Raw genomic sequence first — 144,179 nt, forward strand, 5'->3', positions numbered from 1 at the left:
GTACTCTGGACAGAACTTGTTTTTTTTGGTTGGATTAATTTATCCAACAATCATCAAGGACAACCCAGGTTTTTTGCAACAATTGTCCGTAATCCAAAATATCATTATTGATTTGCAAAGAAAGATAACAAGATAATTCTTAACATTTGAGAATCGGATTAAATTATAAAGTTGCTTAACATTTCATGCTCAATCTGAATCACGAACGCTAAATTTGTTTGGACAGTGTCCCTTTAAGAGATTTAAAGAGTGTATTTACTTCTCTTCTTATCTTGACATACTTTGCTTGAAAAGCATATTGAGATAGGCTCAGTAGATGAAGATTGGTGGATGCACAGAGATGCCTTATGTGATTGGCTCAACCATGTGCATTTAAATTTCTTCTGTTGAGGATATCTAAATACTAAGATAAATAGATTTACATTTTAAAGTCTAAACAATTTTCTATCTCTACAGATCATTTGATACAATTGTTTGTTTGTAATGTCTATTTAAAAATAAAGACGCCATTGCACAATAACATATATGAGCAGTTCAGACAAATACAAGCTCGAGGTTTATTTACTAATAACAAACAAACCTGTAGTTTAACATTTATAAACAGATTATCCAAGTTACTGACATTATAACCTGAATTTGAACATTCAGAAATATTGCGTGGGAAACGCATCTTGAAACACCAGATTAGCATCTTTAAACATTAGAGTCAAATGTCACGCAATAGCACACAATCAATGTGCATTATGAAATACATTTAATAGAGCAATATCAATACTTCACAATAAGTCAAGAAATGGATTTTATGAACAATAAAGACATACAATATTAAATGTGTATTTGTATAAAAGAAACAGACCGTTATTAACCCGAAAAATGTATACAACATTTAATAATGTGACAGTATTAGATTTTAAAGAGAATTTAAACATTAATATTTAACGGATCACGGATATTAAATCTGCGTCACACATATCCGCATGACAGGCCCATGAGTTATAAATAAGTCTACATGAAAAATGAAGTAACAGCACCACCATGAGGTATGTGTAAGGAAGTTACTAAGATATGAAACATTAAGGAACGGCCAATCAGAGTTCATCACACAAACACAACTTGAGTCAGGATGGTCTCACAGACATTCTAACAATATTTCAAACTTTTATCCAATCAGATGTACAGATAACTTGTCCCATGGTGCATCTCATGTTTACTTCACCATATAAAAGTCCATTACACGTTGCCATCTTTGTCAGTTCTCTAATGCCTGCAGGCGTACTGTATATATAATTTATATATATATCTATCATATCTGAAAACCCAGCAGGCATGTCATCTCCCAGGTTCACCAAGCAGGAGAGCGCTGCACTGGTCCACGCCGTCAAGGACTTTTATCCCCAGCTGTTTGGGAACAAGAGGAGTTTGACAGATGCGCCTGTTAAGAAGGCCCTCTGGGAGTCTATCACCAATGCGGTTAAATTGGTGTGTGACGTCCAGAGGAGCCAGGATCAAATCATGAGGAGATTCGGAGATATGAGGTTGCGTTTAACAAAAAAAGTCAACCTCGTAAGGGACTGGGTACAAGCCCGTAAAAGAGGGGGCCAAAGAAAGGCCCCGCGGAAACTATGCCTACTCCCTTATGAGGTGACTTTATGCGAGCTCCTCAATCTCCGGGTCCCCAAAAGATTTAGATCCTCACCATCCTCGGCCTCCTCTTCTTCCCTCCCAGCTGCGGGATCTGAAAGTCCTAACGCGGGGGCCAGGGCAGTTGCTTCTCCGTCCGGTGGCCTGGGAGGAGATGATGGAGAATCTGAACCAGGTAACTATCCAACTTCATATAATATCTTAATATTTGAATTTCTTTTAAAAATGTGTATATAGTCAGATACTAAACCTCTACAGATCTCACAACATACACTACATATGATGTTTAGATATCTGATTTTAGATTAGTGACACATGAAATAGGAATGATGTTTCTTGCGCACTACAGAATATGCGTCACAGAGCGAAAATGGAATTGCACATACACGTTAACATGGGTTTGCTGTAAGTGGCATTGCTTTACACATGTTGGTCAAATGACGGATGCGTAATTCCACTTGGAATCATTGCGCAATGATCGCGAAAATGGAATTGCGCATACATGTTAACATGGGTTTGCTGTAAGTGGCATTGCTTTATACATGTTGGTCAAATGACGGATGCGTAATTCCGCTTGGAATCATTGTGCAATGATCGCGAAAATGGAATTGCGCATACACGTTAACATGGGTTTGCTGTAAGTGGCATTGCTTTATACATGTTGGTCAAATGACGGATGCGTAATTCCGCTTGGCATCATTGCGCAATGATCGCGAAAATGGAATTGCGCATACACGTTAACATGGGTTTGCTGTAAGTGGCATTGCTTTATACATGTTGGTCAAATGACGGATGCGTAATTCCGCTTGGAATCATTGCGCAATGATCGCGAAAATGGAATTGCGCATACACGTTAACATGGGTTTGCTGTAAGTGGCATTGCTTTACACATGTTGGTCAAAATGAAATGTGAATTATTATATATGTAAAGAATACAGTATTCTTATTTTCAATATTAGACATAATAAAAAAAGAAAAAAGCAGAATCCAAAAAAATTATAACATATGCCCATCAATTGATGAGAATGAAATAACAAAAAAAAAAAATTTAAGCTACAGTAAACAACACAACTGATTGAAAATAAGAGTACAGGATATATTTATCATGAATTTAATTGAGGAAACAATTAACTCATGGGACTACCAAAGGATTAATAGTTTTTAATTGATTTGCTAATAATGTAAAGATTTTAAACATGGCATGATTTGTATTAATGATATCCAATCCTCATTTAATATATTACAGATCTGGATGTTGGTGCTGGATCCTCAAGGCAGGGCTTGTCACAGTATGGTATGTCTCATTTTAATTGACATTTGTCTTAGAAACATGGACAGAACATTACATACTAAATCCACATTGTTCAATATTTATATGTATCTGCAAAATGGATTTTAAAACTTTTTGCAAATAAGAATAAATAAAACCAAAAAATAGGATTACATTGTAAGACTACTCTGGTTTTGTTTGGAATTTAAGATATCCCATCTATTCTGGATGTCTTAATTTTAATGTAAGATTCTTTGAATGTCCAATTTATATTCTTCCCTTGTGTATTGCTTAATCTTATTTGTATACATTTTTAAAAAACACACACACTTTTGCATATGTTTAGATTTTAAAAATATAGATTCCATTTTTGAAATTGATCACGTTATTTAAGGGACATGCCAACTAAATTTTACATAGAATGATTTTTAAACGTGATTTTATTGTTTTGTTTAAACATTTTATGAGCTACATTGGTTCAGTCTATTGTTTTAGTTCTTTTAAAAAAATGGATTTTGGTTTAGGTTAAACAATGCATTACTGGTATTATCCAGCTGTTTTTTTATGCATAAATTGGCATTTTTACAAAAGTTAAAATCATGTGTTCAGATAACAGTAGTACATAGTTTCAAAAAGTATACAATTACACATTTAGAGCTTCATGTCCCTTTAATAGATGAAAATTAAATAATTCTTAGGATATCCTTAAATAACATATTAGATTGGAATTGCATGCTCAATCCCATTCATTACATCAACATATGGAGTAGAGAATTCATTAACACCAACATTGTCAAATCAATATATTTTTATATTAAAGGGACACTGAGCTAAAATTATTAATGTTGTCATTCAGATAGAGCATGCAATATTAATCAACATTTAAATATAATACTATAATCATATGTGAAATATTCTATTGCTAAATGTATTTTAAAATTAAGAATGTACGTTTATCTGCAGCTCAATTTTGGTTGACCAACCTGGGTTTTGATTGATGATTGCTGGATACCTTCAACAAACAATATTTATTGATTCCAATATTGCTTATCTGCATTTAAGATTAAAATGTAGCAACATTCCAATTATAATAGGAGTCAATGTAAAATCATTTGGAACAGTTTGAACAGTGAAATCAATGATTGAAATAAATCATGTCAGTGTCCCTTTAATAAACAATAGATTCATTCATCTTTACATTCTTTGGATTAGACAATATTGATATATAATTCACATATTCACTGTTGGAGTTACTTTATAGATATCAGCATACTCTAACAGCACCATGATTACATATTTGTACTAATCAATTTGGTTTTGTATTGTGATAAATATGTGTTGTGTCCTAAACAAGATTACTGTACATTGCACAAATGGCTCGATGTGCCACATGTCTTTGTTTATATTTGTCAACAGCTGTTATTCAAAATGTGGTTTGTGTGTATTCTTTTAAGAACATTGATCAATGGGTATATTTAGATATGCAATAGCATCGTATGAGATGAGTTTGATGTCTAATATAGTCAGAAATTAAACATATGTTCAATACATCATTTTTAACAGAATCCCCTTGATTCAATCAAGCATTTTTGTGGATAATGACTGCTCTATTCTTCATATTTTCAAGTTGTTTATTCTTAAAAATCGCTACAGATGTGATTTAGTGCTATCCCAAATGTGTTCACTAATATATATCTATATCATTCATAGAGAGAGTTGGTGTGGGGAGCCCCGAGGAATCCAGCACTGACACAGAGCCGCATTTGCGGTCTTCTGGTAAGTCCATTGACTCATTTATATGTCATTGAAGGTGTATTGGTAATCAATATTATGAGCATGATTCTCATGAAGCATAACATTTGAAACAAACATATCATTTACTCCTCTGATTATATATTAATTTTCTTGGAATATTGAAAGATTAATAATTAAAACTTTCTTAGTCTACGCCTTTGTTATTCAGAAGATGTATAGCATATGTTTGTTTCCATGTTCATTTTTGACAACAGTCATCAAGTGATACACACATGAGAAATCTTAAATGTTCTATGTACTATGCTTTTATGATTTTAAAATGAATACAAACAATACATCGAAAATCTGAATCATTGAGAATAACAAATCTAATGTCATTTGTATGCTCCATCAAAATGATGTAAATCATAACTTTGGGTGTGTATATCTTTAATGCAACATTGATGTGTGTCTTTGAGCAACAGTAACATATGTTATAATATCTGATCTTAACGTGTACACAACATGTTATGTTTTACAGAGATTGATTTAACATGTGTGACGGAGGAGGAAGAGGCTGCCTTGAAGTCTGATGGTATGTGAAATATATCTATCATGTTTACAACATGTTGCTTTATTGGAAATCATTTTATTGAAGACATTCAAAGTCTACAGCTTTTTCACTTTAAAAAGGAATATTATTTGTCTGTTCAAATACACTACTGCCCCCTTTCTATATCAGGCAGCATGAAAATATGCTTGGATGTTTTTTTTTTTTAATTTTATTTATAATTCATGCCATCATTATGTCACCTGTATATTCCAGGCCAAACCACAATAATAATGTTATAATTGTACAGACAGTCATTGATATTCATCTGAGTGCCTATATGCATACCATATCCTCAGTTCATAATTGTTTAGAAATTCAAACACACTTCTAAGTATATTGAAAACATAATCAATTTTTAATGCGTTGATTTGATTTCATGATGTATGAGATGTTAATATATTTGTATTATTTATTTCAGATGGATCCTCCACCTCTGGTCTTCTGTTTTCCGCCCCTGCCCAGTCCCCTGGCCAGTCACAGACCCCTGCCCAGGCCCAGACCCCTACCCAGGCCCAGACCCCTGCCCATGCCCAGACCCCTGCCCAGGCCCAGACCCCTGCCCAGAACCCTGCCCAGGCCCAGACTCCTGCCCAGGCCCAGACTCCTGCCCAGGCCCAGACCCCTGCCCAGGCCCAGACCCCTGCCGGCCCTTCCCATTTGTCCTTTCCTGTCCCTCCCAAAAAATGGCCCTTCGTCCCCCTTCGCTGCTCTCCCCGTATTATGGGCCGTACAGCTACCCCAGCTGCCCAGACCCCAACTCACCACTCCCCAGCTGTACGGCCTACCCTGGAGCAGCAGCTCATCCCTCCCCAACCCAATCCCATCCCTCCCCAATCCAATCCCATCCCTCCCCCCTGTCTCAACCTTCATTGTCCTGGGTGTCAGATTGTCCTTCCCAGGCACAGCTGTAAGTATCATTCAAAATCCACATTATAAGATACTTAAAGGTACACTGAAGGCAAATTGTTTCTATTGTGATTCAAATAGAGCATGCAATGTTAATCAAATTTATAATTTACTACTCTTATGAATTATTCGTCATTCTCTTGCTATCTTTATTGAAACAAAGAAATGCCTAGAATTAATTTTAAATAGAAAATAATTGTGGATATCATTTCTTTATTGTTGGATGAATGTATCCATCAACCAGCAGGGACAACCAAAGTTGATAAACAAATATGGCCTGCCCTATAAAACTACATTCTTGCATTCAAAATCTAGCTAGAGAATTCAAACATTTAAAGAATATGTGTAATTTTTTAATATTTGTAATGTCATGCTCTATCTGAATCAGTCAATTAAATATTAAGGTTCAGTGTCCCTTTAATTTGATATCACTACATATACCAATCACCACTACTTGGATCCAACAATTTATGTACAAATGTTGATACATTATCTCTTGTCTAACCCAGTGGGAATGTAATTTCTTCAGGTTGCTATGTTTACACAGCTTGTCCTCAACGCCAAAATGTTTAAGGATAGGTGTGCCTACCACAGTATAATTAAAATATTTAAATTGCTAATGTAAGTACAATGTAAATCCTTTAGCAAGATTTTATACACTCAAGCTGTATAAGTGGATCATCGAAAACCAATTAAAGGGGACAACATGTTTGAGGAAACTGTCCCTTTAATGATTTTGGTCTGTCTGAATAACATATTTAATGTGTAAAGAATCAATTTCAACAAATTGATGTAAAGAATGATTTGTCTTTATGATGACAATGTATCTTTGCTTATTTTTTCTTCTGTTGTGTAATTATCCTTAATATTTGATTTATTCTTTATTTTAGGCTGTGACTCAGCATGGCTCATGCTAGAAGGTATAGCACGAGTAGAGCAGGCCGTGTTGAGGAACGCAGCTGTCCTGAGAGGGATGAACGACACCATGCAGGCCCAGCTCCGGGTTCAGGATTTGACTCTGCGTCAAATCATGCTATTAAATTCAAGGCCTGAATCTGGAGCTGGACATGCACAGGACGATGAAGAGGATGACCAGTAAGTGGAGGATCCGGAGATGCTCCAAGGGCGCAGATAAGAATCCTCCGTCCACGTGTTGATGTTTTTGTTATTGTTGCCATTTGGCCTTTTTTTCAGTTTATTGTTGTGCCTGTTGCACTCTTTTACCTTGTCATATGGCTCCAATGGGGCTATGGTGGCCCTTGGCAACTCTCTTCATGGACTGTGATGCACTCTTTTACCTTGTCATATGGCTCCAATGGGGCTATGCTGGCCCTTGGCAACTCTCTTCATGGACTGTGATGCACTCTGTTACCTTGTCATATATCTACAATGGGGCTATGCTGGCCCTTGGCAACTCTCTTCATGGACTGTGATGCACTCTGTTACCTTGTCATATGGCTCCAATGGGGCTGTGGTGGCCCTTGGCAACTCTCTTCATGGACTGTGATGCACTCTGTTACCTTGTCATATATCTACAATGGGGCTATGCTGGCCCTTGGCAACTCTCTTCATGGACTGTGATGCACTCTGTTACCTTGTCATATGGCTCCAATGGGGCTATGGTGGCCCTTGGCAACTCTCTTCATGGACTGTGATGCACTCTGTTACCTTGTCATATATCTACAATGGGGCTATGCTGGCCCTTGGCAACTCTCTTCATGGACTGTGATGCACTCTGTTACCTTGTCATATATCTACAATGGGGCTATGCTGGCCCTTGGCAACTCTCTTCATGGACTGTGATGCACTCTGTTACCTTGTCATATGGCTCCAATGGGGCTATGGTGGCCCTTGGCAACTCTCTTCATGGACTGTGATGCACTCTGTTACCTTGTCATATGGCTCCAATGGGGCTATGGTGGCCCTTGGCAACTCTCTTCATGGACTGTGATGCACTCTGTTACCTTGTCATATATCTACAATGGGGCTATGCTGGCCCTTGGCAACTCTCTTCATGGACTGTGATGCACTCTGTTACCTTGTCATATGGCTCCAATGGGGCTATGGTGGCCATTGGCAACTCTCTTCATGGACTGTGATGCACTCTGTTACCTTGTCATATATCTACAATGGGGCTATGCTGGCCCTTGGCAACTCTCTTCATGGACTGTGATGCACTCTGTTACCTTGTCATATGGCTCCAATGGGGCTATGGTGGCCCTTGGCAACTCTCTTCATGGACTGTGATGCACTCTGTTACCTTGTCATATATCTACAATGGGGCTATGCTGGCCCTTGGCAACTCTCTTCATGGACTGTGATGCACTCTGTTACCTTGTCATATATCTACAATGGGGCTATGCTGGCCCTTGGCAACTCTCTTCATGGACTGTGATGCACTCTGTTACCTTGTCATATGGCTCCAATGGGGCTATGGTGGCCCTTGGCAACTCTCTTCATGGACTGTGATGCACTCTGTTACCTTGTCATATGGCTCCAATGGGGCTATGGTGGCCCTTGGCAACTCTCTTCATGGACTGTGATGCACTCTGTTACCTTGTCATATGGCTCCAATGGGGCTATGGTGGCCCTTGGCAACTCTCTTCATGGACTGTGATGCACTCTGTTACCTTGTCATATGGCTCCAATGGGGCTATGCTGGCCCTTGGCAACTCTCTTCATGGACTGTGATGCACTCTGTTACCTTGTCATATGGCTCCAATGGGGCTATGGTGGCCCTTGGCAACTATCTTCATGGACTGTGATGCATTCTGTTACCTTGTCATATATCTACAATGGGGCTATGCTGGCCCTTGGCAACTCTCTTCATGGACTGTGATGCACTCTGTTACCTTGTCATATGGCTCCAATGGGGCTATGGTGGCCCTTGGCAACTCTCTTCATGGACTGTGATGCACTCTGTTACCTTGTCATATGGCTCCAATGGGGCTATGGTGGCCCTTGGCAACTCTCTTCATGGACTGTGATGCACTCTGTTACCTTGTCATATGGCTCCAATGGGGCTATGGTGGCCCTTGGCAACTCTCTTCATGGACTGTGATGCACTCTGTTACCTTGTCATATATCTACAATGGGGCTATGCTGGCCCTTGGCAACTCTCTTCATGGACTGTGATGCACTCTGTTACCTTGTCATATGGCTCCAATGGGGCTATGCTGGCCCTTGGCAACTCTCTTCATGGACTGTGATGCACTCTGTTACCTTGTCATATATCTACAATGGGGCTATGCTGGCCCTTGGCAACTCTCTTTATGGACTGTGATGCACTCTGTTACCTTGTCATATATCTACAATGGGGCTATGCTGGCCCTTGGCAACTCTCTTCATGGACTGTGATGCACTCTGTTACCTTGTCATATATCTACAATGGGGCTATGCTGGCCCTTGGCAACTCTCTTCATGGACTGTGATGCACTCTGTTACCTTGTCATATGGCTCCAATGGGGCTATGGTGGCCCTTGGCAACTCTCTTCATGGACTGTGATGCACTCTGTTACCTTGCCATATGGCTCCAATGGGGCTATGGTGGCCCTTGGCAACTCTCTTCATGGACTGTGATGCACTCTGTTACCTTGTCATATATCTACAATGGGGCTATGGTGGCCCTTGGCAACTCTCTTCATGGACTGTGATGCACTCTTTTACCTTGTCATATATCTACAATGGGGCTATGCTGGCCCTTGGCAACTCTCTTCATGGACTGTAATGCACTCTGTTACCTTGTCATATATCTACAATGGGGCTATGGTGGCCCTTGGCAACTCTCTTCATGGACTGTGATGCACTCTGTTACCTTGTCATATGGCTCCAATTTTCCTGATCTTTACCAAATTATTTATAAACGTTGTTGTTTTCTGACATACTAATAAAAGACATGTCATTGCACGATTCTTTCTCCTCCTTATTCATGTCATTGATTGAAATCTCTATTTTATCTGGTTGATCCTTAAAGGGACATACCCAAAATAATGTTGTTTCCTGAATCATATATGTAATACAATTGTAAATGACTTTAAGATTAACATCTCCAATGTAATTTTTATTTTTGTGTTTATATTTTTTTCTAAAAGCTTTATCATTGCATGATTATGATTAGCATAGTAATTGTTTTATATATGTATATAAAGATGGTTATATATGTATATTTCAAATTTCACATCCATGTGTGTATTTATAAACTCTGCATGAATTGATGCACCTTTAACAAATGATCTGAGGATTGATACAATGATATAATCCCTGTAAAGTGTTCATTTTCTTGAAATAGTATTGTCTCTGTGTATCCTCTTTTTATAAATAAAAATCATGTCCCTTTAAGTGATGGTGAGCACAATTGTTAATGAATGTATTTCAATTTCTAAAGCGTTTTTGTCCTTTTTACATGAACAAGGACATATAATCTTAATAATAAACAATCTTATTGTAATGTTGACAGCACATGTATTTCATTTTCTATTCTATCTTATTGTAAAAGTGTAACCAAATCAATCTCTGTGTGTAATGCGCATATTTTAGATGAGGAATATGTTTTTCAAAATATTGTTAAAAAATACTTCTCCTCCCATATATGGCTATAGGTAGTCTGACCATATTTCAACTTGAATAAATGACCCGTTTGATCAATACATGTGTCATTATTGTTATTCCAAAACAATCTAAACATATCTTAAAACATCAATGGCATATGTATTTCTCATGTGTATCTTTTAAATGTTAAAGATATACACCATAGCTATAGTTAAAGGGACAGTCAAGTCTGAAAAGATGATTCATGATTTTGTGACATTCCTAGATAGCAATCTAGACACATACTAGTTTCAAAAATAAAAATACGTTTCTTAGTGATATGCCAAGCTGTCAACTGAGTCCTTGTATTGGCTGCGGTTTTTCTGCGATCGTGGATGCGCCATGTTGCTTAAGACGTCACCTGCCAGGCTGTCCAATGATTCCTTGTATTGACTGACGTTTTTACGCAATCAAGGATGCACCTTTTATTGGATGGCGTTTTTACGCGATCAAGGATGCGCCTTTTTTTGTTTGCGTTATTACGTGATCAGGAATGTGCCTTTTATTGGATTGCGTTCTTACGTGATCAAGGAAGCGCCATGTTAATTAAGACGTCACATGCAAAGGTAAAAAAACGTCTGATTGTATTACGTAGTCCTGCAATATTTGTTTGTGCACGTTAAACACGTTTGTGAATGAAGCCAAGTTTAAAAACATTGCGAATATGGATTGTTTGCATCATGTTACATTGTTGACCCATAGCTGATAAAGACCACCACATTCTCTTTTGCTGGATGTCTGGTTGAATAAACGAACGAAAGCAAAATGTTTTCATGCATAAGATATTTCGAGGCAAGTACAAATCTCTATAGTCCATGCTGTTTAATATGTTGGTCAACAATATGTTCCTTTTTATGAAAAATGACTGTTGTGTTTAATTTTAAAGATATCTAATTCATAAATATGCGCTATTGTGTTAGAATAAAGTAATCAATATGCATTTATCTTTATCATATGCTAAATATATGATGCCGACTTCTTCTAAATGTTATTTTGTCGTATATTTAATTAAAGGTTCATTAGACACTCACATTATAAATCAAAACTTTTTATTTTGTCTCTAGTTAGATAGTCCATTGTTTAACAAATACACGTTTCATTTTGCTTCTGTTCAAAGAAAATGTAAGTAATTTTCAGACTCCTCGCCAAGCCTCTGAGTTTCATGTGAGTACCATCTCCAGCTTTCTCCTGTTTGTGTAAAGGGCCTTTTCATATGTTAATGATGGGGTATTGTCTTGTTTTACGGTTGTAATGGGGGTTCAGCTATATTTTCAATAGAGCTAACCCGATTTTCTTTGAAAGTGTTTAAAGCTTTGTAATATTGATATCAGTATATGTTAATCTTGTTGTTTCTAGTAGTGTCTATTACATACAGTTATGTTAAAAATATAGTATACTGTCCCTTTAATGCAAATGTTGATTTTTGTATCATGTATGAGTTCCACATTGGTTAATCTCCAAATATATTATTGTTAGCATATTTTCACCCCCACTCCTAAAAGGACTTTAAACCATATTCATTGTTAAAACAAATGTCTTTCTAAAAATAAATTAACACAATAATGTCTCTTTAAGAAAATAGACTTTATTTAACACGTCAATATAAATCTGATTTCCATATTTATTGTTTGAACAAGTACATGTAGATATACCAACAATCTGCAAATATATGTTAGCATATGTAATTTTGTTAAAGGGACAGTTTAGAAAACAAATCATGTTTTGCATTATTATAAAAGTCAATTTTGTAATATCAATGATATCAAAGGTTTCTCACCAATTAATCATTTGTCTGTGTTTATTTTAATTTGCTAGCTAAACCTATGAGGTTCGTGTGCTCATTTGTTAGAGCTTGAAGAGTGCATGTAATCATTATGCAATTTGACCACTAGAGGGCATTTGGATAGCATTTGTATATGTAAAACCTTGTGCTCAGACAGCATATTATTTACCATGTATTGATCATTGATATCTAAAATGTTGTTATGTCAGAACAACAAATAAGTGGTCATTTTTCATAGTCATAGATACAAGGGTAAGCACATAAGTCACACGTATTTCTCCATGTTTTGTTGTTTCCAACTTGATAATGCGTAATACAGTGTTTTCTTTGTAATCAATAATTTTCTGACTGTCCCTTTAAGCTGTGTTATTGGCATTCAAACAGTAATATGCCATCATGGATAATTGTAATGGTAATTTTGTTTGCGATTCGGGAAACAGTTTGGACATCACATCACAGAAACCAATCAATATCATGAACAAGGATAGGTATGTGATGATGTGGTTTTAACACACTTATAACCCACACTCTGCAAACAATCTGCCTCCATGGACCCGGTCCCATAGAAGTAGATTATATACAGAGTGTGGTCCACAAGTGTATGAAAACCACATCATCACATACCTATCCATTACACATTAAATAAAAAAACATTAAACATGAAAACAAATACTTACTTCCTCTTCCTTCCCCTCTTCCCACGGGGCTGAGGCTCTGGGAGGGGCAACTGCCGACTCCGACGAGTTCTCCTTGGAGATGTTGTGGGAAGAGTGGAAGGAAGAGTACTGGGACGACCAAGGTGAGGAGGAGGAGATGGCTGAGGAGGAGGAGATGGCTCGGCAGGAGGAGATGGCCCGGCAGGAGAAAATGGCCCGGCAGGAGAAGATGGCCCGGCAGGAGAAGATGGCCCGGCAGGAGAAGACGGCCCGACAGGAGAAGATGGCCCGGCAGGAGAAGATGGTCGGCAGGAGAAGATGGCCCAGCAGCAGGAGGTCCAGCAGCAGGAGGCCCAGCAGCAGGAGGCCCAGCAGCAGGAGGCAGACCAGGAGGCAGACCAGCATGCGCCTCCTGGAAAAAATTAAACATCTCTTGGTGTAGATTAAAGGATCTGTTTTGCCCTTCTTTTATTCTAGTAAGTATGTTTATTATTTGGTTTTGGCCTTCAATTATTTTGTTTTGTCCTTCAAGAATTCGAGTTCGGCCTTCTATATTTTGTATCCGGGAGTTACGCATCTGGTCTATGTAGTCTAGTAGAACCCGCACCTCCGCTATTTCCTCTTGTTGTGCTTGGCGGGGTACCCGTGCACGGCGGGGTGCCCGTGCACGGCGGGTTGCGGGTCCTTGAGGGGCCTCTGGTTCCGCGGCCTCCTCCTCTGCTTCCGGGGCCTCTTCATCTGCTTCCGTGCCCTCTTCGTCATGGGGGGCCTCTTCCCTCCGAAGTGGAAATTCCTCCCCACCACTCTCATCCCGGGGAGAAGGAGGAGGCTGTATTTGTTGTGCTGCCTCCTCCCCAGACTCTGTATATTTGAAAAATAAAAAATTTATATATTAGCATATTTCCAAATCAAGCTTTAAATGACTTAGCTTACGATACAATTACACATGCAGAATCATTAATCCACTTTGAAATCTAACAATCAATACGATTTCCGCATTTTCTAAACCGTGTTTGTGATATCTCTGGTCAATCTGAATGTTTTAGCGTTTGTTTTCAGTCTGTTTAAATGCACACCTAACCTATAGCCTAGATACTAATGTAACCTCAAAGAAATACACGCGTTAGGAGTATCGTTAGAAGGTTTGGTTTGGACTCTAAATACCGGAGTCAAACCGGTTAGACATAAACCACGCGTAGCGTTAGCAACCCATCTACTGCCAAACTCCAAATCTAGCCGTATGTTACTATGTATATATATCTGTATGTGTGTGTATATATATATATATATATATATATATATATATATACTGTATATATATATATAAATATATATATATATATTTATATATATATAATTATATATCTGCATATATTCATATAGATAAATAGGAATACTTAACAAAATGTATGCTTACCCAATAAATTAATTTATTTCATGGTGGTAAGAGTCCTTGAGCCATTACTACTGGGATTCAACTCCTGGCCACTAGGAGGAGAAACAGATTCCCAAAGCTCTAATAGCACTTAATTCCTCCCACTTCCCTGGTATTCTAGGCTGACGTATAGCCATAAAAGGAAAAGGAAAATGGTAGGAAAGGACAAAGTAGGAAAAATGAGACACAAACTAAAACTGGAACCAGAAAAAAATAATTATGTAAAAAATACATGAAAATGGGTGGGTCTCATGGACTCTCAACTTCATGAAAGAAATTCATTTTTCAGGTAAGCATACATTTTATCCACAGGTCATTACTCTTGGGAACTAATACCCAAGCTGTGGAGTCCTGGAGTAATAGCGCGGGACAAAATTCACATCAGAGTGGTAGAATTAAAGTATGTTGCTACCTTGCTAATTTTTTCAATATAAGCTTCAATTTTGAAAAATCAAGAAGAGGAAACTGATCTAGAAAAATGAGCAATAATACATTTTGGAAAAATTATCCCACCTCCAAGAATATCTTGGCAATCATGAGATTCAACCAAAAAGCTAAAAAAACAGATATAGCTCTTTGACGTGGAGAAACGGACAAACAAATTAAAGGATTGTCTAAAAACCTTTGTAATTTAAAGCTCTTATAATATCTAAATGAAGTAAGAAGCCATAAAATAAATTAATATTAGGACAAGGAGAGGGATATATATAACCTGATGTTATCTGAAAAATCATTTTAGGTAAAAAAATATTATTAAGTCCTTAAAAGCTGTCTTATCTTCAGGAAAATAAGACAAGAAAGTGAGCAAGAAGGAACAAAAATTCAGAAAGTCTTCCAGCAAAAGATATTGCTGATAGCAACAAAAACTTCCAAGACAGAAGCTAAATGCCCAAAGCATGTAAATTCTAAAAGTGAAACCTGTAAAGCTTGTAAAAAAACTAATTAATGTTCCAAAGAGGAGAAATAGGTTTAGAAACTGGATATATCCTGACTAAGGGCCCTATGTACTAAACATCAAAGTTACCTTTTGTGTGTAAGTTTGTGTCAAATTCCACACACGGATCAAAATTCATATGTTCAAAGCCACGATCGAAGCTAAAATCTGTTATTTTTCCGTTGTGAGCGTAGGTTTCCACAACTGCTCGATCCGAGCACTTTTTGCAACAAATAAACCATCAATATACCATCATAAAATTAGCTATTTACGAAAATTATCAAAATTACATAAATCCATTTGCTCAAACTTTGGCGTAATTTTTTTTGTACTTTGCTTCACGACCATTTAGGTAATAGAAATCAATAGGGGGTATGAGACTGATGCCAGTCTGAGTATTATAAATAAGCAACTCAATTCAAGCTCAATCTGTTTTTGCAAGCAGTGAATGAAGATGGAGGCACTGTTGCATTAATGTATCTTCTTATATTTATCTTTTGCATTTGTTTATCTTCTTATATTTATCTCAAAGGCCTAAGAAGTCACACACCAAAGTTTATACGATTTGTGAAACAATTATTTTTTGTTCAGCGACAATATGAACACAAACATATCAGTGTTTTAAAAATAGTGAACTTACATAATAACAGCAGATTGCATCAAATTAAATTTACCTTTCATATCACTATCACAGTCATCAGTGATGCCATCGATGACCTCTGTATCCAGCCTGCGGAGGACTTTTTTTTCTAAGTCGGTCAAATCAGCAACATAAGTTGTACAACTGCCTGAACCCCATAGCTATTGTTTTTCTTCAGCAAATTTGGCTTTGGTTTGATTCTTAATAGTCCTTCTTATACATGTGACCTGCATATCTTTCTGCTTTTATTAAGATTTTTACACCTCTCTGGTCACGTTGGGTACCATAAATTATCTAAAAGGCCATAGACAGCTTAGTAACTTTGTACTTTCATGCTGAGCAAAGCTTCAAAGTTATCAATAATCTGTTTCTCTTCAATATAGACTAGATGCAATATTTTATCGGGTGATTTTTAGTAGATTTGTGTAACAAAGTTGATTCAGCTATGCACGAATGTTGGCGGGTAAATTGTTTAATGTTTAATGCAATAATTTTGATGCTTTAGTACATGGAGGCCCTAAGCCTGAACAAAGCCTAGATGCCATGACATTTAGCAATTTTTTTTCTAATATGAATAAAAAATAATTAAATATGACTAAAGAGATAGCAAATAAGTTATTATCTGAGACAACATACAAAAAGAATTCTTAAAATTTTACAGAGAATGCTAGCTAAAATCCTGTTTTTCATAGCAGGAAAGAAACAACTTTCTGAATTATTTGAGACATTTTAGTTATAACAGGCTTTATGGTCTGAAATAAGGAATTCAATACAGCATCTAAGAAACCTGGAATAGGTATTAAATCTCTAATCCATCAAGATGAGAGACTTGAGAAAGCTTGACATAAGAATCAGATTTGCAAACCACATTCTGTGGGGCCTAACTGGAGGAGTCAGATTAATGAAGAATGCTGTATTCCATTGAAACTATGACTATTGGACACAAAGGTAATCAGGTCTATGTCTGGGAGTCATCATTGTCCCACAATCTAGTACAAAACTACTTGAAGGAAAAAATATTCCTTTGGAAGGGATTACCTACTAAGGATATCTGCTTCCCAGATTCCCTTCCTGGGATGCGACATATAGAATATTTTTCTGTGACTTATCAAAAAACCTTCGGAGTTCCTTCACTGCTGAGGAAGTGCAAGTTCAGCCTTAATAGTGAATATAAGCTACAGCTGTAATATTGTCTGAATGAAAACTTGGCTAAAGATTTCACATCCAAGATAATTATTTGTAACCAAACTCCCTGTTGTCTTCTGGACCCCAGCCTGAACCCCAAAAACCAATATAATGGCATCTCCAGACATTTTTTTTTTCAAAACTGGTGGAATAAAGGATGCCCCCGTAAAATAGTTTGGGACAGAGATTGATGTAGATAGACCAAACAAAAGAGACACAAACTGAAAAATTGTGTTTTGAAAGGCAAAATTTAGAAGCTGGAATGGTCTAGGAGTGGGAAGGAAGGCATTCTTCAAATTGAATGTTAACATAAATTGACCCTGTTGAATAAGAATGGTCCAGATTGAAACTATTTTGAAAATAGGAATGCTGAGAAATTTTATTAAAGTCATTAAGTCCAGAATAGGTCTGAAAATTCCCTCTTTCTAGGAAAAAATGTTAAAGGATGGAATAAAATCATTAGTTTTGTTCCAAATTTTTAAAAACTAGACCTAATAAAATTTGGAAAGTCTTTTGGAATTTAAGACAATATACAGCTTACTAGAAAAGGCTTTGAATTGAAATATTTTCATAAATTCTGGGAAACTATGTTTAGAAATTGGAGATCTTGGACAGACTGCTATAGGTTTTCTAAAAAAGGCATAAACTGCCACCTAACAGAAAAGAATCTGGATTGTGGCCATATCTTCATGCTGATTTGGAAAAGGAAGAAGGCTCATAGAATTCTTGGCCTTATTCCAACTGTATTAAACTTCCAGGAAAATCTAGAAGATTCAGGCTATTTTAAAGAGGAGTAAGATTTGTGGTTCCTAAACTAACAAAAGAAATAGTAAAGGACCATTTTGTTCTATTTTCCCTTAGACTTCTTGTCCTGAGGGAGAAAAGTTCCCTTTTTTCCAGACACGGTGGAAATGATAACGTCAAGACCAGGACCATATATTTTTTTGAAAAGGAGAGATAAATGTTTATCTTTGGACACTGTTTGCTTACAGTGACTTAAATCATAAAGCCTTCCTGGACATCACTGCTAATGTCATATAATTAGGATAAAATCACTTTATGTCAACAATGGGACCAAAAGTAAATGCATTAGTTGACTTTAGAAGTTTCTAACAATTTTGTAAATCTACATCCACAGACAAGAGCAGACATAAATGGTACAAAAGCAATGCTTGCTGATAAAAGCCTTTCAATAAAAGGTTACCAACTTAGAGCCAGATTATGAGTGGTGCGTTAACAGTTTGGTGCAAGCGAAAATGGATTTATCATGGGTGATTGTGCGAGTCAGGTTTACCACTGATATTACAAGTTGAAAGTAAAAGCAATTGCCTGACAGCTATCACGGTTTACGCTAGAATGATTTACCATGTCCTCAGAGCTCGACTAACTGTTTCACGAAACAAAAAATGTCACAAACACATGAAAAATACATTACAAAGTACATTTACATACATGATAACACTATCTAATATAAATTATTAAAAACAATTGCACAAAAAAGGTATTAGGGCTCAAGATATGAGGACTCAGTTGTTAGAAAAAAAAAGGCAGGCAAAGGGCTTTAAAGTTCAGATACATACATATACATTACATGTCAAAGGTGTATCTCAGTAGGAGCTGGTGCCTTAAAGGGACAGAGTACAAGAAATGGCTGCACTTACCTCAGATGCACCCAATCTACTGTGTATAGTGGCTGCAGAAAAGACTGCTTTTGGTTGAGATTCCATCCAGTGCTGTGTACCTCACAGCAAAAGATATATGTAATTAGTATATTGATGATCCAACAGGAGGAGGCTAGGTGACCAGTCCCTGCAACACCTGTGGCAGGCTTGTAAGTAACTATTTCCCTGAGAGTGATTATGTTACTACCCAATACTCAAATCTGTCTATCAGTAGCAGCTCTCTGAAGGGAAAGGGGCCTAAAATCTGGAGCACATCAATTCTTCACCTTCCTCCTAGAAAAAGAAAAGATTAAAGTTCCAGAGAGGTAGGAGGGATTAAGTTCCCTTAAAGCCTTGGAAATCTCTGCCTCCTCCTAGGGGCCAGGAGTTAAATGCCAGGAGTAAAGGAAAAAACAGAAAGAATGTGAAAAATCCACGCTCACCTGGTGTATCCTCACAGTATGAGGTATTTAAAGAGCCTTAGTGTTAGTGAAGTCTTCCTCGTCTTGCTACTCTGCCTCTCCACGATCCCAGAGTGCTTGTGGATCTTTCCCCTATTGCTAGGGAACTTTGTAGGACCAAAGTAGATGATATTTGAGGGAGAGGGGATGGGGAAGACCAATGTGTTTTTATCACATAAATTCTACTAACACCATGAAAAAATAACACCAGATTTATTGTTAAATATAAAGTGTATTAAAACACCTATTGCTCAGATAGGCACATATAATAAGATTACAATTGGCATAAAAGACTAGAGAGCCGTAGTCGGTACCGGTAACAGGATCCTATGTATGGACCTTACAACCCGGTGTTGGCTAATTTGCTCTCCACAAGATAAAATATAAGGCAGCAATGGAGCACTAAAGGAATATCGCTAGACCGCTGCACTGGGCTTCAATTGTGCAGTAGTCTGTTCCTTATGCAGCTCCGTGTGAAAACTCCTGTGTGTAGTGCTGACGTTTGGCGGGGGGCGGAGCCTAACATGTTTCATAACCAATGGGTTACTTCATCAGAGGTGTGGGCCGCCCCCCTACCTAGAAGTATTTATACGCTTAGACTGAGGTTGATTATCCTCCTACTTGCCCCCTGGAAGCCATATTATTTGTGGGCAGCAAGTATTTTCCAATAGCCGTGTAAGGGCTTCATTTAGATGGAACGTTGCATGAATTGTTTTCCTAATATAGCATTTAAACCAATGTGTATGTCGTTATAGAATCTTTTTTAAGAGATAAAACATTTGCTGCATTCTTTTTCTTAGAAAAAACCCCATATATACTATGTGAATGACTGGGATCGTTATACCTGCACCAGTCAGACAAAAATTCTCTGTTTATGCAGAGATGGGGATAAAATGAATATATACACATTCAAAGCGCTATACAGATACAAATAAAAATAATAATAATTATAAATATTAATAATAATATCCCAGAGCAGCTGATTAATAATTAGATGTATAAAACACTTTAAAATACACCTAAAATTATCTATACATAAAGTGCTCATAATAATAAATTAGACAGATGAATAAATAGTTATTAACAAATGGGTCACTAATAGTTTCAGAGATCTTCTATATATAAAAACATAAATAAAAACCTCTATAAAAATGCTGCCAGATCAATATCCCTGTTTAACCCCTTTGGTTCTAGAGTTTCCAATTTGTGTATCCAGAACGTTTCTCTTTTGCGCAGATCTAGAAGTTTACTACCTCCTCTTTTTCCTAAGTGTACTTGTTCTATGGCCTTGATAAAAAAATCATTTTTATTCTTTCCGTGTACCTGTGTAAAATGGTTTATTAAGGGGTTTTTTAAAACTCCAGCCTCAATATTTTTCATGTGTTCCAGGCAACGTATTTTGAGACCCCTTGTAGTGCGACCAATGTATCTCTTGTGGGTACTACAGGTACATTCTAACATGTACACTACATGATCTGATTTGCAGTTCAGTAGACTTTTTATGGGATATTTCTCTCCATTTTTATCACACTCAATGTATTTGTTAAACCTTTTATTTCTGTGTGTGTGTGCACAGCAGATACAGTTTTTTCTCTGACATTTAAAGAAACCTTTTATATCCATAACATGACCTTTAGTGTTTGTTTTCTTAGTTGTTTGTGTATCACTAGGTGTGGGAAGATTTTTTAAATTTGTGTTTTTCTTATACGTGATGTTAGGTTTGTTGTCTATGGTATCTTTTAATATTGGGTCATTCTTTAATATGGACCAGTTTTTTTGGAGAATGTTTTTAATTTTCCAGTGACCCTCAATGAATGTGGTTACAAAGTTTATTCTATTGTTTCTCTTCTGGTGTCTCCCTTGTGTTTCATCAGTTATGTTGTCAGCTGATGATTTGATTTGCGGTTTATTTCTATGTACAAGTTCCTGTCTATCTAGTTTCATAGCTTTATCAAATGCCCTTTGTACCTTTTCAGTTGGGTAATGTTTTTCTGCAAATTTATTTTTCAGATGTTCTGACTCTGTTATAAAGGTGTCAATATCTGTGCAGTTGCGCCTCAGTCTCTGAAATTGCCCATATGGGATATTTTCTATCCACTTAGGGTGGTGACTACTTCTTGCATCTAAGTATCCATTGGTATCAGTAGTTTTTCTATATAGTTTACTAGAAATTTTTCTGTTAGAAATGTACAGGGTGACATCTAGAAAGTCAATAGATTCTTCTTCTAGTCTATCAGTAAATTTGAGATTCATACCATTGGCATTTAGCTCTTTAACATATGTATTCCATGCATCGGCTTCTCCGTCCCAGATGACCAAAATATTATCTATGAACCGATGCCAGAATATTACGTTCTTGTGTTTAAATTGTGAACATTCGTATACCATATCCTCTTAAAAAGCCCCCATGTACAGGTTTGCAAAGTTGGGTGCGAATTTGGTACCCATTGCAGTCCCTGTACTCTGCAAATATTATTGCCCCTCAAATTTAAAGTAGTTGTTTTGTAGGATATATTTAATTGAATCTACTATAAAACTTCTTTGAATAGGGGGAATGAGGTTAGCCTTGTCTAATGCTTTTCTAATGGCGTTGGTCCCACATTCATGTGGGATTGATGTATACAATGCCGTGACATCAAGTGATGCCCATTTGTAAGTAGGCCTCCATTCTAAACTCTCTATAATTTGTAAGAGATGGGGAGTGTCTCTCAGATATGATGGTAAATTTACAACCATTGGTCTTAAAAACGAATCTACATACTCTGAGAGGCGCGATGTAAGGGAGTCTATCCCTGAGATAATTGGTCTACAGGGGGTTTTAACAAGACTTTTATGTATCTTGGGTAAATAGTAGAATATTGCCATTTTTGGTTCATCATTAGCTAGATATTTTCTCTCTCTTTCATTAAGTACCCTCTTTTGATATCCATTATTTATATGCTCCATATATGATCTTAAAAATATTTGGGCTGGATCCTTCCTTAAGGTGACATATGTGCTAGTATCTGAGAGTTGGCGTTTAGCTTCCTCTAAGTAGTCTGTTCTATTTAGAAGTACCATCCCCCCTCCCTTATCAGCCTCCCTGATTATGACCTGTTCATTATCTGTTAGCGATTTCAGAACTTCTTTTTCTTTTAAAATCAAATTATGGTTGTTTATCTTGTAGTTATTACATAGATCCATACATTCTTGGATGACCTTATCTTTAAATAGGGTAATGTATTTTCCCTGTGATTGCACTGGGAAAAATATAGATTTCGGTCTTAGACCACTATTGATTATACTTGGTTCCCAGATTGTCTCTTCATTTAGTTCCACTTCTACCTCACCAGAGAGTGGAAAGTCAATTTGGAGGGGATAATTATTCCCACTTTCCTTATCCAAATCAATTAATGCCTCTAGTGTTTCCATATCTGTTTGGGTTAGAGTCTCTGTACTATGTGACTTTTTTTCTTTTTCAAAATGTCTTACTAGTGTTTTGTTTATATCAATAAACAGATCAAATGGATTTGGGTTTTGTGTCGGTGCAAAGGACAGACCTCTTTTTAAGAGGTTAGTCTCATCCCAGCTCATTATATGTGTAGAAAGATTAAAGATTTTTATTGTTTCCTCTTTCAGTGCCTCATTTCCCTGCGTCTTTTTAAGCTGAGACTTTCTCCCAGCTCTGCACCCTCTTCTTCTTCCATTTGTCTTTTTCCCCTTCGCCCTTCTATGTGTGTGCGTGGTTGTCGCCATTCTGGGGGTGTATGTTGTGGGGGTATTCTGTCCCTTTGTATTTCTAACACTCTTGGTTTGTCTGTGTGATGTCTGTCGTGAAAATCTTTATTGTAATAGTTGTTTCCATTTCTGGAATTATCATTTGAACTGGGTTCCCAATATTGGTCTACATGTTCCCAATGTCCCCTTTTGTCTATGTAATTTTCATTTCTCATCACATGGGAATTGTGATCCCTATTGGGTATAAAGTTATACTCACTTCTACCCCTCCCATAGTTGTTGTTTCCTCTATAGGAGTGATATGATCCATATCTATTTCTTCCTTGAGTGTTGTTTCTATAACCTGCATGTTGGTATTGGTTATCTCTGTTTACAATGTCAGACCTATTCTATCTAGGAGTAGGTTTGTTTGGGGGAAATTCAAATCTAATGTTAGATGGCCTAGGTGGCCCTGAACCTGTCCTTTTGTTTCCTTTTAAACAGTTGTTTCTAGTTACCTCAGTATATAAGGTGTTATCAATGGTGTTATTTATCAGAGGTGCATTTGGTGTATCATTACCTCCCGATGTTATAGGTGTAAAGGGTACATCAGTTTCAATTTCAATATTACCTCTCTATTCACTGGCTTTTCTTTGGAGATCACGTTCTAATTTTTTCAATTTCTTTAGTTTTAAATCCCTCTCCAATTTACTTAATTTGTCCCTTATGTCACTGTCTTGTTTATCATAATATGTATCACTTTAAATGGTAATAATAAAGCTCTTAACTTCAAAATTTCTGCAGTGACTTTTTCTAAGTTAGCCTCTCTGAATCTAATTATGATTCTGATAAGTTTATTTGAGCTTTCCTCTAGAACTGATTCCCATTCAGTAATGAGTTCTATATCTGTGCTGTTAAATATAGCTGTTTTAGTTAGCATTAAGCCTTTAGGTATTACACCAGCCTTTAAATAGGTTTCCAACCCTATTATATCACACCAATTCTTGATTTGAATCTTACTCAATTTCTCTACTTGTTTGAATAGTTCTTTAGGGTTTACTGGTTTTGGGACACTACTATTAGTGGCAGTTTCCCCTTGTAGATCTACAGACATTGTTCTCTTTCTGCTATTGGGGTCAAAATAGACTCCAAAGTTACATATAGATGTATCTTCAGCTGCTAATGACATGGTATATGATTAGGGTCACTGGTACCCAAAAAATTACCCAAATAAATGTACAAATAGTAAACAATCAGCGCTTGAAGGGTATGAGATATCTGTTTGTCTAGATATATAATCCCATCTATTATCCAGATTATATATGTGTACATAAGATTACTACAATTTCTGTAGCCAACAGTCTCATGTATATAAAGATGGTTAGTCTATGGAAATATAAAAGTTCCTTATAATCCACAGTACAGGTTCCCGTGTGCTTTGAATGTATGGCAGCCCGTCTGGAAATAAAGGTGATCCCCCGCTGGGCGAGGTTCCTCTTGTTTATCTGAAAAGTAGGTGACAAAACAGACGCACAGGGCACACTTCGTGTAATACGTTCTGGTATTGAAAAACAGAAAGAATGTGAAAAATCCACGCTCACCTGGTGTATCCTCACAGTATGAGGTATTTAAAGAGCCTTAGTGTTAGTGAAGTCTTCCTTGTCTTGCTTCTCTGCCTCCCCACGATCCCAGAGTGCTTGTGGATCTTACCCCTATTGCTAGGGAACTTTGTAGGACCAAAGTAGATGATATTTGAGGGAGAGGGGATGGGGAAGACCAATGTGTTTTTATCACATAAATACTACTAACACCATGAAAAAGTAACACCAGATTTATTGTTAAATATAAAGTGTAGTAAAACACCTATTGCTCAGATAGGCACATATAATAAGATTACAATTGACATAAAAGACTAGAGAGCCATAGTCGGTACCGGTAACAGGATCCTATGTATGGACCTTACAACCCGGTGTTGGCTAATTTGCTCTCCACAAGATAAAATATAAGGCAGCAATGGAGCACTAAAGGAATATCGCTAGACTGCTGCACTGGGTTTCAATTGTGCAGCAGTCTGTTCCTTATGCAGCGCCGTGTGAGAAGTCCTGTGTGTAGTGCTGACGTTTGGCGGGACGGAGCCTAACGCGTTTTGTAACCAATGGGTTAAATAGTAAATAGATCAGATATATATTCCAAACTGTCATTAATCTCATGAGATAATATCTGATGATAAGATATTTAAGGATGCAAATTCCAAACTGTCACTAACCCTATGAGATATTACTCATAAATATCTGATGTCAAAATATCCAAGTATACACCAAACACACTGACTGGTAAACTAACCCTATGAGATATTACTCATAAATATTTGATGTCAAGATATTCAAGTATACACCAAACACACTGACTGGTAAACTTGATATAGTATTTTGTAAGTTTTGGTACCGGGTCTAATCAATAAATATCAATTCAGCACCATATCAATACGCAATTCATATTGCTGATTCTCCAAATCCATGTGTCATTAGACACTGCTATAATAGTGTAACCACATATAGGTATATTATTGCCTTCATTAGAGAACTATTAATTAACCTCTAGCAGTTGAAACTTAGAAACATCTGTTTGATCGTGTGCTTATATGTTTTTAAAAAACTGAATACTGAATACCCAGGTATCGATATACCTAGCATACGTCTATAATTTGCTACTTAATTCCACAATTGAGACAGCAATTACTTATCTCATCATCCTACCTAGAGTTTTTTGTTTTTAATTTGCACATCCCTATATTTTAACTCTGATTTTATGTGTATATAATAAAAGTTATGTTTTATTAATTTCAATGAGACCTCTCTAACCATTTGGAGTCTACTCTGAACATAGTTACCTTATACTTTATATGCCTACCAAGAGTGCTAACAGTGTATTCTAAGATGGGCTCTTAACCCATCATATTTTGGTTCTGTAAATTTAATACACAGCACCACTCACCACTATATACAGCTACGAAGCTAATAACAAAAGGAAGGTGTAGGCTTCTAAACTATACAGGTAGTGCCACTAAAAAAACCCTTTTCTCATATACATGTTAGAATGTACCTGTAGTACCCCCAAGAGATACATTGGTCGCACTACAAGGGGTCTCAAAATACGTTGCCTGGAACACATGAAAAATATTGAGGCTGGAGTTTTAAAAAAACCCTTAATAAACCATTTTACACAGGTACACGGAAAGAATAAAAATGATTTTTTTATCAAGGCCATAGAACAAGTACACTTAGGAAAAAGAGGAGGTAGTAAACTTCTAGATCTGTGCAAAAGAGAAACGTTCTGGATACACAAATTGGAAACTCTAGAACCAAAGGGGTTAAACAGGGATATTGATCTGGCAGCATTTTTATAGAGGTTTTTATTTATGTTTTTATATATAGAAGATCTCTGAAACTATTAGTGACCCATTTGTTAATAACTATTTATTCATCTGTCTAATTTATTATTATGAGCACTTTATGTATAGATAATTTTAGGTGTATTTTAAAGTGTTTTATACATCTAATTATTAATCAGCTGCTCTGGGATATTAATATTAATATTTATAATTATTATTATTTTTATTTGTATCTGTATAGCGCTTTGAATGTGTATATATTCATTTTATCCCCATCTCTGCATAAACAGAGAATTTTTGTCTGACTGGTGCAGGTATAACGATCCCAGTCATTCACATAGTATATATGGGGGTTTTTCTAAGAAAAAGAATGCAGCAAATGTTTTATCTCTTAAAAAAGATTCTATAACGACATACACATTGGTTTAAATGCTATATTAGGAAAACAATTCATGCAACGTTCCATCTAAATGAAGCCCTTACACGGCTATTGGAAAATACTTGCTGCCCACAAATAATATGGCTTCCAGGGGGCAAGTAGGAGGATAATCAACCTCAGTCTAAGCGTATAAATACTTCTAGGTAGGGGGGTGGCCCACACCTCTGATGAAGTAACCCATTGGTTACGAAACGCATTAGGCTCCGCCCCCGCCAAACGTCAGCACTACACACAGGAGTTTTCACACGGAGCTGCATAAGAAACAGACTGCTGCACAATTGAAACCCAGTGCAGCAGTCTAGCGATATTCCTTTAGTGCTCCATTGCTGCCCTATATTTTATCTTGTGGAGAGCAAATTAGCCAACACCGGGTTGTAAGGTCCATACATAGGATCCTGTTAACGGTTCCGACTACGGCTCTCTAGTCTTTTATGTCAATTGTAATCTTATTATATGTGCCTATCTGAGCAATAGGTGTTTTACTACACTTTATATTTAACAATAAATCTGGTGTTACTTTTTCATGGTGTTAGTAGTATTTATGTGATAAAAACACATTGGTCTTCCCCATCCCCTCTCCCTCAAATATCATCTACTTTGGTCCTACAAAGTTCCCTAGCAATAGGGGAAAGATCCACAAGCACTCTGGGATTGTGGAGAGGCAGAGAAGCAAGACGAGGAAAACTTCACTAACACTAAGGCTCTTTAAAAACCTCATACTGTGAGGATACACCAGGTGAGCGTGGATTTTTCACATTCTTTCTGTTTTTCAATACCAGAACGTATTACACAAAGTGTGCCCTGTGCGCCTGTTTTGTCACCAACTTTTCAGATAAACAAGAGGAACCTCGCCCAGCGGGGGATCACCTTTATTTCCAGACGGGCTGCCATACATTCAAAGCACACGGGAACCTGTATTGTGGATTATAAGGAACTTTTATATTTCCATAGACTAACCATCTTTATATACATGAGACTGTTGATTACAGAAATTGTAGTAATCTTATATACACATATATAATCTGGATAATAGATGGGATTATATATCTAGACAAACAGATATCTCATACCCTTCAAGCGCTGATTGTTTACTATTTGTACATTTATTTGGGTAATTTTGTGGGTACCAGTGACCCTAATCATATACCATGTCATTAGCAGCTGAAGATACATCTATATGTAACTTTGGAATCTATTTTGACCCCAATAGCAGAAAGAGAACTCTGTCTGTAGATCTACAAGGGGAAACTGCCACTAATAGTAGTGTCCCAAAACCAGTAAACCCTAAAGAGCTATTCAAACAAGTAGAGAAATTGAGTAAGATTCAAATCAAGAATTGGTGTGATATAATAGGGTTGGAAACCTATTTAAAGGCTGGTATAATACCTAAAGGCTTAATGCTAACTAAAACAGCTATATTAAACAGCACAGATATAGAACTCATTACTGAATGGGAATCAGTTCTAGAGGAAAGCTCAAATAAACTTATCAGAATCATAATTAGATTCAGAGAGGCTAACTTAGAAAAAGTCACTGCAGAAATTTTGAAGTTAAAGTGATGGTAAACTCACTATAATGACAATGCTATTTCCTAAAGCTTTTATTTCAAATATACCTTGTATATTCTTATTTCTTTACTAATCAATGTTTAAGACAGAGTAAATTACTTTTTTTATTTGCAGGATTGCCTGTCCCTGGCCGCCTCCATGTAAAAAATACTTATTGTGAAATTTGATTGACATATGGCGCATCCAATAGCAGATGCACCATACGCCCTATGTATTTGATCTTCAGCACGCTCCCGTGCCGCTGCTTTGAGGGCTCTGAATTAGCAATGCACACTGCGCAAGTGCAGTTATCAGATGAGCCGACAGCGGCCTCATGTAAACAGACTGTTTACATGAGGCCGCTGTCGGCTCGTCTGATAACAGACGCAGCTCTCCCGCTCAGGGAGGTAGAACTAACGGTGAGTGCGGCTTGTTTAGCTTGGTGCAGGTTATGCATTGTCCGGGCATGCCTTGTGGTAGGATCAAAGCTAAGCTCATAGTGGGAATAACTGCATATCCCTCACATATAGATGTCACACCCCTTGATAATTAGTAAATACTCTTCACAATCTAGAACACTATAAATAGGGGATATTTCACTTCCTATAATTCTTCAGTGCCTGATAACTTTTTGCTTTAAAAAAACACGAGATCTCACACAATCCTCCAAAGCTGCACCAAAGCTGCATATCCCTCACATATAGATGTGCATATCCCTCACATATAGATGTGCATATCCCTCACATAACAGTTTGTTTACATGAGGCCGCTGTCGGCTCATCTGATAACTGCACTTGCGCAGTGTGCATTGCTAATTCAGAGCCCTCAAAGCAGCGGCACGGGAGCGTGCTGAAGATCAAATACATAGGGCGTATGGTGCATCTGCTATTGGATGTGCCATATGTCAATCAAATTTCACAATCAGTATTTTTTACACGGAGGCGGCCAGGGACAGGCAATCCTGCAAATAAAAAAAGTAATTTACTCTGTCTTAAACATTGATTAGTAAAGAAATTAGAGTATACAAAGTATATGTGTAATAAAAGCTTTAGGAAATAACATTGTCATTATAGTGAGTTTACCATCACTTTAGAGCTTTATTGTTACCATTTAAAGAGATACATATTATGATAAACTAGACAGTGAAATAAGGGACAGATTAAGTAAATTGGAGAGGGATTTAAAACTAAAGAAAAAGAAAAAATTGGAACGTGATCTCCAAAGAAAAGCCAGTGAACAGACAGGTAATATTGAAATTGAAACTGATGTACCCTTTACACCTATAACACCGGGAGGTAATGATACACCAAATGCACCTCTGATAAATAACACCATTGATAACACCTTATATACTGAGGTAACTAGAAAAAACTGTTTAAAAGGAAACAAAAGGACAGGTTCAGGGACACCTAGGCCATCTAACATTAGATTTGAATTTCCCCCAAACAAACCTACTCCTAGACAGAATAGGTCTGACATTGTAAACAGAGATAACCAATACCAACATCCAGGTTATAGAAACAACAATAAAGGAAGAAATAAATATGGATCATATCACTCCTATAGAGGAAAAAACAACTATGGGAGGGGTAGAAGTGAGTATAACTTTATATCCAATAGGAATCACAATTCCCATGGGATGAGAAATGAAAATTACATAGACAAAAGGGGACATTGGGAACATGTAGACCAATATTGGGAACCCAGTTCAAATGATAATTCCAGAAATGGAAACAACTATTACAATAAGGATTTTCATGACAGACATCACACAGACAAACCAAGGCCTAGATTTAGAGTTTGGCGGTAGCCGTGAAAACCAGCGTTAGAGGCTCCTAACGTTGGTTTTAGGCTACCGCCGGTATTTGGAGTCACTGAAAAAAGGGTCTAACGCTCACTTTTCAGCCGCGACTTTTCCATACCGCAGATCCCCTTACGTCAATTGCGTATCCTATCTTTTCAATGGGATCTTTCTAACGCCGGTATTTAGAGTCGTGTCTGAAGCGAGCGTTAGAGCTCTAACGACAAAACTCCAGCCGCAGAAAAAAAGCAGGAGTTAAGAGCTTTCTGGGCTAACGCCGGTTCATAAAGCTCTTAACTACTGTACCCTAAAGTACACTAACACCCATAAACTACCTATGTACCCCTAAACTGAGGTCCCCCCACATCGCTGCAACTCGATTAAATTTGTTTAACCCCTAATCTGCCGACCGCCACCTACGTTATACTTATGTACCCCTAATCTGCTGCCCCTAACACCGCCGACCCCTGTATTATATTTATTAACCCCTAACCTGCCCCCCTCAACGTCGCTGCCAGCTACTTACAATAATTAACCCCTAATCTGCCGACCGCAAAGCGCCGCCACCTACGTTATCCTTATGTACCCCTAATCTGCTGCCCCTAACACCGCCGACCCCTATATTATATTTATTAACCCCTAATCTGCCCCCCTCAATGTCGCCGACACCTGCCTACACTTATTAACCCCTAATCTGCCGAGCGGACCTGAGTGCTACTATAATAAAGTTATTAACCCCTAATCCGCCTCACTAACCCTATAATAAATAGTATTAACCCCTAATCTGCCCTCCCTAACATCGCCGACACCTAACTTCAATTATTAACCCCTAATCTGACGACCGGAGCTCACCGATACTATAATAAATGGATTAACCCCTAAAGCTAAGTCTAACCCTAACACTAACACCCCCCTAAGTTAAATATAATTTACATCTAACGAAATTAATTAACTCTTATTAAATAAATTATTCCTATTTAAAGCTAAATACTTACCTGTAAAATAAACCCTAATATAGCTACAATATAAATTATAATTATATTGTAGCTATTTTAGGATTAATATTTATTTTACAGGCAACTTTGTAATTATTTTAACCAGGTACAATAGCTATTAAATAGTTAATAACTATTTAATAGTTACCTAGTTAAAATAATTACAAAATTACCTGTAAAATAAATCCTAACCTAAGTTATAATTAAACCTAACACTACCCTATCAATAAATTAATTAAATAAAATACCTACAATTACCTACAATAAAACCTAACACTACACTATCAATAAATTAATTAAATACAATTCCTACAAATAACTACAATTACATAAACTAACTAAAGTACAAAAAATAAAAAAGAACTAAGTTACAAAAAATAAAAAAATATTTACAAACATAAGAAAAATATTACAACAATTTTAAACTAATTACACCTACTCTAAGCCCCCTAATAAAATAACAAAAACCCCCAAAATAAAAAAATGCCCTACCCTATTCTAAATTAATAGAGTTAAAAGCTATTTTACCTTACCAGCCCTGAACAGGGCCCTTTGCGGGGCATGCCCCAAGAAAATCAGCTCTTTTGCCTGTAAAAAAAAACATACAATACCCCCCCCCAACATTACAACCCACCACCCACATACCCCTAATCTAACCCAAACCCCCCTTAAATAAACCTAACACTAAGCCCCTGAAGATCTTCCTACCTTGTCTTCACCTCAACAGGTATCACCGATCCGTCCTGGCATCCGGTGCTGAAGAGGTCCAGAAGAGGCTCCAAAGTCTTCCTCCTATCCGACAAGAAGAGGACATCCGGACCGGCAAACATCTTCATCCAAGCGGCATCTTCGATCTTCTTCCATCCGGTGCGGAGCGGGTCCATGTTGAAGCAGCCGACGCGGATCCATCCTCTTCTTTCTGCGTCTCCCGATGAATGACGGTTCCTTTAAGGGACGTCATCCAAGATGGCGTCCCTCGAATTCCGATTGGCTGATAGGATTCTATCAGCCAATCGGAATTAAGGTAGGAATATTCTGATTGGCTGATGGAATCAGCCAATCAGAATCAAGTTCAATCCGATTGGCTGATCCAATCAGCCAATCAGATTGAGCTCGCATTCTATTGGCTGATCGGAACAGCCAATAGAATGCGAGCTTAATCTGATTGGCTGATTGGATCAGCCAATCGGATTGAACTTGATTCTGATTGGCTGATTCCATCAGCCAATCAGAATATTCCTAGCTCAATCTGATTGGCTCAGCCAATCGGATTGAACTTGATTCTGATTGGCTGATTCCATCAGCCAATCAGAATATTCCTACCTTAATTCCGATTGGCTGATAGAATCCTATCAGCCAATCGGAATTCGAGGGACACCATCTTGGATGACGTCCCTTAAAGGAACCGTCATTCGTCGGGAGACGCAGAAAGAAGAGGATGGATCCGCGTCGGCTGCTTCAACATGGACCCGCTCCTCACCGGATGGAAGAAGATCGAAGATGCCGCTTGGATGAAGATGTTTGCCGGTCCGGATGTCCTCTTCTTGTCGGATAGGAGGAAGACTTTGGAGCCTCTTCTGGACCTCTTCAGCACCGGATGCCAGGACGGATCGGTGATACCTGTTGAGGTGAAGACAAGGTAGGAAGATCTTCAGGGGCTTAGTGTTAGGTTATAATTAAGGGGGGTGTGGGTTAGATTAGGGGTATGTGGGTGGTGGGTTGTAATGTTGGGGGGGGGTATTGTATGTTTTTTTTTACAGGCAAAAGAGCTGATTTTCTTGGGGCATGCCCCGCAAAGGGCCCTGTTCAGGGCTGGTAAGGTAAAAGAGCTTTTAACTCTATTAATTTAGAATAGGGTAGGGCATTTTTTTTATTTTGGGGGTCTTTGCTATTTTATTAGGGGGCTTAGAGTAGGTGTAATTAGTTTAAAATTGTTGTAATATTTTTCTTATGTTTGTAAATATTTTTTTATTTTTTGTAACTTAGTTCTTTTTTATTTTTTGTACTTTAGTTAGTTTATGTAATTGTAGTTATTTGTAGGAATTGTATTTAATTAATTTATTGATAGTGTAGTGTTAGGTTTTATTGTAGGTAATTGTAGGTATTTTATTTAATTAATTTATTGATAGGGTAGTGTTAGGTTTAATTATAACTTAGGTTAGGATTTATTTTACAGGTAATTTTGTTATTATTTTAACTAGGTAACTATTAAATAGTTCTTAACTATTTAATAGCTATTGTACCTGGTTAAAATAATTACAAAGTTGCCTGTAAAATAAATATTAATCCTAAAATAGCTACAATGTAATTATAATTTATATTGTAGCTATATTAGGATTTATTTTACAGGTAAGTATTTAGCTTTAAATAGGAATAATTTATTTAATAAGAGTTAATTAATTTCGTTAGATGTAAATTATATTTAACTTAGGGGGGTGTTAGTGTTAGGGTTAGACTTAGCTTTAGGGGTTAATCCATTTATTATAGTAGCGGTGCGCTCCGGTCGTCAGATTAGGGGTTAATATTTGAAGTTAGGTGTCGGCGATGTTAGGGAGGGCAGATTAGGGGTTAATACTATTTATGATAGGGTTAGTGAGGCGGATTAGGGGTTAATAACTTTATTATAGTAGCGCTCAGGTCCGTTCGGCAGATTAGGGGTTAATAAGTGTAGGTAGCTGGCGGCGACGTTGTGGGGGGCAGATTAGGGGTTAATAAATATAATATAGGGGTCGGCGGTGTTAGGGGCAGCAGATTAGGGGTACATAAGGATAACGTAGGTGGCTGCGCTTTGCGGTCGGCAGATTAGGGGTTAATAAGTGTAGGTAGCTGGCGGCGACGTTGTGGGGGGCAGATTAGGGGTTAATAAATATAATATAGGGGTCGGCGGTGTTAGGGGCAGCAGATTAGGGGTACATAGGGATAATGTAAGTTGCGGTGGTTTACGGAGCGGAAGATTAGGGGTTAATAATATAATGCAGGGGTCAGCGATAGCGGGGGCGGAAGATTAGGGGTTAATAAGTGTAAGGGTAGGGGTGTTTAGACTCGGGGTACATGTTAGAGTGTTAGGTGCAGACGTAGAAACTGTTTCCCCATAGGAAACAATGGGGCTGCGTTAGGAGCTGAACTCTGCTTTTTTGCAGGTGTTAGTTTTTTTTTCAGCTCAAACAGCCCCATTGTTTCCTATGGGAGAATCGTGCACGAGCACGTTTTTGAGGCTGGCCGCGTCCGTAAGCAACTCTGGTATTGAGAGTTGCATTTGCGGTAAAAATGCTCTACGCTCCTTTTTTGGAGCCTAACGCAGCATTTTTTTGGACTCTCGATACCAGAGTTAAATTTATGGTGCGGCCAGAAAAAAGCCTGCGTAGCGTTAACAACCCATCTACCGCCAAACTCCAAATCTAGGCCCAAGAGTGTTAGAAATACAAAGGGACAGCATACCCCCACAACATACACCCCCAGAATGGCGACAACCACGCACACACATAGAAGGGCGAAGGGGAAAAAGACAAATGGAAGAAGAAGAGGGTGCAGAGCTGGAAGAAAGTCTCAGCTTAAAAAGACGCAGGGAAATGAGGCACTGAAAGAGGAAACAATAAAAATCTTTAATCTTTCTACACATACACTGAGCTGGGATGAGACTAACCTCTTAAAAAGATGTTTGTCCTTTGCACTGACACAAAAACCAAATCCATTTGATCTGTTTATTGATATAAACAAATTCATAAGGAAATTAACACCAGTAAGACATTTCGAAAAAGAAAAAAAGTCACATAGTACAGAGACTCTAACCCAAACAGATATGGAAACACTAGAGGCATTAATTGATTTGGATAAGGAAAGTGTGAATAATTATCCCCTCCAAATTGACTTTCCACTCTCTGGTGAGACAGAAGTGGAACTAAATGAAGAGACAATCTGGGAACCAAGTATAATCAATAGTGGTCTAAGACTGAAATCTATATTTTTCCCAGTGCAATCACAGGGGAAATACATTACACTATTTAAAGATAAGGTCATCCAAGAATGTATGGATCTATGTAATAACTACAAGATAAATAACCATAATTTGAGTTTAAAAGAAAAAGAAGTTCTGAAATCGCTAACAGATAATGAACAGGTCATAATCAGGGAGGCCGATAAGGGAGGGGGGATTGTACTTCTAAATAGAACAGACTACTTAGAGGAAGCTAAATGCCAACTCTCAGATACTAGCACATATGTAACCTTAAGGAAGAATCCAACCCAAATATTTTTAAGATCATATATGGAGCATATAAATAATGGATATCAAAAGAGGGTACTTAATGAAAGAGAGAGAAAATATCTAGCTAATGATGAACCAAAAATGGCAATATTCTACTATTTATTCAAGATACATAAAAGTCTTGATAAACCCACTGGGAGACCAATTATCTCGGGGATAGACTCCCTTACATCGCGCCTCTCAGAGTATGTAGATTTGTTTTTAAGACCAATGGTTGTAAATTTACCATCATATCTGAGAGACACTCCCCATCTCTTACAAATATAGAGAGTTTAGAATGGAGGCCTACTTACAAATGGGCATCACTTGATGTCACGGCATTATATACATCAATCCCACATGAATTTGGGACCAACGCCATTAGAAAAGCATTAAACAAGGCTAACCTCATTCCCCCTATTCAAAGAAGTTTTATAGTAGATTCAATTAAATATATCCTACAAAACAACTACTTTAAATTTGAGGGGCAATATTATTTGCAGAGTACAGGGACTGCAATGGGTACCAAATTCGCACCCAACTTTGCGAACCTGTACATGGGGGCTTTTGAAGAGGATATGGTATGCTAAGGTTCACAATTTAAACACAAGAACGTAATATTCTGGCATCGGTTCATAGATGATATTTTGGTCATCTGGGACGGAGAAGCCGATGCATGGAATACATATGTTAAAGAGCTAAATGCCAATGGTATGAATCTCAAATTTACTGATAGGCTAGAAGAAGAATCTATTGACTTTCTAGATGTCACCCTGTACATTTCTAACGGAAAAATTTCTAGTAAACTATATAGAAAAACTACTGATACCAATGGATACTTAGATTCAAGAAGTAGTCACCACCCTAAGTGGATAGAAAATATCCCATATGGGCAATTTCAGAGACTGAGGCGCAACTGCACAGATATTGACACCTTTATAACAGAGTCAGAACATCTGAAAAATAAATTTGCAGAAAAACATTACCCAACTGAAAAGGTACAAAGGGCATTTGATAAAGCTATGAAACTAGACAGGAACTTGTACATAGAAATAAACCGCAAATCAAATCATCAGCTGACAACATAACTGATGAAACACCAGAAGAGAAACAATAGAATAAACTTTGTAACCACATTCAATGAGGGTCACTGGAAAATTAAAAACATTCTCCAAAAAAACTGGTCCATATTAAAGAATGACCCAATATTAAAAGATACCATAGGCAACAAACCTAACATCACGTATAAGAAAAACACAAATTTAAATAATCTTCTTACACCTAGTGATACACAAACAACTAAGAAAACAAACACTAAAGGTCATGTTATGGATATAAAAGGTTTCTTTAAATGACAAAGAAAAAACTGTGTCTGCTGTGCACACACACACAGAGATAAAAGGTTTAACAAATACATTGAGTGTGATAAAAATGGAGAGAAATATCCCATAAAAAGTCTACTGAACTGCAAATCAGATCATGTAGTGTACATGTTAGAATGTACCTGTAGTACCCCCAAGAGATACATTGGTCGCACTACAAGGGGTCTCAAAATAAGTTGCCTGGAACACATGAAAAATATTGAGGCTGGAGTTTTAAAAAAACCCTTAATAAACCATTTTACACAGGTACACGGAAAGAATAAAAATGATTTTTTTTATCAAGGCCATAGAACAAGTACACTTAGGAAAAAGAGGAGGTAGTAAACTTCTAGATCTGCGCAAAAGAGAAACGTTCTGTATACACAAATTGGAAACTCTAGAACCAAAGGGGTTAAACAGGGATATTGATCTGGCAGCATTTTTATAGAGGTTTTTATTTATGCTTTTATATATAGAAGATCTCTGAAACTATTAGTGACCCATTTGTTAATAACTATTTATTCATCTGTCTAATTTATTATTATGAGCACTTTATGTATAGATAATTTTAGGTGTATTTTAAAGTGTTTTATACATCTAATTATTAATCAGCTGCTCTGGGATATTATTATTAATATTTATAATTATTATTATTTTTATTTGTATCTGTATAGCGCTTTGAATGTGTATATATTCATTTTATCCCCATCTCTGCATAAACAGAGAATTTTTGTCTGACTGGTGCAGGTATAACGATCCCAGTCATTCACATAGTATATATGGGGGGTTTTCTAAGAAAAAGAATGCAGCAAATGTTTTATCTCTTAAAAAAGATTCTATAACAACATACACATTGGTTTAAATGCTATATTAGGAAAACAATTCATGCAACGTTCCATCTAAATGAAGCCCTTACACGGCTATTGGAAAATACTTGCTGCCCACAAATAATATGGCTTCCAGGGGGCAAGTAGGAGGATAATCAACCTCAGTCTAAGCGTATAAATACTTCTAGGTAGGGGGGCGGCCCACACCTCTGATGAAGTAACCCATTGGTTATGAAACATGTTAGGCTCCGCCCCCCGCCAAACGTCAGCACTACACACAGGAGTTTTCACACGGAGCTGCATAAGGAACAGACTGCTGCACAATTGAAGCCCAGTGCAGCGGTCTAGCGATATTCCTTTAGTGCTCCATTGCTGCCCTATATTTTATCTTGTGGAGAGCAAATTAGCCAACACCGGGTTGTAAGGTCCATACATAGGATCCTGTTACCGGTACCGACTATGGCTCTCTAGTCTTTTATGTCAATTGTAATCTTATTATATGTGCCTATCTGAGCAATAGGTGTTTTACTACACTTTATATTTAACAATAAATCTGGTGTTACTTTTTCATGGTGTTAGTAGTATTTATGTGATAAAAACACATTGGTCTTCCCCATCCCCTCTCCCTCAAATATCATCTACTTTGGTCCTACAAAGTTCCCTAGCAATAGGGGAAAGATCCACAAGCACTCTGGGATTGTGGAGAGGCAGAGAAGCAAGACGAGGAAAACTTCACTAACACTAAGGCTCTTTAAAAACCTCATACTGTGAGGATACACCAGGTGAGCGTGGATTTTTCACATTCTTTCTGTTTTTCAATACCAGAACGTATTACACAAAGTGTGCCCTGTGCGCCTGTTTTGTCACCAACTTTTCAGATAAACAAGAGGAACCTCGCCCAGCGGGGGATCACCTTTATTTCCAGACGGGCTGCCATACATTCAAAGCACACGGGAACCTGTATTGTGGATTATAAGGAACTTTTATATTTCCATAGACTAACCATCTTTATATACATGAGACTGTTGATTACAGAAATTGTAGTAATCTTATATACACATATATAATCTGGATAATAGATGGGATTATATATCTAGACAAACAGATATCTCATACCCTTCAAGCGCTGATTGTTTACTATTTGTACATTTATTTGGGTAATTTTGTGGGTACCAGTGACCCTAATCATATACCATGTCATTAGCAGCTGAAGATACATCTATATGTAACTTTGGAATCTATTTTGACCCCAATAGCAGAAAGAGAACTCTGTCTGTAGATCTACAAGGGGAAACTGCCACTAATAGTAGTGTCCCAAAACCAGTAAACCCTAAAGAGCTATTCAAACAAGTAGAGAAATTGAGTAAGATTCAAATCAAGAATTGGTGTGATATAATAGGGTTGGAAACCTATTTAAAGGCTGGTATAATACCTAAAGGCTTAATGCTAACTAAAACAGCTATATTAAACAGCACAGATATAGAACTCATTACTGAATGGGAATCAGTTCTAGAGGAAAGCTCAAATAAACTTATCAGAATCATAATTAGATTCAGAGAGGCTAACTTAGAAAAAGTCACTGCAGAAATTTTGAAGTTAAAGTGATGGTAAACTCACTATAATGACAATGCTATTTCCTAAAGCTTTTATTTCAAATATACCTTGTATATTCTTATTTCTTTACTAATCAATGTTTAAGACAGAGTAAATTACTTTTTTTATTTGCAGGATTGCCTGTCCCTGGCCGCCTCCATGTAAAAAATACTTATTGTGAAATTTGATTGACATATGGCGCATCCAATAGCAGATGCACCATACGCCCTATGTATTTGATCTTCAGCACGCTCCCGTGCCGCTGCTTTGAGGGCTCTGAATTAGCAATGCACACTGCGCAAGTGCAGTTATCAGATGAGCCGACAGCGGCCTCATGTAAACAGACTGTTTACATGAGGCCGCTGTCGGCTCGTCTGATAACAGACGCAGCTCTCCCGCTCAGGGAGGTAGAACTAACGGTGAGTGCGGCTTGTTTAGCTTGGTGCAGGTTATGCATTGTCCGGGCATGCCTTGTGGTAGGATCAAAGCTAAGCTCATAGTGGGAATAACTGCATATCCCTCACATATAGATGTCACACCCCTTGATAATTAGTAAATACTCTTCACAATCTAGAACACTATAAATAGGGGATATTTCACTTCCTATAATTCTTCAGTGCCTGATAACTTTTTGCTTTAAAAAAACACGAGATCTCACACAATCCTCCAAAGCTGCACCAAAGCTGCATATCCCTCACATATAGATGTGCATATCCCTCACATATAGATGTGCATATCCCTCACATAACAGTTTGTTTACATGAGGCCGCTGTCGGCTCATCTGATAACTGCACTTGCGCAGTGTGCATTGCTAATTCAGAGCCCTCAAAGCAGCGGCACGGGAGCGTGCTGAAGATCAAATACATAGGGCGTATGGTGCATCTGCTATTGGATGTGCCATATGTCAATCAAATTTCACAATCAGTATTTTTTACACGGAGGCGGCCAGGGACAGGCAATCCTGCAAATAAAAAAAGTAATTTACTCTGTCTTAAACATTGATTAGTAAAGAAATTAGAGTATACAAAGTATATGTGTAATAAAAGCTTTAGGAAATAACATTGTCATTATAGTGAGTTTACCATCACTTTAGAGCTTTATTGTTACCATTTAAAGAGATACATATTATGATAAACTAGACAGTGAAATAAGGGACAGATTAAGTAAATTGGAGAGGGATTTAAAACTAAAGAAAAAGAAAAAATTGGAACGTGATCTCCAAAGAAAAGCCAGTGAACAGACAGGTAATATTGAAATTGAAACTGATGTACCCTTTACACCTATAACACCGGGAGGTAATGATACACCAAATGCACCTCTGATAAATAACACCATTGATAACACCTTATATACTGAGGTAACTAGAAAAAACTGTTTAAAAGGAAACAAAAGGACAGGTTCAGGGACACCTAGGCCATCTAACATTAGATTTGAATTTCCCCCAAACAAACCTACTCCTAGACAGAATAGGTCTGACATTGTAAACAGAGATAACCAATACCAACATCCAGGTTATAGAAACAACAATAAAGGAAGAAATAAATATGGATCATATCACTCCTATAGAGGAAAAAACAACTATGGGAGGGGTAGAAGTGAGTATAACTTTATATCCAATAGGAATCACAATTCCCATGGGATGAGAAATGAAAATTACATAGACAAAAGGGGACATTGGGAACATGTAGACCAATATTGGGAACCCAGTTCAAATGATAATTCCAGAAATGGAAACAACTATTACAATAAGGATTTTCATGACAGACATCACACAGACAAACCAAGGCCTAGATTTAGAGTTTGGCGGTAGCCGTGAAAACCAGCGTTAGAGGCTCCTAACGTTGGTTTTAGGCTACCGCCGGTATTTGGAGTCACTGAAAAAAGGGTCTAACGCTCACTTTTCAGCCGCGACTTTTCCATACCGCAGATCCCCTTACGTCAATTGCGTATCCTATCTTTTCAATGGGATCTTTCTAACGCCGGTATTTAGAGTCGTGTCTGAAGCGAGCGTTAGAGCTCTAACGACAAAACTCCAGCCGCAGAAAAAAAGCAGGAGTTAAGAGCTTTCTGGGCTAACGCCGGTTCATAAAGCTCTTAACTACTGTACCCTAAAGTACACTAACACCCATAAACTACCTATGTACCCCTAAACTGAGGTCCCCCCACATCGCTGCAACTCGATTAAATTTGTTTAACCCCTAATCTGCCGACCGCCACCTACGTTATACTTATGTACCCCTAATCTGCTGCCCCTAACACCGCCGACCCCTGTATTATATTTATTAACCCCTAACCTGCCCCCCTCAACGTCGCTGCCAGCTACTTACAATAATTAACCCCTAATCTGCCGACCGCAAAGCGCCGCCACCTACGTTATCCTTATGTACCCCTAATCTGCTGCCCCTAACACCGCCGACCCCTATATTATATTTATTAACCCCTAATCTGCCCCCCTCAATGTCGCCGACACCTGCCTACACTTATTAACCCCTAATCTGCCGAGCGGACCTGAGTGCTACTATAATAAAGTTATTAACCCCTAATCCGCCTCACTAACCCTATAATAAATAGTATTAACCCCTAATCTGCCCTCCCTAACATCGCCGACACCTAACTTCAATTATTAACCCCTAATCTGACGACCGGAGCTCACCGATACTATAATAAATGGATTAACCCCTAAAGCTAAGTCTAACCCTAACACTAACACCCCCCTAAGTTAAATATAATTTACATCTAACGAAATTAATTAACTCTTATTAAATAAATTATTCCTATTTAAAGCTAAATACTTACCTGTAAAATAAACCCTAATATAGCTACAATATAAATTATAATTATATTGTAGCTATTTTAGGATTAATATTTATTTTACAGGCAACTTTGTAATTATTTTAACCAGGTACAATAGCTATTAAATAGTTAATAACTATTTAATAGTTACCTAGTTAAAATAATTACAAAATTACCTGTAAAATAAATCCTAACCTAAGTTATAATTAAACCTAACACTACCCTATCAATAAATTAATTAAATAAAATACCTACAATTACCTACAATAAAACCTAACACTACACTATCAATAAATTAATTAAATACAATTCCTACAAATAACTACAATTACATAAACTAACTAAAGTACAAAAAATAAAAAAGAACTAAGTTACAAAAAATAAAAAAATATTTACAAACATAAGAAAAATATTACAACAATTTTAAACTAATTACACCTACTCTAAGCCCCCTAATAAAATAACAAAAACCCCCAAAATAAAAAAATGCCCTACCCTATTCTAAATTAATAGAGTTAAAAGCTATTTTACCTTACCAGCCCTGAACAGGGCCCTTTGCGGGGCATGCCCCAAGAAAATCAGCTCTTTTGCCTGTAAAAAAAAACATACAATACCCCCCCCCAACATTACAACCCACCACCCACATACCCCTAATCTAACCCAAACCCCCCTTAAATAAACCTAACACTAAGCCCCTGAAGATCTTCCTACCTTGTCTTCACCTCAACAGGTATCACCGATCCGTCCTGGCATCCGGTGCTGAAGAGGTCCAGAAGAGGCTCCAAAGTCTTCCTCCTATCCGACAAGAAGAGGACATCCGGACCGGCAAACATCTTCATCCAAGCGGCATCTTCGATCTTCTTCCATCCGGTGCGGAGCGGGTCCATGTTGAAGCAGCCGACGCGGATCCATCCTCTTCTTTCTGCGTCTCCCGATGAATGACGGTTCCTTTAAGGGACGTCATCCAAGATGGCGTCCCTCGAATTCCGATTGGCTGATAGGATTCTATCAGCCAATCGGAATTAAGGTAGGAATATTCTGATTGGCTGATGGAATCAGCCAATCAGAATCAAGTTCAATCCGATTGGCTGATCCAATCAGCCAATCAGATTGAGCTCGCATTCTATTGGCTGATCGGAACAGCCAATAGAATGCGAGCTTAATCTGATTGGCTGATTGGATCAGCCAATCGGATTGAACTTGATTCTGATTGGCTGATTCCATCAGCCAATCAGAATATTCCTAGCTCAATCTGATTGGCTCAGCCAATCGGATTGAACTTGATTCTGATTGGCTGATTCCATCAGCCAATCAGAATATTCCTACCTTAATTCCGATTGGCTGATAGAATCCTATCAGCCAATCGGAATTCGAGGGACACCATCTTGGATGACGTCCCTTAAAGGAACCGTCATTCGTCGGGAGACGCAGAAAGAAGAGGATGGATCCGCGTCGGCTGCTTCAACATGGACCCGCTCCTCACCGGATGGAAGAAGATCGAAGATGCCGCTTGGATGAAGATGTTTGCCGGTCCGGATGTCCTCTTCTTGTCGGATAGGAGGAAGACTTTGGAGCCTCTTCTGGACCTCTTCAGCACCGGATGCCAGGACGGATCGGTGATACCTGTTGAGGTGAAGACAAGGTAGGAAGATCTTCAGGGGCTTAGTGTTAGGTTTAGTGAAGGGGGGTGTGGGTTAGATTCGGGGTCTGTGGGTGGTGGGTTGTCATGGTGGGGGGGGGTATTGTATGTTTTTTTTTACAGGCAAAAGAGCTGATTTTCTTGGGGCATGCCCCGCAAAGGGCCCTGTTCAGGGCTGGTAAGGTAAAAGAGCTTTTAACTCTATTAATTTAGAATAGGGTAGGGCATTTTTTTTATTTTGGGGGTCTTTGCTATTTTATTAGGGGGCTTAGAGTAGGTGTAATTAGTTTAAAATTGTTGTAATATTTTTCTTATGTTTGTAAATATTTTTTTATTTTTTGTAACTTAGTTCTTTTTTATTTTTTGTACTTTAGTTAGTTTATGTAATTGTAGTTATTTGTAGGAATTGTATTTAATTAATTTATTGATAGTGTAGTGTTAGGTTTTATTGTAGGTAATTGTAGGTATTTTATTTAATTAATTTATTGATAGGGTAGTGTTAGGTTTAATTATAACTTAGGTTAGGATTTATTTTACAGGTAATTTTGTTATTATTTTAACTAGGTAACTATTAAATAGTTCTTAACTATTTAATAGCTATTGTACCTGGTTAAAATAATTACAAAGTTGCCTGTAAAATAAATATTAATCCTAAAATAGCTACAATGTAATTATAATTTATATTGTAGCTATATTAGGATTTATTTTACAGGTAAGTATTTAGCTTTAAATAGGAATAATTTATTTAATAAGAGTTAATTAATTTCGTTAGATGTAAATTATATTTAACTTAGGGGGGTGTTAGTGTTAGGGTTAGACTTAGCTTTAGGGGTTAATCCATTTATTATAGTAGCGGTGCGCTCCGGTCGTCAGATTAGGGGTTAATATTTGAAGTTAGGTGTCGGCGATGTTAGGGAGGGCAGATTAGGGGTTAATACTATTTATGATAGGGTTAGTGAGGCGGATTAGGGGTTAATAACTTTATTATAGTAGCGCTCAGGTCCGTTCGGCAGATTAGGGGTTAATAAGTGTAGGTAGCTGGCGGCGACGTTGTGGGGGGCAGATTAGGGGTTAATAAATATAATATAGGGGTCGGCGGTGTTAGGGGCAGCAGATTAGGGGTACATAAGGATAACGTAGGTGGCTGCGCTTTGCGGTCGGCAGATTAGGGGTTAATAAGTGTAGGTAGCTGGCGGCGACGTTGTGGGGGGCAGATTAGGGGTTAATAAATATAATATAGGGGTCGGCGGTGTTAGGGGCAGCAGATTAGGGGTACATAGGGATAATGTAAGTTGCGGTGGTTTACGGAGCGGAAGATTAGGGGTTAATAATATAATGCAGGGGTCAGCGATAGCGGGGGCGGAAGATTAGGGGTTAATAAGTGTAAGGGTAGGGGTGTTTAGACTCGGGGTACATGTTAGAGTGTTAGGTGCAGACGTAGAAACTGTTTCCCCATAGGAAACAATGGGGCTGCGTTAGGAGCTGAACTCTGCTTTTTTGCAGGTGTTAGTTTTTTTTTCAGCTCAAACAGCCCCATTGTTTCCTATGGGAGAATCGTGCACGAGCACGTTTTTGAGGCTGGCCGCGTCCGTAAGCAACTCTGGTATTGAGAGTTGCATTTGCGGTAAAAATGCTCTACGCTCCTTTTTTGGAGCCTAACGCAGCATTTTTTTGGACTCTCGATACCAGAGTTAAATTTATGGTGCGGCCAGAAAAAAGCCTGCGTAGCGTTAACAACCCATCTACCGCCAAACTCCAAATCTAGGCCCAAGAGTGTTAGAAATACAAAGGGACAGCATACCCCCACAACATACACCCCCAGAATGGCGACAACCACGCACACACATAGAAGGGCGAAGGGGAAAAAGACAAATGGAAGAAGAAGAGGGTGCAGAGCTGGAAGAAAGTCTCAGCTTAAAAAGACGCAGGGAAATGAGGCACTGAAAGAGGAAACAATAAAAATCTTTAATCTTTCTACACATACACTGAGCTGGGATGAGACTAACCTCTTAAAAAGATGTTTGTCCTTTGCACTGACACAAAAACCAAATCCATTTGATCTGTTTATTGATATAAACAAATTCATAAGGAAATTAACACCAGTAAGACATTTCGAAAAAGAAAAAAAGTCACATAGTACAGAGACTCTAACCCAAACAGATATGGAAACACTAGAGGCATTAATTGATTTGGATAAGGAAAGTGTGAATAATTATCCCCTCCAAATTGACTTTCCACTCTCTGGTGAGACAGAAGTGGAACTAAATGAAGAGACAATCTGGGAACCAAGTATAATCAATAGTGGTCTAAGACTGAAATCTATATTTTTCCCAGTGCAATCACAGGGGAAATACATTACACTATTTAAAGATAAGGTCATCCAAGAATGTATGGATCTATGTAATAACTACAAGATAAATAACCATAATTTGAGTTTAAAAGAAAAAGAAGTTCTGAAATCGCTAACAGATAATGAACAGGTCATAATCAGGGAGGCCGATAAGGGAGGGGGGATTGTACTTCTAAATAGAACAGACTACTTAGAGGAAGCTAAATGCCAACTCTCAGATACTAGCACATATGTAACCTTAAGGAAGAATCCAACCCAAATATTTTTAAGATCATATATGGAGCATATAAATAATGGATATCAAAAGAGGGTACTTAATGAAAGAGAGAGAAAATATCTAGCTAATGATGAACCAAAAATGGCAATATTCTACTATTTATTCAAGATACATAAAAGTCTTGATAAACCCACTGGGAGACCAATTATCTCGGGGATAGACTCCCTTACATCGCGCCTCTCAGAGTATGTAGATTTGTTTTTAAGACCAATGGTTGTAAATTTACCATCATATCTGAGAGACACTCCCCATCTCTTACAAATATAGAGAGTTTAGAATGGAGGCCTACTTACAAATGGGCATCACTTGATGTCACGGCATTATATACATCAATCCCACATGAATTTGGGACCAACGCCATTAGAAAAGCATTAAACAAGGCTAACCTCATTCCCCCTATTCAAAGAAGTTTTATAGTAGATTCAATTAAATATATCCTACAAAACAACTACTTTAAATTTGAGGGGCAATATTATTTGCAGAGTACAGGGACTGCAATGGGTACCAAATTCGCACCCAACTTTGCGAACCTGTACATGGGGGCTTTTGAAGAGGATATGGTATGCTAAGGTTCACAATTTAAACACAAGAACGTAATATTCTGGCATCGGTTCATAGATGATATTTTGGTCATCTGGGACGGAGAAGCCGATGCATGGAATACATATGTTAAAGAGCTAAATGCCAATGGTATGAATCTCAAATTTACTGATAGGCTAGAAGAAGAATCTATTGACTTTCTAGATGTCACCCTGTACATTTCTAACGGAAAAATTTCTAGTAAACTATATAGAAAAACTACTGATACCAATGGATACTTAGATTCAAGAAGTAGTCACCACCCTAAGTGGATAGAAAATATCCCATATGGGCAATTTCAGAGACTGAGGCGCAACTGCACAGATATTGACACCTTTATAACAGAGTCAGAACATCTGAAAAATAAATTTGCAGAAAAACATTACCCAACTGAAAAGGTACAAAGGGCATTTGATAAAGCTATGAAACTAGACAGGAACTTGTACATAGAAATAAACCGCAAATCAAATCATCAGCTGACAACATAACTGATGAAACACCAGAAGAGAAACAATAGAATAAACTTTGTAACCACATTCAATGAGGGTCACTGGAAAATTAAAAACATTCTCCAAAAAAACTGGTCCATATTAAAGAATGACCCAATATTAAAAGATACCATAGGCAACAAACCTAACATCACGTATAAGAAAAACACAAATTTAAATAATCTTCTTACACCTAGTGATACACAAACAACTAAGAAAACAAACACTAAAGGTCATGTTATGGATATAAAAGGTTTCTTTAAATGACAAAGAAAAAACTGTGTCTGCTGTGCACACACACACAGAGATAAAAGGTTTAACAAATACATTGAGTGTGATAAAAATGGAGAGAAATATCCCATAAAAAGTCTACTGAACTGCAAATCAGATCATGTAGTGTACATGTTAGAATGTACCTGTAGTACCCCCAAGAGATACATTGGTCGCACTACAAGGGGTCTCAAAATAAGTTGCCTGGAACACATGAAAAATATTGAGGCTGGAGTTTTAAAAAAACCCTTAATAAACCATTTTACACAGGTACACGGAAAGAATAAAAATGATTTTTTTTATCAAGGCCATAGAACAAGTACACTTAGGAAAAAGAGGAGGTAGTAAACTTCTAGATCTGCGCAAAAGAGAAACGTTCTGTATACACAAATTGGAAACTCTAGAACCAAAGGGGTTAAACAGGGATATTGATCTGGCAGCATTTTTATAGAGGTTTTTATTTATGCTTTTATATATAGAAGATCTCTGAAACTATTAGTGACCCATTTGTTAATAACTATTTATTCATCTGTCTAATTTATTATTATGAGCACTTTATGTATAGATAATTTTAGGTGTATTTTAAAGTGTTTTATACATCTAATTATTAATCAGCTGCTCTGGGATATTATTATTAATATTTATAATTATTATTATTTTTATTTGTATCTGTATAGCGCTTTGAATGTGTATATATTCATTTTATCCCCATCTCTGCATAAACAGAGAATTTTTGTCTGACTGGTGCAGGTATAACGATCCCAGTCATTCACATAGTATATATGGGGGGTTTTCTAAGAAAAAGAATGCAGCAAATGTTTTATCTCTTAAAAAAGATTCTATAACAACATACACATTGGTTTAAATGCTATATTAGGAAAACAATTCATGCAACGTTCCATCTAAATGAAGCCCTTACACGGCTATTGGAAAATACTTGCTGCCCACAAATAATATGGCTTCCAGGGGGCAAGTAGGAGGATAATCAACCTCAGTCTAAGCGTATAAATACTTCTAGGTAGGGGGGCGGCCCACACCTCTGATGAAGTAACCCATTGGTTATGAAACATGTTAGGCTCCGCCCCCCGCCAAACGTCAGCACTACACACAGGAGTTTTCACACGGAGCTGCATAAGGAACAGACTACTGCACAATTGAAGCCCAGTGCAGCGGTCTAGCGATATTCCTTTAGTGCTCCATTGCTGCCCTATATTTTATCTTGTGGAGAGCAAATTAGCCAACACCGGGTTGTAAGGTCCATACATAGGATCCTGTTACCGGTACCGACTATGGCTCTCTAGTCTTTTATGTCAATTGTAATCTTATTATATGTGCCTATCTGAGCAATAGGTGTTTTACTACACTTTATATTTAACAATAAATCTGGTGTTACTTTTTCATGGTGTTAGTAGAATTTATGTGATAAAAACACATTGGTCTTCCCCATCCCCTCTCCCTCAAATATCATCTACTTTGCCCCTACAAAGTTCCCTAGCAATAGGGGAAAGATCCACAAGCACTCTGGGATCGTGGAGAGGCAGAGAAGCAAGACGAGGAAGACTTCACTAACACTAAGGCTCTTTAAATACCTCATACTGTGAGGATACACCAGGTGAGCGTGGATTTTTCACATTCTTTCTGTTTTTCAATACCAGAACGTATTACACGAAGTGTGCCCTGTGCGCCTGTTTTGTCACCTACTTTTTATATATATATATATATATATATATATATATATATATATATATATCAAGACACATAAACACTCTTGTGCCTATCTAGGTATGCTCTTCTAAAAAGGATACTAAGAAAAAGAAGTAATTTAAATAATGGAAATTAACACCTAGATTACGAGTTTTGCGTTAGAGGCTGTGCTGTGCTAACAAGCAGTTTATGCTCACTGCTCACTTGCAGACAGCGCTGGTATTACAGGTTTTTAGAAACCCGGCGTTAACCACAAAAAAGTGAGTGAAGAGCAAAATTTAGCTCCACATCTCACCTCAATACCAGCGCTGCTTACGTTAGCGGTGAGCTGGTAAAACGTGCTTGTGCACAATTTCCCCATAGCAATCAATGGGGGGGAGCCAGCTGAAAAAAAAACTAACACCTGCAAAAAAGCAGCGTAATGCTCCTAATGCAGCCCCATTGTTTCTTATGGGGAAATAAAAGTTATGTCTACACCTAACACCCTAACATGAACCCCTAATCTGCATCAGCCAATAGGATTTTTTCTACCTTAATTCCTATTTGCTGATAGAATTCTATCAGCCAATCGAAATTGAAGGGACGCCCTCTTAGATGACATCACTTAAAGGTACTGTCATTTAGTAAGAAGACTCCGGATGAAGAGGATGCTCTGCGTCGGATGTCTTGAAGATGGACCCGCTCCACGCCGGATGGATGAAGATAGAAGATGCCGTTTGGAGGACCTCTTCTGCCCGTCTGGAGGACCTTGTCTGCCCGGCTTGGATGAAGACTTCTGCCCGTCTGGAGGACCACTTCTGCCCGGTTGGGTGAACATGTCTCACGGTAGGGCTATCTTCAAGGGGTTAGTTTTAGGTTTTGGGTGCATTTAGAGTAGGGTTGGTTGTGTGAGTGATGGGTTTTAATGTTGGGTGGTAATTGTACTTTTTTTTTACAGGTAAAAGAGCTGATTACTTTGGGGCAATGCCCCGCAAAAGGCCCTTTTAAGGGCTATTTGCAATTTAGTGTAGGGTAGTTTTTTTTTTATTTGGGGGGGGCTTTTTTATTTTGTTAGGTGGATTAGAGGAGGTGTAATTAGTTTAAAAATCTTGTTATTATTTTATTATTTTCTATAATTTAGTGTTTTTTTCGTTATTTAGATAATTTTATTTAATTGTAATTAATTGTATTTAATTTAGTTTATTTAATTATAGTGTAGTGTTAGGTGTTAGTGTAACTTAGGTTATGTTTTATTTTACAGGTAAATTTGTCTTTATTTTAACAAGGTAGTTATTAAATAGTTAATTACTATTTAATAACTATTCTACCTAGTTAAAATAAATACAAATAAAAATAAACCCTAAGATAGCTAAGTATTTAGTTTTAAATAGGAATTATTTAGTTAATTGTAGTAATTGTATTTAGATTTATTGTAATTATATTTAAGTTAGGGGGTGTTAGGGTTAGGGTAAGACTTAATTTTAGTTGTTAATAACTTTATTATAGTGGTGGCGACATTGTGGGCAGCAGATTAGGGGTTAATAAATGTAGTTAGATTGAGGCGACATTGGGGGTGGCTGATTAGGGTTTAATAAATATAATGTAGGCATACAAAGAGAGAAGCGCTCTACCAGGAACGAACAACAGCTCAGTGGCTTGTTCTATGGCGATTTACCACCCGGAAGCAGCCTATTTTAGACCAGTGTGCTTTTCACAGAAGAAAACTTTCCTGAAGTATATCAGTCTGATCCTGCCAAGTAAGGTCAGTCCAGCCCCGAAATACCAGGCAATTCTCCTCTGAACAAGGAACATGACAACCCCAGACGATCGTTTCGGTCTCCTATGGGCCTCGTCAGTGAGGTGAAGCCACATTCCTCTAAGCACACTGGGCAAGGAGTCCACGTCTGGTTTCCCCCATCACCCCATCAGGGATTGCCTGGTATTTCGGGGCTGTACTGTACTGTGAAGTCAGGATCAGACTGATATGCTACAGGAAAGTTCTTCTTTGTGAAAGGCACATATTGAGCAAAAAGAGGCTGCTTCTAGGGTGGTAACTAGCCATAGAACAAGCTATTCGTTCGTTCCCAGGTTGAGCGTTTCTCTCTTTTTTTATTTATGCAAATTATGACACTTAGGGAAGTCTACTTAAGTGTGATGCAGGAATCCAGACGTGGACCCGTTGCTCAGTGTGCCTAGAGGGATATGGCTGCACCTCACTGACGAGGCCCACAATAGGCCGAAACGTACGTCTGGGGTTTTGCTGTTTCTCTTGTTCAGAGAGGGATTGCCTGGTATTTCGGGGCTGGACTGTACTGTTAAGTCAGGATCAGACTGATATGCTACAGGAAAGTTCTTCTCTGTGAAAGGCACATATTGAGCAAAAAGAGGCTGCTTCTAGGGTGGTAACTAGCCATAGAACAAGCTATTATGCTATTGTTCGTTCCCAGGTTGAGCGCTTCTCTCTTTTTTTATTTATGCAAATTATGACACTTAGGGAAGTCTCCTTAAGTGTGATGCGGGAATCCAGACGTGGACCCGTTGCTCAGTGTGCCTAGAGGGATATGGCTGCACCTCACTGATAGGCCCACAATAGGCCGAAACGTACGTCTGGGGTTTTGCTGTTTCTCTTTTTCAGAGAGGGATTGCCTGGTATTTCGGGGCTGGACTGTACTGTGAAGTCAGGATCAGACTGATATGCTACAGGAAAGTTCTTCTCTGTGAAAGGCACATATTGAGCAAAAAGAGGCTGCTTCTAGGGTGGTAACTAGCCATAGAACAAGCTATAATGCTATTGTTCGTTCCCAGGTTGAGAGCTTCTCTCTTTTTTTATTTATGCAAATTATGACACTTAGGGAAGTCTCCTTAAGTGTGATGTGGGAATCCAGACGTGGACCCGTTGCTCAGTGTGCCTAGAGGGATATGGCTGCACCTCACTGACGAGGCCCACAATAGGCCGAAACGTACGTCTGGGGTTTTGCTGTTTCTCTTGTTCAGAGAGGGATTGCCTGGTATTTCGGGGCTGGACTGTACTGTGAAGTCAGGATCAGACTGATATGCTACAGGAAAGTTCTTCTCTGTGAAAGGCACATATTGAGCAAAAAGAGGCTGCTTCTAGGGTGGTAACTAGCCATAGAACAAGCTATTATGCTATTGTTCGTTCCCAGGTTGAGCGCTTCTCTCTTTTTTATTTATGCAAATTATGACACTTAGGGAAGTCTCCTTAAGTGTGATGCGGGAATCCAGACGTGGACCCGTTGCTCAGTGTGCCTAGAGGGATATGGCTGCACCTCACTGACGAGGCCTACAATAGGCCGAAACGTACGTCTGGGGTTTTGCTGTTTCTCTTGTTCAGAGAGGGATTGCCTGGTATTTCGGGGCTGGACTGTACTGTGAAGTCAGGATCAGACTGATATGCTACAGGAAAGTTCTTCTCTGTGAAAGGCACATATTGAGAAAAAGAGGCTACTTCTAGGGTGGTAACTAGCCATAGAACAAGCTATTATGCTATTGTTCGTTCCCAGGTTGAGCACTTCTCTCTTTTTTTATTTATGCAAATTATGACACTTAGGGAAGTCTCCTTAAGTGTGATGCGGGAATCCAGACGTGGACCCGTTGCTCAGTGTGCCTAGAGGGATATGGCTGCATCTCACTGACGAGGCCCACAATAGGCCGAAACATACATCTGGGGTTTTGCTGTTTCTCTTGTTCAGAGAGGGATTGCCTGGTATTTCGGGGCTGGACTGTACTGTGAAGTCAGGATCAGACTGATATGCTACAGGAAAGTTCTTCTCTGTGAAAGGCACATATTGAGCAAAAAGAGGCTGCTTCTAGGGTGCTAACTAGCCATAGAACAAGCTATTATGCTATTGTTTGTTCCCAGGTTGAGCGCTTCTCTCTTTTTTATTTATGCAAATTATGACACTTAGGGAAGTCTCCTTAAGTGTGATGCGGGAATCCAGACGTGGACCCGTTGCTCAGTGTGCCCAGAGGGATATTGCTGCACCTCACTGACGAGGCCCACAATAGGCCGAAACATACGTCTGGGGTTTTGCTGTTTCTCTTGTTCAGAGATGGATTGCCTGGTATTTCGGGGCTGGACTGTACTGTGAAGTCAGGATCAGACTGATATGCTACAGGAAAGTTCTTCTCTGTGAAAGGCACATATTGAGCAAAAAGAGGCTGCTTCTAGGGTGGTAACTAGCCATAGAACAAGCTATTATGCTATTGTTTGTTCCCAGGTTGAGCGCTTCTCTCTTTTTTATTTATGCAAATTATGACACTTAGGGAAGTCTCCTTAAGTGTGATGCGGGAATCCAGACGTGGACCCGTTGCTCAGTGTGCCCAGAGGGATATTGCTGCACCTCACTGACGAGGCCCACAATAGGCCGAAACGTACGTCTGGGGTTTTGCTGTTTCTCTTGTTCAGAGAGGGATTGCCTGGTATTTCGGGGCTGGACTGTACTGTGAAGTCAGGATCAGACTGATATGCTACAGGAAAGTTCTTCTCTGTGAAAGGCACATATTGAGCAAAAAGAGGCTGCTTCTAGGGTGGTAACTAGCCATAGAACAAGCTATTATGCTATTGTTCGTTCCCAGGTTGAGCGCTTCTAGCTTTTTTTATTTATGCAAATTATGACACTTAGGGAAGTCTCCTTAAGTGTGATGCGGGAATCCAGACGTGGACCCGTTGCTCAGTGTGCCTAGAGGGATATGGCTGCACCTCACTGACGAGGCCCACAATAGGCCGAAACGTACGTCTGGGGTTTTGCTGTTTCTCTTGTTCAGAGAGGGATTGCCTGGTATTTCGGGGCTGGACTGTACTGTGAAGTCAGGATCAGACTGATATGCTACAGGAAAGTTCTTCTCTGTGAAAGGCACATATTGAGCAAAAAGAGGCTGCTTCTAGGGTGGTAACTAGCCATAGAACAAGCTATTATGCTATTGTTCGTTCCCAGGTTGAGCGCTTCTCTCTTTTTTTATTTATGCAAATTATGACACTTAGGGAAGTCTCCTTAAGTGTGATGCGGGAATCCAGACGTGGACCCGTTGCTCAGTGTGCCTAGAGGGATATGGCTGCACCTCACTGACGAGGCCCACAATAGGCCGAAACGTACGTCTGGGGTTTTGCTGTTTCTCTTGTTCAGAGAGGGATTGCCTGGTATTTCAGGGCTGGACTGTACTGTGAAGTCAGGATCAGACTGATATGCTACAGGAAAGTTCTTCTCTGTGAAAGCCACATATTGAGCAAAAAGAGGCTGCTTCTAGGGTGGTAACTAGCCATAGAACAAGCTATTATGCTATTGTTCGTTCCCAGGTTGAGCGCTTCTCTCTTTTTTTATTTATGCAAATTATGACACTTAGGGAAGTCTCCTTAAGTGTGATGCGGGAATCCAGATGTGGACCCGTTGCTCAGTGTGCCTAGAGGGACATGGCTGCACCTCAGTGACGAGGCCCACAATAGGCTGAAACGTACGTCTGGGGTTTTGCTGTTTCTCTTGTTCAGAGAGGGATTGCCTGGTATTTCGGGGCTGGACTGTACTGTGAAGTCAGGATCAGACTGATATGCTACAGGAAAGTTCTTCTCTGTGAAAGCACATATTGAGCAAAAAGAGGCTGCTTCTAGGGTGGTAACTAGCCATAGAACAAGCTATTATGCTATTGTTCGTTCCCATTTTGAGCGCTTCTCTCTTTTTTTATTTATGCAAATTATGACACTTAAGGAAGTCTCCTTAAGTGTGATGCGGGAATCCAGACGTGGACCCGTTGCTCAGTGTGCCTAGAGGGATATGGCTGCACCTCACTGACGAGGCCCACAATAGGCCGAAACGTACATCTGGGGTTTTGCTGTTTCTCTTGTTCAGAGAGGGATTGCCTGGTATTTCGGGGCTGGACTGTACTGTGAAGTCAGGATCAGACTGATATGCTACAGGAAAGTTCTTCTCTGTGAAAGGCACATATTGAGCAAAAAGAGGCTGCTTCTATGGTCGTAACTAGCCATAGAACAAGCTATTATGCTATTGTTCATTTCCAGGTTGAGCGTTTCTCTCTTTTTTTATTTATGCAAATTATGACACTTAGGGAAGTCTCCTTAAGTGTGATGCGGGAATCCAGACGTGGACCCGTTGCTCAGTGTGCCTAGAGGGATATGGCTGCACCTCACTGACGAGACCCACAATAGGCCGAAACGCACGTCTGGGGTTTTGCTGTTTCTCTTGTTCAGAGAGGGATTGCCTGGTATTTCGGGGCTGGACTGTACTGTGAAGTCAGGATCAGACTGATATGCTACAGGAAAGTTCTTCTCTGTGAAAGGCACATATTGAGCAAAAAGAGGCTGCTTCTAGGGTGGTAACTAGCCATAGAACAAGCTATTATGCTATTGTTCGTTCCCAGGTTGAGCGCTTCTCTCTTTTTTTATTTATGCAAATTATGACACTTAGGGAAGTCTCCTTAAGTGTGATGTGGGAATCCAGACGTGGACCCGTTGCTCAGTGTGCCTAGAGGGATATGGCTGCACCTCACTGACGAGGCCCACAATAGGCCGAAACGTACGTCTGGGGTTTTGCTGTTTCTCTTGTTCAGAGAGGGATTGCCTGGTATTTCGGGGCTGGACTGTACTGTGAAGTCAGGATCAGACTGATATGCTACAGGAAAGTTCTTCTCTGTGAAAGGCACATATTGAGCAAAAAGAGGCTGCTTCTAGGGTGGTAACTAGCCATAGAACAAGCTATTATGCTATTGTTCGTTCCCAGGTTGAGCGCTTCTCTCTTTTTTATTTATGCAAATTATGACACTTAGGGAAGTCTCCTTAAGTGTGATGCGGGAATCCAGACGTGGACCCGTTGCTCAGTGTGCCTAGAGGGATATGGCTGCACCTCACTGACGAGGCCTACAATAGGCCGAAACGTACGTCTGGGGTTTTGCTGTTTCTCTTGTTCAGAGAGGGATTGCCTGGTATTTTGGGGCTGGACTGTACTGTGAAGTCAGGATCAGACTGATATGCTACAGGAAAGTTCTTCTCTGTGAAAGGCACATATTGAGAAAAAGAGGCTGCTTCTAGGGTGGTAACTAGCCATAGAACAAGCTATTATGCTATTGTTCGTTCCCAGTTTGAGCACTTCTCTCTTTTTTTATTTATGCAAATTATGACACTTAGGGAAGTCTCCTTAAGTGTGATGCGGGAATCCAGACGTGGACCCGTTGCTCAGTGTGCCTAGAGGGATATGGCTGCACCTCACTGACGAGGCCCACAAAAGGCCGAAACGATCAGCTGAGGTTGCTTCTCGGGCCTTTGGCTTGGATCAAGTGCAGTTTTCTGTGCTTGGTCTTGGTCTTGGTTTGCTGCCTCGAGACCTGCTCCTTCGGCCTGGGGTCCTTTCCCTTTGGGGTTTGGGCTCCTGCTGCTATTGGGGGGGTGGCTACTCCTTAGGCGTAGAGCAACTGGGTAGTAGGGCCGTCCCCTTGGCCTTGTGGCATCGTCCCTGGACTTCAGCCACATGCTGCTTTTGGGGGGACGCTCTGAAATCCAGCCTAAAGAGGCAATAGGGCAAATATGGCTACCAATGTGCCAAATGTTCCCCATACACTTCGGGTGTTGATTTCTGAGGACTTTCGAGAGAAGATTGGTTTGGCTCATGTCCAGCAGGTGGTTTTGGAGGGTGTTTTGAAGATGCCAAGAGCAAGTTTGCATTGTGTTCAGTCATTCCCTTCAAGAGGGATTTTTGATGTGGCTTTCACCGATGAGCATTATTTACAGACCTGCTATCAACGGACTATTGATATGGCTGCTGCTCCAGAGTTGGTTGGCATGAAATTTGTTGCCTGTGTGCAGAGGGAGAGAAGAATCCCGGTGACAGTACATATGTACAACCCTTGGGTCACTGATGTGGAAATTCGTCTGTTTCTTTGTCGCTACTTTGATGATGTTCAAGGAGGTAGCAAGCTGAAGAATCAGTTTGGGACTTTCAATGGAAAGCGCAGGTTCTGGGTGCGGTTCGTGCCTGATGAATTAGGTATTGGTGGAAAGAAACACCCTCCACAGACTTTCGCCATTGGTGGAAATAGAGGTTTCCTATACTATGATGACATGCCTCTTTTTTGCCGTAGTTGCAACCTGTTTGGTCACATTGCTGAAAATTGCCCAGGTGCCAGATGTCGAAATTGCGGTGAGGAGGATCATCTTGTTGCCCACTGTAGTAAACGCCGGACCTGTGACCTGTGTGGTTCTTCAAGTCATCTGTGCAGGATGTGTCCTTTGATGATGTTGCAGGGGCTTGAATGAGTGAAGCCTTCCTATGCTGATGTTGCAAAAAAACCATCTTCAGTTGCAGTTGAGCTATCTGTGAATGAGGAGGAGGTCTCTGATGAGGCATTGAACTCTATATTACCTCTTTTGTGCAAGAAATCTGCATTTGGGGTCCCTGTAGGAGAGGTGTCTGATGCTCCTGTGGTGGTTCCTGTGGCTGAGAAGGTGGAGGAAGCCCAATCTCATCTTCAGGAAGTGGATCTTGCTACATCTAATGTGATAGCTGCTTCAGATGTTCTTGAAGCCCTGTTGCCCAATGTGGATGATACTGTTGCTGTTCCTGGGACAGAGAATGTTTCCTTCACTGAGTCATCTTGTGATGCTGCTCCTGATGCTGTTCTTGGTGAAGGGGAGAACATTGATTGGTCTGCTGTTGTGTCCTCTAGTTCTGAGGAGGATATGGACACTGAAGGGAAAAAATCTGCCTCCAAGCGAAAAATAGATCCGGATTCTGATGGATGGGAGAGTCCTGATTTGAATCTTCCAGTAGTTAAGGGTGCAGATCCAGATACTACAAGTGATGCTGACTCTTTAATTTCAGAGTTTCCTTCTGTCTCTACTAAAGACGTTCCTTCTGACTCAAGCCAGTGTATAGGTGACTTTTCTGATGCCTCTTCTGTTGGTTATCTAGATAAAAGAGATGTGAACCAACTTGCTGAAGTTACTGGTTATGAGGCTGGCAAGGGGGAGCCTAGGAGGTCGGAACGTCACAGAGGCAGATTTAAAGGATCTCCTTTGAGTCCTAAGAAAAAGAAAGGAAAGAAGAAGTCCTGATGTTATTTCTTTTTTTGTTTTTCTTTAATTTATTTTTGTGATGTTTCTGACCATTTCTTCCCTTAATGTCAGGTGTATGACAACTTTAGCAAGGAGAGCTGCAATTTTTAAATTATTATCTGTATGTTCTGCTAATATTTTTTGTTTGCAGGAATGTGGTCTCTCTGAACATCCTAAATGTGCTGACTGGGAATATGGTCCTAAAGTATGGTCTTGTTCTTCTGATAGGAATGGGGGGGTGGGAGTTTTGTTTAAGGGGTTTAGTTTTTCTATCCTTAATGTAGTTCATATTGTCCCAGGTCGGGTACTTTTGGTTAGTTTTAGTTTTTGTGGGACTGTTTTTCGTTTGTTTAATGTATATGCTTCTCCAAATAGGGTAGAACGTTTGCTTAATTTTGAAACTTTAAAGTTTTTTCTGCCAGGTCGAGAGCCAACTTTTTTGGTTGGGGATTTTAATTGTATTATTAAGAATGGGGACAGAGAGGGTGGGAGTGATTGTAGGGTGGATAGCTCAGGGAAGTTTTTACTTGATTTGCTTAAATCTTTCGGTTTGAAGGATGCCTTCGGGTCTGTTTCTTTTTCAGGGGAGGGTTTTACTTTCTTTAGTGATAGTGGTGGGATAAAATCTCGAATTGATTTTTGTTTTTTATCTAAATTTTTATGTGTTGATGATTTTTCTTTAAAGCGGATGCCCTTTACGGATCATGCCCTTTTGATGTGTAAGGTGAATTGTGATTTGAAGATTAAGTATGGTAAGGGTGTTTGGAAACTGAATGTGGATTTGTTATAAGATGAGAAGTTTAAGCGTCAGTTTGTTTGGATGTATGAAAGGTGGCGTGAAAGAAAATGTGATTTTAGTAATGTGCTTATGTGGTGGGAATGGTTGAAGGTGGAAATAAAGAGGTTTTTTATTAAGAAAGGCTGTGAGAAAGCTAGAATGGAAAGGGAGTTGTATGATAAATGGTATCTGAGGTTGTTGTATTTGTATGAATTGAGAAATTGTGGTATTGATGTGCATGAGGAAATTGCTGAAGCAAGAAAGATAATTAAAAAGTGTATGCATGAAAAAGGAAAGAAAATTGTTTTTATGGCAAGATTGGAGAAAATGGAAAAGGATGAGTCTTGTAGTAAATATTTTTTTAAGAAAGCTTTTGAAGGAAAGACTGGTTTTGTTAGTGTTTTTGATAAGGTTGAGTGTGAAGTTAATGGTACGGATGGTGTTTTGCGTGAAGTTCATGAGTTTTACAGTGAGCTGTATAAAGAAAAAACAAGAGATGTTTTATTGGAAAATGAGTTGTTGGAAAACATTGAGGTTAAGTTGGAAAAATATGATAATGATTTGTTAGAAAGGGATCTAAGTTTGGATGAGATTGCAGAGGTTGTTAGGAGTTTTAAGAATGGGAAGGTACCTGGTTGTGATGGTTTGCCTGTTGAATTTTATACTTGTTTTTGGAATTTGATTGGGGTGGATATGTTGGATGTTTGTAAGTTTGTTTTTAGAATGAATGTTTTGCCTGTTTCAATGAGGAAAGGTTTGATTGTTTTGTTATTTAAAAAGGGTGATAAGAGAGATTTGAGGAATTGGAGGCCGATTACGTTGTTGAATGTTGACTATAAGGTTATTGCAAAGGTGTTGGCAAATAGAATGCGTGGAGTGATTGGTAAGGTTGTGGGTGAAGAGCAAGTGTGTGCTGTTCCTGGGCGTCAGATTTCTGAAAGTTTGTTGTTACTACGTGATGTACTGTGGTATGTGAGGGAGAGGATGAGGTCTGTTGCTGTTGCTATTGTGGATTTTGAAAAAGCGTATGATAGGGTAGTGCATGATTTTATGTTTCATGTTTTAGAACGTTTAGGTTTTTCTGGTAAGATTATTGGATGGTTTAAATGTTTGAATAGTGATATTGTGAGTCAAGTCCAGGTTAATGGTTTTTTGACTGAGGAATTTTGTGTTAAATCTGGAGTGCGTCAAGGATGTCCTTTGTCTCCTGTGTTATTTGTATGTGTCATTGAGCCATTATTAACTAGTTTGAGGAAGGATAAATTAGTTAGAGGTGTGAGTGTTCCTGGTAGTAATGGAAGGTGTTTAAAAGTGATTGGGTATATGGATGATGTGAGTGTGGTATGTGAGACTCAGGCTGGTTTGAGGAGGGTGAAAACTTTAGTTGAATGTTTTTGTATGGCAAGTGGTTTCAGAGTTAATTGGAATAAGTGTAAAGTTAAAGTTTTTGGTAATGATAGGGAGATTGATTTCTGTGGATGGCCTGTGACTGAAGGTGCAATTGAGGTGTTGGGTGTGAAATTTGATGTGGATTTGAAAGGCTTGGAAAGTTGGGAGAATGTTTTTGATAAAGTGAGTAGAAAACTTCAGTTTTGGTCTTTAAGGACTTTATCTTTGGAAGGAAAAATGTTAGTTATTAAATCGGTTTTGATTCCTATTATGTTATATTTGGCGTTAGTTTTTCCGCCACCTGAGAGGATTTTTCGGAGAATTTTGAGAGTGTTGTTTTCTTTTTTCTGGAGTTCTGGTATGGAGCGTTTGAAAAGAGATGTTGTTGTTAAGAGTAAGAATGTTGGTGGTAAGGGTTTTCCAAATGTGGAGAGATTTTTGGCTGTGAAATATGTTAGTAGGTGTGTGGTTCTGAGTGGTAAGGATAGCATGGCTGGTTGTATGGTAAAGTATGCTTGTGGAAATGTTTTAAGACGATATGGTTTATTTGAGATTGATAGAAAGAAACCGGTATGTTTTGCTGTTCCGTGGTTTTATGTAAGGGTGGAATGTTGGATTAAAAAATATGGTTTGGAGAATGTTAGTAGGGAGATGTGGTGTGCAAACAGAATGGTGTTGAAAATGTTGGAGAAGAAGGAAGGTCTTGAGTTGATTGGGGGTTTGAATGAAAATGAATGTGTGTTGGTATGGAAAAATGTGTGTAATAAGTATTTGATGAATAGGCAGAAAGATATTAGTTGGATGAGTGTGCATAAGTGTTTGCCAACAAGGGATTTTCAGAGAATGCGTCGTTTAGTGGCTTCAGAAGTGTGTCCTAGAGATGGTTGTTTTCAAAGCGAGAGTGTTATTCATTTGTTTTGGAATTGTGAGTATGCTAGGGATGTTTGGAGAAGTTTGAAAAGGATGATTAAGGGTTTGACTGGAGTGCAGTTTTTTACTTTTAATATGATGATGTATGGTTTGTGTGGAAGTGGTGTGGAAAAGGAGAAAGCAAGATTGATATGGTTGTTGGCATGTTGTGTGAAGGAGGTGTTGTGGGATGTGCGTAATATTTTGATTTTTAAGAAAGAGGTAGTTACTGTAGGTAATTGTGTGGGTATGATCCGTGGGAAGTTGTTTTTGTATTTTTCTTTTGATAGGAGGCGATATGGGGAATTAGATTCTGAAGGCATCTGGAAGACAAAGAAGTGGAAGGATTGGATTATTTAGTTTTTTTTTTTTTTTTTTTGTCTGTATTTGAAATATGTTTAATTTTATTTTGTGTGATTATTTAAGTTTAATATTTGCATTTTGATTTTTTTCTGATGACAAAAATTTGGGTCAATATTTCAGTTTTGTAACAAGAGATATATTGTTTGCATTTGTTATTATGATTTTATTTTGTATATATGCATATATGATTATTTTTCTAATAAAAGAATTACGAAACATACATCTGGGGTTTTGCTGTTTCTCTTGTTCAGAGAGGGATTGCCTGGTATTTCGGGGCTGGACTGTACTGTGAAGTCAGGATCAGACTGATATGCTACAGGAAAGTTCTTCTCTGTGAAAGGCACATATTGAGCAAAAAGAGGCTGCTTCTAGGGTGCTAACTAGCCATAGAACAAGCTATTATGCTATTGTTTGTTCCCAGGTTGAGCGCTTCTCTCTTTTTTATTTATGCAAATTATGACACTTAGGGAAGTCTCCTTAAGTGTGATGCGGGAATCCAGACGTGGACCCGTTGCTCAGTGTGCCCAGAGGGATATTGCTGCACCTCACTGACGAGGCCCACAATAGGCCGAAACGTACGTCTGGGGTTTTGCTGTTTCTCTTGTTCAGAGATGGATTGCCTGGTATTTCGGGGCTGGACTGTACTGTGAAGTCAGGATCAGACTGATATGCTACAGGAAAGTTCTTCTCTGTGAAAGGCACATATTGAGCAAAAAGAGGCTGCTTCTAGGGTGGTAACTAGCCATAGAACAAGCTATTATGCTATTGTTTGTTCCCAGGTTGAGCGCTTCTCTCTTTTTTATTTATGCAAATTATGACACTTAGGGAAGTCTCCTTAAGTGTGATGCGGGAATCCAGACGTGGACCCGTTGCTCAGTGTGCCCAGAGGGATATTGCTGCACCTCACTGACGAGGCCCACAATAGGCCGAAACGTACGTCTGGGGTTTTGCTGTTTCTCTTGTTCAGAGAGGGATTGCCTGGTATTTCGGGGCTGGACTGTACTGTGAAGTCAGGATCAGACTGATATGCTACAGGAAAGTTCTTCTCTGTGAAAGGCACATATTGAGCAAAAAGAGGCTGCTTCTAGGGTGGTAACTAGCCATAGAACAAGCTATTATGCTATTGTTCGTTCCCAGGTTGAGCGCTTCTCGCTTTTTTTATTTATGCAAATTATGACACTTAGGGAAGTCTCCTTAAGTGTGATGCGGGAATCCAGACGTGGACCCGTTGCTCAGTGTGCCTAGAGGGATATGGCTGCACCTCACTGACGAGGCCCACAATAGGCCGAAACGTACGTCTGGGGTTTTGCTGTTTCTCTTGTTCAGAGAGGGATTGCCTGGTATTTCGGGGCTGGACTGTACTGTGAAGTCAGGATCAGACTGATATGCTACAGGAAAGTTCTTCTCTGTGAAAGGCACATATTGAGCAAAAAGAGGCTGCTTCTAGGGTGGTAACTAGCCATAGAACAAGCTATTATGCTATTGTTCGTTCCCAGGTTGAGCGCTTCTCTCTTTTTTTATTTATGCAAATTATGACACTTAGGGAAGTCTCCTTAAGTGTGATGCGGGAATCCAGACGTGGACCCGTTGCTCAGTGTGCCTAGAGGGATATGGCTGCACCTCACTGACGAGGCCCACAATAGGCCGAAACGTACGTCTGGGGTTTTGCTGTTTCTCTTGTTCAGAGAGGGATTGCCTGGTATTTCAGGGCTGGACTGTACTGTGAAGTCAGGATCAGACTGATATGCTACAGGAAAGTTCTTCTCTGTGAAAGCCACATATTGAGCAAAAAGAGGCTGCTTCTAGGGTGGTAACTAGCCATAGAACAAGCTATTATGCTATTGTTCGTTCCCAGGTTGAGCGCTTCTCTCTTTTTTTATTTATGCAAATTATGACACTTAGGGAAGTCTCCTTAAGTGTGATGCGGGAATCCAGATGTGGACCCGTTGCTCAGTGTGCCTAGAGGGACATGGCTGCACCTCAGTGACGAGGCCCACAATAGGCTGAAACGTACGTCTGGGGTTTTGCTGTTTCTCTTGTTCAGAGAGGGATTGCCTGGTATTTCGGGGCTGGACTGTACTGTGAAGTCAGGATCAGACTGATATGCTACAGGAAAGTTCTTCTCTGTGAAAGCACATATTGAGCAAAAAGAGGCTGCTTCTAGGGTGGTAACTAGCCATAGAACAAGCTATTATGCTATTGTTCGTTCCCATTTTGAGCGCTTCTCTCTTTTTTTATTTATGCAAATTATGACACTTAAGGAAGTCTCCTTAAGTGTGATGCGGGAATCCAGACGTGGACCCGTTGCTCAGTGTGCCTAGAGGGATATGGCTGCACCTCACTGACGAGGCCCACAATAGGCCGAAACGTACATCTGGGGTTTTGCTGTTTCTCTTGTTCAGAGAGGGATTGCCTGGTATTTCGGGGCTGGACTGTACTGTGAAGTCAGGATCAGACTGATATGCTACAGGAAAGTTCTTCTCTGTGAAAGGCACATATTGAGCAAAAAGAGGCTGCTTCTATGGTCGTAACTAGCCATAGAACAAGCTATTATGCTATTGTTCGTTTCCAGGTTGAGCGTTTCTCTCTTTTTTTATTTATGCAAATTATGACACTTAGGGAAGTCTCCTTAAGTGTGATGCGGGAATCCAGACGTGGACCCGTTGCTCAGTGTGCCTAGAGGGATATGGCTGCACCTCACTGACGAGACCCACAATAGGCCGAAACGCACGTCTGGGGTTTTGCTGTTTCTCTTGTTCAGAGAGGGATTGCCTGGTATTTCGGGGCTGGACTGTACTGTGAAGTCAGGATCAGACTGATATGCTACAGGAAAGTTCTTCTCTGTGAAAGGCACATATTGAGCAAAAAGAGGCTGCTTCTAGGGTGGTAACTAGCCATAGAACAAGCTATTATGCTATTGTTCGTTCCCAGGTTGAGCGCTTCTCTCTTTTTTTATTTATGCAAATTATGACACTTAGGGAAGTCTCCTTAAGTGTGATGCGGGAATCCAGACGTTTACCCGTTGCTCAGTGTGCCTAGAGGGATATGGCTGCACCTCACTGACGAGGCCCACAATAGGCCGAAACGTACGTCTGGGGTTTTGCTGTTTCTCTTGTTCAGAGAGGGATTGCCTGGTATTTCGGGGCTGGACTGTACTGTGAAGTCAGGATCAGACTGATATGCTACAGGAAATTTCTTCTCTGTGAAAGGCACATATTGAGCAAAAAGAGGCTGCTTCTAGGGTGGTAACTAGCCATAGAACAAGCTATTATGCTATTGTTCGTTCCCAGGTTGAGCGCTTCTCTCTTTTTTTATTTATGCAAATATAATGTAGGGTTTAGGCGATGTTGGGGGCAGCAGATTAGGGGTTTATAACTATAATGTAGGTGTCGGCGGTGTCAGGAGCTGCAGATAAGGGTTTAATAATGTAATGCAGGTGTCGGCAATGTCGGGGGCGGCAGATTAGGGATTAATAAGTGTAAGATTAGGGGTTCATGTTAGGGTGTTAGGTGTAGACATAACTTTTATTTACCCATAGGAATCAATGGGGCTGCGTTAGGAGCTTTACGCTGCTTTTTTGCAGGTGTTAGGTTTTTTTTCAGCTCGCTCTCCCCCATTGATTCCTATGGGGAAATTGTGCACAAGCACGTTTTACCAGCTCACCGCTAACGTAAGCAGAGCTGGTATTGAGGTTAGATGTGGAGCTAAATTTTGCTCTTCGCTCACTTTTTTGCGGTTAACGCCAGGTTTCTAAAAGCAAATAATACCAGCGCTGTCTGCAAGTGAGTGGTGAGCATAAACTGCTCGTTAGCACCGCATAGCCTCTAACGCAAAACTCGTAATCTAGGTGAGTATTTGCACAAAAATTCATATTGGAATTGCCAAGTGGCTATTTGTCCATTGTCTATAGTCTGAGTTTATAGAGCACAGTTACCTTTTTATTTTGTACTAATTTGCAGAGATCATGTTGGGAAGATTAATAACACTATACATTACAGGAAATATTTTTTTAATACTCACATTTTTTAAATTGCAATATATAAGAGCCTCACTCACTATTCTCACAAATAAATAAACTGTAATATTGGGGAAGGTTTGTAAAAGCTGCACACTTTAATCATTTAACCATTTGAAGCCAGAGAGTTCTGGAAAAACCCATTCAAAGGAAAATAATCATAGAAAGAACCCACATTTGTAAGGTGCCATTTCTTAAATCTCCTTTCAAAGTTTTGCAAGCTTTACCTGCCCATAATATATAGATAGAGAATAAACAACTGATGTCACTTAACAATGACTTGTAAACAGATATTATAAAACAAATACCTGTAATTGAAGCATTGATAAATTATATATTCAACATATACCCTATGTTTATACATTTTTATTAAAGTAAATTACTTATTTTATACTGATTAATATTTAACCCCTTAATGACCACAATGTACCCTGTATGTCACTGGTCGTTAAGGGTTTTTTCAGGACATAATAGCACAAGTCTAGCAAGAACACGCTATTAATGCCCTCCCTCCAGCAGGCTTTGTGGAATAGAGCAGTCTCAACGCTGGTGGCAAGACAGCGCTATAAAACAATCAAGTCCCAAAAAAAGGCCAGCGACATACAGGGTACGTCGCTGGTCCTTAAGGGGTTAAACGCAACCTCCTTGCTTTAGTTATTTGGTATAACTTTATTCTGCTTTTACACAGTGAATAGTTCTAACTTGAGTTGTTCCATTGTAATTCCTAAATATCCAATTGCTGAAGAGTGTCTCCCACCCTTTACTGAGACATATAGTAAAACTTTATCCAAAAGTCTGCATTCATATTATGTCCCATACACATTGTGAAATTTATGCATAGCCCAGATCTACTTCATTATTATTATTATTATTATTATTATTGGTTATTTGTAGAGTGCCAACAGATTCCGCAGCGCTATAAACAAAAGCAGAGTACAACAAAACAATTATAGGCATCAAATGGGCAGAGGGCCCTGCCAAGAGTTGCACTGTTGTAGTCAGCTCTTAAGAAGGTGATCTACAAACAGCTGGATTCTTAGGCTTACATGCTAAGTGGGTTCAGGGGATAGCGATGGAGGAGAGGAACTGGTATAAAGAAAGGTTAGTGTAGGTTGTATGCATCCCTGAACAATAGAGTCTTTAGGGAGCACTTGAAACTTTTAAAACTAGAATAGAGTCTTGTGGAGCGAGGCAGAGAGTTCCACAAGATGGGAGCCAGTCTGGAGAAGTCCTGTAAACGGAGTATGATGAGGTGACAAGAGAGGAGGAGAGTAGGAGGTCATGAGCAGAGCAAAGGGGATGGGAGGGAGAGTATCTGGAGACAAGGTTTGAGATATAGGGGGGAGCAGTGCAGTTGAGGGCTTTGTATGTCAGAATGAGAATTTTGTGTTTGATCCTAGAGGCAAGAGGAAGCCAGTGAAGGGATTGGCAGAGAGGTGCAGCAGATGAAGAGCAACGTGTAAGGAAGATGAATCTGGAAGAGACATTCATTATGGATTGTAAAGGAGCTAGGCGGAAGGTGGGGAGACCAGAGAGGACAGAGTTGCAGTAATTGAGGCTGGAAAGAATGAGAGAGTGGATTAAAATCTTAGTTGTGTCTTGTGTAAAGAAGTGTCTAATTTTAGAGATGTTTTTAAGGTGGAAGCAGCTGGCTTTAGCCAAAGACTGAATGTGAGGAATGAAAGAAAGATCTGAGTCAAATGTGACCCCGAGACATTGGGCATGCGGGGTAGGGGTAATGATGGAGTTGTCGACAGTTATAGAGAGATTGGGTGTGGAGAGTTTTGAAGAAGGGGAGAAAATAAGGAGCTCCATTTTGGAGAGATTTAGCTTGAGGTAGTGAGAGGACATCCAGTTAGAGATGTGAGAAAGACAGTTAGTGAAACGGGATAGCAAGGAAGTAGAGGAGGCCCCAGAAAAGGCTACACTAAAGGTACGACAGGTAGGAAGAGAGCCACGAGAGGGCTGTGTCACAGATGCCGAAGGATTGGAGGGTTTGGAGCAAAAGAGGGTGGTCAACAGTGTCAAAGGCTGCGGACAGATCAAGGAGGGTAAGCAGAGAGAAGTGGCCTTTTGATTTTGCTGTAAGTAGGTCGTTGGTAACCTTAACAATAGCTGTCTCTGTGGAGTGATGGAGACGAAATCCAGATAGCAGTGGGTCAAGAAGGGAGTTTATTGTAAGGAAATGGGATAGGTGTGCATAAACCAGTTTTTAGAGAAGCTTTGATGCAAGAGGGTGTAGGGAAATAGGGCGGTAGTTGGATGGGGAGGTAGGATCAAGGGAAGGGTTTTTAAGGATAGTTGTGACCAGTGCATGTTTCAGCGATGAGGGAAATATACCAATGCTGAGGGAGAGGTTGAAAATGTGTGTGAGTATAGGGATAAGTAGCTGTGAGGGGATAGGGTTAAGGGGACAGGTAATGAGGTGAGAGTGCAGTATAAGTGCCGAAACTTCTTCCTCAGTAACAATGGAGAATGAGCTAAGTTTAAGGTTATGTGGGTTGTGGTTGATTGAGAGCATTTGAGAGGGTGAGAGAATGGAATTATGTTGAGAGATGATTTCATTTCTGATGGAGTCGATTTTTTTATTGAAGTGGCTGGCAAAGTCTTGAGCTGACAGAGAAGTTGTATTTGGAGGTGGGTGAGGGCAGAGAAGGGTATTGAAAGTGGAGAACAAATGTTTTGGGTTTGAAGAAAGATTATAGATAAGAGTAGAGAAGTAGTTTTGCTTATGTAAATAAGGGCAGAATAGAAGGAGTTCAATATAAATTTGTAATGTTGAAAATCAGCTGAACTCCTAGATTTTCTCCAGTGCCACTCAGCAGTACGGGAACATCTGCGTAGATATCATGTCAGAGGAGTATGCCAGGGCTGAGGATGAGTGTTTGATTTCCGAGCTATGGTAAGAGGGGCCAGATTGTCAAGGACGGATGTAAGGGTGGAATTATAGTGGCAGATAGATTGGTCAGGGTAGGAAAAGGAGGAGAAGGATGAAAGGAGAGGTTTGAGGGAATTATAAAGCTGTTGTTGATCTAATGACATAATGCTTCTGTGAAGTTTGGTGTGAGGAGCAGAAGGAGGGAGAGTTGTAGGGATGGATGATATGTTGCAAGTAAGCAGATGGTGGTCAGAAAGAGGAAAGGGGGAGTTTGTGAAGTTTGAGAGAGTGCAAAGAGTGAGTTGCAGAAGTTGTTTTGCAGAGGAGGCAGTGGGATTGTCAAGAGGGAAGTTGAAGTCACCAAAAATGAGGGAAGGGGTGTCTGAGGAAAGGAAATAAGGTAGCCAGGCAACCAAGTGATCTAGAAATTGAGTTGAGTAGCCAGGAGGACGGTATATGACTGCAACACGTATAGAAAGAGGAGAGAATAAGCAAATAATGTGGGTTTCGAATGAGGGAAATTGAGGGAAGCCTCATTATTGGTAAATTCAGCAAGTGCTTATATTATTTCCAAGTGAAATATGTGTTAAATTGCAGGCATATTGTTTTTCATAAATGTCTTAATAATATGAAAAGTCCAGATGAGCTCTGCAATATATGCGCCTGTTTGGCAACTGTTATTTGGCTAGTAAGCCCTGCATTTTTGTTAGCATTGGTGTAATAAGCTGGAGTACCAGGGATGTATTGGGTGTGTGTTTGTGTATGTTTGTGCATGTATATATGTGTGTCGGTGTGTTTGTATTAACGTGCGTGTAAATATGTGTGTATATATGTATATGTATGTTTGTGTGAAAAGTTAAAGTCTCAACAAAAATAATGAATATATGAGTTTCAAAGTATTAACTAAAATTCCCCTAGTCTGTGACATACAGCAGCAAATAGTACTTTTAGAAAATGTTCTTGTTTTTGTCAGAATCACCTATTGCTCAAAGTACATAGAGCATTCATAGGTTATAGTCTGCAGCACAGTAGATTAATATCACCATCAAACACAGACTACAAAAGATTAAAAGAGTATAATAACAGAGTTCATTCCCCTAGGAGGTTATTATATTGTTTTTTTTCCACTGAATGGACAGAAGAGACTGTAATTGATTAAAGCCAAAAAGCCATAATGTGGCCCTTAATATTTACTCTTACTGTTTAATTTGCAATAAAATAGAATCTTGCTGTAAAAGAAATAGATGATATATAAATGATACATCAACATGGTACTGCATTTGTGAAAGTGAAAGCAAACTTTGCTCAGCGTTACATGTATTATTCTGAATTCATAGTAGGTTAAATTTAACAGTTGACATTTGCTGTTAAACCTGTCCTATAGAATGTAAATAAAAATTGAATAAAAAATGTGATTACTCATTTTGCTGGCATTAAATTAGTTAATAAACATTGACAAAGAAGAGGTACTAATAATTTGCTTGGCCAAAATTGAGATGAGGTGGATATATAAATTGAACACTCTCATATTGAATATGGATTTATTTATTTTATTTTATTCTCTTTTTTTAGTTTTTGATTAATCTATACCATCAATAGCCATATACTTCCTTTTGGATTATAATAGGGAAATTTCTTCAGACAGACATCTTTAAATAATTTGTAATATTAGCTGTTTCATTTCTTGTATTCATTTATTTGAGTATTTTGTAACCTAAGATATATATTATAGCTATAGCATAGAGTTACTATAAAAAGTATAAGAATGAGGTGAAATTGGTTCAGTTACTAGATGAGAAAAGTTTTGTTTTTGATCCCTTTTTTGTGATTTTTTTATTGCTAATTTTATTAACTCATAATAATCATAATTGAGACATTTTAGGCTAGATTACAAGTGGAGCTCATTTATTGAACATGAGTGCTAGCTAACTGCACTTAAGGTAAAAAATGATCGATCTTGGGTTAGTGTTGGTATTACAAGTTGAAAGTAAAAAGTTAACATGCAAGCAACATTTGATCCCTTTCCCATCAAACACCTTGCCATACACCATATCCTTTTTAACCCTTTTAATACATCAATATATTGATATATCAATGGTATATTTTTATAAAAAATATGTATATATGAGTGTAATACATTTTTAAATATATTTTAGATGTGTCTTGTGATTTTTTTTAACCCTTACACTTTATTTTAGTTCTCAGGTCGAGCTAATTCTTCTAATGATATTTGAGCGTTTGCTTGAGCAAAATCTATAGCTTTCAATTTGTAATATCAGCACTATTTAGTGAGGTTGTAAAATCCTTTGAAAGTAAAGGGTGCACTAGAGCGAGGTTGGTCGTGTTATTCCCTGGTAAATCTGATTTACCATGGACTTGTAATATCAATTTGCGATCTAATATTAGCGTGGTCCAGCGATACTGCTTATTGCATCCTGAGTTTGCATTAGCACGTTTGTAATCTGGACTTTGTGTCTTCATTTTATTTTTAAATTGGTTATTATTTGTAAGACACAGTTTATGAAAATATTTGACATTCCAATATTTTTAAATCATGTTTTATAATTTTATAAATATATTTATGGTGTGTATATGATTTTGTTTACATTGTAATACTACTACTACTACTACTACTACTACTACTACTAATAATAATAATAATAATAATAATAATAATAATATATACAAAACACAGGAATGGACCGCACTCACAGACTGGACTGGGTACACATCCTAAGCCACTGTTAACACCACAACCCTGAACCCAGGCAGTTAACCCCTGAACAACCTGGGTGACAGGCCCACAGGGAAGCATTACAAAAGCCTGTTTCACCCTGGGAGGTTGCCAGTTGGTTTGTTTGAAATTATGCATTTTGTGGGTGCTGGTTTAGGGTCCCAGAAAGGGGGGAGACCTTGACATCTTCCTGGGCTTGAACCTTTGGTGCCAAATGTAACTGACTTCCCCCAGGTTTGCTTTAAAACATTACTGAGTATCTACTGGCGAGTGCCAGATTTTCTGTGTGTTGTGTTTATAATGTTTATATTATAATTGTTATATTTTTATATTTTTATGATTAAATAACTCCTGATTTAAATAGTTATAGAACAACATTTAGCTCAGAACTTATTAAAGCTGATGCAAATTATTTTAAGTAATAGGAAGGAATGTAGCTTTACAGATTAAACATACTTCAGATCTTCTGCACATCACAGAGAAAGGTAATCACGTGACACAGTAGTGTACTTTTAAGTAGAGTCTGTGTTAGAAGGAATTTGTGTTTACACCATCATAAGGACTTTCTCAGATGCTAATCAGTTTTTTTAGTTACTGAAACCTGATTAACTTTTATGTTTATTTTTATTATACAATAAACCCTTTTAAGAATAGTTCCAGCTTTACCTGAGCTATTATCTTAAAACTATCACAGCTCTATGGAATGTGATTGACAATTAGATTTCTGCTTCTTAATTTCAGTTGATACACTGTTGTACTATGTGTATCTGCTTTTCTCTTTGAGATATCAATAAAGAGGACATCTTGTTGCAGTTTGACTTAGATAAATCATTTAGCTTGGAAGTTTCCTACCTCTTTGGAATGATAAAAGCTCAGTTTTTTCATTTACATTTTTGTTTAGTGATTTTTATTTTTGAAAAAGGTCACATATTGAGATATACTGATTTATTATTTTATTATTATTTTAATTTAAGATCAATTTGTTTATTTTTTTAGTTTTCTAAAAATATTTTATTTATCCCCTTAATGACCAGCGACATACCCTGTATGTCGCTGGTCTTTAAATGGGGATTGCTTTATTGATAGCACGCTATTTGAAGATGCCTGCTGCTGGAAAGGAGGTCATAATAGCGTGGTTCTGTTGCCAAGGGTGAGACCCACCTAGAGTACATTGTTGTCGTTAAAAGGACACTGAACCCAAATGTTTTCTTTCCTGATTCAGATAGAGCATGAATTTTAAGCAACTTTCTAATTTACTCCTATTATCAAATTTCCTTCATTCTCTTGGTATCTTTATTTGAAATGCAAGAATGTAAGTTTAGATGCCGACCCATTTTTGGTGAACAACCTGGGTTGTTCTTGCTGTTTGGTGGATAAATTCATCCACCAATAAAAAAAGAGCTGTCCAGAGAACTGAACCAAAAAACAAAGCTTAGATGTATTCTTTTTCAAATAAAGATAGCAAAAGAACAAAGAAAAATTGATAATAGGAGTAAATTAGAAAGTTGCTTAAAATTGCATGCTCTATCTGAGTCACGAAAGAAAACATTTGGGTTCAGTGTCCCTTTAAGGGGTTAAGTCAGTTGCAGTACAAACAAAAGATTCACATTTTAAAGCAACTCAATCTAACGGCTAGATTTAGAGTTTGGCGTTAGCTGTCAAAACCAGCGTTAGAGGCTCCTAACGCTGGTTTTGGGCTACCGCTGGTATTTAGAGTCAGTCAGGAAAGGGTCTAACACTCACTTTGCAGCCACGACTTTTCCATATCGCTGATCCCCCTACGCCATTTGCGTATCCTATCTTTTCAATGGGATCTTTCTAACGCCGGTATTTAGAGTCTTGGCTGAAGTGAGAGTTAGAAATCTAATGACAAAAGTCCAGCCGCAGTCAGTAGTTAAGAGCTTTTCGGGCTAACGCCGGTTTATAAAGTTCTTAACTACCGTGCTCTAACGTACACTAACACCCATAAACTACCTATGCACCCCTAAACCGAGGCCCCCCCACACTATTAAAATTTTTTAACCCCTAATCTGCCGCTCCGTACACCGCCGCAACCTACGTTATCCCTATGAACCTCTAATCTGCTGCCCCTAACACCGCCAACCCCTATATTATATTTATTAACCCCTAATCTGCCGCCCCCAATGTCGCCTCCACCTACCTACAATTATTAACCCCTAATCTGCTGACCGGACCTCACCGCTACTATAATAAATGTATTAACCCCTAATCCGCCTCACTCCCGCATCAATAACCCTTTAATAAATAGTATTATCCCCTAATCTGCCCTCCCTAACATCGCCGACACATAACTTCAAGTATTAACCCATAATCTGCCGACCGGACCTCACCGCTACTCTAATACATTTATTAACCCCTAAAGCTAAGTCTAACCTTAACCCTAACACCCCCTAAGTTAAATATAATTTAAATCTAACAAAATAAATTAACTCTTATTAAATAAATTATTCCTATTTAAAGCTAAATACTTACCTGTAAAATAAACCCTAATATATCTACAATATAAATTATAATTATATTGTAACTATTTTAGGATTAATATTTATTTTACAGGCAACTTTGTATTTATTTTAACCAGGTACAATAGCTATTAAATAGTTAATAACTATTTAATAGTTACCTAGTTAAACTTATTACAAAATTACCTGTAAAATAAATCCTAATCTAAGTTACAATTAAACCTAAAACTACACTATCAATAAATTAATTAAATAAAATACCTATAATTATCTACAATTAAACCTAACACTACACTATCAATAAATTAATTAAATACAATACCTACAAATAAATACAATTAAATAAACTAACTAAAGTACAAAAAATAAAAAAGAACTAAGTTACAAAAAATAATTTTTTTTTACAAACATTAGAAAAATATTACAACAATTTTAAACTAGGTACAATAGCTATTAAATAGTTAATAACTATTTAATAGTTACATAGTTAAAATAATTACAAAATTACCTGTATAATAAATCCTAACCTAAGTTACAATTAAACCTAACACTACACTATCAATAAATAAATTAAATAAAATACCTACAAGTATCTACAATTAAACCTAACTCTACACTATCAATAAATTAATTAAATACAATACCTACAAATAAATACAATGAAATAAACTAACTAAAGTACAAAAAATAAAAAAGAACTAAGTTACAAAAAATAAAAAAATATTTACAAACATTAGAAAAATATTACAACAATTTTAAACTAATTACACCTACTCTAAGCCCCCTAATAAAATAACAAAGCCCCCCCAAAATAAAAAACGCCCTACCCTATTCTAAAATTAAAATAGAAAAGCTCTTTTACCTTACCAGCCCTGAAAAGGGCCTTTTGCCTGTAAAAAAAAAAACATATAATACCCACCCCCAACATTACAATCCACCACCCACCCACATACCCCTAATCTAACCCAAACCCCCCTTAAATAAACCTAACACTAAGCCCCTGAAGATCTCCCTACCTTGTCTTCACCACACCGGGTTCACCGATCGGTCCTGAGGAGGTTTGGGTTAGATTAGGGGTATGTGGGTGGTGGGTTGTAATGTTGGGGGGGTATTGTATGTTTTTTTTACAGGCAAAAGAGCAGAATTCTTTGGGGCATACCCCGCAAAAGGCCATTTTCAGGGCTGGTAAGGTAAAAGAGCTTTTCTATTTTAATTTTAGAATAGGGTAGGGCATTTTTTTATTTTGGGGGTCTTTGTTATTTTATTAGGGGGCTTAGAGTAGGTGTAATTAGTTTAAAATTGTTGTAATATTTTTCTAATGTTTGTAAATATTTTTTTATTTTTTGTAACTTAGTTCTTTTTTATTTTTTGTACTTTAGTTAGTTTATTTCATTGTATTTATTTGTAGGTATTGTATTTAATTAATTTATTGATAGTGTAGTGTTAGGTTTAATTGTAGATACTTGTAGGTATTTTATTTAATTTATTTATTGATAGTGTAGTGTTAGGTTTAATTGTAACTTAGGTTAGGATTTATTATACAGGTAATTTTGTAATTATTTTAACTATGTAACTATTAAATAGTTATTAACTATTTAATAGCTATTGTACCTAGTTAAAATAATTACAAAGTTGCCTGTAAAATAAATATAAATCCTAAAATAGCTACAATATAATTATAATTTCTATTGTAGCTATATTAGGATTTATTTTACAGGTAATATTTAGCTTTAAATAGGATTAATTTATTTAATAAGAGTTAATTTATTTTGTTAGATTTAAATTATATTTAACTTAGGGGGTGTTAGTGTTAGGGTTAGACTTAGTTTTAGGGGTTAATACATTTATTAGAGTAGCGGTGAGATCCGGTCGGCAGATTAGGGGTTAATAATTGTAGGTAACTGGTGGCGACGTTGTGGGGGGCAGATTAGGGGTCGGTGGTGTTAGGGGCAGCAGATTAGGGGTACATAGGTATAATGTAGGTTGCGGCGGTGTACGGAGTGGCAGATTAGGGGTTAAAAAAAATATGCAGGTGTCAGCGATAGCGGGGGCGGCAGATTAGGGTTTAATAAGTGTAAGGTTAGGAGTGTTTAGACTCGGGGTACATGTTAGGGTGTTAGGTGCAGACTTAGGGAGTGTTTCCCCATAGGAAACAATGGGGCTGCTTTAGGAGCTGAACGCTGCTTTTTTGCAGGTGTTTGGTTTTTTTTCAGCTCAAAATGCCCCATTGTTTTCTATGGGGGAATCATGCACGAGCACATTTTTTAAGCTGGCCGCGTCCGCAAGCACCGCTGGTATTGAGAGTTGCAGTGGCGGTAAATATGCCTGTACGCTCCCTTTTTGGAGCCTAACGCAGCCCTTCTGTGAACTCTAAATACCAGCTGTATTTAAAAGGTGCGGGAGAAAAAAAGCCAGCGTTAGCTACGCGGGTCGTTACCGACAAAACTCTAAATCTAGCCGTAAGTTTTTATTTTGTATTGAGATTAACTTATACAAATCATATTGGCTCCAATTGTATCAAAATTTCCATTCTCTTTGCCTTCCATAGCAATTGTAATAAAAAATATTATACCTTGTATGGGGCAAATTGACAGTGATATTACAATCCATCAATAGATAAATTTAAGAAGATTTTTAAAGGATTTTTGACTTTTCAATTTCAACAGCTTTAATCATTATAAAACATATATTGACCTCATAAAAACAGCAAATCTTTACTGTTTGCAAGGTTTTAGAGTTCTGTTTGTAGTTCCAACTACATTGTTTGCCATTTTCTGGACTGAAATTTTATAACAAATTGCTATGTCTTGCAGTTAAAACAGTGGATGATATAAGAGCTATAAAGAGGATTATCATCCTCTAATACTTAATACTTATGCAGGTATTAAGGGCTTTTCTCATTTATAATTTTAGGCTCCATGCAGAAATACATTAGAATCAAGGTGAATTTATAAAAGCATGTAAATAACTCAAGCAATATGTTTAGCTATATTATTTTCTTATACTTTTAAAATAACAAAATGTATGCTTACCTGATTAAGATTAAGAATTAATTTATTTCATGGTGATAAGAGTCCACTAGTCATTACTCCAGGGATTTAACTGCTGGCCACTGGGATGAGGCAAAGATTCCTGAATATCTAAAAGCAATTAATCCCCACCCCACCTCTCTCGTGTTCTAGTTCTAGTAGAGGGTTATACTTTATTTAAGAAGGACAAGAGTAATACAAGGGGAGGAGAAAATTGCATGTATATTAAACCTAAAAAATCTTAAAAAAAATGACATGCTTCAAACCCCCCAACTGCTAATGAAAATAGGAAAAGCTGCTAATAATAACAGTGCTGTAATTATGGGAGATTATAACTAGGCCAAAATAAACTGGGCCAGTGAAGCAAGCAATACAGTTAAGGGAGACAGATTTTTAAATGTTCTCAATGATAAATTCATGTCACAATTAATAGATGGGTCAACAAGGAATAAGAAAGCTTAAGGGGCTTAAAATAGCACTCTTTCCTAATAAGTGAGTAGAGAATATAAATCAAAATACAATCGGCTAGATTACGAGTTGTGCGTTAGGGTAAAAAAGCAGCATTAAGACTCTGCTTTTTTACGCCCGCTGGTATTAGTATGGAGTCTCGAAGGTTTAGGGTCACCGAACACTTCTTTAGCCTTACCGCAAAATGACTTACGTAAACTTTGTAAAGTCTTTTTTCTATGGGACTTCCATAGCGCTGATATTACGAGTCTGTCCTGGGAGGCCAAAAAGTGAGCGGTACGGTACACCCTACCCTGTCAAGAGTCCTAACGCATTTAAAAGTCAGTATTTAAGAGTTTTATGTAACAACGCTGTAACATTAAACTCATAACTAAAGTGCTAAAAAGTACACTAACACCCATAAACTACCTTTTAAACTCTAAATCGAGGCCCTCCTGCATCGCAAATACTAAAATAAAAATTTTAACCCCTAATCTGCCGCTCCGCACAACGCCGCCACCTACATTATATGTATGAAACCCTAATCTGCTGACCCCAACATCGCAGAGACCTACATTATATTTATTAACCACTAATCTACACCCCCAACGTTGCCACCACTATAATAAACATATTAACCCCTAAACCGCCGCACTCCAGCCTCGCAAACATTAGTTAAATATTATTAACCCCTAATCTGCCGTCCCTAACATCGCCGCCACCTACCTACATTTATTAACCGCTAATCTGCCACCCCAACGTCGCCACCACTATATTAAATGTATTAACCCCTAAACCTAAGTCTAACCGTAAACCTAACACCCCCTAACTTAAATATAATTTAAATAAATCATAAATAAATATTACTATCATTAACTAAATTATTCCTATTTAAAACTAAATACTTACCTGTAAAATAAACCCTAAAATAGCTACAATATAACTAATAGTTACATTTTAGCTAGTTTAGGATTTATTTTTATTTTACAGTTAAGTTTGTATTAATTTTAACTAGGTTGAATAGTTATTAAATAGTTATTAACTATTTAATAACTACCTGGCTAAAATAAACACAAACGTACCTATAAAATAAAACCTAACCTAAGTTACACTAACACCTAACACTAAACTATAATTAAATACATTAACTAAATTAAATACAATTACCTAAATTAAATTAGCTAAAGTACAAAAACAAACACTAAATTGCAGAAAATAATAAACAAAAATTTAAACTAATTACACCTAATCTAATAGCCCTATTATAATAACAAAAGCCCCCCAAAATAAAAAAAACTAGCCTAAACTAAACTACCAATAGCCCTTAAAAGGTTCTTTTGCGGGGCATTGCCCCAAAGTAATCAGGTCTTTTACCTGTAAAAAAAATACAAACAAACCCCCAACAGTAAAACCCACCACCCACACAACCAACCCCCAAATAAAATACTAGCTAAAAAAACATAAGCTTCCCATTTCCCTGAAAAGGACATTTGGATGGGCATTGCCCTTAAAAGGGAAGTTAGCTTTTTTGTCGCCCAAACACTAATCTTAAAAATAAAACCCACCCAATACACCTTTAAAAAAACCTAACACTAACCCCCTGAAGATCAACTTACCGGGAGACGTCTTCATCCAAGCCGGGCAGAAGTGGTCCTCCAGACGGGCAGAAGTCTTTATCCAGATGGCATCATTTAGCTTCATCCATCCGGCACGGAGCGGGTCCACCTTCAAGACATCTGACGTGGAGCATCCTCTTCATCCGATGACTAAAACAGAATGAAGGTACCTTTAAGTGACGTCATCCAAGATGGTGTCCCTTAGATTCCGATTGGCTGATAGAATTCTATCAGCCAATTGGAATTAAGGTAGAAAAAATCCTATTGGCTGATGCAATCAGCCAATAGGATTGCACTTCAATCCTATTGGCTGATCCAATCAGCCAATAGGATTGAGCTTGCATTCTATTGGCTGTTCCAATCAGCCATTAGAATGCGAGCTCAATCCTATTGGCTAATTGGATCAGCCAATAGGATTGAACTTCAATCCTATTGGCTGATTGCAACAGCCAATAGGATTTTTTCTACCTTAATTCGGATTGGCTGATAGAATTCTATCAGCCAATAGGAATCTAAGGGATGCCATCTTGGATGACGTCACTTAAAAGTACCTTCATTCTGTTTGTCGTTGGATGAAGAGGATGCTCCATGTCGGATGTCTTGAAGATGGACCCGCTCCGCGCTGGATGGATGAAGATAGAAGATGCCATCTGGATGAAGACTTCTGCCCGTCTGGAGGACCACTTCTGCCCAGCTTGGATGAAGACTTCTGCCCATCTGGAGGACCACTTCGTCTGGCTTGGATGAAGACGTCTCCCGGTAAGTCGATCTTCAGGGGGTTAGTGTTAGGTTTTTTTAAGGGTGTATTGGGTGGGTTTTATTTTTTAGATTAGGGTTTGGGTGGCAAAAGAGCTAACTGCCCTTTTAAGGGCAATGCCCATACAAATGCCCTTTTCAGGGCAATGGGGAGCTTATGTTTTTTTTACCTAGTATTTTATTTGGGGGGTTGGTTGTGTGGGTGGTGGGTTTTACTGTTGGGGGGTTGTTTGTATTTTTTTTTTACAGGTAAAAGAGCTGATTATTTTGGGGCAATGCCCCGCAAAAGGCCCTTTTAAGGGCTATTGATAGTTTAGTTTAGGCTAGGGTTTTTTTATTTTGGGGGGGCTTTTTTATTTTAATAGGGCTATTAGATTAGGTGTAATTAGTTTAAAGTTCTGTAATTTGTTTATTATTTTCTGTAATTTAGTGTTGTATTTAATTTAGTTAATTTATTTAATTATAGTGTAGTGTTAGTGTAACTTAGGTTAGGTTTTATTTTACAGGTACTTTTGAATTTAATTTAACTAGGTAGTTATTAAATAGTTAATAACTATTTAATAACTATTCTACCTAGTTAAAATAAATACAAACTTGCCTGTAAAATAAAAATAAATCCTAAGATAGATACAATGTAACTATTAGTTATATTGTAGCTATCTTATGGCTAGATTTAGAGTTTTGTCGGTAACGACCCGCGTATCTAACGCTGACTTTTTTTCCCCCGCACCTTTTAAATACCGCTGGTATTTAGAGTTCACAGAAGGGCTGCGTTAGGCTCCAAAAAGGGAGCGTATAACATATTTACCGCCACTGCAACTCTCAATACCAGCGGTGCTTACGGACACAGCCTGCTTCAAAAACGTGCTTGTGCACGATTCCCCCATAGGAAACAATGGGGCTGTTTGAGCTGAAAAAAAACCAAACACCTGCAAAAAAGCATTGTTCAGCTCCTAACGCAGCCCCATTGTTTCCTATGGGGAAACACTTCCTATGTCTGCACCTAACACTCTAACATGTACCCCGAGTCTAAACACCCCTAACCTTACACTTATTAACCCCTAATCTGCCTACCCCGCTATCGCTGACCCCTGCATATTATTATTAACCCCTAAACTGCTGCTCCGTACACCGCCGCAACCTACATTATACCTATGTACCCCTAATCTGCTGCCCCTAACACCGCTGACCCCTATATTATATTTATTAACCCCTAATCTGCCCCCCACAACGTCTCCGCCAGCTACCTACAATAATTAACCCCTTATCTGCCGACCGGACCTCACCGCTACTATAATAAATGTATTAACCCCTAATCCGCCTCACTCCCGCCTCAATAACCCTATAATAAATAGTATTAACCCCTAATCTGCCCACCCTAACAATGCTGACACCTAACTTCAAGTATTAACTCCTAATCTGCCGACCGGACCTCACCGCTACTCTAATACATTTATTAACCCCTAAAGCTAATTCTAACCTTAACACTAACACCCCCCTAAGGTAAATATAATTTAAATCTAACTAAATAAATTAACTCTTATTAAATAAATTATTCCTATTTAAAGCTAAATACTTACCTGTAAAATAAACCCTAATATAGCTACAATATAAATAATAATTATATTGTAGCTATCTTAGGATTCATTTTTATTTTACAAGCAAATTTCAATTTATTTTAACTAGGTACAATAGCTATTAAATAGTTATTAACTATTTAATAGCTACCTAGCTAAAATAAAGAGAAATTTACCTGTAAAATAAAAACTTACCTAAGTTACAATTACTCCTAACATTACACTATACTTTAATAAATTATTCCTATTTAAAACTAAATACTTACCTGTAAAATAAACCATAAGATAGCTACAATGTAATTAATAATTACATTGTATCTATTTTAGGATTTATATTTATTTTACATGTAACTTTGTATTTATTTTAGATAGTAAGAATAGTTATTAAATAGTTATTAACTATTTAATAACTACCTAGCTAAAAGAAATACAAAATTACCTGTAAAATAAATCTTAACCTAAGTTACAATTAAACCTAACACTACACTATCATTAAATTAATTAAATAAATTAACTACAAATAACTACAATTAAATACAATTACATAAACTAACTAAAGTACAAAAAATAAAAAAGCTAAGTTACAAAAAATAAAAAAATAAGTTACAAACATTTTAAAAATATTACAACAATTTTAAGCTAATTACACCTAATCTAAGCCCCCTAATAAAATAACAAAGCCCCCAAAATAAAAAATGCCCTACCCTATTCTAAATTTTACCTTACCAGCCCTTAAAAGGGCCTTTTGTGGGGCATGCCCCAAAGAAAACTGCTCTTTTGCCTGTAAAAGAAAAACACAACCCCCCCAACATTAAAACCCACCTCCCACATACCCCTAATCTAAGCCAAACCTAACACTACCCCCCTGAAGATCATCCTACCTTGAGTCGTCTTCACTCAGCCGAGCGACCGATGGAACCGAAGAGGAGATCCGGAGCGGCAGAAGTGATCCTCCAAGGGGCGCTGAAGAAGTCTTCCATCCGATGAATTGATCCTCCAGGCGGCGCTGAAGAAGTCTTCCATCCGGGCGATGTCATCTTCCAAGCGGCGCTGAAGAAGTCTTCCATCCCGGCGATGTCATCTTCCAAGCGGGGTCTTCAATCTTCTTCTTCACGATCCATCTTCATTCAGGCGATGCGGAACATCCTTCTTCCCCGACAGACTACCGACGAATGAAGGCTCCTTTAAGGGACGTCATCCAAGATGGCGTCCCTCGAATTCCAATTGGCTGATAGGATTCTATCAGCCAATCGGAATTAAGGTAGGAAAAATCTGATTGGCTGATTGAATCAGCCAATCAGATTCATGTTCAATCCGATTGGCTGATCCAATCAGCCAATCAGTTTGAGCTTGCATTCTATTGGCTGATCGGATCAGCCAATAGAATGCGAGCTCAATCTAATTGGCTAATTGGATCATCCAATCGGATTGAACTTGAATCTGATTCCATCAGCCAATCAGAATTTTCCTACCTTAATTCCGATTGGCTGATAGAATCCTATCAGCCAATCGGAATTCGAGGGACACCATCTTGGATGATGTCCCTTAAAGAAACCGTCATTCATCGGGAAGTCGTCGGTGAAGATGGATGTTCCGCGTCGGCGGGATGAACATGGATCCGGAAGAAAGAAGATTGAAGATGCCGCTTGATAGAAGACTTCAGCCGGATCATGGACCTCTTCAGCTCCCGCTTGGATCAAGACTTCAGCCGGATCATGGACCTCTTCAGCTCCCGCTTGGATCAAGACTTCAGCCGGATCATGGACATCTTCAGCCCCCGCTTGGGCTTGGATGAAGACGTCGGAGCCAGCACGGATCGGTGAACCCGGTGTGGTGAAGACAAGGTAGGGAGATCTTCAGGGGCTTAGTGTTAGGTTTATTTAAGGGGGGTTTGGGTTAGATTAGGGGTATGTGGGTGGTGGGTTGTAATGTTGGGGGGGGTATTGTATGTTTTTTTTTTTAAAGGCAAAAGAGCAGTTTTCTTTGGGGCATGCCCTGCAAAAGGCCCTTTTAAGGGCTGGTAAGGTAAAAGAGCTTTGAACTTTTTTAATTTAGAATAGGGTAGGGCATTTTTTTATTTTGGGGGTCTTTGTTATTTTATTAGCGGGCTTAGAGTAGGTGTAATTAGCTTAAAATTGTTGTAATATTTTTCTAATGTCTGTAAATATTTTTTTTATTTTTTGTAACTTAGTTCTTTTTTATTTTTTGTACTTTAGTTAGTTTATTTAATTGTATTTATTTGTAGGTATTGTATTTAATTAATTTATTGATAGTGTAGTGTTAGATTTAATTGTAGATAATTGTAGGTATTTTATTTAATTAATTTATTGATAGTGTAGTGTTAGGTTTAATTGTAACTTAGGTTAGGATTTATTTTACAGGTAATTTTGTAATTATTTTAACTAGGTAGCTATTAAATAGTAAATAACTATTTAATAGCTATTGTACCTGGTTAAAATAATTACAAAGTTGCCTGTAAAATAAATATTAGTCCTAAAATAGCTACAATATAATTATAATTTATATTGCAGCTATATTAGGGTTTATTTTACAGGTAAGTATTTAGCTTTAAATAGGAATAATTTATTTAATAAGAGTTAATTTATTTTGTTAGATTTAAATTATATTTAATTTAGGGGGGTGTTAGGGTTAGGATTAGATTCAGCTTTAGGGGGTTAATAACTTTATTAGCGTAGCGGCGAGGTCTGGTCGGCATATTAGGGGTTAATACTTGAAGTTAGGTGTCGGCGATGTTAGGGAGGGTAGATTAGGGGTTAATACTATTTATTATAGGGTTAGTGAGGTGGGAGTGAGGCGGATTAGGGGTTAATACATTTATTATAGTAGCGGTGAGGTCAGGTCAGCAGATTAGGGGTTAATAATTGTAGGTAGGTGGAGGCGACATTGGGGGTGGAAGATTAGGGGTTAATAAACATTATGTAGGTGTCGGCGGTGTTAGGGGCAGCAGATTATGGGTTCATAGGGATAACGTAGGTGGCGGCGGTGTGCGGTCGGCAGATTAGGGGTTAAAAAAATTTATTAGAGTGGCGACGATGTGGGGGGACCTCGGTTTAGGGGTACATAGGTAGTTTATGGGTGTTAGTGTACTTTAGAGCACAGTAGTTAAGAGCTTTATGAACCCGGCGTTAGCCCATAAAGCTCTTAACTCCTGACTTTTTTCTGCGGCTGGAGTTTTGTCGTTAGATTTCTAATGCTCACTTCAGCCAAGACTCTAAATACCAGCGTTAGAAAGATCCCATTGAAAAGATAGGATACGCAAATCGCAAAGGGGGATCTGCGGTATGGAAAAGTCGCGGCTGCAAAGTGAGCATTAGACCCTTTCCTGACTGACTCTAAATACCAGCGGTAGCCCAAAACCAGCGTTAGGAGCCTCTAACGCTGGTTTTAACGGCTAACGCCAAACTCTAAATCTAGCCGTTAGGGTTTATTTTATAGGTAAGTATTTAGTTTTAAATAGGAATAATTTAGTTAATGATAGTAATATTTATTTAGATTTATTTAAATTATATTTATTTTAGGGGGTGTTAGGGTTAGACTTAGGTTTAGGGGTTAATAAATTTAATATAGATTAGGGGTTAATGAATGTAGGAAGGTGGCAGCGATGTTAGGACCGGCAGATTAGGGGTTAATAATATTTAACTAATGTTTGCGAGGTGGGAGTGCGGCGGTTTAGGGGTTAATATGTTTATTATAGTGGCGGTGATGTTGGGGGCTGCAGATTAGAGGTTAATAAGTGTAGGTAGGTGGCGGCGACATTGGGGGCGGCAGATTAGGGGTTAATAAATATAATGTAGGTGTTGGCGATGTTGGGGGCAGCAGATTAGGGGTTCATAATTATAATTTTGGTGTCGGTGGTGTCCGGAGCGGCAGATTAGGAGTTAATAAGTGTAAGATTAGGGGTGTTTAGACTCGGGGTTCATGTTAGGGTGTTAGGTGTAAACATAAATTTGTATTTTTATTTCATGTGTAGGTCAAAAAAAGGCCAAAGGGATTTACATTCAGTACTGTAATAAATTCCTGTAAGGTTTCCTCTGGTCCATGCCATATAAATAGAATATCGTCTATAAATCTGGACCAGTGAGATATATGTTGAGTAAAGTTCTTTAAAGAATTGTGAAACACAAATATCTCCTTCCACCAGCCCAGATATATATTGGCGTAGGTGGGGGCACATAAAGTACCCATGGCAGTGCCACATGTTTGCAAATAAAATTGATCGTTGAACACAAAATAGTTATGGTTTAATACGTATTTAAGCAGTTTGATAATGAAGTCTTTAGTCTCATTTGTTATTTCAGAATTCTTATTAGGAAAATGAGCTACTGCTTTACAACCCCATTCAGTTTGAATGCTCGTATATAACGATTCCACATCGCATGTTACCAATATTAAGTTTGAAGTTACATTAATATCTTTAATTTTATTCAATATGTCTCTTGTGTGTGAGGGAAGAGCTTCAACTATATTTCTTTGATCGGAACAGCCAATAGAATGCGAGCTCAATCTGATTGGCTGATTGGATCAGCCAATCGGATTGAACTTGATTCTGATTGGCTGATTCCATCATCCAATCAGAATATTCCTACCTTAATTCCGATTGGCTGATAGAATCCTATCAGCCAATCGGAATTCGAGGGACACCATCTTGGATGACGTCATTTAAAGGAACCGTCATTCGTTGTTCAGTCGTCGGCCAGGATGGATGTTCCGCGGTGGAGGTCTTCAGGATGCTGCCGCTTCGCTCCGGATGGATGCCGCTTGGATGAAGACTTCAATCGGATGGAAGACCTCTTCTGCCCCGCTTGGATGAAGACTTCAGCCGGATCATGGACCTCTTCAGCCCCCCGCTTGGGCTTGGATCAGGACATCGGAGGAGCTCTTCTGGACGGATCAGTGTGATACCCGGTGAGGTGAAGACAAGGTAGGATGATCTTCAGGGGCTTAGTGTTAGGTTTATTTAAGGGGGGTTTGGGTTAGATTAGGGGTATGTGGGTGGTGGGTTGTAATGTTGGGGGGCTTGGGTATTGTATGTTTTTTTTTTTTTTTTTTTACAGGCAAAAGAGCTGTATTTCTTGGGGCATGCCCCGCAAAGGGCCCTGTTCAGGGCTGGTAAGGTAAAAGAGCTTTGAACTTTAGTAATTTAGAATAGGGTAGGGCATTTTTTTATTTTGGGGGGCTTTGTTATTTTATTAGGGGGCTTAGAGTAGGTGTAATTAGTTTAAAATTGTTGTAATATTTTTCTTATGTTTGTAAATATTTTTTTATTTTTTGTAACTTAGTTCTTTTTTATTTTTTGTACTTTAGCTAGTTTATTTAATTGTATTTATTTGTAGCAATTGTATTTAATTAATTTATTGATAGTGTAGTGTTAGGTTAATTGTAGGTAATTGTAGGTAGTTTATTTAATTAATTTATTGATAGTCTAGTGTTAGGTTTAATTGTAACTTAGGTTAGGATTTCTTTTACAGGTAAATTTGTAATTATTTTAAATATTTTAGCTATTAAATAGTTCTTAACTATTTAATAGCTATTGTACCTGGTTAAAATAAATACAAAGTTACCTGTAAAATAAATATTAATCCTAAAATAGCTATAATATAATTATAATTTATATTGTAGCTATATTAAGATTTATTTTACAGGTAAGTATTTAGCTTTAAATAGGAATAATTTATTTAATAAGAGTTAATTAATTTTGTTAGATTTAAATTATATTTAACTTAGGGGGGTGTTAGTGTTAGGGTTAGACTTAGCTTTAGGGGTTAATACATTTATTAGAATAGCGGTGAGCTCCGGTCGGCAGATTAGGGGTTAATAATTGAAGTTAGGTGTCGGCGATGTTAGGGAGGGCAGATTAGGGGTTAATACTATTTATTATAGGGTTAGTGAGGCGGATTAGGGGTTAATAACTTTATTATAGTAGCGCTCAGGTCCGGTCGGCAGATTAGGGGTTAATAAGTGTAGGCAGGTGGAGGCAACGTTGAGGGGGGCAGATTAGGGGTTAATAAATATAATATAGGGGTGGGCGGTGTTAGGGGCCGCAGATTAGGGGTACATAAGGATAACGTAGGTGGCGGCGCTTTGCGGTCGGCAGATTAGGGGTTAATAAGTGTAGGTAGGTGGAGGCGACGTTGTGGGGGGCAGGTTAGTGGTTAATAAATATAATACAGGGGTCGGCGGTGTTAGGGACAGCAGATTAGGGGTACATAAGGATAACGTAGGTGGCGGCGCTTTGCGGTCGGCAGATTAGGGGTTAATAAGTGTAGGTAGGTGGAGGCGACGTTGTGGGGGGCAGGTTAGGGGTTAATAAATATAATACAGGGGTCGGCGGTGTTAGGGGCAGCAGATTAGGGGTACATAAGGATAACGTAGATGGCGGTCGGCAGATTAGGGGTTAAAAAAAAATATTCGAGTGTCGGCGATGTGGGGGGACCTCGGTTTATGGGTACATAGGTAGTTTATGGGTGTTAGTGTACTTTAGAGTACAGTAGTTAAGAGCTTTATAAACCGGCATTAGCCAGAAAGCTCTTAACTACTGACTTTTTTCCTGCGGCTGGAGTTTTGTCGTTAGATGTCTAACGCTCACTTCAGAAACGACTCTAAATACCGGAGTTAGAAAAATCCCATTGAAAAGATAGGATACGCAATTGACGTAAGGGGATCTGCGGTATGGAAAAGTCGCGGCTGAAAAGTGAGCGTTAGACCCTATTTTGAGTGACTCCAAATACCGGCGGTAGCCAAAAACCAGCGTTAGGAGCCTCTAACGCTGGTTTTCACGGCTAACGCCAAACTCCAAATCTAGGCCAAAGTGTGCTGCGTAGAAAGCTACTTAGTGAAAGTGTTAATGAAAGTGTTAATCTTTTAGTTAGGGTAGAGAATACAAATAATATAAGGTTCAAGTGTGAGTCTCAAAGTGTAAACATTCGGCTAGATTCCAAGTTTTGTCGGTAAAAACATGCAGAGCTAACGCTCCTTTTTTTTCCAGCGCTCCATTTAAACAACGCTGGTATTACAAGTTTTTTGAATGGCTGCGTTAGCCTCAGAAAAGTGAGCGTTGAGCAAAATTTAGCTCCACTTCTCACTGTAATACCAGTGTTGCTTATGGTAGCGGTAAGATGGCAAAACGTGCTAGTGCACGATTTCCCCATAGGAAACAATGGGGCAGATTTGGCTGAAAAAAAACACCTGCAAAAAAGCAGCATTCAGCTCTTAACGCAGCCCCATTGTTTCCTATGGGGAAACACTTTCTAAGTCTACACCTAACACCCTTACATGAACCCCGAGTCTAAACACCCCTAACCTTACACTTATTAACCTCTAATCTGCCGCCCCAACATCGTCGCCACCTGCATTATACTATTAACCACTAATCTGCCGCGCAGGACACCGCCGCCACCTACATTATACCTATGAACCCCTAATCTGCTGCCCCTAACATCGCCGACACCTATATTATATTTATTAACCCCTAATCTGCTGCCCCAATGTCGCCGCCACCTACCTACAATTATTAACCCCTAATCTGCAGATTGGACATCGCCGCCACTATAATAAATGTATTAACCCCTACACCGCCGCACTCCCGCCTCGCAAACACTATAATATGTTTTATTAACCCCTCATCTGCCCTCCCCAACATCGCCGCCACCTACCTACAATTATTAACCCCTAATCTGCAGCCCCAACATCGCCGCTACTATAATAAAGTTATTAACCCCTAAAGCTAAGTCTAACCCTAACCCTAACACCCCCCTAACTTAAATATAATTTAAAAAAATCTAAATCAAATTACTATAATTAAATAAATTAATCCTATTTAAAACTAAATACTTACCTATAAAATAAACCCTAATATAGCTACAATATAACTAATAGTTATATAGTAGCTATTTTAGGATTTATATTTATTTTACAGGCAACTTTGTATTTATTTTAACTAGGTACAATAGCTATTAAATAGTTAATAGCTATTTAATAGCTACCTAGTTAAAATAATTACAAAATTACCTGTAAAATAAATCCTAACCTAAGTTACAAATACATCTAACACTACACTATCAATAAATTAATTAAATAAATTAACTACAATTATCTAACATAAAATACAATTAAATAAACTAAACTATATTACAAAAAAAACAAAACACTAAATTACAAAAAATAAAAAAAATTACAAGAATTTTAATCTAATTACACCTAATCTAAGCACCCTAATAAAATAAAAAAGCCCCCCAAAATAAGAAAATTCCCTACCCTATACTAAATTACAAAAGTAATCAGCTCTTTTAGCAGCCCTTAAAAGGGCTTTATTGCGGGGCATTGCCCCAAAGTAATCAGCTCTTTTACCTGTAAAAAAAAAATACAAGACCCCCCCAACATTAAAACCCACCACCCACACACCCCTACTCTAAAACCCACCCAATCCCTCCTTAAAAAAAACTATCACTAACCCCATGAAGATCACCCTACCTTGAGCCGTGTTCACCCAGCCGGGCCGAATTCTTCATCAAATCTGGGCGAAGTGGTCCTCCATCCGGCAGAAGTCTTTATCCAAGTGGGGCAGAAAAGGTCCTCCATCCGACAGAAGTCTTCATCCAAGCGGGGCAGAAGAGGTCCTCCATCCGGCAGAAGTCTTCATCCGTGGACCTCCGACGCGGAACATCCTCCTCGGCCGATGGACTAACAACGAATGAAGGTTCCTTTAAATTATGTCAACCAAGATGGCATCCCTCGAATTCCGATTGGCTGATAGGATTCTATCAGCCAATCAGAATTAAGGTAGAAAAAATCTAATTGGCTGATTCAATCAGCCAATCGGATTGACCTCGCATTCTATTGGCTGATCGGAACAGCCAATAGAATGTGATTGATTGGATCAGCCAATCGGATTGAACTTCAATCGATAGGCTGAATGAATAAGCCAATCAGATTTTTCCAACCTTAATTCCTTAATTGTAGTTAATTTATTTAATTAATTTATTGATAGTGTAGTGTTAGGTGTATTTGTAACTTAGGCTAGGATTTATTTTACAGGTAATTTTGTAATTATTTTAACTAGGTAGCTATAAAATAGTTATTAACTATTTAATAGCTATTGTACCTAGTTAAATACAAAGTTGCCTGTAAAATAAATATAAATCCTAAAATAGCTACAATGTAACTATTAGTTATATTATAGCTATATTAGGGTTTATTTTATAGGTAAGTATTTAGTTTTAAATAGGATTAATGTATTTAGTTATAGTAATTTTATTTAGATTTATTTAAATTATATTTAATTTAGGGCGTGTTAAGGTTAGGGTTAGACTTAGGTTTAGGGGTTAATAACTTTATTATAGTAGTGGCGACTTTGGGGGCGGCAGATTAGAGGTTAATAATTGTAGGTAGGTGGCAGTGATGTTAGGGAGGGCAGATTAGGGGTTAATAAAATTTATTATAGTGTTTGCGAGGCAGGAGTGCAGCAGTTTAGGGGTTAATACATTTATTATAGTGGCGGCGATGTTCGGTCGGCAGATTAGAGGTTAAGAAGTATAGGTAGGTTGCAGCAACGTTGGGGTAGGCAGATTAAGGGCTAATAAATATAATTTAGGTGTCAGCGATGTTAGGGGCAGCAGATTAGGGGTTCATAAGTATAATGTAGTTGGCGGCAATGTCCGTTCGGCAGATTAGGGGTTAAAAATTTATAATATAGTGTTTGCAATGTGGGGGGGGGGGGGCTCGGTTTAGGGGTTAATAGGTAGTTTATGGGTATTAGTGTACTTTTTAGCACTTTAGTTAAGAGTTTTATGTTCCGGCGTTATCCCATAAAACTCCTAACTACTGACTTTAAAGGCGGTAGGAGTCTTGGAGGTAGAGGTTGTACCACTCACTTCTTCCAAGACTTGTAATACCGGCGTTAAATCCCATTAAAAAGATAGGATACGCAATTGACGTAAGAGGATTTGAGGCATGGAAAAGTTGCGGAAAAAAAGTGAGCGGTACACTTGTACCTACCTGACTCGTAATACCAGCGGGCGTTAAAAAGCAGCGTTAGGACCCCTTAACGCTGCTTTTTAAGGCTAACGCCAAACTCGTAATCTTGCAGTTTGATTGTTAAGTATATACAATAGGGGGTCTTAGATAAATAAAAACATATACCCAAGTTCAGTAAAATATACAAAATTTATTTTATATATATCAAGTATATGTATATACTCTTAGGAGAACTAGACTTAAAATTAAGAATAACACGATTAAAACTATATGTATATATCTGGATATAATAAAATCCAATCAAAAAGTCCTTTAAAAGAATAAGGATAAAGCTAATATCTATATGAATGAAGGTTGACTGTAAACAGTATTATATAGGTAAATAAGATCACAGAATTACATATGCGAAAATATATATGTTAAATATAAAAACAAGAGGACTCTTGACAAAGGCTCGCGCAGCTAAAACGCGTAGAGGTGGACTCTGATTGGCATCAAGTCAAATCGGCTAACAGCTGGAGGAAGAAGCCAGTTTTGAAAATCACTCCCGGTAAGAAACCGTTTCATAAGAGGAGAGAATACACTCACTCAAGAGTAGTTGATAAGTCTATATTGACTGTTTTTTCACACTATGGAACCATAGAGCAACTCTCAACAAGTCTAATTAAGACAACAGCTAATTCCTAATCACGTCACGGGATTCCATATCCATATAACCTAAGGATATTGCTAACAAGCAGTGACCATAAGGTCAATTTGAACCACCATCCATATCACAGATAGGAGGTTTCTCACCAAGTCACTATACACATTAAAAGAGCTTATTTAACGTCACTAATTAAAACCTGACAGCTACAGCATTAGTCACTAGTACATGTGCTTGAAATTTAAAGAGACATTACAATACTGGTCTCTGGATTTACCTGTGTATTTATTTTCTGCACTAAATTCTACACTCTCCTGATTAGGATTTGGACATACCTATTCACATTTGGATTATTTGATGAACTATAAAGTACTTTACTATTAACATTTTTTGGGTATTCATTTTTTCTATATTGGCTCAATTTATTTTTATATTTGTTTCTCTCTTTTTTTATACCACTTGGTCCCGCACAAATTGTTTTTATATGTAACTAATATATATTTTCGCATATGTAATTCTGTGCTCTTATTTACCTATATAATACTGTTTACAGTCAACCTTCATTCATATAGATATTATAAGCTTTATCCTTATTCTTTTAAATTACTTTTTGATTGGATTTTATTATATCCGGATATATACATATAGTTTTAATTGTGTTATTCTTAATTTTATGTCTAGTTCTCCTAAGAGTATATACATATACTCTATATATAAAATAAATTTTGTATATTTTACTGAACTTGGATATATGTTTTTATTTATCTAAGACCACTATTGTATATATTAAACAATCAATGTTTACACTTTGAGACTACACCTGTTAATAGTTTATACTATACTTTGTCTATAACATTTTTTACACTTCTTGTTATTACTTATCCAAAGTGGGTCCCCGAGGGGTTCTTCAACAGCTTATCAGCATTATCCCTAAACTCACACATATTTCTCATATCAGACCCCCAAGGAGTTAGGGTCTAACTTTAAGGCATTAGGCTAAATTGAAGTTTTTTAAGTTAACAGATTTTTGCTATTCCATAATTGCACTCTTGGACCTATACCTAATAACTTGGAACACTGGAGGGAACTAGGGTGATATAGAGCCACTCTTAGGCGTGGTGAAGAAACATGTATATATAAACAGAGTATAAAACATGATTTAGTCAATTATTAGATGAACTTTATATATTAAGCAATTACTATCGTAACCACTAATGAGATAAAGGGTGCTATGTACTAAGCTTCGAAGTGACCGTCCGTCTATATTTCCACGTCAAAATTCACTCACAATCTGCATCTCGTATTTACTAATCTGCGATCGAATAGAAAAACCACTATATTTCATCAGTTATCTTAATTTTACGCAACTGATCGTTCCTAAGCCTTTTTCCACTTACTACATGTTTGATCAAACGTAAATTCGCTTTAATCGGAAATTATGAATGTTACAACTAATCCGCCCACTCCAACTTTCACTGTAACTTCGCGTGATTTGCTTCACGACCATTTAGGTAGCGAATACAATAGAAAACTATAGGGGGTATCAACCTGACTCCAGGTGAAGTACTTAAGTGAAAGAACTAGACTACTGTTGTATCATTATTGGTTTTTTGATCACTGAATGAAGATGGAGACACTTTTACACATGTTTCTTTTCCAATTTATTCAATTACGAGTTAGAAGGGCTATACAGGCACCGGTTGACAACAATGGATTGCAAAGAAGGAGAGGTTTAAGAATCCAAGTCCCTAGAGTTTTCCTTCCACGTATGGGTTTGGAAGGCATTTCTGATCGGGAGATTATCCAGAGATTCCATTTGGACAGAGAAGCTATTATGGAACTTTACAATGAAATAGCAGAATACCTGGAGCCTATGACAGCGCGTTCACAAGCCATACCCGGACTATTAAAACTGTTGGCAGCCTTACATTTTTTGCCACCGGTTCATTCCAAGCTGTGTCTAGCGTTATAATTGGCATCGGCCAGTCTGCTTTTTCGAGGCACTTAACCAAAGTAATTGATGCATTGATGGTCATCTTTCCAAGGTACGTGTGCCTTCCATCAACTCCAGAAGATTGGCAATCTGTGAAGTCCAATTTTTATAGAATGTCCGGAATGCCCAATGTCCTTGGAGCCATCGATTGCACCCATGTTGCAGTCAAACCATCACGAGAACATGAGGAAGTTTTCAGGAACCAAAAACAGTACCATTCACTCAATGTTCAGATGGTGTGTGACCATAACATGAAAATAATCAGTGTCCGTTCTAACTTCCCTGGATCCTGCCATGATTCGTATATCTTGCATCAGTCTGGGTTATATCAGAAGTTTGGGGAGGGAGAGATGCCTGAACGATGGCTGTTAGGTAATTATATTTTTTTGTTGTTATGTAAAATAGAGTATTATTTTAATTGTCAAATTTTGTTTATGTTATGGATTTTGATGATATATGTAACTCAAAAACATAGTTAATTCTCTTTAAAATTATCATCTTTATCATATTAGAAATGTTAATCATTATTTTTTTTATTTTTTTTCATAGGTGACGCTGGTTATTTCAGTAGAGAATGGTTATTCACACCATATAACAATCCTCAAAGAAGATGTGAGGTTAAATTCAACGAGGCACACAGATCCACCCGAGGAATAATCGAGAGAGCTTTTGGATTGTTAAAAATGCGCTTTCGTTGTCTTGACCATTCAGGTGGTGTGATGCAGTAACATTGCAATAAGAAGAGGATTTGAAATTGAGGATGCAGAAGAACTATCATTTGAGAACTTCCCTGAGGTCATCTGTAATGATGCACCAACAAGACAGGCCATTAACGCCAAAAATTATGTTGCTGAAAACTATTTTAAAGATTGATTTTATCAATAGATTTTATTCACAGGACTTCTATTTTTTGTCATTTAAATAAAAATCTAAATTGTCAATTTCTGAATAAAAATTTACGGCTAGATTTAGAGTTTTGTCGGTAAGGACCCGCGTAGCAAACGCCGGCTTTTTTCTGGCCGCACCATAAAAATAACTCTGGTATTGAGAGTCCACATAAAGGCTGCGTTAGGCTCCAAAAAAGGAGCGTAGAGCATATTTAACGCAGCTTCAACTCTCGATACCAGAGTTGCTTACGGACGCGGCCAGCCTCAAAAACGTGCTCGTGAACGATTCCCCCATAGGAAACAATGGGGCTGTTTGAGCTGAAAAAAAACACCTGCAAAAAAGCCGCGTTCAGCTCCTAACGCAGCCCCATTGTTTGCTATGGGGAAACACTTCCTACGTCTGCACCTAACACCCTAACATGTACCCCGAGTCTAAACACCCCTAGCCTTACACTTATTAACCCCTAATCTGCCGCCCCCCGCTATCGCTGACCCCTGCATATTATTTTTAACCCCTAATCTGCCGCTCCGTAAACCGCCGCTACTTACATTATCCTTATGTACCCCTAATCTGCTGCCCCTAACACCGCCAACCCCTATATTATATTTATTAACCCCTAATCTGCCCCCCACAACGTCGCCTCCACCTGCCTACACTTATTAACCCCTAATCTGCCGACCGGACCGCACCGCTATCATAATAAAGTTATTAACCCCTAATCCGCCTCACTAACCCTATAATAAATAGTATTAACCCCTAATCTGCCCTCCCTAACATCACCGACACCTAACTTCAATTATTAACCCCTAATCTGCCGACTGGAGCTCACCGCTATTCTAATAAATGTATTAACCCCTAAAGCTAAGTCTAACCCTAACACTAACACCCCCCTAAATTAAATATAATTTTAATCTAACGAAATTAATTAACTCTTATTAAATAAATTATTCCTATTTAAAGATAAATACTTACCTGTAAAATAAATCCTAATATAGCTACAATATAAATTATAATTATATTATAGCTATTTTTGGATTAATATTTATTTTACAGGTAACTTTGTATTTATTTTAACCAGGTACAATAGCTATTAAATAGTTAAGAACTATTTAATAGCTAAAATAGTTAAAATAATTACAAAATTACCTGTAAAATAAATCCTAACCTAAGTTACAATTAAACCTAACACTACACTATCAATAAATTAATTAAATAAAATACCTATAATTATCTACAATTAAACCTAACACTACACTATCAATAAATAAATTAAATACAATACCTACAAATAACTACAATGAAATAAACTATCTAAAGTACAAAAAATAAAAAAGAACTAAGTTACAAAAAATAAAAAAATATTTACAAACATAAGAAAAATATTACATCATTTTTAAACTAATTACACCTACTCTAAGCCCCCTAATAAAATAACAAAGCCCCCCAAAATAAAAAAATGCCCTACCCTATTCTAAATTACTAAAGTTCAAAGCTCTTTTACCTTACCAGCCCTGAACAGGGCCCTTTGCGGGGCATGCCCCAAGAAGTTCAGCTCTTTTGCCTGTAAAAAAAAACATACAATACCCCCCCCCAACATTACAACCCACCACCCACATACCCCTAATCTAACCCAAACCCCCCTTAAATAAACCTAACACTAAGCCCCTGAAGATCTTCCTACCTTATCTTCACCATACCAGGTTCACCGATCGATCCAGAAGAGCTCCTCCGATGTCCTGATCCAAGCCCAAGCGGGGGGCTGAAGAGGTCCATGATCCGGCTGAAGTCATCATCCAAGCAGGAGCTGAAGAGGTCCATGATCCGGCTGAAGTCTTCATCCAAGCGAGAGCTGAAGAGGTCCATGATCCGGATGAAGTCTTCTATCAACGGCATCTTCAATCTTCTTTCTTCGGGAGCCATCATCTTCCATCCTACGCGGAACATCCTCCTCTCCCGACGCCTAATAGCCGAATGACGGTTCCTTTAAATGACGTCATCCAAGATGGCGTCCCTCGAATTCCGATTGGTTGATAGGATTCTATCAGCCAATCGGAATTAAGGTAGGAATATTCTGATTGGCTGATGGAATCAGCGAATCAGAATCAAGTTCAATCCGATTGGCTGATTGTTGTAATATTTTTCTTATGTTTGTAAATATTTTTTTATTTTTTGTAACTTAGTTCTTTTTTATTTTTTGTACTTTAGTTAGTTTATTTCATTGTAGTTATTTGTAGGTATTGTATTTAATTAATTTATTGATAGTGTAGTGTTAGGTTTAATTGTAGGTAATTGTAGGTATTTTATTTAATTAATTTATTGATAGTGTAGAGTTAGGTTTAATTGTAACTTAGGTTAGGATTTATTTTACAGGTAAATTTGTAATTATTTTTACTATTTTAGCTATTAAATAGTTCTTAACTATTTAATAGCTATTGTACCTGGTTAAAATAAATACAAAGTTACCTGTAAAATAAATATTAATCCTAAAATAGCTATAATATAATTATAATTTATATTGTAGCTATATTAGGATTTATTTTACGGGTAAGTATTTAGCTTTAAATAGGAATAATTTATTTAATAAGAGTTAATTAATTTCTTTAGATTAAAATTATATTTAATTTAGGGGGTGTTAGTGTTAGGGTTAGACTTAGCTTTAGGGGTTAATACATTTATTAGAATAGCGGTGAGCTCCAGTCAGCAGATTAGGGGTTAATGTTTGAAGTTAGGTGTCGGCGATGTTAGGGAGGGCAGATTAGGGGTTAATACTATTTATTATAGGGTTAGTGAGGCGGATTAGGGGTTAATAACTTTATAATAATAGCGGTGCGGTCCGCTCTGCAGATTAGGGGTTAATATGTGTAGGCAGGTGGAGGCAACGTTGAGGGGGGCAGATTAGGGGTTAATAAATATAATATAGGGGTCGGCGGTGTTAGGGGCAGCAGATTAGGGGTACATAAGTATAACATAGGTGGCGGCGCTTTGCGGTCGGCAGATTAGGGGTTAATTATTGTAGGTAGCTGGCTGCGACGTTGTGGGGGGCAGGTTAGGGTTTAATAAATATAATATAGGGGTCGGCGGTGTTAGGGGCAGCAGATTAGGGGTATATAAGTATAATGTAGGTGGCGGTCGGCAGATTAGGGGTTAAAAAAATGTAATCGAGTGGCGGCGATGTGGGGGGACCTCGGTTTAGGGGTACATAGGTAGTTTATGGGTGTTAGTGTACTTTAGAGTACAGTAGTTAAGAGCTTTATGAACCGGCGTTAGCCCAGAAAGCTCTTAACTACTGACTTTTTTCTGCGGCTGGAGTTTTGTCGTTAGAATTCTAACGCTCACTTCAGACACGACTCTAAATACCGGAGTTAGAAAAATCCCATTGAAAAGATAGGATACGCAATTTACGTAAGGGGATCTGCGGTATGGAAAAGTCACGGCTGAAAAGTGAGCGTTAGACCCTTTTTTTAATGACTCCAAATACCGGAGGTAGCCTAAAACCAGCGTTAGGAGCCTCTAACGCTGGTTTTCACGGCTACCGCCCAACTCTAAATCTAGGCCTTAGTTTTTTCATCATATACTTGTGTGATTTAACATTTTTTTTTATTCGTTTTAATTTTTATAATTTTATGAATTGTAAAAAAAGGTCACATTAGAGAATGATTATTAATAAAACTTTACTTTTTATTTAAAACCAACATATTGCACAATAACTATATAAACTAAATAATCATAACAATCTATAATTACATGACTCTCCTACATTAAAAAATAACTTAAACTACACTATTTATAACTATATTGAACTTACACTAAAAAAAATATACATAAACCTTAATTTACATTTAACATTACTTATTATTCACATATTACTTTTACATCCGAAAATAAAAAACAAAAAATACTGGCAATATATAGTAAAACTTTACTATTATTGTATCCAAATAATTCAAACAATTTAGCAAATATACAATAATGTTGCATAGAAACACTGAATAATGCGATATTTAGAACATTTTGGGATTTGACACACCCATCTAGAAAGTTGCTATGCGACCGGGGAGGATGAAGAGAATTGCACATTTCACATCAGGGGAAATGATAATTCTAGTCTATGTAATGGACAGATATTTTACAAAATGCTTAGGTGGTGTCCGGGGGGTCATGCAAGATGAAAGGGACAAAACTATATATGAAATGATACGCAGAATGTATTGTGTATCAAAAATTAAAAGGACCAGGTGTCAATGTTTGAGACGCTACAGTGATGTTAAACGTCGAGAATCACTATATTACCAATCCATTAGGAGCCTTTTAAGGAGATTTAAGTTTATAAAATTGTTTTTATATTATTTGTTTGTGATCTATTGGTAATCTAATACTGAAAAAAAAATTAAAACGTAGTTGTTTTTAAAATTTACATCCCTGCATTTAAAAAAAAACATAATTTAAAATCATAATCAACTTATTATTGTTTTAAATGATGAATTCTATGATAAGTTCATCATCAATATGAGACATGAAAGAATAATTAGGTTTCAGTGTACCATGTTGATCACTTTCATGTCCATACTGGTTCTTACTGGTATCTATTAACATTATGATTTATGTTTTTCTAAATTTTAATTGGAAATTATTGTTGTGTACAAAATTCTTAAAAATCTAAACACTCTAAAAATGTTAAAAACTAAAAACTCTAAACTTGATTTTACAAAATAAAAAAAGAGACTTTTAAAAATAAAGTACAAATAACAATAATAACATCTTATAGATTAAAAAAAAAGTAATAATAGAAAATAATAATAATAGAAAAATAAATTTTTTGAATCTTGTTTTGTATATCTGTATTCACTATTTCAGATAAGAAGAAACAAAATATTTGTGGTGCTCCTCCTCCACGTTATGTAAGGCCTATTCTAAATTTGACACCTAGAACTGAGACTAGATCCCTACCCTTGCCACTGTCTTTGCTTGACAGACAATTGTCCCCACAGAAAGGAGGTGTCAGGCGCCTAACTGTCATTCATACACCTCAAGGTACAACAAGAACCATGGTTTAAATATCTATAGTTATACAACTGATAAATTGAATCATGATTAGCTTTTTGTGTTATTAACAGAAACCAATAAAAGAGTGTTGACAACGAAGAAAACAAGGTTCACAAGAATATAACAAATGTCTTCTACAGAAGGTATTTTTCTTATATTTTGTACCATTAGATTTTTCACATTCAAATTTTGGTAATTGTATTCCTAAATAATCTTTCATAGATAGTGACAATGAAGAAAATAATGCTCCTGAAAGGATGTCATTAACTTCAACCTCAATTCAACTAGGTATTGTAATTGTTTATTATTTTTCGATTTACTATATTATTATAGATTATAGTCAAATCAATACAAAAATATATACCTCGATTTATAAATATATTTTTCAGATGCAAGTAGTGAGAAAAACTCAACCAATATTTCTGATATTGATAATGACTTGGACATATCTATGGTTTCTAAATCAACACGGATAAGTACATCTATGGAAAATACCACCTCTAATATAAATGGTAATACAATTTTGTTAACTGCTTATTAATAATCTATTTTTATTATAAAAATGGTCTCACAATGCTTAATTTTTTTATATATTTTTTTTCCTTATCTAGATTCCGGGGTACAAGTTGTATCACAAGTGCAATCCTCTGTCTGTGAAGAAATTAAACAAATAATGGATACTATCAATAATTTAAATACACAGGTTCAAAATCTCTACAACAGTTAAGTTGTGGAAAACAGATAAGCAATGATTGCATTCTTATTCTATTTTTTTATTTTTTTATTTGCACTTTGATGCCATTAAAATTGTCATATTTTTGTATGTTAAAATGGTGAATTTCAAAACCAACAATGACTGTAGTGACCGTGAGGACTCTCATATCTTTTTTTATAATGCCTTTTTGTTTCATATTTGTTAATAATTGGGATGTAATACATTTTACATTTGGTTCAATTAGATTTGTCTTTGTGTACAATTAATTTTAAACCTTTAAATGATTAAAAGTAAATTTCGAACAGAATAAGAAAATTAAATCAAATAAGAATACACTTTAATAAAACTATGTACAAATAACAATACAAATATATTCTAGATCAACAAAAAACAATAATAATAACTGCAGAAATTTCCAAAAAATGCACTAATTTAACCTTGGTCTTTTTGGATCTGACGAATCTTGGCTCTAATGTCTATCTCTAATAAAATCTAACAAAGTTTGCATAGTATTTTGAGCCATTTGCATGTTGTTTTCAGCTATTGCCAAGGCCCTGGTTATATGTTGGTTCCTTTCCCTGTCCATTTCTCTTTACCAGTGAAAGATTTCACGGTCCAGTTCCAACCATTGCTGGTTGTAATTGTCAAACCTTTCTAAATGTCCAGACAAAATATCCTGAACCTGTCTACTGTCTGCTCTATATCCTCTTGCAAGATTTAACATCTCATTTAGAGCAGCATCTTACAAAGGTGCCTGCTCTTGGACAATAGGTTCAGCTTGTGGTTGTTACAAAGGTTCAATTACCTGTTCTTGAACTACATGATCAGGTGTTGAATTTGTATTTTCATCATCAATACGGGGGTTTATTACAGGCTCATGAATATCCAAATCCTGATCTTGTGCCATCTGTGTTAGGTCAGGAGTCAGGCTTCCGCTTTCTTGAGATCTTACCTCTGGTGCTGGAACTGGAACAAGATTCAGAATGACCTCTCTAGAAGAATCATCCTACTCACCGATATCTATTAAAAAAAAAAAAAAAAGAAATTTAGCATTCATTTATAAAAAAAAGGGGCAGATCAAAATTTGTTCCTACAGTAATGGTTAGAGGGGTTACTATACAAGAGAAATTTATACAGTAATGTTGGATTTAAACAATAAGATTAGAGGCCTTCCTAATAAATAATTGTGATTTTACATGGTAAAACTGTTTGCATATAAAATCCATCCATCTCCCAATTTGAATATCAATCAAAATTTTAAATTTTAGAGTTAGTTTGTACCAAAATTATTTGTCTTGTCTTCCTATATTTACTTTACAAAAGTAACTTACCATCGAAAAGTGGTGCAGAATCGGTCACCATGACTCTGAAGAGACGTCCAACATCTGCTGTAAAAATAAAAATTAAAGATTAATATCTAATTTATATTAAAATATTTAGAAGGTGTATATATAAGTGGTTTAAAGATACATACCAGAGCTTCTTCCAACAGCTGTATCTGGTGTACTGCTCCTTACATCTGAAATAGTATCTGCAGACGATAGGCTGTGGCTGGTATTGGTTGTTGAACGTATATATTGCCCATGTTCTGGTCCTTGTCTTATATTCAAATGCTGTGATGTTGAAGGACGTGGTAACTGTGATGAAGAGGTAGATGGGGTATGGACAGATGCAGAGGTCGATGCTCGAACAGAACCAACTATGAAATAGTAAATACAGATTTCAATTAATACATTCAATAAAATTAAAACTTTAGGTGCAATTTTTGCAATGCTAATTTAAAGTAAAATGTACTCCTATTATTCAATTTTCTACCTTCGATTTGTATCTTTATTTAAAATGCGCTAAGTAAAAGGTCACTAAACACATCTTTCTTTCATGATTCCAATAGAGAATACAATAAAAAAAAAATCCAATTTACTTCTATTATCAAATTTGCTTTATTCTTTAGTTATCCTTTGTTGAAGAAATAGCAATGGACATGGGTGAGCCAATGACAAGAGACATCTATGTGAAGCCAACAATCAGCAGCTACTGAGCATATCAATATATGTTTTTCAACAAAGAATATATAGAAAATAAAGCAAATTATACAGTTGATTAGAATTGCATGTTTTTTCAAAATCAAACATTTGGGTTTCATTTAACTTCAAAAAAAGTGATTTCCATGTTCCATGGCTTTATTTTTTACAATAAATTAAGCTTGCCCTTGATACCTCAGACACTTACATGGACAAAAACTCCTGTCTGGTGCTTTTTAGGTTGCCTAGTGAGAACAACTATTGGTTTCAAAAGAGAGCAGCCTTATAATGTAGTGACTGTAATTTCTATATACACAGTGGATATCTGCTAAAAATATACATATGCCACTGTTGAAATGTTTCAGAAGCTCATGTCATAATCCTCCAAGGAACTCCTACATTACCTTTTTCTTACCCCTATCACAAAATAAAATCTTGTAGAAGCATAGGCAATACCACAATTCACTTTCACATATTTTGATCAAGTACCACCAACTTCTAACATTACATTACTATAAAGAAAATAAAGATAACAAAAATATAACTGGTTATGCATAATATAAAACATTAGCACTGGGTATCAGATCCACTCTCTGCTGTGGAAAGTCAGTAAGTTAGCCCACACTGGATTTATATAGGCTGTGGCAATATAAGTAATAGATCTTCCCCACCTGCAGATGGTAAATCATATGTTGGATCCCCAACTATACCGGAGAAGGATCAATGTCATCTTCTGATAATCACTGCATTTTCCAACTATCCCACAATGTGAGACCATCCAGAACTTTAAAATCAATGGAGCTTGCCTGCTTGAGCTCTGGCCTGATATCCCCATAGTATATTGGAGAGTTTAGTGAAAAAAAAAATGTTCACCAGTGCAGTAACTTGGCAATCGAGATCCTCCAGAGATATCCAAGCCGTCGGACCATTTACCCCAAGCTCCTCCAATCTTGTGTCTTCCCGTATGAAGTTTGGCTGCCTATCTTGGGAGGAAAAGGGTATGGTTTCTATAGCCCTGTTGTGTACTGAGGCGTCTAGTTTGATATGTTTGGCTGAGGGCTGTGTTATCACTCGGCAAAAGGGTCCCTTCGGTGGTGTCAGAGTCGACAGCCCGTCTTCCTCATACTCCTCCATATCATTGCTTTCTTGTGCAGGTGATTGGCTCGGTTTTAGTTGCATCAGTGGATACAAACCACTGTACGGTGGCTTCACCACCATTTCGAGAAGGGTACTTAGATCTCTCTCCAATGCGGCAAATGGTCATATAGTAGCTGCGTCACAGCCCTCTCCCATATGTCTAGGTGATCCATACTAAAAATGGAATAACTTTTGGTCAATTGGAGTAGTCCTCAGATTAAAGGCTAAATTTATATAGTCCAAGAGTGTTAGGTTAAAGGCACCGCAGTCTGCCTGCGACTGCGTTACCCAGCTTTACAGCTGGGGGGTCTGAGGCCGTACGTTAGGCTGCCACCTGAAGTCTCAGTTGCCCAGATCAGGTCTCAGCATTCATTAATACAGTGGAGTTTGGATTAATATATTCCACAGAGTTTGAGGTGCTCACATATATCGTTTGTCTTCCAAACTGATCCTGTGTGTTAGTCTAAACTGGCGGGTTAGCTAAATCTTTGCTGGAGCTCCTGATATTGCAACCGATCATGGCCACCACCCAGACATGCCCACTCAACTATATATCTTAACCTAGCATCCATGTATCTGCTTGTCAAAGAGCTTATCTCATTATTAGAAAAGTAATTTCTGAGAAATATCTTTCTTGCAAATAGATGAGTGTCTTTTATGGCTTCAAATTTATCAATATGGGTGGTGGGTACAAATGACAATCCTTTTTTGAGTACTGAGATGTGTGTTTGTGTTAGTATCCTATCTGAAAGATTAATAATATTTAAACCTGGTTCATTTATTTATTTCTGTTGGACTGGGTTTTCTGATTAAAATGGACTTGGGGTCTTGTGCGAGGTTTGTTTGCCCCTTCCCCTCCGGATTCTCCTCCTAAAGGGACACTTTCTTTATTAGTGTGTGGTTTTATTCAGTTCCTAAGTAAGGGTTTGGGTCTCCTTTCCCCATCTGAGTTTTCTGTGTCAGTGGTGTCACAGTCCTTTTCAGAGACATCAGAATCACAGTTAGTCATTTTACAATGGCTCCACATATACACTGTGCCTTTGGTGTAGTCAGTCAAATCCCTGTCAATTTTTCTTTCTTTTTTGTCAGAAATAAACTTAGCAAATTTATCTACCTTGCCCTTAATTTTATTGTATGATTTTTGGAAGTCTTCCTTTAATTCATATTGTTTCAATTCATCACTTAGTTTGGTTATTTCCCCAGTAATGTCTGCTAGTTTGTCTATTTCATGTTCCACTAAATAACCTGTTAGTTTATATGAACATTCTGTGAGAGCACCCTCCCACTTGAGTTTGAACTCAAGTTTAAAGTCACTGAATGACGGGAAAAATTTAAGGCGTAAACCTCTAGGGACTACGTTGTTATCTTGGTAAAAATTATACATTCCAATCTTCCATTGTCTTTTAATTAGTTTTTTCCTAAACCTCTTTAGATCTTTAAGTGATTTTAAACATTTTCCATTATTTTCACCATCATTAGCATTTTTATTTTTTAATTCTATAGTCATATTCTTATGGCTAGATTTAGAGTTTTGTCGGTAAGGACCCGCGTAGCTAACGCCGGCTTTTTTCTGGCCGCACCATAAAAATAACTCTGGTATTGAGAGTCCACATAAAGGCTGCGTTAGGCTCCAAAAAAGGAGTGTAGAGCATATTTAACGCAGCTTCAACTCTCGATACCAGAGTTGCTTACGGACGCGGCCAGCCTCAAAAACGTGCTCGTGCACGATTCCCCCATAGGAAACAATGGGGCTGTTTGAGCTGAAAAAAAACCTAACACCTGCAAAAAAGCCGCGTTCAGCTCCTAACGCAGCCCCATTGTTTGCTATGGGGAAACACTTCCTACGTCTGCACCTAACACCCTAACATGTACCCCGAGTCTAAACACCCCAAGCCTTACACTTATTAATCCCTAATCTGCCGCCCCCGCTATCGCTGACCCCTGCATATTATTTTTAACCCCTAATCTGCCGCTCCGTAAATCGCCGCTACTTACATTATCCTTATGTACCCCTAATCTGCTGCCCCTAACACCGCTGACCCCTATATTATATTTATTAACCCCTAATCTGCCCCCCACAACGTCGCCTCCACCTGCCTACACTTATTAACCCCTAATCTGCCGACTGGACCGCACCGCTATCATAATAAAGTTATTAACCCCTAATCCGCCTCACTAACCCTATAATAAATAGTATTAACCCCTAATCTGCCCTCCCTAACATCACCGACACCTAACTTCAATTATTAACCCCTAATCTGCCGACTGGAGCTCACCGCTATTCTAATAAATGTATTAACCCCTAAAGCTAAATCTAACCCTAACACTAACACCCCCCTAAATTAAATATAATTTTAATCTAACAAAATTAATTAACTCTTATTAAATAAATTATTCCTATTTAAAGATAAATACTTACCTGTAAAATAAATCCTAATATAGCTACAATATAAATTATAATTATATTATAGCTATTTTATGATTAATATTTATTTTACAGGTAACTTTGTATTTATTTTAACCAGGTACAATAGCTATTAAATAGTTAAGAACTATTTAATAGCTAAAATAGTTAAAATAATTACAAAATTACCTGTAAAATAAATCCTAACCTAAGTTACAATTAAACCTAACACTACACTATCAATAAATTAATTAAATAAAATACCTATAATTATCTACAATTAAACCTAACACTAAACTATCAATAAATAAATTAAATACAATACCTAAAAATAACTACAATGAAATAAACTATCTAAAGTACAAAAAATAAAAAAGAACTAAGTTACAAAAAATAAAAAATATTTACAAACATAAGAAAAATATTACAACAATTTTAAACTAATTACATCTACTCTAAGCCCCCTAATAAAATAACAAAGCCCCCCAAAATAAAAAAATGCCCTACCCTATTCTAAATTACTAAAGTTCAAAGCTCTTTTACCTTACCAGCCCTGAACAGGGCCCTTTGCGGGGCATGCCCCAAGAAGTTCAGCTCTTTTGCCTGTAAAAAAAAAACATACAATACTCCCCCCCCAACATTACAACCCACATACCCCTAATCTAACCCAAACCCCCCTTAAATAAACCTAACACTAAGCCCCTGAAGATCTTCCTACCTTATCTTCACCATACCAGGTTCACCGATCGATCCAGAAGAGCTCCTCCGATGTCCTGATCCAAGCCCAAGCGGGGGGCTGAAGAGGTCCATGACCCGGCTGAAGTCATCATCCAAGCGGGAGCTGAAGAGGTCCATGATCCGGCTGAAGTCTTCATCCAAGCGGGAGCTGAAGAGGTCCATGATCCGGATGAAGTCTTCTATCAACGGCATCTTCAATCTTCTTTCTTCGGGAGCCATCATCTTCCATCCGACGCGGAACATCCTCTTCTCCCGACGCCTACTAGCCGAATGACGGTTCCTTTAAATGACGTCATCCAAGATGGCGTCCCTCGAATTCCGATTGGCTGATAGGATTCTATCAGCCAATCGGAATTAAGGTAGGAATATTCTGATTGGCTGATGGAAACAGCCAATCAGAATCAAGTTCAATCCGATTGGCTGATCCAATCAGCCAATCAGATTGAACTTGATTCTGATTGGCTGATTCCATCAGCCAATCAGAATATTCCTACCTTAATTCCGATTGGCTGATAGAATCCTATCAGCCAATCGGAATTTGAGGGACGCCATCTTGGATGACGTCATTTAAAGGAACTGTCATTCGTCGTTCAGTCGTCGGCCAGGATGGATGTTCCGCGTCGGAGGTCTTCAGGATCCTGCCGCTCCGCTCCGGATGGATGACGATAGAAGATCCCGCTTGGATGAAGACTTCAATCGGATGGAAGACCTCTTCTGCCCCACTTGGATGAAGACTTCTACCGGATGGAGGACCTCTTCTTGCTCCGCTTGGATGAAGAATTTGGCTCGGCTGGGTGAAGACGACTCAAGGTAGGGAGATCTTCAGGGGCTTAGTGTTAGGTTTATTTAAGGGGGGTTTGGGTTAGATTAGGGGTATGTGGGTGGTGGGTTGTAATGTTGGGGGGGGTATTGTATGTTTTTTTTTACAGGCAAAAGAGCTGAACTTCTTGGGGCATGCCCCGCAAAGGGCCCTGTTCAGGGCTGGTAAGGTAAAATAGCTTTGAACTTTAGTAATCTAGAATAGGGTAGGGCATTTTTTTTATTTTGGGGGGCTTTGTTATTTTATTAGGGGGCTTAGAGTAGGTGTAATTAGTTTAAAATTGTTGTAATATTTTTCTTATGTTTGTAAATATTTTTTTATTTTTTGTAACTTAGTTCTTTTTTATTTTTTGTACTTTAGTTAGTTTATTTCATTGTAGTTATTTGTAGGTATTGTATTTAATTAATTTATTGATAGTGTAGTGTTAGGTTTAATTGTAGGTAATTGTAGGTATTTTATTTAATTAATTTATTGATAGTGTAGAGTTAGGTTTAATTGTAACTTAGGTTAGGATTTATTTTACAGGTAAATTTGTAATTATTTTTACTATTTTAGCTATTAAATAGTTCTTAACTATTTAATAGCTATTGTACCTGGTTAAAATAAATACAAAGTTACCTGTAAAATAAATATTAATCCTAAAATAGCTATAATATAATTATAATTTATATTGTAGCTATATTAGGATTTATTTTACAGGTAAGCATTTAGCTTTAAATAGGAATAATTTATTTAATAAGAGTTAATTTCGTTAGATTAAAATTATATTTAATTTAGGGGGTGTTAGTGTTAGGGTTAGACTTAGCTTTAGGGGTTAATACATTTATTAGAATAGCGGTGAGCTCCAGTCGGCAGATTAGGGGTTAATGTTTGAAGTTAGGTGTCGGCGATGTTTGGGGGGGCAGATTAGGGGTTAATACTATTTATTATAGGGTTAGTGAGGCGGATTAGGGGTTAATAACTTTATAATAATTTCGGTGCGGTCCGCTCGGCAGATTAGGGGTTAATAAGTGTAGGCAGGTGGAGGCAACGTTGAGGGGGGCAGATTAGGGGTTAATAAATATAATATAGGGGTCGGCAGTGTTAGGGGCAGCAGATTAGGGGTACATAAGTATAACGTAGGTGGCGGCGCTTTGCGGTCGGCAGATTAGGGGTTAAGTATTGTAGGTAGCTGGCTGCGACATTGTGGGGGGCAGGTTAGGGGTTAATAAATATAATATAGGGGTCGGCGGTGTTAGGGGCAGCAGATTAGGGGTACATAAGTATAACGTAGGTAGCAGTCGGCAGATTAGGGGTTAAAAAAATTTAATCGAGTGGCGGCGATGTGGGGGGACCTCGGTTTAGGGGTACATAGGTAGTTTATGGGTGTTAGTGTACTTTAGAGTACAGTAGTTAAGAGCTTTATGAACCGGCGTTAGCCCAGAAAGCTCTTAACTACTGACTTTTTCTGCAGCTGGAGTTTTGTCGTTAGAATTCTAACGCTCACTTCAGACACGACTCTAAATACCGGAGTTAGAAAAATCCCATTGCAAAGATAGGATACGCAATTTACGTAAGGGGATCTGCGGTATGGAAAAGTCGCAGCTGAAAAGTGAGCGTTAGACCCTTTTTTTAATGACTCCAAATACCGGAGGAAGCCTAAAACCAGCGTTAGGAGCCTCTAACACTGGTTTTCACGGCTACCGCCCAACTCTAAATATAGGCCTTAATGTCTTTGGACATTTCAACATCTCTGCTCCTAAGACAAAGGTAGCCATTCTATATTTAAAGTCTTGTGCTCAAGTACAAAAGAAATGTGGAGATTCAGTTCCCACACAATAATTATATATGAAAAGAAAAAGAGAACAGTACTGGCACTAGGACCTGGTTACTAAGGAAAAAGGGCTGAATCTAAAATCCAGTCCAGTGCTACCACTAATATAACTGATACTAAAGAGAAGAAGAAAGCTTAAGGGGCTAAAAAAACCCACTATTTCCTAATAAGTGAGTAGAGAATATAAGTTAAATAAAAGAAATAAATGAACCAGGTTTAAATATTATTAATCTTTCAGATAGGATACTAAAACAAACACTTATTTCAAAAACGGATTGTCATTTGTACCCACCACCCATATTGATAAATTCGAAGCCATAAAAGACACCTATCTATTTGCAAGAAAGATATTGCTCAGAAAATATTTTTCTAATAATGCATATATGGGTTCTCTGTATCCTGCTGATATGTCAGCACTTAGGGACCTTATTATTACTCTGCTAGGGGAATCCGAACCAACAGGTAATAATGAACCAACAGATAATAGTTGGCGTAAAATCTTAAAAACCAAATCCCACTTTTTACCACCTAATAATGTGTCACCCAACACATTTTTAAATTTGGTCTGTAATTACATCTTATCCATTAAAGAGCCCAAAAGCATCTCAGGGGGAAACCTATCTAAACAAGAAACAGATGCTCTAAAACAGGGGTCACCAACCTTTCGGACCTCAGGGACCACTAAAATACTAATTTTGAAACCTGTGGACCACTAAGATGATTTTTTTTTTTTTTTAAAGTACAAACCTCTATAATGTGTATGTGTATATATATATACATATACACACACAGTGTTCATAACTAGTATAACCATAGCTAAGTTTACATTATGTTTATATTTACACATTTTTAAGAATTAACTAACTGAATGACAGAACTGAGAGAATATTTCCAAATGACAGATGAAGGGTGAGTGCCAACTTTTGAGCTGGAAACAGAAAGGCAGAAAGTGAGGGGAAAAAAATTATGTTTAAAAGGACCACAATACTTCCAAGTTACCTTCCCAGTTAGGAATTATTCAAAACTACTTATGGTCATGGACAGACATTGAAGTCATAAATTAAGTTTATATCAGAACGATCTCAATATGGATGTGAGCTAACCACGACTGATGTTACTGGAAAATACTATAATACTAGTGGGATATGGCTGATCTGATGGATGGCAATTACTGGAATTCAGGTGCCTTTGTGCGTGGGACAATTATTAGAATGAAAAATAATTATTATTTAATAATAAAAAAAAGAGAAGATGGAGGGGAGGAAAACAAACAATGATGTAAGTCCATCTGAAGGAATTAGGAAAACTACTACAAAGAGACAGGTAAAGGAAAGAAAATAAATAAAAATAAGAGATTTATTATTTATTTCGAGCCAAGACTGTACCAACCTCTGCTGACTTTAGAATGGAAGCATCTTCCTCTGAGTAGCGCGCCGGGCGGGAGGAGTTAAAAATACAATCTTGCTACACAAGTTGCGCAGTACTACAACACCATCAGAGGAGATTAATTCCTGGTTGATGGTGTCAAGGACCACCAACATCTTCTCGTGGACCACCAGTGGTCCACGGACCACTGGTTGGCGACCGCTGCTCTAAAAGAACTATCTGAATGGACAGAAGTACAGATCAAAAAAAGCGACAAGGGAGGAAACATTGTGCTTTGGCCACATCAATGTATGTAGCAGAGGCCAATAAACATCTGAGTAATAAGGAAAAACTGCAAATGCCTTTTGGGGAACCCCACTGAAACCTTTCTAGAGCAATATAATAGGTTGTTAACTAACGCTCTGGCAGAAGATTCCTTTGAGCAAAAAGAATATAAATTCCTTGAAGTTAAAAATCCAAAAGTTGCGACCTTGTATCTGCTGCCCTTGTACATTTCTTTTCCTCCAAGGAGGCTGATCATGTCTGGGATAGGCTCCTTGACGGAGGGTGCAAGAAGACACGTGGATGCTAGTTTAAGATATATAGTTGAAGCTCTTCCCTCACACACAAGAGGCACTATGCACATATTAAATAAAATTAAAGATATGAATGTAACTTCAAACTCAATATTGGTAACATGCAATGTGGAATTGTTATATACGAGCATTCAAACTGAATGGGGTTGTAAAGCAGTAGCTCATTTTCCTAATAAGAATACTGAAATAACAAATGAGACTAAAGACTTCATTATCAAACTGCTTAAATACGTATTAAACCATAACTATTTTGTGTTCAACGATCAATTTTATTTGCAAACATGTGGCACTTCCATGGGCACTTTATGTGCCCCCACCTACGCCAATATATATCTGGGCTGGTGGGTGAAGATGGTTGTGTTTCATTATTCTTTAAAGAGCTTTACTCAACATATATCCCACTGGTCCAGATATATAGATGATATTCTGTTTATATGTAATAGACCAGAGGAAACCTTACAGGAATTTATTACAGTACCGAATGTAAATCGCTTTGGCCTTTTCTTGACCTACACATCAAATATAAATAGTGTGGAGTTTCTAGATCTGGTAATTAAAAAGGTTCATAACAAGCTAGAGACTGATGTCTATAGAAAAGTGACTGCTACAAACAACATTTTGCATGCGACTAGTTATCATCACCGCTCAACAGTTAGGGGCTTACAGTAGGAGAATATCAAAGTATAAGGAGAAACAATACTACTTTTGAATCCTTTAAAAAAGCAGCGTCAGATTTAAGGGAAATACTTCTGCAACAAGGTTATTCTAGGAAGTCACTAGTTAGGGCATATCATAAAGCCCTTGCAAAAGAAGAAATTAATTATTAAAACCCAAAGAGCACAGTGCAACCAACCCACTTAGATTCTTCTGCACCTATAACATCAAAGTTAGCAAATCACAGATATATTCAGCAAACACTGGCATATTCTGAGGGGGATCAGAATAAGATCCATATTACCAGAGAGACCCCTGTTCACATTTAGAAGAGCGAAAAATCTTAATAATCGTCTTATTAAAAGTAATTTCGATAGAAATGCAAAGAAACTCCCATTATATAAATGGTTTATTCCATGCGGGGACTGCAAAGTGTACCTACAGATGGTTAAAAAAAAGAAGTGATGGTTGACAGATTTTATAAAAAATGGAATATTAATATCCATATAAATTGTCAAAATACCAATGTAATATATTGCATGTCATGCAATTGTGACCGGTTCTATATCGGTATGACCACTAGAAAGAAGGGAAAATGCATGACAGAGCATTTGAACAATATATGAAATGCCCGTAAAGATCTTCAAAATGGCAAACAAATCACAAGTGTGGCGAGACCCTTTTTGCAATACCATGGTGGTAATACTTGAGCTTTCAAATGCTGGGGACTGGAAAAAGTCAAACCTGGCATCAGAGGAGGGGAATGTGATCAAATAGTTCTTCAAAAAGAAACCAATTTGATTTTTAGACTGAATTCAGTCATGCCCAGTGGTATGAATGAAACTAATAATTATTGGGTCTATCTATATATAGTGGATCATAGTTGAATAATTCTGCAAATTTTAAATGCATTTTTATGGAACTATGTAGTGATAACCTATAATGCTAATGAATTATTAAATGTAGACCAGTGTTAAAAATAGATATATGGCATTTTGCTAATAAGGAAATTTACACACCGAATGCAGCATCTGTTTCACTGGGAGTCATATTTTTGATTACTGTGTATGGAATGTGTATTATATGGATCCAATGCTGATCAATAAATTTGCTTACGTGTTTAATGTACAAATGTCGGAGTTTAGTGGTGCGATTGTAGAAAATAATATAATCGTCACCACAGATATGATTTACCGTAATGATCACTTTGACTCAGCATTAATATTATTAGTACAATATATGGCAATGAGGATCATATATATTCGGATCATATATATTGCAAAAATTACATAGTTACGATCGGCACCAATTTAGGCTGTCAATTTTCACAACAAATGCTGCCCACTATGTGAGGTCAAGAAATGATTCGACCTATAACAGAAGAATAGAAAGCACACACCAAGAAAGGAACATCTTCATAATGCCGATTGGCTTAACGGTGGCGTTTTCTATTAATGAACAGTCATTGGCTGATCCATTTTAAAGATGGCCCATATAAGGGAGTGGCAATATAGCTTCGGCTTGTCATTTCCAACATTGTAAAAGGCCAGTATAGAGGCTGAAACGCATTTGTGTTAAATTTTAGCTGGATCCGTGTTTTTCACCCCTGGCACCTGACGCTGACGCATGCAGTTATCGGCCAGGAAACAGGGGCGTGTTTTCACAGTGATTTTAGCTATTTACGGTTGGTGGTTTGCCCTTTGAGGATTTTTTCCTCATTTTTAATGTATACCATTAAAGTTATAATATTTCAACTTATATTCTCTACTCACTTATTAGGAAAGAGTGCTATTTGAAGCCCCTTAACCTTAAGCTTTCTTCTTCTCTTTAGTATCAGTTATATTATGGGTAGCACCGGACTGGATTTTAGATTCAGCCCTTTTTCCTTAGTTACCAGGTCCTAATTCCAGTACATTTATCTTTTTATTTTCAACTAAGAATAAAGCAATTTAGGATTTAGTGTTATCAAACTATACAGAAATAATATCAAACATAGAGATCAAAGAACATTTGGGTAACAGAGATCATAACATGGTCACGTCTGAAATCACTTTCCATAAGCATTGTTATAAGGGTTTAACCAAAACTTTTAATTTTAATAAAGCAAATTTCACTGATTTAAGGAAATTGTTAAATAGCATGCATTGGGACAAATTATTCTCAAATAAAACACAGAGTATAAATGGAAAGCATTTAAAAGTTTGTTAAACAAATATACATATCTATACATACCACTTTGTTATAAAATCAAAATAAATAAATCCAAACCAATGTGGCTAAATTAAAATGTGTAAAGAAAAATTAGGAAATATCTTAGGGCATTTAGTTAAAGAAAATAGTACAGGTTTAACATTCCAAATATATAAGAAATGTAACGAAGCATGCAAAAAAGCAATCAAATTAGCCAAAATTGAAAATGAAAGATTAATTGCAAAAGATTCAAACCCATAAAGGTTTTTTAGTATATAAATGGCAAAAAATCTAAGGAAAATATAGATATATTAAAATGTGAGAAGGGTAGCATGATTAATAGTGAGAGAGAGAAGGCTGAGGTACTAAACCAGTTCATTTATTTAGTATACACAAATGAAGAACCAATGGGAGATACATTGAAATAAACATACAAGCCCATACCAATAACTGGGTTATCTCAAGAGGATATCAGAAAAAATGGATAATATTAAGGTAAATAAAACTCCAGATCAAGATGGAAAACCCAAGGGTTTTAAGGGAACTTAGCACTGTTATAGCCAAACCTCTACTCTTATTTTTTAAGACAGTTTATCCACAGGACTGGTGTAAAACCGATGTGGTGCCACTTTTGAAAAAGAAAAGCAGGGCTGATCCAGAAAGCTACAGACCAGTTAGTCTGACATCAGTAGTGGGTTGCTCTAAAAGCAGAAGCTAAATGTCCAAAGCATGCAAGTTCTAAAAGAGAAACATGTAAATCTTGTGAAAAAAAAGCAAATTTATCTTCCAAAGTGGAGAAATTGGTTTAGAAACTGGGTATATCCTGACTAAGCTTGAACAAAGCCTAGATGTCAACACATTTATCAATTGTCCTGAAATATAAAACAAACAAAAAAAGACAAAGAAAATATTTTTTAAAGAGTTAGCAGATAAGTAATTATCCAAACCAACTGGAAAAAAGAAGACTTCTTGGGATTTTAAAAGAATGCTAGCTAAAACCCTGCTTTTCGTAGCAGGAAAGAAACAACTTTCCAAATTTCAGAATTTTTACTTGAAACAGGCTTTATGGTCTGAAATAAGGAGTTTAATACAGCATAAAAGAAACCTAAAATAGATAATAAATTTCTAATCCATCAAGATGAGAGACTTGAGATCTTGATGATTGGAGAAAGCTTAACACCAGAATCAAATTCACAAAGCAATTTCTGTGGGGCAAGATTGGAACAGTCAGATTAATGAAGAATGTTCTATTCCATTCGAACCATGTCTCTTGGAAACAGAATTTATAGGGTATATGTCTGGGAGAATCATTGTTCTATAATCTAGTAGAAACATTACTTGAAGGAGAAAACATTCATGTGGAAGGCATTTCCTACTAGGGAAATCTGCTTCCCAAATTTCCGTCCTAGTTGTAAAATATAGAAGCACTTTCTGTAACCAATCAAAAAACCTTTAAACTTCCTTCACTGCTAAGGAACTGCAAATGCCCCTTGATAGTGGATATAAGCTACATACTGTAACAGAAGGCCAAAACGATCGTCTGAGGTTGTCATGTTCCTTGTTCAAAGGAGAATTAGCTGGTATTTTGGGGCTGGACTGATCTTACTTGATGGGATCAGACTGAAATACTTCAGGAAAGTTTTCTTTTATGAAAAGCACAACTGGGCTAAAAGAGGCTGGCTCGCCATAGTACAAGTTACTGAGCTGTTGTTCATTCCTGGTAGAGCACTTCTCTCTTTGTTATATGACCCTGGTGAGGTTTACCTAAGGGTGATGGGGGAAACCAGACGTTGACTCCTTGTCCAGTGTGCTTAGAGGAATATTTGTTCTTTGTTTTAATAATTTGTAACCTAAATAGAAAGCAATTATTAAAAGGTCATGAAACCCATCATTTTTCTCTCATGATACATTTTTAAACAACTTTAATATTTACTTCTATAATCAACTTTGTTTAATCCTTTTAGTATCCTTTATTGAAGGAGCAGCAATGCACTTACATGAGCTAGCTCAACACCCTTGTAATTCAATGACAAGAGGCATTTATGTGCAACCACCAATCACCAGCTAGCTCCTAGCTCCTGAGCCTATCTATATACAAATAATACCAAGAGGACTATGCAAATTAAAAAATAAAAGTTATTGGAAAATTGTTTTAAATGACCTACTGCTCTATCTGAATCATGATAGAAACATGGGTTTCATGTCCCTTTAACAAAAACATGATCACCCCGGCAGAGATGGCCATGAGAAATGTAACCAGAACATACATTTTTTTTTCTATTATAAATTTAGCTTTATTATATACTAGTTGATAAGCCTGTCTAGAGGGCAGTCTATTTGTTGGAAATACAAAAAATAAAAAATAAAAATAGAAATACAGAAAAAAATAAACACATTATCCAAAATAAAAAAATAAACCTAATCCATATAAAAATAAAAAAGCCCCCCCAAAATAAAAACACCCCCTAATCTAATGTTAAACTACCAATAGCCCTTAAAAGGGCTTTTTGTAAGGCATTGCCCTAAGTTAAACAGCTCTTTTACATTAAAAATAAACAAAGTCCCCCCTAACAGTAACCCCCCCACTCACCAAACCCCCAAAATAAAAAAAACCTAACACTAATATACCTAATCTACCCATTGCCCTGAAAAGGGCATTGCCTTTAAAAGGGCATTACGATCTTTTTCGCTGCCCTTAAGAGGGCATTCAGCTCTTTTGAGATTTGCCCAAAAAACCTTAATTTAAAAAAAAACAAAATCCCCCCCCCAAAAAAAAAAAAAACCTAACACTAAATCCCCAAATAGGTACTCATGGTTTCAGAAGTCTGGCGGAGAAGGTCTTTTTCCAGGTGGGTCCATCATCTTCATCCACAGCAAAGGCGGCGCAGAGTGGAGATCCGGAGTGGTCTTCCCAGATGTGGCGATCCTCGGCGGCGGTTGCAGCAGTCCTCAGCGACATGGATGTTACTCTTCATCTGATGTCCGTGGTATATACTGAATATTGAATGCAAGGTACCGCAATCAATCTGGGGTACCTTGCATTCCTATTGACTGAATTTTTCAAAACAGCCTATAGGATTAGAGCTACTAAAATCCTATTGTTGTTCAAATCAGCCAATAAGATTTCAGTATCTCTCATTCTATTGGCTGCTGAATTTTTTAAAACAGCCAATAGAATGAGAGCTACTGAAATCCTATTGGCTGTTCAAATCAGGCAATAAGATTTCAGTATCTCTCATCCTATTGGCTGATTTTGAAAATTTCAAGCAATAGGAATTCAAGGTACCCCAATAAATATGGTGTACATTGAATTTTTTCTTCAGTGTGCGGCAGACGATCGCATGAAGAGGAACCTCCATGCCTTCTTCAAGGACTGCCGCTGCTGAGGAGTGCCTCCACCACCACCGAGGAGTGCCACTGCTGTGATTACTGCCGCAGAGGATCGCCACTTCTGAGAAGACCGCTCCAGACCTACACTCCATGCTGCCTTCGCTGTGGATAAAGATTATGGACCAGCCTGCAAGACCTTCTCCGCTGGATTTCTGAAACAGTGAGTACCTATTTGGGGCTTTAGTGTTAGTTAGTTTATTAAAATGTTTTTATTTTTTTACTTAGGTTTTTTTTTTGGGGACTTTGAAAAAGATCTAAATGCCCTTTTAAGGGCAGTGAAAAAGAGCTGAATTCCCATACAAATGCCCCTTTCAGGCCAATGGGTAGATTAGGTTTATTAGTGTTAGTTTTTTTTTATTTTGGGGGGTTTGGTGCATGGGGGGGTTTACTGTTAAGGGGGACTTTGTTTATTTTTAATGTAAACAAATTGTTTAACTTAGGGCAATGCCCTACAAAAAGCCCTTTTAAGGGCTATTGGTAGTTTAGGATTTGATTAGGGGGTAATATAAAAAGACAGAATCGCCACATGGCCCAATATTGTTTGATACAATAAGGAAATATAATGTGATGGATACACTCACATTTGGTGTGGCACCCCTAGTGGTGCAGAATGGGCAATCTGGGATCAATAACAGTTACCCAGCAGCCTGACGTCCGGTAGATGTTCAATTATCTGTAGATGATATATACAGAAAACAAGAGTGCCAATATGGCCTAGTATTGTTTGGACAGCGAGGTATAATATGGTAAAATTACACTCACATTTAGTAGAGCACCTCCTTTGGTGCAATAAAGGCAAACTTGGGTCAGAACAGTCACCCAGTAGAGTGATATTCAGCAATCAGGAACTCCCAGCAATCCAGATATGGGGTGTAGGTTGAGATAAAAAGATGTACGGCAGCAAGTGGTAAGTGACTTCTCCTGGGTGACTGTTATTGATCCCAGATTGCCCCTTCTGCACCACTAGCAAATGTGAGTGTATCTATCACATTATATATCTTCATTGTATCAAACAATATTGGGCCATGTGGCGTTTCTGTCTTTTTATATTGTCTACAGATCATTGATCCTGGATCGTGGCCTTGATCCTTATACAGATAGCCTCCTTGACCTGCATCCAACTACCATCCACTGGTGACATCACCAACTTTTATGGGACATTATCACTGTTATAGCTATTGAGAAATATTGACAATTACAGTACTCACTTATTATAAGTTGATATCGTCTTCCATAAAGGTATCTAGATAAAGGTACATTACTCCTGGTTATCGTTGTGATATACATGGTATCTAGGATCTAGTTAAAGATAAATCACTGTTATATTGTTATGTACATTAATTTTATGCTGTTATTCTACTATTGATACATGCTGTATCTAGTTATACAGCACATATCTCAGCTTGATTTGATTGCAAACGGTACACCAAGGACGCCCCCTATTTACATATTCTACTAGATTAGGGGGTGTTTTTATTTTGAGGGGGCATTTTTATTTTTATAGTGATTAAGTTTTTTTTATTTTGGATAATATGTTAGCCTTTTTTATTTTTTTGTAATTATATTAATCTAATGTATTTTTTTAATTGTAATTAAGGGGTTAATTTAAGGGGTGTTAGGTTAGGGGGCTTAATCATTAAATTAGTTTTATGCATTGTGGGGGTTGGCGGTGTAGGAGTTAATAGGTAAATTAGGTTTAATGCGTTGTGGGGGGTTGGCGGTTTAGGGGTTAATAGATATATTAGGTCGTTTGCGATGTTGGGGTTTGCAGATTTACGGGTTAATAATATTATTAGGTAGTTGGGATATTTTTCTTAATACATTGTGCGGGCAGTTAGTTTATTTTTTTCTTAATACTTTTTACGGGTGGTTAGGTTTTTTTTTAATACTTATTGCAGGCTTTTCTTTTTTTTTTTTTTTTAATGCTCTGTTTGCCTTCGATGCATGTGAATAAAACACCTAACCGCACGCAATAAGTATTAAAAAACAACCCTAAGCGCCTGCAATAAGTATTTAAAAAACCCCACTTAACTGGTCCCACCTATTACAGTCAGTCCAGCGCCAAAATACCAGGCAATTCCTCTCTGAACAAGGAACACAGCACTTCTCTATGTATGTATTTAGTCTCCCTATGGGAAAAAGGGACAAGCAGATGTGGACTCCTTGCTCAATGTGCTTAGAGAAATATGGCTGCACCTCACTGACCAGGCCCACAATAGACGAAACGACAGTCTGAGGTCGCTTCTTGGGCCTTTGGCTGGAATCAATTGCAGTTTTCTGTGCTTGGTCTTGGTTGAAAGATTTGCTGCCTGGAGATCTGCTCCTTCAGCTTGGAGTTCTTTCCATTTAGGGTTTGGGCCCCTTCTGGGTCCCCATACACTTCTGGTGTTGATTTCTGAGGACTTCCGAGAGAAGATTGGTTTGTCTCATGTCCAGCAGGTTGTTTTGGAGGGTGTGTTGAAGATGTCAAGAGCAAGTTTGCATTGTGTTTAGTCTTTCCCTGCAAGAGGGATTTTTGATGTGGCTTTCACCGATGAGCATTATTTACAGACCTGCTGTCAACGGACTATTGATATGGCTGCTGCTCCGGAGTTGGTGGGCATGATATTTGTTGCCTGTGTGCAGAGGGAGAGAAGAATCCCGGTGACAGTACATATGTACAACCCTTGAGTCACTGATGTGGAAATTCATCTGTTTCTTTGTCGCTACTTTGATGATGTTCAAGGAGGTAGCAAGCTGAAGAATCAGTTTGGGACTTTTAATGGAAAGTGCAGGTTCTGGGTGTGTTTTGTGCCAGATGAATTAAGTATTCGTGGGAAGAAACACCCTCCACAGACTTTCGCCATTGGTGGAAATAGAGGTTTCCTATACTATGATGACAGGCCTCTTTTTTGCCATAGTTGCAACCTGTTTGGTCACATTGCTGAAAATTGCCCAGGTGCCAGATGTTGAAATTGCAGTGAGGCGGATCATCTTGTTGCCCACTGTAGTAAACACTGGACCTGTGTGGTTCTTCAAGTCATCTATGCAGGATGTGTCCTTTGATGATGTTGCAGGGGCTTGATAGAGTGAATCCTTTCTACGCTGATGTTGCAAAAAAAAAATCTTCAGTTGCGGTTGAGCCATCTGTGAATAAGGAGGAGGTCTCTGATGAGGCATTGAACTCTATATTACCTCTTTTGTGTAAGAAATCTGCAGTTGGGGTCCCTGTCGAAGAGGTGTCTGATGCTCCTGTGGTGGTTCCTGTGGCTGAGAAGGTGGAGGAAGCCCAATCTAATCTTTAGGAGGTGGATCTTGCTACATCTAATGTGATAGCTGCTTCCAATGTTCTTGAAGCCCTGTTGCCCAATTTTTTGGATGATATTGTTGCTGTTCATGGGATGGAGAATATTTCCTTCACTAAGTCATCTTGTGGTCCTGCTCTTGATGCTGTTCTTGGTGAAGGGCAGAACATTGATTGGTCTGCTGTTGCGTCCTCTGGTTCTGAGGAGGATATGGACACTGCAGGGAAAAAAACCTGCCTCCAAGCAGAAAAAAGTTGCGGATTCTGATAGATGGGAGAGTCCTGATTTGAATCTTCCAGTAGTTAAGAGTGCAGATCCAGATACTGCAAGTGATGCTGACTCTTTAATTTCAAAGTTTCCTTCTATCCCTACTAAAGATGTTCCCTCTGACTCAACTTGCTGAAATTACTGGTTATGAGGCTGGCAAGGGGGAGCCTAGGAGGTTGGAACGTCACAGAGGCAGATTTAAAGGATCTCCTTTGAGTCCTAAGAAAAAGAAAGGAAAGTCCTGATGTTAATTCTTTTTTTTTTTGTTTTTATTTAATTTATTTTTGTGATGTTTCTGACCATTTCTCCCCTTAATGTCAGGTGTATGAAAACTATAGCAAGGAGAGCTGCAATTTTTAAATTATTATCTGTATGTAAATATTTTTTTGCTTGCAGGAATGTGGTCTCTCTCAACATCCTAGATGTGCTGACTATTATATAGGGAATATTGTCCTAAAGTATGGTCTTGTTTTTCTGATAGGAATGGGGGGTGGGAGTTTTGTTTAAGGGGTTTTATTTTTCTATCTTTGATGTAGTTCATATTGTCCCAGGTTGGGTTCTTTTGGTTAGTTTTAGTTTTTTGTGGGACTTTTTTTTCATTTGTTTAATGTATATGCTTCTCCAAATAGGGTAGAACGTTTGCTTAATTTGGAAACATTAAAGTTATTTCTGCCAGGTTGAGATCCAACTTTTTTGGTTGGGGATTTTAATTGTATTATTAAGAATGGGGACAGAGAGGATCGGAGTGATTGTAGGGTGGATAGCTCAGGGAAGTTTTTAGTTGACCTGCTTTAATCTTTCAGTTTGAAGGATGCCTTCGGGTCTATTTCATTTTCAGGGGATGGTTTTACTTTCTTTAGTGATAGAGGTGGGATAAAATCTTGAATTGATATTTGTTTTTTATCTAAATTTCTATATGTTGATGATTTTTCTTTAAAGCGAATGCCTTTTATGGATCATGCCCTTTTGATGTATAAGGTGAATTGTGATTTGAAGATAAAGTATGGTAAGGGTGTTTGGAAACTGAATGTGGATTTGTTAGAAGATGAGAAGATTAAGCGTCAGTTTGTTTGGATGTATAAAAGGTGGCGTGAAAGAAAGTGTGATTTTAGTAACGTGCTTTTGTGGTGGGAATGGTTGAAGGTGGAAATAAAGAGTTTTTTTTTTTTATTTTTTTTAAATATTTTTTTCTTTATTGAATAGAAATGCACTGTACAGTAATATTAGGGTAGCATTACATCAGAACATAACAGATAACATAGTATAACAGTATGTTTGGTTTACAAAAGTATACATTGCATATATTGGAATAATCAGAAATAGTAAAATAGGTGTGTCATAAGTGTACAGTCTCATAGTAGTCAATATTGAAACAAAGAAAAAAAAAAAAAGATAGGTATCGGGCATTATTTGTCCCTAGAAGAGGGGTGAATAGAAAGTGAGCCAACCGAGCCCACGTACAAATTTGTCAGACAACTGAATAAATAGGGATTATACACATCTCCCTCAGATAGGGAATAAAGGAAGAGATACAAAGAAGAAAGAGGGAGGCAGAGGAAGAGAAAGAGAGATAGAGAGAGAAGAGAAAAAAAAAGGGGGGGGGGGAGGGGAAGAAGGAAAGGGAACGGAGCAGGGGAGTAGACAGTATGAACACTCTCCTCCTATTTTAGGGGTAGATCGCGCTACTGAAGGGACTCACTCATCGGAGTTCGAACCAGTCAGACCACGTCTCCCAGTAAGAGTCCAAGGTACTATGCACAGTTTAGTCGCTGCCAGAACGTAAATTAGGAACTTCTTGGTATTCAAGGAGAGAGACTTCGGAAGAAAATGGAGCAAGGCCATCCCAGGCGTCAGGTGGACATCGAGATTCATGGAGCTGAGCAATAATTCAACCTCATTCCATAGGGAGGTGATCTTCGGACAGCTCCACCAGACATGGATGTCAGAGTCCTCGCTATTGCACTGTCTCCAGCACTCTCTGGTAGAGGACGGGAACATCGCCGCCAGTCGAGTTGGGATTCTATACCACTTCAACACTCCTTTCATATATGTCTCAAAGACTGTGACGCAGTGAAGCGTCTTTTTAGTGAGAGTAATTGCATAGGCAAGGTCTTCTTCAGGAATAGAGATGTTGAGCTCACGACACCAAGCGCGTATCTGCCATGGCACACCTGGTGTACAGTCGTTTAGAAGTGTGGTATAGTGAAACGAGATGGGACGGGATCTCAGCGCTCCCGTACACCACCTAGACTCCCATCCTGTCTTTCCTCTGAGAGCAGTCGTGGGGAATCTCCTAGTCTTTACCACACTGAGCACTCTGAAGCTCTCGAAGCGGAACCATAGGGGGTTGTCCCCCCGGGCTCCGCTAGTTGTGAAGCCGTCGTAAGGGTACCCGAGTGATACAGATCAGAAACCTTTGTGATGTCTTTACTTTTTCAGAAATCAAAATGAATCTCCGGTGAGTTCCAGAGTAAACCACTCAAGCTCTGAATAGGAGAAGGGTAGTGTGAAACACCCTGTCTGTGGCGAAGTTCGTACCAGATACGTAAAGATTGACTGACAATAGGATTATGGATCTTAGCCAAGAGGTTCACATGCTTGGGAACCCAGATGGCATCCCGGAGGTCTAGATCTACCGGCAAAGCTAGTTGTTCCAAGTAATACCAGCCTGGTCTATCCGTCTCTACTCCCCATGCGGTAATATGTGTAAGTCTCGTTGCTTCATAATAGAGATATATGTTTGGAAACGCAACACCTCCCTTGGAAAAGGGTCTCTGGAGGATTTTATATGCTATTCGAGGAATCCCGCGTCCCCACACATACCTGAGGAAGACTCTATGGATCTGTTGAAGAATCCGATGAGGCACATTAAAGAGGAGGCAGCGGAATATGTATAAGGCCTTCGGGAGGAGTGACATCTTAAGCATGGCGACACGGCCTAGCCATGAAATCTCACGATGGTCCCATGATATCACCAAGGATTTAATTTCGGCTGTCAACTTATCAAAGTTGAGTTTGATCATGGTGTCTGTGTTGTCACTGAGCATTACACCTAAGTGAGTTAGGTAATTTGTAGACCACTGGTAGTCAAATTTGTCCCGCAGTGCATTTAGTCGTTCTGTGGGAATATTCATGGTGTATGCTTCAGTCTTAGCTACATTAGACTTGTAATAGCTATATCGGCCAAATTTATCAATTAGGTCAAAGACCCTCGAGATCGAAGACTCCGGGTTAGTCAAAAGAAGAGTCACGTCATCCACAAAGAGGGCAATCTTTTCTTCACGTGACGGGTATGTAACACCAGTAATACCTTCTGATAGACGTATTGCTTGAGCAAAGGGCTCCATCACTAAGGAGAAAATTAAAGGGGACAGGGGACACCCCTGTCTGGTGCCATTAGAGATGTTTATTACCGGTGAGCAGAAACCTGGGCCCCTGATACGAGCATGGGGTGATGTGTAGAGGGCCTTGATGGCTACAACGATTTGGGGAGGAAAGTTAAACACTTTGAGGACTTCCCATAGGTACTCCCACCGTACCCTGTCGAAGGCCTTTTCGGCGTCTAAGGACAGGGCCACCAGTGGGGTACCTTTCCTTCGGGCATCTGAAGATCGTAATTAGGTGCCTCATATTGTCCGGCCCCTGGCGGCCTTTAATAAAGCTGACCTGGTCCGACTGTATTAGGGAGGGTAATAGGTTAACTAGCCTGTCTGCCAGGAGTTTCGAATAGAGTTTCGTGTCAACGTTTATTAACGAGATCGGACGATAACTACTGCATAGCGTCACATCTTTATTCGGTTTAGGAATAGCGACTATTGACGCTTCAAGGTTTTCTCTTAATATTTGGCCCTCTGACTTAATTTCGTTAAAGAGTTGACCTAGCACCGGGGTCAATAATCTCGAAAATTTCTTATAGAAGGCTCCAGGGAAACCATCTGGCCCCGGGGCTTTGTTGTTTTTCAAGTTCTTAAGGAGTAAGGAAATTTCTCTGTCAGTGAACGGTGTTAGGAGAGATTCACCAGCCTCCTCCGAAAGTGTCGGAAGACCGAGCTCCTTAAGGAAGTCGCCAATTTCCGTAGTCGTGGCCGATCGAGGGAGCTCGCTTTTGGAAATGTTATATAGTTTTTCATAGAACAAAGCAAAAGCTGATCCAATGTCAGCTGGGGCATAGACTCTCTTTCCATCATGTGTGATGTAAGGTATTCTTGCTGTAGCTGTTCGCTTTCTCAATTTCCAGCCAAAAGCATATCCGCCCTATTACTTTTGTGATATAGAAGTTGTTTGAAAACTGAGAAAGCCTTTTGAATTCTCTGTAATTCTAGTTCCTTAATCTGACTTCTCAGACCCTGTACCTTAGTAGAGAGTGCCTGGGTGGGGTTTTGTCTGTTAAGTGTTTCGGCCACCCGGAGATCGCAATGGAGCTTACCCAAGGGAGCTCCCTTCGTACGACGTAATTCTGCCACCTTAGTAATACAAAAACCTCGTAGGTAGGCTTTCAAGGCCGCAAATCTAATCTGATGGGACGTTTGCCCCTCTCGATTGTCTTGCAGGAACTTAGCTATTTCCTCCTCGAGCCCCAGTAGGAAGGAAGTATCCTTCCACAAGAACAGAGGGAACCTCCAGTAAGGCCTATCTATAGACGTTCTCGGGCCAAACACCTGGAATGTGACGGCGTCATGATCCGACCAGGTACAGTAGTGTATACGCGCCTCATTGATAGAGTTCAGCGTCCATGAATCAACAAATAAATAATCAAGCCTGGAGTAGGATCTATGGGAGGCTGAGAAATAAGTGAAATCTTTCACTTCAGGATGGTGTGCCCTCCATACATCAAAGAGAGAATGTTGTGCAATCAAATGTTGAAACTTCGGGGCCACCGATATGGTATAGTGGTCAATCCGTTTGTTGGAAGGGACCCTCTTGTCGAGGAGAGGATCCCAAACCAAGTTGAAATCTCCCCCTAGGACCAGGGTGCCTTGCTTCAATTTATCAACTAAGAGAAGAGTCCTTTTCAAGAAGGAATCCTGTCTTTGGTTAGGGCTGTATACATTGGCTAGAGTGACCAATTGTTCATTAAGTTTCCCTATCAAGATAAGGAAACGCCCCTCTACGTCTCTTTCCACATGAACCAAATGGAATGCAATCCTTTTGTTAATCAGGATAGAAACACCTCTCGTTTTGTCTTTATAGGTAGAATGGAATATTTCAGAGTAATCTGAGAACTTGAGTGTAGGCATATGGGCAGTCGACCAGTGAGTCTCTTGCAAATAAACTACATCCGGGTTACGAGATTTAAGAAAGTTCCTCAACAGACTACGTTTGTTAGGGGAGTTCAGACCCTTCACATTCAAAGTGAGGAAGGTTAGTGCCATAGTAGGCTCGTTTCTGTTTTGCACCGTTCAGGACGGGAAGGGGGAGAAGGGGAGAAAAAAAAAAAGGGGGGGGTGGGAAGAGAAAAGGGTAAGAAGGAAGAATAGGGGCAGAGAGATAAGAAACAGAAATACAGAGGAAGATGTGTTATCCAAGAGCTAGACCCCTGCAAGGAGTTAGGGACCAGCCAATGGAGTACTAATCAAGTATGAAATCAGGTCTGGATTCTAGCTAAAAATGTAGGGAAATAAGGGAGAATTTTAGAATCTGTGTTCAAGTGTTTACAATGTAATCTACAATTCTGGGGGGGGGGCGAGAACCCGTTGGGTAGGGTTACTTAAGTTTTTAAGTAGATAGTCGTGGTAGCCAGCAGCTACAGGGTACTTAACATAGATGAATTCTAAAACTTCCTGACAAAAACATTACTAAGAAACAAGAAACAATTGACTAGTTGAATTAGGGGTATAGGGGGGACAATCCATATGTAATAATAAGCTTGGACCCATGGTGATGGTGGGACTCAACCTGTGGGACCTAACTTGTTGTATGTGGAGGTTTATTGGGGTAGGTAGTCACCAATGGTGAAGGCTTTAGGGAGGAGTGAGTAGGTCGTAATCTATATCTAAATGGACTAAAAAGTCATAATACCAGCCTAAACACTTACAAAATGGTGTGTAAAAAGATAAACAGAGAAAACATATACCTTTGGAGCCTGCATAGGAGTAAAAACATATACAAATCAATGCATTACAACCTAGAAGAAGAGAAAAAAAAGGGGGGGGAAGGGGAGGGGAAGGGCTATTCTCAGGGAGTGGCATTCATGATATTAAAATCTATGTCAATTGTGGGGTATTAGCGTATCACATATATGTATCAAATTGTGAGGAGGCTTAAAGGTATGGTCAATAATTCAATATTGGGAGGGAGGAGGAGAGAGCGGGGAGAAAAAAAAAATCATTGAGTTAAATTCAAACCTTGGTATTTAAGTCAGAGAATGAAATACATCACATCACAACAGCAAAAAAGGAACTTTTACATTTCTCGATACATTTCTTTTCCCCTCTATCGTTCCCTCCACCCCTCTCTCTCCACAACCTGGTGGACCTCAGGTCCTGGGGAGACATTATGGCCCATAGACTGTTGGGAAACTGGCCAGGTTCCCAAATAATAATATCAGGGGGTCTTCTGCAACCAGGGAGAAACAGTCTATGGGGTTGCCAGCCACCCTGCCAGGAGAAAGAAACATGGATCCAAGCAAAAACATAGCACAAGAAAATACAGTCCCCCCTTCACCAACTAGGATACTTATCGTCCTGGGTTAATCAGTCAATCAGAATCTGGAACAGGAGACTCCGGCCGGAGTAAACCAGCCGTAGAGGATGAAGTAGGGTCTGAAGGAAAACTGAAGGCAAAAGATGGTGTCTTATGGTTAGGTGATCTCTGTGGCAGAGGTTGCCACTCAGAAGCAGGTCTAATAAGTGTAGACTGGGTCTTTAGGTGAGCAGCCTGTGGAGTTGTAGAAGGTTTCTCCCCTGAAGGTGGAGGGTGACCCCTAGGCCCTGGTGTGTGAAGTAGATCCCAGTCTTTGAGATATTGACGAGCTCTATCCGGGGTGTTAGCAGCCAAAAGGTTATCTTTGTGGATGAGGAGCTTTGTTGGATACCCCCATCTGTATTTAATTCCTTGCTGTCGTAGGATTTTAGTAACCTCTCTAAGGCCTAGATTTGGAGTTGGGCGGTAAAAGGGCTGTTAACGCTCTGCGGGCTTTTTTCTGGCCGCACCATAAATTTAACTCTGGTATCGAGAGTTTAATCAAATGCTGCGTTAGGCTCCAAAAAAGGAGCGTAGAGCATTTTTACCGCAAATGCAACTCTCGATACCAGAGTTGCTTACGGACGCGGCCGGCCTCAAAAACGTGCTCGTGCACGATTCTCCCATAGGAAACAATGGGGCTGTTTGAGCTGAAAAAAAACCTAACACCTGCAAAAAAGCAGCGTTCAGCTCCTAACGCAGCCCCATTGTTTCCTATGGGGAAACACTTCCTACGTCTGCACCTAACACTCTAACATGTACCCCGAGTCTAAACACCCCTAACCTTACACTTACTAACCCCTAATCTGCCGCCCCCGCTATCGCTGACCCCTGCATATTTTTTTTAACCCCTAATCTGCCGCTCCGTAAACCGCCGCAACCTACGTTATCCCTATGTACCCCTAATCTGCTGCCCTAACATCGCCGACCCCTATATTATATTTATTAACCCCTAATCTGCCCCCCTCAACGTCGCCGACACCTGCCTACACTTATTAACCCCTAATCTGCCGAGCGGACCTGAGCGCTACTATAATAAAGTTATTAACCCCTAATCCGCCTCACTAACCCTATCATAAATAGTATTAACCCCTAATCTGCCCTCCCTAACATCGCCGACACCTACCTTCAATTATTAACCCCTAATCTGCCGAGCGGACCTCACCGCTACTATAATAAATGTATTAACCCCTAAAGCTAAGTCTAACCCTAATACTAACACCCCCCTAATTTAAATATAATTTACATCTAACGAAATAAATTAACTCTTATTAAATAACTTATTCCTATTTAAAGCTAAATACTTACCTGTAAAATAAATCCTAATATAGCTACAATATAAATTATAATTATATTATAGCTATTTTAGGATTAATATTTATTTTACAGGCAACTTTGTAATTATTTTAACCAGGTACAATAGCTATTAAATAGTTAAGAACTATTTAATAGTTACCTAGTTAAAATAATAACAAATTTACCTGTAAAATAAATCCTAACCTAAGATATAATTAAACCTAACACTACCCTATCAATAAAATAATTAAATAAACTACCTACAATTACCTACAATTAACCTAACACTACACTATCAATAAATTAATTAAACACAATTGCTACAAATAAATACAATTAAATAAACTAGCTAAAGTACAAAAAATAAAAAAGAACTAAGTTACAAAAAATAATAAAATATTTACAAACATAAGAAAAATCTTACAACAATTTTAAACTAATTACACCTACTCTAAGCCCCCTAATAAAATAACAAAGCCCCCCAAAATAAAAAATGCCCTACCCTATTCTAAATTAAAAAAGTTACAAGCTCTTTTACCTTACCAGCCCTGAACAGGGCCCTTTGCGGGGCATGCCCCAAGGATTTCAGCTCTTTTGCCTGTAAAAAAAAACATACCATACCCCCCCCCAACATTACAACCCACCACCCACATACCCCTAATCTAACCCAAACCCCCCTTAAATAAACCTAACACTAAGCCCCTGAAGATCTTCCTACCTTGTCTTCACCATACCAGGTTCACCGATCCGTCCTGGCTCCAACATCTTCATCCAACCCAAGCGGGGGTTGGCGATCCATCATCCGGTGCTGAAGAGGTCCAGAAGAGGCTCCAAAGTCTTCCTCCTATCCGGCAAGAAGAGGACATCCGGACCGGCAAACATCTTCTCCAAGCGGCATCTTCAATCTTCTTCCATCCGGTGCGGAGCGGGTCCATCTTGAAGCAGGCGACGCGGATCCATCCTCTTCTTCCGTTGTCTCCCGACGAATGACGGTTCCTTTAAGGGACGTCATCCAAGATGGCGTCCCTCGAATTCCGATTGGCTGATAGGATTCTATCAGCCAATCGGAATTAAGGTAGGAATTTTCTGATTGGCTGATGGAATCAGCCAATCAGAATCAAGTTCAATCCGATTGGCTGATCCAATCAGCCAATCAGATTGAGCTCGCATTCTATTGGCTGATCGGAACAGCCAATAGAATGCAAGCTCAATCTGATTGGCTGATTGGATCAGCCAATCGGATTGAACTTGATTCTGATTGGCTGATTCCATCAGCCAATCAGAAAATTCCTACCTTAATTCCGATTGGCTGATAGAATCCTATCAGCCAATCGGAATTCGAGGGACGCCATCTTGGATGACGTCCCTTAAAGGAACCGTCATTCGTCGGGAGACAACGGAAGAAGAGGATGGATCCGCGTCGCCTGCTTCAAGATGGACCCGCTCAGCACCGGATGGAAGAAGATCGAAGATGCCGCTTGGAGAAGATGTTTGCCGGTCCGGATGTCCTCTTCTTGCCGGATAGGAGGAAGACTTTGGAGCCTCTTCTGGACCTCTTCAGCACCGGATGATGGATCGCCAACCCCCGCTTGGGTTGGATGAAGATGTTGGAGCCAGGACGGATCGGTGAACCTGGTATGGTGAAGACAAGGTAGGAAGATCTTCAGGGGCTTAGTGTTAGGTTTATTTAAGGGGGGTTTGGGTTAGATTAGGGGTATGTGGGTGGTGGGTTGTAATGTTGGGGGGGGGTATGGTATGTTTTTTTTTACAGGCAAAAGAGCTGAAATCCTTGGGGCATGCCCCGCAAAGGGCCCTGTTCAGGGCTGGTAAGGTAAAAGAGCTTGTAACTTTTTAAATTTAGAATAGGGTAGGGCATTTTTTATTTTGGGGGGCTTTGTTATTTTATTAGGGGGCTTAGAGTAGGTGTAATTAGTTTAAAATTGGTGTAAGATTTTTCTTATGTTTGTAAATATTTTATTATTTTTTGTAACTTAGTTCTTTTTTATTTTTTGTACTTTAGCTTGTTTATTTAATTGTATTTATTTGTAGCAATTGTGTTTAATTAATTTATTGATAGTGTAGTGTTAGGTTAATTGTAGGTAATTGTAGGTAGTTTATTTAATTATTTTATTGATAGGGTAGTGTTAGGTTTAATTATATCTTAGGTTAGGATTTATTTTACAGGTAAATTTGTTATTATTTTAACTAGGTAACTATTTAATAGCTATTGTACCTGGTTAAAATAATTACAAAGTTGCCTGTAAAATAAATATTAATCCTAAAATAGCTATAATATAATTATAATTTATATTGTAGCTATATTAGGATTTATTTTACAGGTAAGTATTTAGCTTTAAATAGGAATCATTTATTTAATAAGAGTTAATTAATTTCGTTAGATTTAAATTATATTTAACTTAGGGGGGTGTTAGTGTTAGGGTTAGACTTAGCTTTATGGGTTAATCAATTTATTAGAATAGCGGTGAGCTCCGGTCGTCAGATTAGGGGTTAATAATTGAAGTTAGGTGTTGGCGATGTAAGGGAGGGCAGATTAGGGGTTAATACTATTTATGATAGGGTTAGTGAGGCGGGTTAGGGGTTAATAACTTTATTATAGTAGCGCTCAGGTCCGCTCGGCAGATTAGGGGTTAATAAGTGTAGGCAGGTGTCGGCGACGTTGAGGGGGGCAGATTAGGGGTTAATAAATATAATATAGGGGTCGGCGGGGTTAGGGGCAGCAGATTAGGGGTACATAAGTATAACGTAGGTGGCGGTCGGCAGATTAGGGGTTAAAAATTTTAATCGAGTGGCGGCGGTGTGGGGTGACCTCGGTTTAGGGGTACATAGGTAGTTTATGGGTGTTAGTGTACTTTAGGGTACAGTAGTTAAGAGCTTTATGAACCGGCGTCAGCCAGAAAGCTCTTAACTCCTGCTATTTTCAGGCGGCTGGAATCTTGTCGTTAGAGCTCTAACGCTCACTTCAGAAACGACTCTAAATACCAGCGTTAGAAAGATCCCATTGAAAAGATAGGCTACGCAAATGGCGTAGGGGGATCTGCGGTATGGAAAAGTCGCGGCTGAAAAGTGAGCGTTAGACCCTTTAATCACTGACTCCAAATACCAGCGGGCGGCCAAAACCAGCGTTAGGAGCCTCTAACGCTGGTTTTGACGGCTACCGCTGAACTCCAAATCTAGGCCTAAATGTGGCTCTCTTTTGGATGGTAAACTGAGAGAGGTCTGGAAAGACTTGAATGTCCCTGAATTTTTCGGGTAAAGCAGGGTTGGAAAACATCGCTTTGGCAATCTGCTCTTTATATGTGAAAAAATGGAAGCGGGCTATCACATCTCTGGGCTTTTCAGATGGAATATTTCGCCCTCTAGGTAGCCTATGGACTCTGTCAAGCAAATTTTCATTAGGTAGTTGTGGTGCTTTGAGATGGCCGCAGAATTCGGCTAGGAAAGATTCTAAGTCAGCAGCGGGGATTTCTTCGGAGATTCCTCAGAATCTAAGGTTGTTGCGGCGGGAGCGATCATCAATGTCAGCCATCTTTGCTTCCACTGTGTCTAGCATATCAACCAATACATGGGAATGGTTAGAGAGATGTGCCTGTTCTACCACCAGATCCTCTTGTTTTTGCTCCAGGGCATCAACTCTCTCGCTGATTGTGCCTATGTCTTTTTGCAGATCTGCAATAGAGCTTTTAAAAGTCTTAGTGAGAGATTCTTGCAGGTTAGTGATTTTTTGGGTGATTGTGTTGACAATTTCAAATGCCATAGTAGATGGAAGTTCTCCTGTTGTCTGAGAGTACTGGTCAAACAGCTCACTTTCGGCGTGTGGAGGGATTTTCAGAGACTCTGAGCTTGGCTGTCTATCTGCCTGGGATTTAGGCTTAAAGTGGTCAGACATGGACTTTTTATATTCAGCTTGGTTTACAGTCTTTCGTCTAGAGCCCAGTGGCATGATAAATAACTGTTTGCAGTTCCCTCTCGCTCGAACTGTATGCAGTATATATATTTAAAAGTGAGCCATAACCCAGGGTAAAGTAGTTATCAGGTGTAGAAGCTTTAAAACATAGTAGAAGGGAAGAGGGACCAGGCCCCCTTAACTATTTCCCCCTTTCGCCAGACTGCCTGTGGGTTTACATAGTGGGAGCTATAAGGGCCTTGTAGCCCTGCTTAAAGATTTAATAGCTGTCCAGAAGAGTTATATACTTATAGCGTAGGGCCCACACCTACAGTATGCAGTTTTGAGAATTAGTTGTTATTATCAATCTTCATTCAGGATACATATACATAGCACCACTATCTAGGGAAAGCAGCTTAGGAATCAGGACCATGTGTAATTTACGGTAAATACCAATCCAAATTTTTTTTTTTTTGAATCAAGATTTTTTTATTGAGGTGTTTTAGCAACATGCAGTTAACAAATACAATACATATTTCGTAAAATTATAGCATATATTCACACATGACATATTATTTATCTATATGAAATATAACTAACATCTCAGATACTCCCTCACCCTCATTTACCACAAAGAGGGAGAGTCAAAGACACCTTATGTGAGTACCGAGAATTTGAATCATAAGTCACATTCACCTCTTTTACATTTTGTTTCCTATGTTGAGGCAAAATAAACTTTATGCTAATTAAACAACCTTGAAAACTTATACTTCTTATAGAGTGATACTTTGTATGTAATAAAAGTGTATTCATTATCTAATTCTTCACATGATAGAGGAAGTCAGTACAGGTAATTCCCAATCAAAACATGGGGATACCCTATAACAGTATAATATAAGTAGCGGATAAACACCGCTTATGTGTCCACCTATTTAAGGGTGAACTCTATATAGAAAGTTCTAGAAAGTGTGCTATTTACTTATATCATCCCTCTCCCACAGGACGACACAGTCTGTAGCATTGAGACAACATGGCGCTTGAGCCGTGGTGGTTGCCTATGAAAAGAATGTGTATATGAAATACGTGTCTGCATTATTGAGCATAACAAGTGACCTTTTTCTACAAACATTTGTTAAACAACATATTATCCCCTTTTGAAAACAGAGAACCTTGTCTAGTTAGATAAGGGAGATACACAGTGGGATATCATTAAGCAAATTTCTCTATGGTCATAGTATGGTGCATATTACATTAAGCGACAACAGCTGCAGGAGAGGTGTACAAGCTCTCACCAAAGCCAAAGCCTATGATGCAGTTCACATAGGTTATTATAATATCTATAGTAAATTACCAAATTGTGTGAATAACTAAAGAAGGTAGGTGAGATGAGGGGGGGGAGGGGTTCAAAATGGAGCAGAACTTAGCATACTTTTTTATAATATTGCAATTTTACAATAAAACATACTGCTTTAGCGAATACATCTAAGCCAAGCCTATTAACAGTACCATTTGTCTGGGTAAGATGAATAAAGTGAAAACCTGCTGGCAGCATATATGATATTTGAACATTGTAACATAGCCGGTTGGACTAGAGAATAAAATTATAGGGTGCTAACCCATATCCCCATCTCCCTTGCCGGCTGAGGGAGACATAGAGCCTGACCCAACACAGTGAAAACATATTAAATGAAAATCCAACCTGCCCTAACATGCTGATCTGGATAGTATAACATTGAAACTGCAGGAACATAACTGTTTCTAATAATTAAACTAACTGGCATTTACACGATAGCTCAAACAAAAGAAACAAAAAGAAAAGAAAAACCACTAGGGCTAAGTACAGTGACATTACAAGTATCTAGAATGTTATCTCGGTCATATGCCATATGTGATCCTGGAGATAGACACCGCTCAGCCCACGCCAGAAGTGACCAGCTGGGTCATATTCAACCATCTACCCAGCTGAGATAATTTCTGGATCCAGCGGGGGAGAGTCCACTCCTGAGCATGTACGTTCTGTTTACTAGGGTTACCGCAAGTTACTTGGACTGAATAAACGTGTGACTCACACCCTATGGACCATAGTCTCCCCTTATCTGCTGACTTTCGCCGGGAGCTACCTCTCCTCATTGCTAGAAACTGAGTGCCCCTTTTCACTGTAAATGTAGCCTCATCACCACAGGTCAGGAGGTCGGCCGCCCCTTCCCGAGATCCGGCTGAGAAGGATATGGAGTAAGGGCTGCTCAGTAATTTGCCACGTTCAGGATCTGCAAAGGGAGTCCCAGGCTCTCGGTCAGGTAAGGAAGATTGCAGCGGTGTTCTGATCTCGCTTCTCCGTAGTGTACAGCTGTGATCAACACCTGATGCGGAGCGAGCGGAACTTGATGCAGTCAATTGCTCCGGGTACATCAAAACAAAGTCTCCTCTCTCCGCCATCTTAGGTAATCTGTATGCATCGTGAGTACAAGAATCTCTCAGATCCCATGTGAGTGCGGTAAAGTTAACTTGCATTTGTATGTCCAGTTGTACAAGGAGCTTTTGGATCTGCATTCGGTAGCCCTCCTCCATGATCAAATAGGGTACATTAGCTAGGATGCACTCTGCTCTGTAGTGGAATCACTGACACACAGCCCAAGTGAAATAGAAAGAAGGGTAATGGAAGCGTGAGTATAGGCCTCAAACTAAGCACATCGCCACCTATTTCTTCTCACCGCTCAAATTAGCTTCCAAAGCTGTAGCATACTGTTGGTCACCACTTCTGTGCTAGATTGAAGCTCTTTTTAAGCCAGTTGTCTGCAGAAATTACAGTTATAAGTAGAAAAGTATGTGGAGCTCATTTCCCATGCGTCTAGTCTGCTTGGCGGTTGGCTCCGCCCCCCACCAATCCAAATTTTAATCTCTAGTTCATAGATGAAGAGAGAAACACGGTAAATACCAATCCAGCTATTGCAAGTGAGACAGAATCTGCAGCTTTGTATATTATTGAATGAACATCCACGCAGGGAAAACACTTGTGGGGCAGTGATATATGTTGATCTGTAAAAGTCCTTGTGGGTTTGTGTCATTAGCCTATGGTACAGGGAAGATAGTATGCTGTACTGTTGACAGAGGCACAGATTGAGTGACACTAATATCAGGGGTTAACAGCTTTCTACTCACATATTGCCACGTGGGATGTTGCTGACTGTAATATGTCTGCCCGACTTCTGTACTGAAAGAAAGCACTGTCCATCAATCCTCACCCTCTCCTATAGGTTGTTTGTTGGTCCGGAGGGTTAGTCAGAGGGTTTGCTGGTGTTGGGAAACTTTTTGGCAATCAGGCCCAAAATCGAGTGCCGATGTAGGCCGCAACCGCGGCCTTTCCTGCAAAATGCTCTGGTACTCCCGGTCGGCCTGAATTCGGACCTCAAAATATCCCACAAAAAAAGTAAGGGGTAACTCTAGACGACCCCGCAAATTGACTGAGGTGGTTTGTGAGCAGTTTCGTTGCTCTTGGTCAATGTAAAAGACCTAATTACACTTTTTTAGGAGCAGAGCTCTGTCCCTGCATGTCTTGTCAGATCGGCTGCTGGCTCTGCCCCCCCTAAAGAGGTTTTTTTTTATTAAGAAAGGCTGTTAGAAAGCTAGAATGGAAAGGTTGTATGATAAATGGTATCTGAGGTTGTTGTATTTGTATGAATTGAGAAATTGTGGTATTGATGTGCATGAGGAAATTACTGAAGCAAGAAAGATAATTAAAAAGTGTATGCATGAAAAAGGAAAGATTGTTTTGTTATTTAAACAGGGTGATAAGAGAGATTTGAGGAATTGGAGACTGATTACGTTGTTGAATGTTGACTATAAGTTTATTGCAAAGGTGCTGGCAAATATAATATGTGGAGTGATTGGTAAGGTTTTGGTTGAAGAGCAAGTGTGTGCTGTTACTGGGTGGCAGATTTCGGAAAGTTTGTTGCTACTACATAATATACTGTGGTATGTGAGGGAGAGGATGAGGTCTGTTGCTGTTGCTATTGTGGATTTTGAAAAAGCGTATGACAGGGTAATGCATGATTTTATGTTTCATGTTTTAGAATGTTTAGGTTTTTTTGGTAATCTATGATTTTTTTCTGGTAATCTGTTAGATGGTTTAAATGTGTGTATTGTGATATTTTGAGTCAAGTTCAGGTTAATGGTTTTTTGACTGATTTGTGTTAAATCTAGAGTGTGTCAAGGTTGTCCTTTGTCTACTATGTTATTTGTATGTGTCATTGAGACATTGTTGACTAGTTTGAGGAAGGATAAATTAGTTAGAGGTGTGAGTGTTCCTGGCAGTAATGGAAGGTGTTTGAAAGTGATTGGGTATATGGATGATGTGAGTGTGGTATGCGAGACTCAGGCTGGTTTGAGGAGGGTGAAAACTTTGTTTGAACGTTTTTGTATGGCAAATGGTTTCAGAGTTAATTGTAATAAGTGTAAACTTAAAGTTTTTGGTAATGATAGGGAGATTGATTCCTGTGGATGGCTTGTGACTGACGGTGCAATTGAGGTGTTGGGTGTGAAATTTGATATGGATTTGAAAGGCTTGGAAAGTTGGGAGAATGTTTTTGATAAAGACTTTATCTTTGGGAGGAAAAATATTAGTTATTAAATCGGTTTTGATCCCTATTATGTTATATTTAGTGTTAGTTTTTCTGCCTCCTGAGAGGATTTTTAAGAGAATTTTGAGAGTGTTGTTTTATTTTTTCTGGAGTTCTGGTATGGAGCGTTTGAAAAGAGATGTTGTTAAGAGTAAAAATGTTGGTGGTAAGGGTTTTCCAAATGTAGAGAGATTCTTAACTTTGAAATATGTTAGTAGATGTGTGGTTCTGAGTGGTAAGGATAGCATGGCTGATTGTATGGTAAAGTATGCTTGTGAAAATGTTTTCAGACAATATGTTTTTTTTTAGATTGATAGACAGAAACTGGTATGTTTTGCTGTTCAGTGGTTTTATGTAAGGGTAGAATGTTGGATTAAAAAATATGGTTTGGAGAATGTTTGTAGGGAGATGTGGTGTGCAAACAGAATGGTGTTGAAAATGTTGGAGAAGAAGGAAGGTTTGAATGAGAATGAATGTGTGTTGGTATGGAAAAATGTGTGCAATAAGCATTTGATGAATAGGCAGGAAGATATTAGTTGGATGAGTGTGCATAAGTGTTTGCCGACAAGGGATTTTCAGAGAGTGTGTCGTTTAGTGGCTTCAGAAGTGTGTCCACTGTCCTAGAGATGGTTGTTGTCAAAGCGAGAGTGTTATTCATTTGTTTTGGAATTGTGAGTATGCTAGGGATGTTTGGAGAATAGGATGATTAAGGGTCTGTATGTATGGTTTGTGTGGAAGTGGTATGGAAAAGGAGAAAGCAAGATTGATATGGTTGTTGGCATGGCATGTTGTGTGAAGGAGGTGTTGTGGGATGTGCGTAATATTTTGATTTTTATGAAAGAGGTAGTTACTGTAGGTGATTGTGTGGGTATGATCCGTGGGAAGTTGTTTTTGTATTTTTCTTTTGATAGGAGGCGATATGGAGAATTAGATTTTGAAGGCATCTTGAAGACAAAGAAGTGGAAGGATTGGATTATTTAGTTTTTACTTCTTTTTCTTTTTTTTCTCCAGTTTGTTTTCTCTGTATTTGAAATATGTTTAATCTTATTCTGTGTGATTATTTACGTTATATGTTTGCATTTGGAATTTTTTCTGATGACAAAAGTGGGTCAATATTTCAGTTGTTTTGTAACAAGAGATATTTTGTTTGCATTTGTTATTAAGATTTTATTTTGTATATATGCATACATGATTATTTTTTTAATAAAAGAATTATGAAACAATCATCTGGGTTGCTGTGTTCCTTTTTCAGAGAGGAAATGCCTGTTTTTTTGGTGCTGGTCTGACCGTAATAGGTGGGATCAGACTGATATAATACAGGAAAGTTATACTCTGTGAAAAGCATTACTGGGCTAAAATAAGTTGCACCCAGGTGGTAAATCACCATAGAACAGGCTAACAATGATATTGAGCTGGTTGTTCATTCCTGTGAGTGCACTTCTCTATGTATGTATTTATTCTCCCTATGGGAAAAAGGGGCAACCAGACGTGGACTCCTTGCTCAGTGTGCTTAGAGGAATATGGCTGCACCTCAATGACAAGGCCCAATGAAGGCCAAAACGATTGTCTGGGGTTGCTGTGTTCCTTTTTCAGAGAGGAATTGCCTGGAATTTTGGCGCTGGACTGACCGTAATAGGTGGGATCAGACTGATATACTACTATTTTCTACTCTGTGAAAAGCATTACTGGGCTAATAGAAGTTGTACCCAGGTGGTAAATCACCATAGAACAGGCTTGTTGGTTCCTGTGAGTGCACTTCTCTCTATATGTATATGTATATATATATATATATATATATATATATATATATATATATATATATATATATATATATATATAGATATATATAGTGTTACGATCAACCCCAAGTAAGGAAGAAACAGACGCTTCACTCTCCGGTCTTTTTGTATTAATTTTTAATCCTCACAAAAATGTATCACAGCATTCCCAATACATTTTTGTGAGGATTAAAAATTAATACAAAAAGACCGGAGAGTGAAGCGTCTGTTTCTTCCTTACTTGGGGTTGATCGTAACACTACATATCTTCCACGCAGCACCCCGGCAGATATCTTAAGGAACAGTGAGTGCACTATAACTGATACTACTTATATATATATAGAAACTTGCATTCTCTGGTCTTTTTAAACACACCTTTTACTTTGAAAACATAGTGACGTTTCGGGGACAGAGTATCCCCTTCCTCAGACACAGTGTAATAACATCTCATAAAATATATAGAGCAAACAAACATAATAACCCCTCCGGCCAATTAAGACCAAAAAAATGCCAAAATGCAGTCATGGTAACCACCTTGTGACAATGATAAAAAAAACAGTGATCATAATAATGGCCTGTCAATACAATGTGTACAAAAAACTTCATAAAAATATTCAGTGACATGATAGTAACCTAACAGTAACATGGAACCATTATTTCTTATGAGAGGCAGTCCCTACAATATTTAATATTTGTATATTCAGAGATAACGAACAAACACTGCAGATATCTATAGTGTATCGTAGAAATGACCAAACTTCATACTAAAGCTCCGAAAAACATTATTCTACTGACCATATATAGCTATCTGATGGTGTAGATCAATCTAACAGCGTGTCACTAATCTGTTGTGTGCACACTGCACACTGTACACTAACCTCTGCCAAAGCTGAAAATCCGGAAGTACAGGGGAGGAGCACAGAATGGTAAACACCAGATCACAGCGTATATGTTGCCATGGTGATCCGAGATGTAAACACAAACCGGTGCTAACACATTGCACATTGCTATACACCAAACTACACAAACAGGGTGTTACATATAAGTGCCCCCCCCCCCTGTAACGTTACGCCTAAATTGGAAAATAGCCTAATGAATTCATTCTACAAGTTTAAGACGGCTTAGAAGTGGAAGGTGGCTAAGGTTATATCATTAGTGTAATAAAGAAATCGTCAAACACAATATAGTTAGCAGTGACTATTCAGTGAAATTCTTAACATCTATTCCTCATAAGGAGGGTTGTCAGCTCAGATCATGGGAATCCTATACAAACTTCAAAGGCACTAACAGCCTCATAATTGTATTTGAGTTTTAAGATTTAGGACACACAAAACTACATTATAAGCCTGTCAAGATGAGCAACTAACTAGAGTTCGTAACCTAATAGTAGCCTCTGGAGAAAAATTTTAACATCCACACTAGCCAACCAATACACTGGATACAAAGTTGGAAGAAGACTAATCTCACAAACATACACTATTAAAAACACAGTACAACCGGTAATAAATTGTTATAGTGCCATAAAGGACTCTTCCAGTGAATACAGTGCTGAGGCACAAATGTCAAATAATAGGGGTCACCCTAAAGGCGCAAAAAGGCACTATCACAACCACAATGCTGGATTACCCTGGTTAGTCAGTATACACATCCAATTTGCTAGAAATAGATAGTGGCTCTCATATGGGTAGAAAAAACTGAAAAGTGGCTGCCATCTTGGAAACATGGATCTAGAGCAACTCATTAAAGAAAGCAGTGCCAATCAACAACTGTATTCAGTCCATTGGGTTGCACTGTATTTAAACGTTGTATCCATCTCGCTTCAGTTTGTAGAAGAATCTTATTGTAATCACCTCCATGTCTCAGTGGGGGGATGGGATCAGTTAGAATTAATCTAAGGTCATTCACTGTATGGCCGGCCTCAAGGAAATGCCTTGCCACAGGCTGATCACTGGTCTTTTTCTTCAGGGCTGTCCTAATAGCTGATCTGTGGTTAGCAAATTTTATCCGTGTATCGTCAGTAGTTTTCCTGACATAAAAAAACGCCCACAACAACAATTAAGGAGATACATCACTTGAGTGGTAGTGCACATGATGAAATGTCTGAACTGAAACCTCCTATTAGTGCGGGGATGGCCAAACTTCGGGCCTGGTATCATAGCGCTGCAGGTCGTACACCCAGTAGACCTATAGCAGCCATTTTTCTTGTTACGTTGTAACCAATTTGGTTGGATGTAACAATGGGCAGTAGCTGTAATCAATAGGGCATCTTTGAGATTTTTATTTCTTTTATATCCCACTCTAGGGTGATCCCACTTGTCAAATGGAAGGGTATGGTCACTCTTTATAATGTGCCAATGCTGATTAAGGCTTGCGCCTACCTTACTGATGATGGGACTATATACAGTGGTGAAGGTCAATCTTTGCATGTCCCCTCTATTTGTCACACAGGCATCAGGTTCTGGGTCAATGACACCTCGTATGATCTGGTCTATTAACCGTGAGATGTAGCTATGCTGCTTAAATTTTTCTGCCATCTCTGCTAGTTGTGTCAGTCTTAACTCTGGTTCACTGTTGTTTCTTGCCACTCTCATTAGCTGAGCTTTCGGGATTGCTTTTAAAAGGGCAGTTGGATGACTACTACTTGCATGGAGTAATGAATTTTGATCTGTCGGTTTACAGAACATAGATGTCCCCAGATGTTTCTGGCCTTTCTTAAAAATTCTCAGGTCAAGAAAATCAATCGATGTATCTTGGTCCCCCTAGGGACTTCCTCATACAGCTATTGGATTTAAGTCTACATCTCAATTATTTTCGTTTTGAGAATTCATTTTATCAGCAAGTAGCAGGGACCGCTATGGGCTCAAATTTGGCCCCATCTCTGGCCAACCTGTTCATGGATAAGTACAAAACATCAGTCATGGGGATCTTTGAGAAACCTGAAGTGAGATTTTACCGTCGATACATCAGCGACCTCTTTATTGTTTGGAGTGGAACTGCTGAGACTCTTGAGAGTTGGTTCGATCAGCTCAATAAATTGTAGAATCCAGTAAAATTCAAATTAAACATCCAAGATACATTGATTGATTTTCTTGACCTGAGAATTTTTAAGAAAGGCCAGAAACATCTGGGGACATCTCTGTTCTGTAAACCGACAGATCGAAATTCATTACTCCATGCAAGTAGTAGTCATCCAACTGCCCTATTAAAAGCAATCCCGAAAGCTCAGCTAATGAGAGTGGCAAGAAACAAAAGTGAACCAGAGTTAAGACTGACACAACTAGCAGAGATGGCGAATAAATTTAAGCAGCAGGGCTGCAACTCACGGTTAATAGACCAGAACATGTGAGGGGTCATTGACCCAGAACATGATGCCTGTGCGACAAATAGAGGGGACATGCAAAGATTGACCTTCACCACTTTATATAGTCCTACCATCATAAGGTAGGTGCAAGCCTTAATCAGCATTGGCACATTATAAAGAGTGACCATACCCTTCCATTTGACAAGTGGGACCACCCTAGAGTGGGATATTAAAGAAATACAAATCTCAAAGATGCCCTAATGATTACAGATCCTGCCCATTGTTACATCCAACCAAATTGGTTACAACGTAACAAGAAAAATGGCTGCTATATTAGGACAGCCCTGAAGAAAAAGACCAGTGATCAGCCTGTGGCAAGGCATTTCCTTGAGGCCATCCATACAGTGAATGACCTTAGATTCATTCTAATTGATCACATCCCTCTGCTGAGACGTGGAGGTGATCGCAATAAGATTCTTCTCCAAACTGAAGCGAGATGGATACACCGTTTAAATACGGTGCAACCCAATGGACTGAATACAGTTGTTGATTGGCACTGCTTTCTTTAATGAGTTGCTCTAGATCCATGTTTCCAAGATGGGAGCCACTTTTCTGTTTTTTCTACCCATATGAGAGCCACTATCTATTTCTAGCAAATTGGATGTGTATACTGACTAACCAGGGTAATCTAGCGTTGTGGTTGTGATAGTGCCTTTTTGCGCCTTTAGGGTGACCCCTATTATTTGACATTTGTGCCTCAGCACTGTATTCACTGGAAGAGTCCTTTATGGCACTCTAACGATTTATTACTGGTTGTACTGTGTTTTTAATAGTGTATGTTTGTGAGATTAGTCTTCTTCCATCTTTGAATCCAGTGTATTGGTTGGCTAGTGTGGATGTTAAAATTTTCTCCAGAGGCTACTATTAGGTTACGAACTCTAGTTAGTTGCTCATCTTGACAGGCTTATAATGTAGTTTTGTGTGTCCTAAATCTTAAAACTCAAATACAATTACGAGGCTGTTAGTGCCTTTGAAGTTTGTATAGGATTCCCATGATCTGAGCTGACAACCCTCCTTATGAGGAATAGATGTTAAGCATTTCCCTGAATAGTCACTGCTAA

Source organism: Bombina bombina, chromosome 3 (assembly GCF_027579735.1).
Source record: "Bombina bombina isolate aBomBom1 chromosome 3, aBomBom1.pri, whole genome shotgun sequence".
Classification (NCBI taxonomy): domain Eukaryota; kingdom Metazoa; phylum Chordata; class Amphibia; order Anura; family Bombinatoridae; genus Bombina; species Bombina bombina.